Source organism: Dendrobates tinctorius, unplaced genomic scaffold (genome assembly GCF_039654945.1).
Source record: "Dendrobates tinctorius isolate UK_male_01 unplaced genomic scaffold, ASM3965494v1 ptg000102l, whole genome shotgun sequence".
Lineage (NCBI taxonomy): Eukaryota > Metazoa > Chordata > Amphibia > Anura > Dendrobatidae > Dendrobates > Dendrobates tinctorius.
Window position 1 is genome coordinate 20,761,287 of NW_027361770.1, and position 144,179 is coordinate 20,905,465.

The 144,179-nt window shown below is 44.1% G+C and overlaps 1 protein-coding gene and 1 long non-coding RNA gene across 2 annotated transcripts; one reads left to right on the top strand and one right to left on the bottom strand.

Moving 5' to 3' along the window:
* Positions 1-32,973: 32,973 nt before the first annotated feature.
* On the bottom strand, positions 32,974-38,473 carry LOC141099744 (uncharacterized). Its single transcript, XR_012234514.1, has 3 exons — positions 38,337-38,473; positions 33,254-33,375; positions 32,974-32,991 (listed from the first exon to the last, which is right to left on the bottom strand). It is a non-coding gene; the product is annotated as an uncharacterized lncRNA (long non-coding RNA).
* NDUFS6 (NADH:ubiquinone oxidoreductase subunit S6) lies at positions 38,458-88,415 on the top strand. The gene is made up of 4 exons (XM_073587771.1): positions 38,458-38,655; positions 40,405-40,458; positions 84,617-84,739; positions 88,274-88,415. The coding sequence occupies exons 1-4, from the start codon at positions 38,533-38,535 to the stop codon at positions 88,340-88,342; spliced, it is 369 nt and encodes a 122-aa protein (XP_073443872.1). The 5' UTR covers positions 38,458-38,532; the 3' UTR covers positions 88,343-88,415.
* Positions 88,416-144,179: the final 55,764 nt, after the last annotated feature.

The following is a 144,179-nucleotide window of genomic DNA, read 5'->3' on the forward strand; positions in this document are numbered from 1 at the left end:
ACATGCAGTGGGGGAGGAAGGATAGTGCATGGTATGAGGGGATTGGGAGATAATTTCCTGTCGGATATGGTCAATTTTTTCTTTGAAATAATTAGCCAGATCGTCAGCATGGAGATCCGTGGTTGGGGCCTGTACTCTTGGGTTAAGTAGGGAATGAAAAGTGCCAAAGAGACGTTTCGGGTTATTGGATAGTGAGGTGATGAGGGTTTTGAAATAGGTTTGTTTTGAGAGGTGAAGGGCAGTGTTGTATGTTTTAAGCATAAACTTATAATGGATGAAATCTTCGGGTAGATTGGATTTTCTCCAGACGTTCGGCGCACCAGGAGCACCGCTGTAGGAAACATGTTTGCTTCGTGTGCAACGGCTGTCGCCCTCTGTGCCTAGTTGATCTATGTATAGGAGACGCAATTTCATCCAGGGCACTTTGAAGTGTTTCATTGTAATGCTTCAGTGCAGAACAAGTGCATTCAGTACACTATATAGGTATGTGCTTATATATTTTTGTGTCCTTCAGTGTGTATAATTCCTATTGATGAATCCCTATTTCTCTATGTTTGCTATAATGCTTTATTGGTACACGGCATAAATACTATTTTACATACAATTGTACCCAGCAATATTTTATTGTATATACTTTGGTTTATTATTTTGTATTTTTGTTTTCAGTACATTACGTTTACTGTATGTACTGTATTCTATTAAATACCATTTTTCACCTGCATTATCCACATGTGTCTTCCAAGTTAGTGTATACAAGTACACTTAAAGATAGAAGTGTCATTATAATGCTACTGAATAAAAATATCTGCAGTACACTGAGCCCCTGAATAAATAATTACCCCTCACTATATTGTCTGCACAAAATATGACCCTACACTGTCCCTCTTATGGTGCATGCTCTTTACACTGACCTCTCCTTTCCATACTGGCCCCCTCTACACACTGTCCTTTCACATTGTGTCTCCCCTATAGTGCCCACACGCTATACTGTACTCTGTCATCACACTCCCCCTCCTTGGTATACTGTCCCCTCCTGGCTGTACCCTTACACTGTCTCACCAAGCTACGCCCCCACTACTCAGTCTGTATTCCGTGTCCACTCACTTTTCTCCCCCCACACTGTCGCCTCACACTATTCCCCTCTCTCTTCATACTGTCTCACATCCTCCTGTTCACCACATTGTCTCCTCGTATATTTATCCCCTACTTTCTATACTGTCTGCTCACACATAGCCCCACTGTGTCTGCACAGATCCATCACCCTCACTCCCCGTACTCTGTCCACATAAGTTTTTCACATCACTACTCATACTGTGTCCGCATACATTCCACTGTTCGCTCCCCATACTGTCTGCACCCATCCCCACTCACCATACTGTGCCTGCACCCATCCCCCTATACTGTTTCCTCATACATGCCCCCCATTCCACCATACTGTTTCCTCATACATGTCCTGCATCTCCCCCTTTGCTCCTCATTTTGTGTCCTCAAATCTCCCCACACACATTAAATCCCCCCATTCCCCACACAGCCCATCATCACCCACACATCACTCCTTCTCCACACAGCTCATCACCCCCACATCACTCCTCCACACAGCTCATCATCACCCCCACATCACTCCTTCTCCACACAGCCCCTCTTTAGCCCCAATCCCCCACACAGCCACTCATCATCCCCCTAATCCCCACGCAGCATCTCATCATCCCCCTAATCCCCACACAGCACCTCATCATCCCCCTAATCCCCACACAGCACCTCATCATCCCCCTAATTGCCACACAGCACCTCATCATCCCCCTAATCCCCACAGCACCTCATCATCCCCCTAATCCCCAAACACCTCATCATCCCCCTAATCCCCACACAGCACCTCATCATCCCATTAATCCCCACACAGCACCTCATCTTCCCCCTAATCCCCACACAGCACCTCATCATCCCCCTAATCCCCACACAGCACCTCATCATCCCCCTAATCCCCACACAACACCTCATCATCCCCCAATCCCCACACAGCACCTCATCATCCCACTAATCCCCACACAGCACCTCATAATCCCCACACAACAGCTCATCATCGCATAATCCCCACACAGCACCTCATCATCCCTCTAATCCCCACAGAGCACCTCATCATCCCCCTAATCCCCACACAGCACCTCATCATCCCACTAATCCCCACACAGCACCTCATCATCCCCCTAATCCCCACACAGCACCTCATCATCCCCACACAGCACCTCATCATCCTCCTCATCACCCCCCTCCACACAGCTCCTCATCACCCAATTCTCCACACAGACCCTCATTATCCTCCCATTCCCCACACAGCACCTCATCATAATCTTCCCTATGCAGCCCCACTCAAGTAACAGCAACCCCTTTCCAAAATTCATCCTCAGAGTACTCACACTGAGTCTTGGGTCCTCTTTCCCATTTGTACAAGGGGCCATGGTGTAGCCCCTCTGTCTTCTCACACAGCTCCAGCCCCTTGGTCTTCTCTTCACACAGCTCCAGCCCCTAGGTCTTCTCACACAACTCCATGATGTAGCCCCCTCATTTCCTGCTTGTCCAGCAGCCTCAGTCAGCAGCACACCTCAGCTTCCTGCTATCAGAGCATCACTGTGAACTGAAGGAGGCTCCGCCCCTTCTGGTGACCTCATCACCTACAAAACATAACTCCATCCTGGGTGCCCACGCGCTGCAGCTTTCTGTGTTGCCTGTCAGCTGACATACAGAATGGCCGACTCCCAGCCCACTGCGCCCCCCTGCTGGCTGCGCCCGGGGCAAATGCCCTGGCTGCCCCCCCCCAGATACGCCTCTGGATGGGGGTCAATGATGACTGCAAGTTTTTCATAAGATTCTCGGTGTTAATGGCCTGTATGTTTCTAAAAGTGTGGAAAGTGGTGGTTACCTGGGCGGGATGGCAGTTTTTGATAGAGAATGATAGAAAGTTGTGGTCAGAGAGCGGGAGAGGGGAGTTTGTGAAATCATCCACCGAGCAAAGCTGGGAGAAGACCAAGTCTAGGGAGTTTCCTTCTTCATGCGTTGGAGAGTTAGTATTCTGCGAGAGGCCAAAAGAGGAGGTTAGAGAAAAAAGGTGAGAAGCAGATGGTGAGAGGGGAAGGGCAATGGGAATGTTGACGTCTCCCATGATGAGGGTGGGGATGTCACAGGAGAGTTAGTGTGGAAGCCAGGTGGCAAAGTGATCCAGAAACTGACGGGAGGGGCCCAGAGGACAATACACCACCGCCACTCGCATGGAGAAGGGGACGTAGGGTCTGACAGCATGGACCTCGAAAGAAGGGAAGATAACTGACTGTACTTGAGGGATAACCTGAAAGGTACACGTGGATGATAGGAGCAGACCAACGTCTCCACCTGCTCTGTTGTCTGATCGTGGGGTATGAGAGAAGTGTAGTCCACCATATGAAAGAGCAGCAGCAGCGGTGGTGTCTGACTGCTGGATCCAGGTTTCAGTAAGAGCCAGAAGGTTAAGAGAATCAGAAAGGAAGAGGTCATGGATGAAGGAGAGTTTATTACACACTGAGCGAGAATTCCAGAGGGCACAATTAAAAGAGATAGAAGGCATGCAGGGAATATTAATAAGATTAGAGGGGTTTCTAAGTGTAGCAGTTGAGGGGTTTGACTAACTATAACATGAGGGGCCGGGGTTGAGAGAGATATCTCCTGCGACTAGGAGGGGGATAGAAAGAGTGAGCAGATGGTTAAGTGATTTGTGAGAGCATCTTGTGTGTTGTATGGTGTGATTGAATGGATCTATGTTGTGTAGCAATGTGAAAAGAGCATGAGTGCTATACATAGGAGAGGTAAGGACAGAGGGGCTGATATGGATGGAGTGAAAAGAGTTAATGCAAGGGTGGTGGAAGTGAGTCAATGCAGCAGCCAGGATATAAATTATACAAATGCATATGGTATATTTGTGGTAATCCAAATGTACAGGGAGTAGACTTATTAAATTGTCTTACCTGTCTCCTGTCCTGTCTAACTGCCATGTTTTACCTGCCCATGCTTTGATACATGTACTTCAATTACATGTGCATAAATGCCCCCTGCATAAATGCATCCTCAGGCTAGCTCTGAATTTATTGAAGACCGGTTCTAAGATCTTCCTTTCTTTCCCCTCACTCATTAGCAATCAATCAAACTAAGTTAAGACAGCAGGACACAATAAATGTATTGAGCAGATAAACAAATGTCCAGGCCTACATGGATCATAAACCACTTTGAAAAGTTACTTGACCTCTTACCATAAGGGGACAAGCAGAGTAAGTTGAAATACAGTGGGGAAAAAAAGTATTTAGTCAGTCAGCAATAGTGCAAGTTCCACCACTTAAAAAGATGAGAGGCGTCTGTAATTTACATCATAGGTAGACCTCAACTATGGGAGACAAACTGAGAAAAAAAAATCCAGAAAATCACATTGTCTGTTTTTTTTTCATTTTATTTGCATATTATGGTGGAAAATAAGTATTTGGTCAGAAACAAGCAACCAAGATTTCTGTCTCTCACAGACCTGTAACTTCTTCTTTAAGAGTCTCCTCTTTCCTCCACTCATTACCTGTAGTAATGGCACCTGTTTAAACTTGTTATCAGCATAAAAAGACACCTGTGCACACCCTCAAACAGTCTGACTCCAAACTCCACTATGGTGAAGACCAAAGAGCTGTCAAAGGACACCAGAAACAAAATTGTAGCCCTGCACCAGGCTGGGAAGACTGAATCTGCAATAGCCAACCAGCTTGGAGTGAAGAAATCAACTGTGGGAGCAATAATTAGAAAATGGAAGACATACAAGACCACTGATAATCTCCCTCGATCTGGTGCTCCACGCAAAATCCCACCCCGTGGGGTCAGAATGATCACAAGAACGGTGAGCAAAAATCCCAGAACCACGCGGGGGGACCTAGTGAATGAACTGCAGAGAGCTGGGACCAATGTAACAAGGCCTACCATAAGTAACACACTACGCCACCATGGACTCAGATCCTGCAGTGCCAGACGTGTCCCACTGCTTAAGCCTGTACATATCCGGGCCCGTCTGAAGTTTGCTAGAGAGCATTTGGATGATCCAGAGGAGTTTTGGGAGAATGTCCTATGGTCTGATGAAACCAAACTGGAACTGTTTGGTAGAAACACAACTTGTCGTGTTTGGAGGAAAAAGAATACTGAGTTGCATCCATCAAACACCATACCTACTGTAAAGCATGGTGGTGGAAACATCATGCTTTGGGGCTGTTTCTCTGCAAAGGGGCCAGGACGACTGATCCGGGTACATGAAAGAATGAATGGGGCCATGTATCGTGAGATTTTGAGTGCAAACCTCCTTCCATCAGCAAGGGCATTGAAGATGAAACGTGGCTGGGTCTTTCAACATGACAATGATCCAAAGCACACCGCCAGGGCAACGAAGGAGTGGCTTCGTAAGAAGCATTTCAAGGTCCTGGAGTGGCCTAGCCAGTCTCCAGATCTCAACCCTATCGAAAACCTTTGGAGGGAGTTGAAAGTCCGTGTTGCCAAGCGAAAAGCCAAAAACATCACTGCTCTAGAGGAGATCTGCATGGAGGAATGGGCCAACATACCAACAACAGTGTGTGGCAACCTTGTGAAGACTTACAGAAAACGTTTGACCTCTGTCATTGCCAACAAAGGATATATCACAAAGTATTGAGATGAAATTTTGTTTCTGACCAAATACTTATTTTCCACCATAATATGCAAATAAAATGAAAAAAAAAACAGACAATGTGATTTTCTGGATTTTTTTTCTCAGTTTGTCTCCCATAGTTGAGGTCTACCTATGATGTAAATTACAGACGCCTCTCATCTTTTTAAGTGGTGGAACTTGCACTATTGCTGACTGACTAAATACTTTTTTTCCCCACTGTAACTATATACCATTATACTGTATATGCTGGAAAGATGAATGATATAGGTAGAACACATGCAGGATTCAGTGAAGTAGCTTGAATGAGTTAAATACCATTATATATGCTGCAAAGATGAATGATATAGGTAGAACACATGCAGGATTCAGTGAAGTAGCTTGAATGAGTTAAACACCATTGTATATGCTGCAAAGATGAATGATATAGGTAGAACACATGCAGGATTCAGTGAAGTAGCTTGAATGAGATAAATACCTGTATGAAGAGAATAGAGATGCATGTTAGATTCAGCCATGTTATAACTGCCCGTACTTTGATACATGTACTTCGATTACATGTGTTTAGTGAACATTTTAGCATGTCGTACTCTTTCCAGCAGGTCAGGAATCAATGGTAAAGGGTAGCGATTCCAGATGGTTACCTTATTGAGCTCCCGATAATCAATACAAGGTCTAAGCGTTCCATCCTTTTTAATGAAAAAGATGGGTGCTCCTGCCGGTGATGAGGAGGGGCGAATTAGCACTAAAGTTTAGAAGTCCAGCAATCATAAGGGTGGAAATGCACATGGCACTTAAACGTAGAAGTCCAGCATTATATATAAGTGGCATCAACCAGAGAAGGTCACTATGTGTACATTTTGGGCTGAAAGGAGATGATGTCAGGATTCCTTACAGGCCACAGCAGTTCCAGGGGTGAATAGTTCCAACTAGCAGTCCAGACAGTAGCTAAGCACAGACAGCATCAGGGAGATGCACAGAGGACTGTAGGTAGCAGAAAGTAGAGAGGCAGAGCACTGAATAACAAGCAGCAACAGGGAGTCCACCAGCTGTCAGTCAGAAGCTCAGGAGCCAACAGCAGCAAAATACTCAGGCAAAGAGGAGCACATGACCCGGACTTAGAGTATCAGAACAGACAGGAAGTTCCATGACAGGGCGAGATACAAGACTCCATCTTGGATCAGGGCAAAACAAGCACAAAGGAAAATCCGGAATCCTTACATCATTTATGTTAAAGGAGGTAATACACGGTATTAAGAAATGGGGTATATAAACTTTTGATCAGGGTCAATTGAATGTTTGGGTTGTCATTGTGATTTAAAAAGAGAAAACACAGTAGTTTGACAATAAATGGCTTCACCCAACTACTAACCATGAGTGGAGAAAAAGTTTTGGTGTTATCATTCATATTCTCTGAAAAAGGGCCAAGAAAGCAAAAATTCTGCTGGGGCATGTAAACTTTTGGGCGCAGGACACCACTTTTGAAGCAAGAACAGTGCAAACAGGTGGTCGGTTGCATATGTTTCTCAGCACCACCCTTGCTTCCACAGTCTGACTAGCCAAGAGCCTGGACCACATAACCCTCACCATGATCACCCATCCTCTTACCATGGCAAGTTCTTGGAGACAATTGATCCCACACTCGGACACTCCAAAGAGCTCTTTACATTTCCATTTATTGATTCTGGCCTCTTACCCTGAATGTTTCAAGAGGGACACGAGGAGATCATGTGTAGTGATGCTCATTTATTTGAGCAGCCACGGTCAGAAGAAGAGAATGGTGGGATACAGCAATTAGTGTCTCAGGAGGTAGATGAGATACAATTGTTGTTAAAGGGTACCTGTCACCCCCCTTGGGCATTTTTAAGTAAAAGAGCCACCTTCAGCAGCACTAAGGCTGCACTCTGTGAAGGTTGCTCTTCCATTTCTGACCCCCAGTAACGCCAAAATATTAATTTTTATAAATAGGTCCTCATACCTGTTATGCATCCCATAGGTATGGAGCATCCCCCTGAAGCAGCCGCTTCCCCGTCATCAATCATGTCTCTGCAGCGTCTGGGCCCCAACTCCCATAGCCGTCCATCATGCCCCTGCTCTGACGTCTGGGCCACGCCTTTCATAGATGTCCATCATGCCTCTGTGCTGCCGTCTGGGCCCCGCCTACTTCTGTCTCCTATGGCGGCGCCTGCTCTGTGAAAACAGTTCTCGGGCATGCGCAGTGCGCGCTGCCCGTGAACTGACATCAGGCGATCACACCTGTGTGTTGTAGAGGCCCCAGATCCTGCCCCACAGTGTGTGTGTTATGATGTATTCACACTGCGGGGCAGGATCTGGGGCCTCCACAACACACAGGCGTGATCGCCTGTTGTCAGTTCACGGCCAGCACGCACTGCGCATGCCCGAGAACTGTTTTCACAGAGCAGGCGCCAAAATAGGAGACAGAAGGAGGCGGGGCACAGACGGCAGAGCAGAGGCATGATGGATGTCTATGGGAGATGTGGCCCAGATGGCAGAGCAGGGGCATGATGGACGTCTATGGAAGGCGGAGCATAGACGGCAGAGCAGGGGCATGATGGACCTCTATGGGAGGCAGGGCCCAGACGCTGCAGAGACATGATTGACGGCGGGGAGGTGGCTGCTTCAGGGGGACAGACCATACCTATGGGAATGCATAACAGGTATGAGGACCTATTTATAAAAGTTAATATTTCGGCGTTACTGGGGGTCAGAAACGGAAGAGCCACCTTCACAAAATGCAGCCTTAGTGCTGCTGAAGGTGACTCTTTTACTTAAAAACGCCCAGGGGGTGACAGGTTCCCTTTAAGTGTCACGCTGCAACTGTACGTGATAGGGAAAGGGGCCCTGCACTGTTCACAGGACTGAGGCCCTAACTAGTCCTGCTCCAAAATGTACCTATAATGGTGAGGAGGAGGTTTGGGCTACATGCCTTACTGTTCTCATGTTTTCCCTAAGCTGTCCTCTCCACCTCCTCCAAGAGGCCTAGGACAGAAATGATAGTGTAAGACAAACAGGAATATCGAAAAGCAACTAACATACAAAACATTCACCAAAGGTAAAGAGGTCTATAGGGAAGGGTAGGAATGTACAAACCAAATAGGAATAGGACAGTGAGAAAAGCATACACTCATAAACAGCATACAACAATCTCCAGCAGCAAAAATGATCTCCAACATAGCACAGCTAATCCAGGAAAATAGGAAACTAAATTTCACTAGCGAGGAAGAGGAGGTCTGGCCAGATTTTACAGAAAGAAGAAATAACCAGGTCAGGAGTAGTTGTGAGATGAAGCTGAATTTAATATGAGAGACGAGACACACAGGCTAAATGGAAGACAGGCGATTCACCCTACAAAATTATTTTCTAACCCCAGATCTCACAGGACATAACACACTCCTGACAGTACCCCTCCCTGCTACGAGGGGCCACAGCATCCTCTGGGCTGGGTTTATCCGGATGTGTCAAATGAAAGGATCGTATCAACTTACCAGAATTAACCGCAGATGCCGGCACCCACATCCTCACCTCAGTACCATACCCCTTCCAATGCACCAAGTAATGTACAGAGGGTTCTTACTATGGATATTTTCTTTTTGCTTACTTTTTGCTCCACGTTTTTTCTTACACTTGTACTGTTCGGTCAAAAATGACTGATAGTCTTTTATACTAATCTCCAGCCATTTTCTTAGTAAAATAAAGAAGTTGTAATCTCATTTTGGACTATATATTGCATCTACTACTATTTATCAATCTATCTAGGTCCTTTTGGTCCATGCAGATTTACACATATGTACATTTTCAAATTCTGATACTGCAGATGGTTTTGCTTCCAGGATTGTTATGTGCACATTTTTTTCGCTGCATCTTATTTATCCTGCAGTTCATGTAGAAATAGTTCAATTCAGCTGTCAACATTTCACATTGTAAATGAAAAGATTTTCTTACTTTCCTTGTGTTAGCTGGTTCTATTAGGGTACCGTTACACTTAAAGATGCACCAGCGATCCCGATAACGATACGACCATGTCAGGATTGCTGGTGCATCGCTACATGATCGCTGGTGAGCTGCCAAACAAGCAGCTTCACCAGCGATCAGCACCAGCGAAGACGCTGGTATCTAAGGTAAATATCGGGTTACTAAGCGGCGTGCATCACTTAGTTACCTGATGTTTACCTTAGAAACCTGCGTCCTTGCGCCGGGAGCTGCGAGCATGCAGGTTTCTAAGGTACACATCGGGTAACTAAGTGACGCGCGCCGTTTAGTAACCTGATATTTACCTTAGATACCAGCTACCAGCTCCCAGCGCCTGCTTAGAGCGCTGGGAGCCTCGCTGATCGTTGACTCCCGCTGCCACACGCAGCGATGAGTGCTGGCCAGCGGGAGAGCAACGATCAAAAAATGGCCCAGGACGATAGTACACGATCAGCGATATCCAGTGGGGCCGGTCGCTGATCCCCATCACACACAGCAATCTCGCTGGCAAGATCGCTGTGACGTCACAAAATCAGCGATCTTGCTAGCGAGATCGCTGTGTGTGATGGGGCATTTACTGTGTAATACTGACCTGAAAAGAGCACTAATAAATTCTGGCTGACAAATGTGTTTGTTTTACTGTGGGCTATCTTATGCTTAAGGGTGGTGTTTTCTCTGATCTTCTCAGTAAACAATTACCCTACTAGTCTATACAGTTAAGGCCCCTTCACACACAGTGAGATCGCTGATTTTGTGATGAAACAGTGATCTCGCCAGCGATCTCGCTGTGTGTGACACGCATAAGCGACGCACTCGCTTAGTTACCCGATATTTACCATGGATACCAGCGTCCTCGCTTGTTCTGATCGCTGGTGAAATCTGCCTGTTTGACAGCTCACCAGCGATCATGTAGCAAGGCACTAGTGATTATGACAAGGTCATATCATTGTCGGGATCGCTGGTGCATCGTTTAGTGTAACAGGAACCTTAGTTACCCGTTGTGTACCTTGGATACCTGCATGCTGGCGCTGGGAGCTGGTATCCAAGGTAAATATTGGGTAACTAAGCGCGCGCGTCACTTAGTTACCCGCTGTGTACCTTGGACACCAGCACCCAGCGCGAGCAAGCAGATATCCAAGGTACACAGCGGGGAACTAAGCGACACGCGGGCTTAGTTACCCAATATTTACCTTGGATACCAGCTCCCAGCGTCTGCTTACAGCGCTGGGAGCTCTCCCGCTGCCACACGCAGCGATGCATGCTGACCAGCGGGAGACCAATGATCAAAAAATGGCCTAGGACATTAGAGCACGATCAGCGATACCCGGTGGGGGGGCATGTCGCTGCTTCACTTTCAGTACAACTGGAGAGAACACAGAGAGCTGCATACAATGCATTCGTTCTATGGTGTGAAATAGACCCAAATGGTGTGAAATAGACCCAAACTGGGACAAAAATAAACTATATAAAAAAAGAATTTTTATAGTGGAGTTGGTAAAATTACTGGTTAGCCCATATATCAAAGAAAGAAAAGTAACACCCAGAGATGATGGAGCGGCAATCCTTGTCAACAGGATCGAACGTCATGCTAAAGAAAGTGAACCAACAGCTTCCACCAGCACTGCAACGATACCCATGGCCTCCAACAGAAACGCAACCAGCAAAAAATGGAAGCCAGGTAAGGTCACCACAAGGATAGCTTTATCCCCCCCCCCCTTATTCTATTGACTTTTGTCAATTGGTAATAACTAGCTTGGCCCGTGCGAAATGTTCGCATATTGGTCGTCAGGGGCGCAGGCAATTTCAGAAAAAGCAAGCTGGCCAAATGTAAATGTATTTCATGAGCTGATGAACACAGACAGGTATTTATATATGTAGATTGGTAATACAATAAATTGTTTTGATAAGTAGAGGCCAAAAAATGTTTTCCGGTTGAAGTGCCACCTGCAGGTCATTGTGTCTTTCTGCAGGTTTAAGAAAATGAATGTTTAAACTGTATTAAGTGATAAAATCGTGAATGTGTGGTTTGTTTGGTTGTTTTCTTGCTGAAGGGAGCAAGTTTACCTTTCAAATGGTGTATCGTGTGTCTGTGGGGTGAAGTAATCGGCAAAAAAGCAGTGCATGTTTACAAATGTGTTGGTAGTGTGTTTTGGGGTACTGTGGTGCCACCTGCAATTCATTTTTCTTACTGAAGAGAGAAGGAAGATCCGGCACTGGAGACTTAATAAAATCCACGATAAGTTTTATTCACATAATTTCATGATAAAACCATAAAGGGGAAAACAGACCCCCCCCCACGCCTGACGCGTTTCGAACCTTACACCAGGTTCTTCCTCAGAGACATGAAACAAAACAGTTCACAAAATGATTATAAACATTCCTAATCAGCAGAGGGACTCCACACATGTGTATAATCAAAGAGGCAGACAACTAAGCCCTCAAATCACTGGTGGAGTCACTCCCTTGCAAGAAGAAAGAAAAAAAAAAAAAAAAGGAAAAGACCAATTCAACAATGGACAAGACATAGAATAAATAAAAACATGTGCAATACATACGTATAAATGCATAAATACATAGCAACTATCAAATGACAAACAAAAAAAAAAAAACCCCCCCCCAAAAAAAAAATAATAAAAAACACCAAAAATCTCAGCACTCAATAGAAATACATAAGATCATTTCTATAATTTAGACCTTGCGGATATCGTGCATCAAGCGCAAGTATCCAGAAGGCTTCCCGACAGTGTAGTAAATGTTCCCAGTCACCCCCTCTGGGGGGTTTCAATACCCGTTCTATTCCCTTAACTTTAAGACTGCATAAATTACCCTTGTGTATTTCAAGGAAATGTTTGGACAAGCCAGACACATTCCTACGACTGGACATAGACTCTGGATTAGAAGCGGTGATGTGCTCACTTAGTCTCCTCTTCAGGCTGCGTGTGGTACAGCCAATGTAATATAAACTGCACAATGTGCACTCTGCCATATACACTAAGTGTGTGGTGTTACAATTCATGTAGGTTTTAATTTTGTAGGTTTGTTGTGTACTAAAATTAACAAATCTATCTGTAATATCCATATAGCGGCACAAACCACACAATTTTTCACCACACTTATAATTGCCCAAGTAATTTAACCACGTAGGTTTAGTGCAATCAGACAAATACAATGAGGGGGACAAAAAATGACTCAAATTTTTAGCTCTCTTTGGAACACACCTATGTCCACCAGCCAATATCTGCGATAAGACTGGATCTTGATGCAGTAAGGGAAGATGTTTATTTATGATTTTAATAACACCCTTGTAATCTGAACTGAAAGCGGTAGAAAAAGTGGGAATATTTTTATTTTGATTAGTGTGTACCATGTCATTCTGCAATAAACTACTCCTAGTTTTGTTATCCACTTTCTTAATAGCCCTGTTTAACATCCAGTTCTTATAACCCCTTTTTGATAGCCTGGTGCAAATTTTACGACGCTCGGATTCATAAAGAGCGTCATTAGAGCATGATCTTTTGGCACGGATTAATTCACCCAACGGTAAATTTCGTATCACATGTGGCGGGTGACAACTATCCGCATGCAATATGGCATTACCACTGGTATCTTTTCTATATAGGGAAGTATTTATATTCCCCGTTTTGACATCTCCCATCACACAGTCTGTTCTCACTGCTGCCAGCAGCCTGGGACAGTGAGGGAAGGAATTACTGATAATGAGTTATGTATTGTAATCATGGAGTGGCCCAGAATACAGGACGACTTTCACTCCTCACTAGTTTCACTTTCCATAGATCACTGTTCAGCGTGTGTCTGGGGGAGGAGCAGCTCTCTGCTCTCTGCACTGAGGCTGCTGGAGGGGAAGAATTCGTTACTGTGTGATGAGGGCTGCTTCATGTGGACGGGGAGGGCCTGTAGCTATGGAGGGTGGGGTTGTTGCTATAGAGGGCAGGTTTGGAGTAGAGTAGGAGGTTACGACTAGTTCTCATTTCAATGCCATAACACCCCCCCCCCTTGGACGTTCTGTTCAGAATATTTAGAAAACCGTGCAAACTAGTGACAGAAAGTAAATTACTGAGATTACTGAGATTATGTGAAAAGCCCGGACAACCCCTTTAAGCTGTGAGGAGCGATAACACCAGAATCAGCGTAACTATCCCAATTTTGTGTCTACTCAAATGCTCGTGGCTCACAATTAAAAAGGAAGCTTTGCATGCGGACCAGGTGGAGATGGAGGAAGAAAGTACACAGGGTGTTACTACCCAGCCAAATCTTATCTTCTCAGAGTGGATTGGGTGATAATGAGGAGGAGGTTGAGGAGGAGGTACAGGAGATGGTTGCGTGCACTTAAGAGGGTACTACTCACATGAGCTTCATCTCATCTGTTTAGTGTGGATGGGCTGAAGAGAAGGAAAGGGAATAGGAGGAGCAGATGGGGAGCTGTCCTCCTGGTGGGGACAGTGAAGTTTTGCCGGTTGGGAGTCTGGCAGACATGGCTGACTTTATATCCTGGTGCCGTTCCAGTGACCCCGGTGTTATACACATTTTGGGCAACACTGAGTACTGGTTGTTCACCCTACTTGGCCATAGCTACAAGAAGAACTTTACATCTCTCCTTGATGCAGCGGAGAGGGCTAGTAAAATGGTGCATTACCAGAAGGACCTAATCGAACAATTAGAACAAAATTCCCATCTGACAACGTTGGCGGCAGAGGTTATAGATCCTTGGGCAACCAAGGAGGAAGGATGAGAGAGACACACACCAGGTCCAACAGAGGCAGGGGAACACTTTCAAACGTGTGGGACATTTTCATTAGACCCTCCCAGCACCCAGGTCCTGATTAACTGGATAGTCTGACAGAAAGAGAAAAGTTTTGGAAGATGGTGAAGGAGTACCTAGCAAACCGTACCAGCATCCTCCGTGATTCATCTGTGCCGTACAACTATTAGATATTCAAGCTGGACACATGGCATGAAATGTCTCTCTACACCTTGGCGGTGCTGCCCTGCCACTGGCATTTTAACAGGGTGGGTTTTTAGAACTAAGCAACAGCACGTGTGAAAAGACTTGGGTAAACTAATAGATCACAGACTTCACATGAATCAACGGTGTGATGCAGATGCAAAAAAGGCAAACATAGTTCTAGGCTGTATTAAGAAAAGCATAGAGTCTAGATCATGTGAAGTAATTATCCCCCTCTACTCCTGCTTGGTCAGGCCTTGTCTGGAATACTGTGTCCAGTTCTGGGAACCACATTTTGAAAAAGACTTTGAAAAACTGGCGAAAATTCAGAGAAGAGCTTCCAGGATGGTGAGCGGACTGCAAAGTATGTCCTATGAGGAAAGATTAAAGGATTTGGGAATGTTTACCTTGCAAAAAAGAAGACTGAGAGGAGACTTAATATCTGTCTACAAATATCTGAAGGGATGTCACAGTGCACAGGGATCATTATTCTCATTTGCATATGGAAATATGAGAAGCAATGGAATGAAATTGAAAGGGAGAAGATACAGATTAGATATTAGAAAAAACTTTTTGACAGTGAGGGTGATCAATGAGTGGAACAGGCTGCCACTAGAGGTGGTGAATTCTCCTTCAATAACAATAATTAATAATAATAATTTTTATTTACAGTATATAGCGCCAACATATTCCACAGCACTTTACAATTAAGCGAGGACATGTACAGACAATAAATTCAATACAAGTTAAGACAATTTATACAGTGTCATTAGGAGTGAGGTCCCTGCTCGCAAGCTTACAATCTACAAGGAAATGGGGGGGGGGACACAGTAGGTGAAAAGTGCTTGTTAATTCAGGTCTGGCAATTATAATAAATAGGGATTTTCATATAAAGCTGCATGATCCGGTCATCAGCCCGTGTGTTTAAGTGCAATAGTCAAGTATCAAGTGCAGTTATCGTGTGCATGGAGGGTGCGGAGACAGATGAATAGTAGGGTGCAGATTCAGAATAATATTTGGAAGGAGGGAACAGGGAAAAGTTAGTTTACTGAGTAGTTGATGTGGTAGGCTTGTTTGAAGAGATGGGTTTTCAAAGCGCGCTTGAATAGGTCGGTGCTAGGTATCAGTCTGATCGTCTGGGGAAGTGCATTCAAGAGAGCTGGAGCAGCACGAGAGAAGTCTTGGAGACAGAGGTGCGAGGTTCGGATTACGGGGGATGTTAGTCTTAGGTCATTTGTAGAATGGAGGGCACGTGTAGGGTGATAGACAGAGATGAGAGAGGAGATATAAGGCGGTGCAGAACAGTGGAGAGCTTTGTGGGTGAGAGATGAGTTTATACTGGACCCTGTAGCGAATAGGTAGCCAGTGTAATGACTGGCACAAGATGGAGGCATCGGTGAAGCGGCTGGACAGAAATATGACCCTGGCTGCCGCATTCATGATGGATTGGAGAGGAGAATGTTTGGTAAGAGGGAGACCGATCAGAAGAGAGTTGCAGTAGTCCAGACGAGAATGAATAAGAGCGACAGTAAGAGTCTTAGCAGTTTCAAAGGTGAGAAAAGGTCGGATTCTGTAGATGTTTTTAAGATGCAGGTGACAAGAGCGAGTGAGTGATCGGATATAGGGAGTAAAGGAAAGTTCAGTGTCGAATATGACCCCAAGACAGCGGGCATGCTGCTTGGGAGTTATGGTTGAACCCTCCAGGGTTATTTCGATGTTAGGTAGAGTGAGGTTAGTAGAGGGGAGAAACACAAGAAGTTTAGTTATGGAGAGATTTAGTTTCAGATAGAGGGAGGACATGATGTTAGAGACAGCAGACAGACAATCCTTGGTATTTTAAATTAGGGTAGGGGTGATGTCAGGGGAAGAATTGTATAATTGGGTGTCATCAGCATAGAGATGATACTGGAACCCAAATCTGCTGATTGTTTGTCTAATAGGGGCAGTGTATAGAGAGAAGAGGAGGGGGCCTAGGACTGCGCCCTGCGGGACCCCGATAGTAAGGGGATGAGGAGGAAGAGGAGCCGGCAAAAGATACAGTGAAAAAGCGGTCAGAGAGGTAGGAGGAGAACCAGGAGAGGGCTGTGTCCTTGAGGCCTATAGAGCGGAGCATAGTGAGGAGGAGCTGGTGATCAACAGTGTCAAATGCGGCAGAGAGATACAGGAGAATCAGCAGGGAGCAATGACCTTTCAATTTAGCTGTTATTAGATCATTAGAGACTTTAGTGAGGGCAGTTTCAGTAGAGTGTAAAGAGCGGAAACTAGATTGTAAGGGGTTGAGAAGAGAGTTATCCGAGAGATAGCGGATTAGACGGGAGTGGACCAAGCGTTCCAGGAGTTTAGAGATGAAGGAAAGGTTAGAGACAGGTCTGTAGTTAGCAGTGCAGTTGTGGTCCAGGGATGACTTTTTAAGTAAAGGGGTAATGATGGCATGTTTAAATGAGGATTGAAATATACCTGAAGAAAGAGAGAGGTTAAATATTTTAGTCAGGTGAGTGGTGACCACTGGTGAGAGAGACTGCAGGAGCTGTGAAGGAATGGGGTCACTGTTGCAGGTTGTAGGCCGAGCAGAAGCGAGGAGCTTGGAAACGTCTTCTGAAATAGGTTCAAAGATATCTAGTGAGCTTGAGGTGCGGCAGGGAAGGGGATCCAGGCACTGAGGAGATTGGGCTGAGATATCCTGATGGATGTGGTTGATTTTTTCTAGGAAATAAGTGGCCAGATCCTCACCGCTGAAGTTGGTGATGGGGGCCTGTACTTTAGGTTTCAGGAGGGAGTTTAAGGTTTCAAAAAGTCGTCTTGGGTTGTTGGATAGTGAGGTGATGAGGGTGGTGAAGTAGGATTGTTTGGCCAGATGAAGGGCAGAGTTATAGGTTTTGAGCATGAACTTATAGTGGATGAAGTCTTCTACTAAGAGAGATTTTCTCCACTGCCGCTCTGCACACCTTGAGCAGCGCTGAAGAAAGTGTGTTTGCATTGTGTGCCAGGGCTGCCGTTGTCTGTGTCGGGTCTTTCTGCATGTAAAAGGTGCTGCTTGATCTAGGGCATTCTTCAGTGTATTATTGAAGTGTGACAATGCTAAGTCTGGACAGGAGAGGGAGGAGATGGGGGCTAAAGATGTGTGGAGATTGTCCATAAGCTGCTGGGTATTAATGGTACGTGTATTCCGATAAGTGTGGTAAGTGGGGATGTCCCGGGTGAGGAGACAATTCTTGACTGAGAAGGAAAGAAGGTTGTGTTCCGAGAGCGGGAGAGGGGAGTTAGTAAAGTTGTGCAGTGAGCCTTCAATGGAAGTCTTCAAACAGAGACTGGACAGACATCAGTCTGAGATGGTTTAGTGAACCCTGCATTGAGCTGAGGGTTGGGCATGATGACCCTTGAGGTCCCTTCCAACTCTATGATCTACTATATAATTGTCTAATTCTGTCTGTCTGTCTGTAATGGAAATCACACCTCACTGAGTGGTTGCGGCAGTTAGGCCGCGCCCAATCAGCGACAGTTGCTTAGTCGTCGCGGCAACACGGCTGCATTGCTTATTGTACAGGCACATTACAGCCGTTAAAGGCATCACTGCTGCGTTGCTCATTACACAGGCACAGTCCTTTACATATTCTGGAGTACATTAGGTAACAGCAGAACAGTGACTGCAGCTCTCGGTGTAACTTGCGTACAATACATTACGTAACAGCAGAAAAGTGACTGCAGCTCTGGGTGTAACTGGAGTACAATACATTAGGTAAGATCTGAACAGTGACTGCAGCTCTGGCTGTAACAGGAGTATAATACATTAGGTAAGAGCAGAATGGTGACTGCAGCTCTGGGTGTAACTGGACTACAATACATTAGGTAAAAGCAGAACAGTGACTGCAGCTCTGGGAGTAACTGGAGTACAATACATTAGACAACAGTAGAACAGTGACAGCAGCTCTGGGTGTAAATGCAGTACAATACATTAGGTAAAAGCAGAACAGTGACTGCAGCTCTGGGAGTAACTGGAGTATAATACATTAGGTAACAGCAGAACAGTGACTGCAGCTCTGGCTGTAACTGGAGTACAATACATTAGGTAACAGCAGAACAGTGACAGCAGCTCCGGGTGTAACAGGAGTATAATACACTAGATGGTGGCCCGATTCTATCGCATCGGGTATTCTAGAGTCTCTGTTAAAATAAAAAATAGTTATATACTCACCTTCCGACGGCCCCTGGACTCTGTCCCGCCTCTCACCACGCTCCAGGCAGCTTCCGGTCCCAGTAATGCTTAGCGAGAATCGCCGAAGATGACGTCACTCTCACGTGAGCACAACATCATCAGCGGTGTTTCACGCAAAGCATTACTGGAACCGGAAGATGCCGGGAGCATGGAGAGGAGAGAAAGAGTCCGGGGGTCATCGGAAGGTGAGTATATAACTATTTTTTATTTTAACACAGACTCTAGAATACCCAATGCGATAGCATCGGGCCACCATCTAGTTCTATAATAACCAGGAGGCACTATATGAAGGGTCCCTTTCTGGTAACTATGACACTCTGTGAATAACTGTAAGCATAAGGAATGTAGGTGTTTTTGCTGTATTATCGTAATGATTTTGTTATTGTTGATTATTTTGTGATTTGTTTTATCAAGTTTCTTTTTATATACTTTTGTTGATGTGCTTTCGTTGCTGACGTCCCATAGTATCTACAAGGGGCATTGTTGTCATAATATTCTTATTGTTTGATATTGTTGTCAATAATGATATTTCTTGATGTTGTTATTGTTCAGTATATCCATCACAAAATATTGATATTGTTTGCAATAATGGTATTTATTACACTATGCAGTAATGTTTGAGAATGTCACTGTAGAGAAGAACACGGACCGCCGAGACATTTACTGTATATTGGTGGTCTGTAAGCAGGTAAAAGATAAATGGTGAGCAAATGAAAAACAGGTGAAAGCCACCAAAAACTAGACACCAAATGTGATAATGAATCAGATCCTTCATCCTTTTGTGTGCACTCTTGAAACTGGGTTAAACCTCATATGTGATTCCAGTGTAAGAGATATGTTGTGCTAGAACAAGTAGAATACTAACAATAAAAATATTACAGCTGATATGTAGTCAAATTGTAAAGCACTGTGTTCTACAAAAGCAAAAAAAAATCTTCACATTTATGGATATTTGGATGTGTTTCTCTTATGACATCTCATAGTTTATTAATGTACTGAAAAAAGCTAAATAAACATTTAGGTTACTGTGTGAAGACACACCTCGGTGTACAGAGTGAAACAAAGCAATAAAAAAATCGTATTTTTCAAGAATGATTCCTATGCAAACAGCAGCAATGGTTTCAGAAGAGAAAACCTGCACCATGGGTTAATGTATTCACCTATAAATAAATGCAATGACAGCTCTCCTGTCACTACACACTGATGGACGGTTTCTTTTTCCGCCATTACAACCTTGTGAATGTGAGAAAATTAATTTAAGTGGTGGTTAATTTCTAATGAATTTCATTCAAGCGGCTAATATGGTCCCTCGATGTTATGGTAACCTTCATGGATCATTGCTTTATGTAAATAAATTCTACTTTATGCTTGTTTAAGAAAATAATAATGGAAAAAAAGGTTGTGGAACCTATAAAAATCTTGTTGGTGTTCCAAGTGGGAAGAAGAACTAACAATATTAATCTATGAGTCTAAAACTGGATTTCTATTTTGGGATTAAACATTACTCTCGACTCCAAGACTACATTTTTATAAAATATCAAACGGTTATACAGGTAAATCTGCAAGTCATAGTTTACAGATGATTGCATGCTGCCGAATTCCTTACAAAGCTGACATGCTTTCAGTTAAGCAGAAAGCTGCAAAAATAGCCTGGGATTTCACTACGGCACCATACCTAGGCACACTGCGACTTTCCTAGTACAGAAATATTTGATCAGAATGTGTTCAAATAAAATTAATGGTTTAACGTGGGAATTGTTAAAGGGGTTGTCCAAAATCCACAGTAATTTTTATCATAAATCCCTATCAATTTATCATAATCTAAACTATTTTTTGATATACAGTGGTGAAAATAAGTATTTGATACACTGCCGATTTTACAAACGTTTTCCCACCTACAAAGAATGGAGAGGTCTGTAATTTTTATTATAGGTACACTTCAACTGTAAAGGATATAATCTAAAAAAGAAAAAAAAAAAATCACATTGTATAATTTTTAAATAATTAAATTGCATTTTATTTAATGAAAAAAGTAATTGGTCACCTAACAACCAGCAAGAATTCTGGCTCTTACAGACCTGTTAGTCTTTCTTTAAGAGGCCCTCCTACTTTGCACTCATTACCTGTAATAATTGCACCTGTTTGAACTCGTTAACTATATAAAAGACACCTGTCCACACACTCAATCACACCCCAATCTCTCCACCATGGCCAAGACCAAATAACTGTCTGAGGACACCAGGGACAAAATTATAGACCTGCACAAGGCTGGGATGGACTACAGGACAATAGGCAAGCAGTTTGATGATAAGGCAAAAACTGTTCACACAAGTACAAAATGGGAAAAACACAAGATGACTATCAATCTTTATCAGTCTGAGGCACAATGCAAAATCTTGGCTCGTGGGTTAAGGATGATTCCGAGAAAGGTCAGGAATCAGCCCAGAGTTACACAGGGGGACCTGGTCAATGATCTGAAGAGAGCTGGGACCACAGTCTCAAACAATACCAATAGTAACACAATACACCATGATGGATTAAAATCATGCAGGGCGCGCAAGGTCCCCCTGCTCACGCTACATATGTTGCCAGGTCCATTTGAAGTTTGCCAATAACCATCTGGATAATCCAGAGGAGGCATGGGAGAAGGTCATGTGGTCAGATGAGACCAAAATAGATCTTTTTGGTATCTACTCCACTCACAGTATTTGGAGGAAGAAGGATGAGTACAACCCCAAGAACACTGTTCTACCGTGAAGCATGGGGGGGGGAAACATCATACTTTTGGGGTGCTTTTGACTGGGGATGACTGGATCATATTGAAGGGAGGATGAATGGGGTCACATATCGCAAAATTTTGCTTTTTGCTTTTGCGGCTGCTGCTTGACATTGAGTATTGCTGCTCAGCTTTCTTGAAACCAGAATACCCAACGAAGGGCTACACAAGACCTACAGGAAGAGACAGACACAGAGGACCTCCCACAAACATTGGCAATCAAATGACGACAAGATCCCAGGTAAGGCCCCAAACCTGGTGGTCACCATATAATCTTACACCCTCAGCCCTGTGGAGCTAACAGTGCTCCTATGTGGCCTTTCCTTCTGTCCTACTTCACCCTGGGATAAATTTAGACTTGAGCAAGATCTCCAGTGTTTCTTCCGTAATATTCGTCTGAAGACTCACTACCGACTTCAACAGGATCTGACAAGAAACAGAGACTCTCCAGCCGGGGACATTTCTGCTCCTGAACTATTTCTCTACTGGGGCTGCGTAATGCAAGTGCCTTTAACTCGCCATGCAACCAAGGCCTGCATAGATCTCATACACAGAGATATAAACCTGATACTAGATCACCGCCAGAAGGGCTTGCTCCCTACCAGTAACAATATGACACCAATTGAGAAACCAGCCGTTGATTCACTCAGAAATAATAAACACATAGCCATTAAACCGGCTGACAAGTGCAGGGCAATTGTCATCATGGACCAAACCAATTACATCAATGAGACTACATGTCAACTTTCTGACATAAAGACCTATAAAAAAAATCTTGTGACCCCACCACTGCAATCAGGACCAAAATAGAACCTATTCTCAATAAATATCAATCCCTCAACATCATTGATCAAAAAAGTCACCTTCCTGACTAATCCACATCCAGTTACCCCAGTCTTTTATGTCCTACTAAAAATCCATAAATCTCTATCCAATCCTCCAGGTCAACCAATCTCTATCATCCACAGATTCTATACTATCCCCACTATCTGTTTTCTTGGAAAAGATCTTCGCCCCGCTCATCAAAAACACCCAGTCTTTTATTCTTGACACAGGACATTTTCTCAACATCATAAGACAGATAACGGATATTACATATCAGTGCCTATTGGTCACCCCTGACGTTAATAGCCTCTACACATTCATCAGTCACAATGTAGGCCTAAATGCCATACAGAACCTACAGGAAAACTCCAATGTCACCCCCAACTCCAAACTAATGTGTATGGATCTCTTATCAACTGTACTACATGAGAATTTCTTTCTGTTCGGAGACCAATTTATTCTCATTAGGAGATATGCTTAATGCTGGCTCAAGTACATAGACAACATATTCTGCATATGGAACGGCACACCTGATACACTGCTGAATTTTTTCACTTATCTAAACTCTGTGAGACCCGAACTGCAGTTTACGCTCAACTCAGACATAGCTAGTATTTCATTCCTAGACACAAATGTACTTAAGCATAGTGAGGGCAAACTCACCAGAGACCTCTACACTAAACAGACTGCAATAATCTCTTAAGGCCCCATCTCACATAGCGAGATCGTTAGCAAGATCGCTGAAACGTCACAGATTTTGTGACGCAACAGCGACCTCGCCAGCGATCTCGCTACATGTGACACATAGCGGCAACGGGCCCCCGCTGCGATCTCGCTGATCGTGCTCGAATGTTCTGGGCCATTTTTTGATCGCTGGTGTCCTGCTGGCCAGCATGCATTTTTGTGTTTGACGCCGACGAGCGAACTCGTTGGCGACTCAGAACTCATGGACGCAGGTGGGAGTCATCAGAATAGCTGCTATGTGACAAGGTACCAATGACCACCGAGGTCGTTATACGGATCGCCGGATCGTTGCTGCGTCGCTGAGTAGATCTGTCTGTTTGACAGCTTACTAGCGACCATTTAGCGACATACCAGCGATCCTTACCAGGTTGTATTTCTGTCGGGATCGCTGGTGTGTCGTGTAGTGGAACAGTACCCTAACTCTACTCCAGCTGCCACCCCAAGACAATGAAAAACAGTCTACCCCGTTCCCAGTTCCATCGTGTATCTAGAATAGTTTGGGATAAAAACTTGGTAACCAAACTGTTAGGAGTCAAATTTCTGCCTCTCCTTTGCTGAAATCTAGATCCTCACATTCTGCAGTCTCCTGCTCTGCATCTGCTATAGAGGAAACTACAGAGGAGACTGCCTTACAGCAACTCTCTCCAGAGGCTAAGTCCTCCACTCCTGCATCTGAGCATGCTCAGGGGATGAGCTCCTATTGGAGTTCGGGAGTCAGGTGTTCAGGTCCTGTGTCGGATCCCATTGGCTCCTCTTGGAGACCGGAAGGTGCCGTTCGCTATAAAAAGCGCACGACTGTTCCGCCATGCGCTAGTATAGCCATACTGCTGCTGTATGTTTGTTGATGGATGCATGGACTGGTGAATGACTCATTGGAAACCCCTACCCTCTGATACTACGTCTGTGAGAGTTTGAGCTAATGCCAGTATCAGCGCCAGCTTCAGCGCGCTATTGCTCCATTGCCTCAGCAGCCTAGCGTCAGCATTGCGCCTACTAGTTAGCAGAGTCGTTGCAGCGGCTCTGTTCTTGCCGCGCTGCAGTAGCAGCTCTACGTGTGTTCCCAGCTGCGACGCTTTACACCCGATCCTTATCGGTAGGTCTAGACGGAGTAAGTACCGCCATCTTGTGATACTCCTGTGACCAGATACCGCGGGTGCAGCGCTGTAGTTCTGTGCCTCAAACAGACTCAGCGTTTCTGTGATTATTATTATTTCTATTACTCTGTGAGTTTAACAGAGTCTGTGCACTGCACTTTGGGTGCAGTTAACCCTGTGCACATTACCACCAGATTGCTCTGCCGTCACCTAGCAGCAGTTATTACATCTTCTGCAGGGTGGACCCCGAGGGGCGAAGGTACTTTATTTATATTTTTATTAAGTGCCTTCCGCCACTCCTAACACAAATGACTTGATGAAATGTTCCTGAAATTTCTAGACAGGGAGTACCCTGAACAGATCCTCATAAAAGAAAAACAAAGGATTCTCCACACCACACCCTCAGTTGACCCAACCCCTAAACCATAACGTGTCTCATTTGTACACACATCACCCAGTTATGCCCAAATATACAATGTCATCAATAAACATGGGCCTCTCTTAGCAAGAGCATATCCACATATTGAGGTGTTTTAGATCCTGGCTCTGATGTGCAAAAGGAGATCAAGAAACATTAGGGATCACTTAGTGAGAGCTGATGTGGGTAGATTCCACAAACACCCGAAACAAAGCCTTCTTAGGACTGAAAGAACAGGCACATTCCCTTGCTTAGGTTGTGCGTGTTGCTCCAACGCAATCAAATCAAGTGACATCACCCACCGACATATAGGGAAACCATATAGAATTAGAGGATTTTACAGACGTGAGACGAACTTTGCAGTATATAGGATCAAATGCCCATGTGGCCTACTGTATATAGGGAAAACACACAATATGTGTGAGATAGAATAGCATGTCATAAGTCTACCATCAGATGTAAGAAAACATGGCTCTCACTATCCCACCACTTCCTAGTCGTCAGTCACTTGGTATCACAACTGAGATTTCAGTTGATAGAACAGGTCGACAGGCCAAGATGGGGAGGCAACCACATTACTTAAAGAGAATCCTTTTGGATCCACACAATAAACACTAGCACCCAACGGTCTGAATTGAGAACAAGACTTGCTAATCAGCTGAACACTGGCACAATGGTTAACACCCCTATCCCTATGGGTCTATTCAGCTTTTATAACTCTCAGCGTTACCATTGGATCAGAAAAACTATGCTTGTTTATATGTTTTCTTATATCTGATACCTACAGTACCCCATGTAATTGATGCTATCACAATTATCCCCTTGGTGGGTATATAGTGATACATGATTCCTCTTTTTCTCCATCTAACCTATTTCTTACCTTCTTTAGACTCATTGATATCCCAGTCCATTTTTCAGATATCCCTCAAGGGGTAAGTAATATCCATCAACTACATTTTTATTATTTTAATTGTTGTTTTATTTTTCTTATTATTATTTCTATTTTTATTGTTACTCAGTTTACCCCATCTTTACTTTTATTACTATTAGTCTTTATTTTTTCCCTGTTTTTCATTATATTTTCTTTATTTTGTCATTATATTTTATTCTCATTTCATCATTATATTTCATTTGTTCAGGTTAACATCCTCAATAATCAGAATCTCCCACTCCCATCTCCAAGACTTTTCACGTGCTGCGCCAATTCTTTGGAATGCACTACCCAGCTTAATACGATTAATCTCCAATTCCCACAGTTTTAAGCGTGCCCTAAAAACGCATTTGTTTAGACTGGCCTACCGCTTCAACGCATTAACCTAACTATTCCTGTGTGACCCATTCAAAATTTTTACCATAACCAGGTTCCTCACATCAGGTTATCACATACTTTATGCATTTAATAGCCCTCTGTGTCTGTACGGTTACATACGTACTTAGGCCGATAAACAGTTCATGCATTACATGAACACCCGATTCTTACATTATGGCCGGTCCAAACAAGGAAAGCAATTGTTACCATCCACCTTTCATGTCTCCCCTTTCTCCTCATAGATTGTAAGCTTGCGAGCAGGGTCCTCATTCCTCTTGCTATCTGTTTTGATCTATGTCTATTGTTAAACTGTAATGTATTGTCTGTACAAGCCCCTCTATAATGTAAAGAGTTGCGGAATATGTTGGCTCTATAGAAATAAAATTAATTTTATTTTCATTTTTATCACTCTTTTTTCCCCCCATTCTTTCCCAACTCCACGGTACCCACTGACCTCAGGTTTACACTTTTGATCTATGCATCATGCTATATTCCAGAAACATTTGTTACTTTATTTTTTCTTACCAGAGTTTGCTGTGATCATAAGGCTTGTTACCTTGTACACGAGATTTTTACTGTTATATTTATTATCACTTGTTTATACAGTATGTACAGCAGATTATGTATATGTCTCTCTTACAGTGAGGTTTGAGAAAGACCCGAACCAGGTCGAAAAGAAGCCTCCATTTTTTTTTGTTTTTGTGGTGAATAACTTTCTATACATGTAATAATAAATATGGAAACTCTTTTGCAATGAAGTGCTCCTGTCAGTGCAGCTGATTCCTTTTATTCTGAATCATTGGAGTCATCCAGATCTGCCTGCACCCCTGGGCAACTGAGTGCACATCTTATTTTTTCCTTCAGCGTCTGGAAGAACAGGCTGCACACCTGTAATGCTGGCCTTAAGGTCACTGGAAGCACCATCTGCTGGTCCATGGTGGGCTCCACACCACCCCAGTCTGTGAACACTGGAAACAGTGGCAAGTGTTATGATTGGGTCACCGAGGAGGAAAGCAAGACCAAGCTAAGCCTCAGAAAACCAGAGAGGTTGGTAACTAAGTGGATTGCAGACCCCTGATCCTATCCACACAACTAGCAGTAGCCGTGGAGCATACCTACGATGATCCTAGACGCCTCGACACAGCCAGAGAACTAAATAAGCCTAAAGCAAGAAAGGGGAAATCTAAACTGCCCCAGACCCCAAAGGAATAGATAGCCCCCAAACATATATTGTCGGTGAGACAAGATGAAAACACAAACGCAGGTAGGAAAATAGACTCAGCAAACGATGGGGCCCAAACTAACTAGACAGGACAGGAAAGGAAAGACTCTGTGTGCAATCACGCAAAAAACCCTGCAAAAAAAATGCCCAACACGTCTGATAGAAAAACACTGAAGTCACTAGACGTCGCCCTCTATATCAGCACTCTGGTATATTCTGAAAGCAGAGCAAAAAGAGGCCAATCTAATAAGGGACAAAAACAAACTGGCACAAGCGTAACATAAGGATGGAAATTCAGCACAGCCCCAGCCAGAGCTGGCTGACCACACAAAACTGAAATAGACAAAACCAGATCAAATGTGAACAATAGCAAAAGAACACTTAGCTAATCATGCAGGGACTGAGCTGGAAACTAAGACCTCAGGAGGCAGGAAAAAAATCACCAGCAGGGATAGAGGGAGTCGGCTGTCTTAAATCCAGTCAGAAACTCCAGATCTCCAGTCATCCTCCTCATTATCAGGTGGCAGGCCTCTGTTAATTAGATCAGGTCCATTACCTCCAGTAACTACCAGAGGGAGCCTGGAAAAAAAACTCGCGACCCCTCTGTCAATATAACCAGCTCCACTACCTTCACTAGAAACCAGAGGTAGGCCAGAAAGTGAATTCACAACAGGTGAGGTGCGTAGGAACTGACGACGGTGGCGCATTCCATTGATGTAACAGGCATGAGGCTGGTTGGCATTGGGCATGCCCAAATGACATAAGAGGGGGTGCATCAGGAGAAAATGGCGGCATGCTCCACTGACCAGGGAACGCTGGGAGATGGTGCACCCTGGGGTAGTTTCATGGGGGTCAGGCAGCAAACTGGAAGATGGACTGGAGGAAGCGGATCAGGAAGGGGGCACTGCAGGTCCCACATTTAAAGGAAGCAGATCACATACAGAGTGCTCATGCTACAGCTCTCCTTCCTGACATATCATGGAAGAGCAGCAGCAGCCTCCTAATCGTCATCAACGTGAACACAGCAAAGGGGGCAGCCGATGAAGTGGTAGAAGCGGTATCCATGCCAGTCAGAGGAGCAGTGTCTCTGGATTCTCCGGTGTCCAAAGAGGATATTGCATGTATCATGGAAAAGCCTGCAAATCCGGGACCCTTGAAGTGACAGTGGATGGTGATTGATCTACATAAGGAACAGGGAATGTGAGCTATGTAAAATCCCGCTAAAAGGTGACTGGCAGAAAAGTCTGTTAGGTCTGTATACAGAAGACGATAAGTGAAGAGACCCAGATTTCTCATCAAACATCAACTCTGTCATCACAGCAGAGGTGGAGGCTTCCCTGAAGTCCCTATTAAAAAAAGGGGAAAATCCAGGGAAGTCTCTTGTGAATCTGATGTTTCTCCGTTATCTGAAGGGGAAAATCAGAGTGAATCATCTTCATCGGACAGTGACATAGGGGGCAGACCATGATTTCCGGTTGAGGATCAAGGTTTATAAAAACTTGCAACAGACCTAAACCAGTCACAATTCCAAGGAGTTCCCCCATGGGATCTGAACTTAGTACTCTAGGCTTTAACCAGAAATCGATTTGAGCCTTTACAGGATTTATTGGTTAAGCATCTTATATTGAAGGCAACAATATTGGTAGCACTGACCTCGGCCCGTAGGGTGTGATATTCAGGCCCTTTCAATAAACCCTCCCTAAACTCAGGTATGGGATGATAGGATTGTGTTAAGACCTGATCCAGTCTACCTTCCTAAGGTAATTTTTAAAGTTCCATAGAAGTCAACAGATGATCCTGCCTTCCTTCTGTAGTAACCCTAAATATTCAGGGAAGGAAAAATTCCATAAGCTAGAGGGCAGAAGGGCATTAATAGGGTATATGTCTGTAACTAGTCAGTGGACGAAAAGTCAGTCCTTGCTTGCAGCCTTTCAGGGTAACAGAAAGGGGTATAAGGTATCAAAAAGTACCATTGTAAGGTGGATCAGGGAAGCTATTAGTTTAGCCTCTTCTGCTCCTTATGTTCCAGCTCTTGAGGGCATCAAAGCTCACTCCACCAGACCCATGGCAGCCTCCTGGACAGAGAAAGCAGTTGTATCTATTGACCATATTTGTAAGACTGCAACCTGGTCCTCACCCCCTACTCCCTTTAAGCACTACAGACTAGATCTTTCCTCCCCCGCTGAGTTAACCTTTGGTAGAAGGTTACTTCAAGCGGTGGTTCCTTCCTTAGATGTTTCGGTTCTCCATAAATCTCTCAGGTGTGCTGTCATGAGTTGAGGGAAAACACCAAGGTTACTTACCGGTAGCCGTTTTTTCCAGCATAAGGAATGCCACAGGTTATCATGAACTAGAGCAAAGGAACCCAACCTGTAGCTCGGAAACCACATGTGGTTCACGGTCCCTTGAATTGTGGCTGCAACTGGTTGGTTGCATCAGCTCCAGCGACATCGCTTAGTGTGACGGGGCCTTTAGTGTTATTATCATGTGTATACTAATGTAGTAAGAGTAGTGATGAGCAAACATGCTCAGATAAGGTGTTATCCAAGTATGCTTGTGTCCTAACCGAGTGACTTCATTGTGCTCAAAAATATGTTCGAGTACCTGCAGCTGCATGTCTTGTGGCTGTTCAACAGCCGCAACACATGCAAGAATAGCCTAACAAACAAGCAATCTCTGCATATGTTGCGGTTCTTGAACACCCGCGAGATATGCAGCCATGCGGTCGCAAACGTATTATTCGAGCATGCCCAAGATACTTGGATAACACTTTTTCTGAGCACATTTTCTCATCACTAATTAATACTCAAAACCAATCATTGTGTTTAGTAATTTCTGCAAAGACTCAAAATGTCTAAAAGACAAAACAGCATTGTTTACCTCGATTAATTTACTTGGTGCTGCAGCTCTAAAATGCCCTTATAGATTGGTGTTTGTGATTAGTTTTCTCTCTGAGCTTCTTCCATACTCTGAGACAGGCCTAGGTCAATGTCTTCTTTCTTCACAGATTGCTTCAGGACAGAAAACCAACAAATGCAGAGAAGTACCACCCTTTCATTTCAGTAGGTTTCCTGTCCTTGGTGGGCAGATTGCTCTTGGAGGTGTACTTTAATGGGTGCAGGGGGGTGGAGGAAAAAAAAACAAAAAAAAGTTGGTCTTGATTAGAGATGAGCGATCTTCGTTGGCTCCCTCCTTATTCAGCATGCTATAGCACTTACAGAAGAAACTGCATCGGGAACCCAGATACCTGGAGCACTCCCGATGCTGTTCGGTGCCGCATCTGCATGTGTCATGGCTGTGTGACAGTCACAACACATGCATGGAGAGCCTGTGTGTTGTCACTGTCACACAGCCGCGACACATGCAGCTGTGGGGCCGAATTGCTGATCATCGGGAGCGCTCCAGGTATCCGGGTTCCTGATGCAGCTTCTTTGGTAAGTGCTATAGCATGCTGAATAAGGAGGGAGCCGACAACGTTCGCTCATCAAGAACATCTAGTCTTGAGGAATGGGGCCATACTCATGGAGATCAAAAATATTGAAAGAAGGTAGCACTGCAAGTTTGTTGCAAAAGGGTGTATTACTCAACATACTTGGAAAGAAAAAAAAGTTGTTTTAGGAGAAATGTCACCCTATTCTACATCATGTATGATGGATTATTATAAAATTGTATCAAAAGGATAGGGCAAAAAACTAATATCGGCTTCAGAAAATAGAAGGGCTTGTACCACTACAGGTGCAGTATGAAGCAGCTTGCATCTAGTATACTATGATATTCTACAATGTGGCTTTCTGGTAAGGTGCAAGGCTTTATTTTACTAATATCTATTTATATAATTGCCTTGTATTGTTTTCATTTCCTGTTCTGTCCAGATGTCACCGTATCCCAAGAGGAAGTTCACCGACCGTCATATTGGGACACCCAAGTGATGGGTGTCTCAATATGGAAACTGCTGCTGGTACCAACCTACTGCGCGGTACCACCAGCTGAACACCGTGACACCACACACTATACGCACCGTTACATTTACGCAGCCTCTTGTGTGGTACCCACCAGCGGAGCGCAGGCGCAGTGAATCATATGGCTGATCCCGGCAGCAGATGCGCAACGTGTCTACAGGCAGAGGAAGCTGGTCACATTAAAGGGGTTTTCCCACGAACGAAAGTCTGTGTCTGACTATGTACGGAGCATCTAGCTTTGTGAAAGAGGGAGACACAAGCGCAATATAGGGTCTTATCCCACAAATAAAGTAAGCGGTTTGACAAAAAACTGCTAACCTGGTAGTAGGTATTCAAAGCATGTATAGATAAGGGCTGCTGCAGATCCACAAGTCGGTCACCGACTATCTGAAACAGAGCTCTGCAAAGGAATACGTGGATTTCGTCCGCGCTGCCCCAATGATGAAATTCCAGAAGGTTGATAAAGTTTGACAGTGGTTTATTCTACGCGTTTCAAGGTTTTTTGCAACCTCTTCTTCAGGAAATACCACTTTCCTGAAGAGGTTGCAAAAAAAACCTTGAAACGCGTAGAACAAACCACTGTCAAACTTTATCAACCTTCTGGAATTTCATCATTTGGGCAGCGCGGACGAAATCCATGTATTCCTTTGCAGAGCTATGTATGGTGCATACCACATCTCCTGGCTAGGGAAGGAAGCAAAAGACCATTACAGCAGGGGATCACATAGGATTCATTTTGTGAGGTAAAATATTTCACTGACTGTTTTTAAACAATATTTTACCTCACAAAATGTATCCTCTGTGATCTCCTGCTGTAATGTCAGTATTGTCTTTTGCTTCCTCCCCTGCCCAGGAGCTGTGGTATGTTCCGTACACGGTCAGACACAGAGGTGAGATTGACAGGGCACAGGGGGGAGACAGCTCAAACACAGCACAGGAAGGAGAGAGACAGCAGACAAGGGGGATAGCACATGGGGTACACAGGTCAAAGAAGACAGCACATACGGGAGAAGTCAGCACATGGGGAAAGAGAGAGTGGATAGGTGGGTGAGCACATGGGGGAGAGATTCTCAATGCTGCAAAGCCTGCCCCCATCGTAACATTACCGCCCTCCCGATGCGATAGCATCGGACCTCAATCTAGTAGGAAGATAACTAACTGGATGATATGGTTTTTTTTAATTTAATGAGACTAAATGCTGTAATCAGATCAGAAAATACAAGTTAACAGAAGATGGAAATACGTAGTGCAGGTCGGCCTTTGACTTAGTCACGTACCTCTATATTCTACTATACACATACAACAATAAAATCACAAAGGTTCATTAAATTGTTAAGAAGCAGATAACAGACGTTTTTCACTTTTTTTTTTGCAAGTGTTTTTTTTATTTATCGTGTCCAATGATAAAGGAAATGAATCGGAGAGTCCAGAGGAAAGATCTGTGCCGTCACAGGTAGGCACTATCCCAATCTTTGCTTGTGCTTGCCATTACTCTTGCAGTACACATACATCTTTCCACGCCTTCTCACAATGTAACAGTCTTTGCAGCGCTTCTTAAGGACACCTTTAGTTTTCAGTCCAGATGTCTGTTGCACCGGCAGCAAGTAATTACTGGGAAAAAGGAATGCATTTCTGAAGCGCACAATGTTCTTTGGATTGCAGTATTGAGTGCAAGAGCTGAAGGCTACGGCTATGTTAGAATAATGTACGGTGCCCTTCCCTATAACTGCCAGAGAATTTGTCAGAGAGCACAAAGCTCTTCGTAGAAGAAGCGATGCCATAGTCAGACCTGCAATGGAAACGAGGGAAGCTTATGACAAATGCAGGTTATGATACATAGGAGGTCACCTAAAGGGCTTTTCCAGGATCCATTTCTAAGCTTGGTCATCCATAACAGCAGCCGTCTGACTGCACTGCCCCGATCGGCTCCTTTACCTGATCACTGCAGCGCTGTCCTACTCGCTTTAGAAGGGTTGTCGCCTTCAGAAAACTTTTTACCACATGCTCAGCTTGTTATAAAATGATAATAAAGCAAAGCGAGCTTTACTTACTCTGTCTAGGTGCTGTGTCTCTAATGCCGCCCCGGACACTGACTGCAGCGGTGACGTCACGTCAACATCACTGCAATCACTTCACGCAGCGGCTCGGTGTAAGGGCACATTCAGACATCAGTCTTTTCCACACACGAGAAAAAAATTGATCAAAATTAGACATTATATGTGAAAAACACAGATCGCAGTCATACAGGATAAAAGGACGTGTGAATGGGCCCTAAATGGCACATGATTGACTGCAGCAATGTCCACGTGACATCGCTGCTGCAGCCAAACAATAGCCTGGGAGTAGTGGCAGAGACATGGCATGCGACCTACGGAGGATAACAGCAGATTTTGTATTTTATATAACAAGCTGAAGTGGACAACCCCTTTAATGAAGCCTAGCACAGTTACTACAGTGTACAGGTAGATAGAACAAATTAAGAGAAAAAAAAGAAACTGCAGCGTCTATAAACCCATCACAGTCCTCCCAAATAGCCAACAGGTGGATGTTCCTACAGGCACCAATATTATGACCCAGAAAAACCCCTTTAAGATTCAGACTGAAAATCAGTATCGTAATACACAAGGTGTAAAGGAATTAAAGGGTATCTGTCGGGTGATTTTTCCTTAGGATACTAATAGTATCCTGAAATAAAGCTGGGTCAGCCCTTTCAGGACATGGAACGTTTATTGCTGTAAGCTCTGGACAGTCGCGTGCCGGCTAGTCAAGTGTATGTAAATCCAAAGTAAATATGCCCTGCTCCCCGCGCCCATAATCGCCCCCTACCCCTCCGCGCCCGTGTCAGTGATAGTAACTGACAGTATAGGGATAAATGAAACCCCGCATGCGCAGCCCTAGGGAGGAATCGAGCATGTGCACGATTTTTACTATCACTGACACCGGATCAGAGGGGTGTTAGGGATTATGGGCGCGGAGAGCAGGGCATATTTACTTTGGATTTACATGCACTTGACTAGCTGGCACGTGACTGTCCAGAGCTTACAGCAAGACCACGGCAGGAGGTAGAGCAATAAACGTTATACATCCTGAAAGGGCTGCCCAGTATTCCAGTGTACTACTAGCATCACCCGACAGATTCCCTGTAGGATTATTCTGTGAACAAACCAAACAAAATGACATTTGAATCAAAGTATTTCCAAACAGCTGAGAAAGAGTTAAAGAATATCTGTCAGAGTGATCTATTTCAAGTGTCTATTTCTGTTAATATTGATGATTATGGCTTACAGCCAGTGACAACCCAAAAATCTTTATCTCAGTAAATTAGAATATTTTATAACACCAGCTTGAAAAATTATTATAAAATCTGAAATATTTGTCTAGTGAAATGTATGTTCAGTAAATGCACTCTATACTTGGTCAGGGCTCCTTCGGCATCAATTACTGCATCATAATTGTGGATACTTTATTATTATTTATTATTATTATAGCGCCATTTATTCCATGGCGCTTTACATGTGAGGAGGGGTATACATAATACATACAAGTACAGTAATCTTAAACAATACAAGTCACGACTGGTACAGGATGAGAGAGGACCCTGCCCACGAGGGCTCACAATCTACAAATACTTCACACTAGACCTTGGCAATCAAGGTCCCAGAGTCTGGAGTAAGAGTGGAGAGGCACACAATCCAAGCTGCTTGAGGTCTAGTGTGAAATTTCCACAATCAGTGATGGTTTGGGGAGCCATGTCATCTGCTGGTGTAGGTCCACTATGTTTTATCAAGACCAAAGTCGGCACGGCTGTCTACCAGGAAATTTTAGAGCACTTCATGCTTCCCTCTGCCGACAAGCTTTTTGGAGATGGAAATTTCATTCTCCAGCAGGACTTGGCACCTGTCCACACTGCCAAAAGTACACCTGGTTTAGAAAGAGCAGTATCACTGTGCTTGATTGGTCAGCAAACTCGCCTGACCTTAACCCCATAGAGAGTCCATGGGGTATTGTCAAGAGGAAGATGAGACACCAGACCCAACAATGCAGATGAGCTGAAGGCTGCTGTCAAAGCAACCTGGGCTTCCATAACACCTCAGCAGTACCACAGGCTCATTGCCTCAATGCCACGCCGCATTGTTGCAGTAATTGATGCCAAAGGAGCCCCGACCAAGTATTAAGTGCATTTACTGAACATTTCAGTAGGCCAACATTTCAGATTTTAACATCATTTTTCAAGCTGGTGCTATAAATTATTCTAATTTCCTGAGATAATGACTTTTGGGTTTTCATTGGCTGTAAGCCATAATCATCAACATTAACAGAAATAAGCACATGAAATAGATCACTCTGTTTGTCATGACTCTATATAATAGATGAGTTTCACTTTTTGTACTGGAGAACTGAAATAAAATAACTTCTTGATGACACTCATTTAGTGAGAAGCACCTGTGTATCTACCTACAGTCGTTAAACAACAAACCCCATTGTCAATGGATTAGTAGGACAAGGTTGGGACTGAACATTAAAAGGATCTGTCAATGCACAGGAGCCGCTCATAGACGCCCTAGAAAGTCTGTCACCTAATCTAAGAACAGTCTAATGTAGAAGCAGAGTCCCCGATTCCAGCAACTTGTCACTTACTGGGTTAACCTGCTGTAGTTTTGATAAAATTACTGTTGTATTAGCAGATCATCACTAGAGGACTAGTAAAACTTCTACCATGTAGTCGTCTATATACATGGGCTTTTTATAACCCCACCTGTGATTGGCAGCTTTCTGCCTATGCACAGTGCACACAGAAATTTGTCAATCAGTAGTGTGTGGGTTATGCAGAGAACTGATTTTACATTAAGCAGCCCAGTAAGTGACACATCCCCGGAATCGGGGTCTCTGCCCCTCCATTACACTGCTCTCAGATGGGGCAGCACAGACCTGGTGACAGGTCCCCTTCAGGCACAGTGCAGTCATCACTGAATTCCCAGCCCCCCTGAGAGCATGACCATGGGGGTGGAGGTCTCCTCTACACTGATCCCCCTCCATGCAGGTGTGGCGCCCCTGAGGCTTCAGTCGCCACTGAGGAACTGCACCTTCTCCTAAGGTGTAGTGCCCCACCATCCAGGTGGGCTGGGAACTCCTTTCCGCATTCCAACACCTGCACCCCACACACAGGATAGTTCAGCAGGGACCCATCCATGCTTTATGCTGGAAAGGTCATAGGGTGCCTTTTGTGGTCCCTGGCTTCGTAACACAAAAGGTGCTGGTGAGGCGGGTGGAGTTAGATATAAGAGTGGGAAGAGTGAAAGTTGTTGGTTAGTTGGCTGGAGGAGAGAGAAGAAAGAAGATGGGTGTCTGAAGGACCTACTGCAGCAGGTCCCAGTGATCTGGGCTGCTGGCACGAGAAAGACCAGAGAAAGAGACTGATAAGATTGATAACCTAACCTTCCATAAGAGAGAGAGAGAGAGAACAGATCGGAACGAAGGAGAATAGAAGGACGGTGGGAAGCAGGTTGAGAAAGAGATAGAGAACCCTTCCAGTCCATAGAGCGCAAAGGCCGGGGCCCGGTCCCCGAGGTTGATTGGATCTTTATGTCCGGCAACAGACACCGGAGGAGTAGTGAGCCGCTAACGCCTTGCTCCCATCATAGACTTGGGACACAACAGCAACTGAATAGAGAGCCGGGACACAGAGAGGAGTCCCCGAAGCAGGCTACAGCTGTCTGTCATACAAGTAAAGACTAGGAACACCTAGAGAGAGGCATTCCAGGGTAACTAAGTACTGGAGTGCTTTGCACCTAAAGGCGCATTGGAGGAGTCGTTCAGAGAAGGTACATGTTGGCGGAGTGTGGAAGGGAGAATCCTATCCTGCCTGGAGGTTGGCTGGAGCCCTGACCTGGAGAACACGGTACAGAGGCAGGCAGTTGTGTGAACTGCAAACAGTGAGTAAAGCTTTGGAATCGCATACTCTGGTGTCCTCCAGTTATTCCAGCACCGCTACACCTGGGCACCAGCCTCCATACCATTCTGCGCCTCTCCTCATCCCTTGCACCTACACTGCCCTGGGACTACAGCTCCACCTGTGGGGAGATATACCATCTCTGCTGCACCACACCATCAGTCCCAGTGGATCTGTATGCAGCGTTGGCTCAACACCTTACTTGCCAAACACCACGGTGGCGTCACAAACTATTCATATAAACTCTAAGGCCTGTTTCACATTTCAGTTTTTTGTGTCAGTTAAAATCCACCAAAAAGGCGGATCTGTTCCTAACTGATGTGAACGGATGCCACCGGATCCGTTTTTTGACGGATCCGCCGAATGCAAACTTTTAAAGGAACCGCAGAGAGAGAGAGAGAAAATGAATTTTTATTGTCCGCCAGAAAGGATTTCAGGGTTAATTTTCTCCCTGACTTCCTTTCTCCAGGCATGCGCACTGTGAAATACGGATCCTACAACAAAAAAAACGTTGCAGGGTCCGTCCAGGCATGCCGGCGGACGCAAAAAATTTGGCGGATCCGCAAAAAAACTGATCCAACGGATGACCATCTGTCAAGATCCGACAGTAATGCAACTCAATGGGGAAAAAAACGGATCCGCCAAAAAAAAATGGTGGATCCGTTTTTTTCAAAAACTGGCGGATTTTGACTGATGGTCAAAAACGGAAGTGTGAAACAGGCCTAACACCATTAACATCACCGCCATTGATATTGGGCGCCCAGGGCCACGGACCGGGTCACCGCTGCTGTGACACATTCCCCCTGACACCGGCCCGGTACCGAGTACCCCGCTGCCCTGGGTGTGCGAGGGCGACCCACAGGGCGCCCCCTATCGGCACACATGGCGGGAGCATTACCTGCAGGAGCCTAATAACAGGGGAGCGCTGTCCCGAGGTTACAGACCCCACCTGTGCTCCGTACACTGCCCGGACCGGTCACACTAATACAAGATTACTATAGTTGTGCTCACTAGTCAAAATAAGACAGCTTTATTGTTCTAGGCGGACACAACACTAGTTTCCCCAAACAGCGGGCCCACCTAATTAGACCCGGCTTAACCCTTCCAGCTCCGGTCAGTATAGACACTGGTCCGGGGCTGCGCTCAGAACCGCCGGTGATTCCATGAGAACGCTGAATACTGACCTCAGGCGTCCGGTCCGTGCTGGGCATGCGCGCTGCAGATTCTCCGCTGTCCGTGACCTGAAGGGTGACTTATACACGTGACAACTATTCTCTTCTCTCATTGGCTAACAAGAAACGGCGGCTCGGAGATACTTGTCGTTGCTCGTATTACTTCCGGAGGCGGAGACGGCGAGGAAAGCCGGAGGTGACATTCAACATGGCGGCCTCCTGGTTGGCTCTCGGACGTAGCTGTGTCCGTGGTATAGTGAGGAAGGGCGTATGTCCCGGGAGACAGCTCGGCAGCGCAGTGTCTGGGGAGAAGGTCACCCACACTGGACAGGTCATTGCTTTTCTGTCACCGTAGGTCCCTGCCGTGTGCTAACCCCGGTACAGTCCGGAGGCCGGGGTGCCATTGTGCTGCTTCTCTTTCTTGCCCCGTTCTATATCTTCTTTCTTTAGCTGTATTGTTTACCTCGTTGCCAAGGAGACCAGCCACTATTGCTGTAGTGGCTGAGCATGCGCAGTTATTACTGCTGTCTGGCCCCTCTCTCACAGTAATGGGGGTTTCTGCTAGCTGGGTATCCCCTTTTTAAATGAAGTCATGTGAAATACAAGGTGACACGTCTCACACATGTGCCGGCCACGCTGGCGCTGGGTCTCCATGGGGGGAGCGGCATTATGCCATGTGTGCCCTTCAGCCCATACTGAGCCGCTGCGCTGGCACCTTTACCCCCTTGTTTGCCAGGAGAGAGCGGGTGCTGATGAGCTGCACAGCATCACAACCCCTCCAGACCCGACATGGAAGTCCAGTGTTATTTTAATTTCACTAGGGGGAATTACTTTATTGAAAAAGAGGTCTAGGTGATGCACCACCCCTATAATCTGTGTAGCGCAGCTCCTGGACAATGGCCATACACAGGACCAGATACACACGTAGCTCACCTGCGCCCAAGTCTCTACCCAATCTGCTGCCATTATTAGGGCTTTTACACTGTAGCACTTCTGGTACGGCAGAGGTAGACAAGGGTGCCTCATGGAGTGCATTATTCTGAAAACTGTGGCCAAAGCCTTAAAGTGTGATAATGGCCTCCTCCTTATCGCTTGCATTGTGCAGTCAGTATCTCACATCCGTATTTAGGAGCCAAAGTCAGGCGTGGAACAACACCGGAAAACTAAAGTGGAGAGACTTGTGCCACTCCTGGTTTTGTCTGCACGATGCCGGTATAAAATACAGAAGAGTCCTTGTGCAACCGCCATCAAATGTTACACTTATAACCGCCCCATTAGCATAGCTCTCTAATAAATGCTGCACATATGTAAGAAACGGCACAGACGTGTATAAACTTATCTAAAATATCTAGTAATCACTATATGAACGTTTGTGGCTGGTACACATCAGTATATAGCAAAGAAGAAGGTGTACAATAGTGACGTAGACCATGCTGTTCCATGCAGTGATACCTAGTGGGCATTCCTGTACACTTTATTTTTATATACGGTGGGTCCCTGTGGGTGGGGTAACACTACTGCATTTGAAGACGGCATCCATGTAATGCATGTCTCAGCAAATGCTCTAAAAGGAGGCTGAAATATGATCTGAACCAGGCTTAGACGCTTGGGTGTATTTTTTTCTATAACAATATTTACCATGATACCCATTTATTCCTTACAGCTTTGGGAACCTACCTGGTGGCATTTTGCCATTTCTTGCTTTGCATTACCACTATAGTACACTTTCATGTCCACGCAGAACTCTATCAAAACTCATTTATGGCAAACTGGTGTAAACGTTACTCTATGCTTGCCCATAGCAGGTGTAGAGTGTAATTTCGATGACATGGACAGGCCGAGATGCACAAGGACAAGAGCTCACTCCAGCGTCCTAAATTGTCCACTCTGTGCATTAAACTTGGCATATTCACTGGATGTTTCTTTCCTTTCTATTGCAAAAAACAACTAGACTCAAAGTATCAGTAATTTGGCCTCAGTGTATTTGTTTTCTCTGCTGTGACTTCTTCTTTGTGGCTATATATGTGTAAAGTGGGTTATTTATCCAGTACTATCAGTGAAATCAATCTTTATTGTTTAGGTGTTTGATGAAGGTGACTACAGAAGAGTAAGATTTGTCGGAAAGCAGAAAGAGGTAACGCAAAATGTCTGTTGTTATATATCACCAATACATGTAGAGTTGTGCAGTCTTCATTTAGAGGGGTTGTCCAGGACTGATCTACTGATGACCTTTCTGCATGTGATGTGAGGTAACCCTAACCAGTAAGAGTTAATTAGAAGTGTTCAACGTGAAATACAAAATGTATGTCAGATACCCAGCATATTAGATGAACAAGGGTCTCTTCACTACTGTTCTGCAAGGTATTCAGTGACCTCTTAAGTAGAGATGAGCAAATTTGTTCGGATTTTGTCAAAATCCGATTTGGGGACATATTCGGGCCATATTCTAACAATATTCAGGCTGAATATATGTCTTATGATTGGTTCCAAACATATTTGGTGATTTCTACTCCCATTGACTCTAATGACGTTCAGCTGTGTTCGACAAATATTGAAAAAACAATATTCGATTCCGATTGTGTTCGGATCTGAATCCGATCAAATTGGCTCATCTCTATTCTTAAGTTCAGCCCAGAGCTTCATGGGTGTGTTCACACAATGGAACAGATTTGTCCCCGTTAACAAATCACATCAGCAAACACTATTAACTTTCATTTATGGAGTGAACCTGCACATTGATGCCATGATGCCGCCGAAACTGAAGGCCTTGCTGTCAGGAGGAAATTAACGTTATTCCTTCCGCAGCCTCGGGCTTTCAGTCCTAGAGGTATGGCTCAGTACAAAGTGAGAGGGTGCTTGTATCCACCAGGGCTGTGGAGTCGGAGTTAGTTTTGGCTGGAGTCGGAGTCGGTAGAAATGTACCGACTCCGACTCCAGCTTTAAAAAAAAATGTATTAATATTTCATAATTGAACTTCCATATGAATTTTATAAATGTTACTCAAATATATATGTTCTATCAAACTATGAACAACAGTGATAAGCAGTTCTGCTGGAGATAGAGACATTTCTTACTTCTTGTGTGTCACTGTTCTCCACTGCCCTTATCTAATCTTATACTTGGTTAACCTCATGCTGCCCCAACCCCCCTACTTACAATGTATGAAACTGAAAGTGAAAATGTGTTGCAAATTCTTAGTAGTAAAGCTCCTCCTCTAGACTAGATCATACTAGGTGTGCATCTTCCAAGCATCTCACAGCTGCCTGCTACTCAGAAGAGGAAGACTGTAAGAAGTATTATCCTTTCAACAAACTTTGCATCAGTTAACTGTGAGTACATGAGGGATAATAACAGTATTACTGACCACTATATCAGTTGTACGACCTGGCAATAATTTTGTACAATTGTTTCTAGGAAAAACAATTGTCATTTGGATTGTGAATGCAGAATTAAAAACCTGAGAATGTCAAAGAAGCATCACATTAAATCAGCTGTATTTGAACATTTCACCATCACTCAAGATAGAAAACATTATGTCTGTCAGTGTATGACAAATGATCCAGACGAAAACAAATGCTGTGAAGCCAAGATGAGTGCATATTCAGGCAAAGATAAAAATGCTCCTACCAGAGCTTCTAATCTAAAGAGACATTTACAGCGCTTTCATCCAGAAGTACTGAAAGCAGTGGATGAGAAAGACTGCATCCAAACCAATGAACCAGTGCCCAGCTCTTCCAGCCAAACAAATGAGCAGAGAACTTTGCAGCCATCAGTTGCAAGATATTTTGTCAGTGACAAAGTTACTGTGACAATGACAGTAGATACATTTAAAAAACAGATCATAGAGCTTGTTGTAAAGGATAGTGTGCCTATTTCATTATTTTCATGATCAGCTTTTATGTGTCTGTGCGGGGAAATGGCCCGCAAGCTTGGTGTTTCTCTGGAGTGAGAGAGTATTAGAAAATTAGTAATCGAAGAAGCTTTTAAACAAAAGGAAGAACTTAAAAAAAACTCTCAAGGGACGCTTTCTGTTTCTTAAAATGGATGCCTGCACACGTCACAGAGTGAACTATTTTGCCATCAATGTCCGATTTGTTTGTGGCAAAAATGAAATAGTTACCAAGACATTGGCAGTAAAAGACACCAAAGCTTATAACACCAGTGAGTTTCTCCAGGTCTTGGTGGAAAAGGTTCTACAAGACTATGAACTTAAAAAAGAGCAAGTTCTTTGTCGTAACTGACAATGCTTCAAATATGATAAGTACTATTAAGCTAATGAATGAGAGTAATGATGGTGACCAGCAGCTAGAAGAACATTCTGGGTCCACAGACACAGAAATGTTTGAAATAGAGGAACACAGTATTGTAACTGAGGAGCAAACTGAAGTTGCTTCAGATGAACAGCAACATGATAGTTTAGATGATCTTGTTGAAACTGTGTCAATATGTTCTTTCATTCATCACATGCGCTGTGTTGTGCATACGCTACAGCTGGCTATAAGAGACAGTCTGCAAGAAGGACATGCTGCTGCACTGATTGGCAAGGTGAGAAAATTGGCTACTGTTGCCAGAACCCCTAAAGTTGACTCAATTTTGAAGAGACGTGCTGGAAAAGGGGCAATTATTGATCAAGCCACACGATGGGGCAGTACTTACTTAATGATTCAGCGCTTGGTTGAACTGAAAACCTTTCTTGTAGACATGGCTAACCCTCAACTGACGCTAAATGAAAGTCAGTGGAATCAGGTGACTGAGCTGGAAAAATTGCTAGAGCACCCATTTACAGTGACTAAAAAATTACAAGCAGAGGACTTAACTCCAGGTATTTTCTTAAAGGAGTGGAAGAACCTGATGTTTCGCCTGTCCCAAAGAGGAGGGTTAATTGCAAGTGGCATTGCTACATCAATGAAACGGAGAGAGGAGCTACTATTACAAAATAACATTCTTTTGGCAGCTGTTTATGTAGACCCAATGCATCGGATTCTTCTAGATGATCAACAGCTAAGTAAAGGAAAAGAAGCTCTGTTTGAAATAGCAGTAAGGATGAAAGGGTTGCAGAACAGTCAGGAGGAACAAGAAGAATTTGGTCGTCCTGCCACATCTTCACCCTCATCATCAACTGATGAAGAATTTAATTTCGAAAAATATTTGGATCACAAGGACCGTGCAAAGCGTTCCCGCATAGAAGAAGAGTCATCCCCATCAAGGAACACAGCCAGTACATTTCAGCAGAATTTTTCATGTGCACTAAAAGAAATTGAGAAATTTGACCGTTCATCAAAAATAACAGTGCAACAAGCGATTCCTCTGTATCCTGACATTGTCAGAGATGTTGCCCGAGTGGTTACTGCTTTGCCACCAACACAAGTTAGTGTAGAGAGGTTGTTCTCTGCTCTCAAAATAATTAGATCAGTATTGAGGGCATCCATGAAGGAGGATCTGACAGAGGCAATACTTTTTCTGAGGACAAATTTATAGATTTCTTCTTATTAACTGCATAAAAGTGTTTATTGCATATTTACTTACAGTTTAGAAAAGTTTATAAAAGTTATTTGCTATATTCTAATTGTATTCTAATAAATGTAGTTTTTGCTCTAAGTGGTCTGATTACTTATATGATGGTGAGAAACTGAATAAGCACGATGTTTAATATTTTACAACAGTAAACTTGTTGTTATGAATTGGCCATTTATGAAGGAGCCGGAGTCTGAGTCGGAGCCTGATAAAATCCAGGAGTCGGAGTCGCAACTGTGGCTTACCGACTCCACAGCCCTGGAATCCACGCCCCGACAATGACTGATGGCCGGCTCAGCAGTGCATCAGCAGAGTAAATATCTGCAGGTTAATAGGGTTTGGGGACGTTTCAGGTTCCCTTTAAAGAAATGGACAAACCCTTCTTGAAATAAATACTTTGGCATAATTCCAGAGATGTCAGCGCTGTGTCTTTCAGAGGTGATGTGATCCCGATGGATCGTATCCTTTACAGTTATGTTAGATGGGGACATTAGCATTTAAGAAGGGATTGTCCACTTTAATGCTTTCTTAAATTTAGCCCTCTAAAGGTACTGTCACACTTAGCAATGCACCAGCGATATGACGCGGTCAGGATCGCTGGTGCATCGCTAAGTGGTCGCTAGTGAGCTGCCACATAGGCAGGTCTCACCAGCGACATCGCAGGGGTCGGGGGTCGCTATTTACCTGTCAGACGAGGCGATCCTGACGTCCTCCACCCACGTCCACGCATCGCTGACGACGAGAAATGGCCCAGGCCGTTCTCGCGCGATCAGCGATGAACAGCGGGGGAGCCGGTCGGAGTTAAGTATCAGACATAGTGATATCGCTAGCAATATTGCTATAACGTCACAAAATCGGTGATGTTATAGCAATATTGCTAGCGATATCGCTTAGGCCGATTTCACACTAGCGCTTTTTCAGCGCGCGCACGGCCGGGGGTAGCTCCGCCCCCGATCCGGCTCTCTGCCCGGCGTGCCCGCCCCTTCCTTGTAGCGCCGCCTCCTAGCGGACAGCGGCGCCTGCGATCGGCGCACCCTATCTTTAGCATAGGGTGCGCCGATCGTGCGCAGGCCGTGCGCTAGTTGCGCTTTGACCTGCGCTGCGCACTTTTGACGGTGCGCCGTGCGCGCCAAAATCCGAAAAGTTTGATTTTGGCGCGCACGGCGCACCGTCAAAAGTGCGCAGCGCAGGTCAAAGCGCAACTAGCGCACGGCCTGCGCACGATCGGCGCACCCTATGCTAAAGATAGGGTGCGCCGATCGCAGGCGCCGCTGTCCGCTAGGAGGCGGCGCTACAAGGAAGGGGCGGGCACGCCGGGCAGAGAGCCGGCTCGGGGGCGGAGCTACCCCCGGCCGTGCGCGCGCTGAAAATGCGCTAATGTGAAACCGGCCTTAGTGTGACAGGCCCTTTAGACCTAGACTAGTTGTGCCAATGTTATCACTGTGCTTTCACTGCATGGTGCATTTCTAGACACTTCTATCTAACTTTATGGCACTTCTTACTTAGCCTACTGCAAAGCTTGAACTGTTTTTTTTTTTTTATTGAACCAGAATTCTTGAGCATTGAGCTTTGTATATATCTGTCTCTGTATCTTTTTTTTCTAATGCTTTGTGGTTGAAACTGATAATTTAAAATCCAAATAGACTGATCATTTGCAAAATCTGCACTTATTATATACAGAATAGCACCAAGCTCCTAGAACCTAGCTAGTACTGTGTGTATGAAGGTGTCTTGCCTGCTGTGGATGATATTGGCATAGTCCGTGCACAGGACTCTTCGTATAAATGGAGTGATCATTCCTAGCAGCCAATCAGGCCTATTGCTTTACAAAAGTGTCCGATGTAATAGAAATTTGGTTTAGGCTGGTTTTACATTGATAATGACATGAGTTACGTGAATAAAGTGCCTAAATGAAATATCGCTGCACCTTTGTCAGTCTGGAGATATCCACATTAATCTGGAGTCCACATTCTACAGCAAGACCATATTTTCTCTGTGTACTTCCTTTTTAATTTGGAGCTGGTAACTGACTGGTAAAGGTGACTGTCCATCTCCAGCCCACACCATTTATATGAGAACGGGATGATGAAAATGGATTTCAATGTAATTCATGTGAAAACAATCCATGGATATATCTGTGATCAGGGAACTTAATTGCTTCTCCAGTTTCAAGTGCCAGGATTTTCAGCCCCTAGGAAACCCCACAATTGTAATATTGCCCAAATTAAGGAGCTGGAATGTTCATGTTTGGTGTCTAGCCTGGTTATATGCTCAGCAACATGGCAGTCATATTGCTCAGTTATTAGGAGGTTCCTATAGGAAAATCTACCATGAATTCGAATTCTGTCCTCCAACCACCTTTCCTTGCATATATTTAGCATCCTTCAATCCTTCTGTCTCCTGACCAGGGGGACAGGGGTCTGAGTCTCTAATCAAGAGACTCCAAGGGTCAGTCTCAGGAGGTACAGTCAGGGTTATATCTGATTATATCAGTGGCTTCCTCTGCTCACAAGTCTCACTAATCCAATAAGTAAGCGGTCTCTTTATTTTATCCTTTTTTGTTTTGAACTGTTTTGCCTTTTTTGTGTGTTCTTTTTATTTCCTCATTTTATATTCTGTAAGTACTGTACCTCTTTGTTATATTAAACCTAAAATTTACTAAGTTTGTCACTCGTTGCTCTATGCGTACCTATGACCTCGAAGAAGGAAAGTATAGGCTGGATGTGTTGCCCTGTGAGTGCCTGAGTGCTGGAAGTGTGCCTGTTTAATGCTGGAGAGCTGGGTATGTATGTATACTGGCATCTCGCTGTCATAACAATGGCAAGTGGTGGCAGCAAAACGTTTAATGTGTCAACTGGTTTTGGGGTGCGCATAGCAAACTTACTAGTTTTCTAATTGGAAGAGTGAGTGTGAGAATTGGAGCAACCTTTTACAGTCACATCCGAATCGTGTGCGGTGAGTGAGCGACTCATATCATCCACAACAGCTATACTTTTTACATCACTTTTCCAATATACTTTAAACCATATTTTATTTTAAAGGTTTATATATGTAAGGAGAGAAAAGAGAGCACTTTGCATAGTTTAGGATAGATGTAGAGGCTATAAGATTGTACAACCCTCTGTGGCATAGTTTGGGGGGTAGATGCCGGTTGCTCTATTCTAAGTAAAGGATCACTTGCCCGCTGCTGAGGCTAGTTGTTTATGCAGGATCTGTTTTATTGTGAACAAAGAATGTGTTTTCAAATCCGGACTTAATTCTTCATCAGTACAAAAACCGACAGGGATTTTTGAAATGCATGCAAAAACTTATTTAACCCATTCCTTAGTTCATCATATGTCGGGGTCTTTGTGTATGGAGAGGCTCGGGAGCTGATGATGGCTGTGATTCGATAACAGCCGTGGCTGGAGCACACTGTTCTCCCAGCGTTTTACTTAAATACCGCTGTCAATTTTATACACTGTCATGTAGATAGTGCGACTACTAGTGTGCGCTTGTGATCGAAGTGGTGGCCACCTTTGTACTCCTGAACAGCCTAGCATGTGGGTGAACTTCATAGACGAACAGCAATAATTATATTGCAGTATATGGAACTGATTATTACAGGTACAAGTCCCCTAAGGCTACTTTCACACTTCAGGTTTTCGGCGTCAGGCGCGATCCGGCGTCGTGCCGGAACGCCGGATCCGGCAAATGTTTAGTAAAACCGGATGTGACGGATCCGGTTTTCTGCCGGATCCGTCTTTTTCTTGACAGACAAAACCGGATTCGTCTCATCCGGTTCATCCGTTTTTCTATCCGTTTTTCGACGGATTACGCCGGATCCGGTTTTTAAAATTGACCCTTGTGGCCTTCCGAACGGGATTGGCTACTGGAAAACTATATATAGCATGTTCCTACAGCCCTTCTTTGACAGGTTGTAGAGGAGAAAGTGCAGGTTGGAGAGAAGAGCAAGTTATTGGCGAAGATGGATGTTGTCATTGGAAATATTTTGAAGAATTTGGCGGATTTTATAGCGGAGGCGAATCGTTTGAGGGTGATTGTTCTGGAGAAGGAGAGAGCGAGACAGCAGCCCATCAGGCATCGTAGACGACGTTTGTGGATCCACCCCATCACAGCCAAGAGAATGACGCGTGGGGTCTATTCTACACTCTGCATGGACCTTCGACGAAACCCGGATAAATTTTTTGGATATGTTCGGATGAAAATGGAGAATTTTGATTACTTGGTGGAGCGCATTGCACACCTCATAAGAAAAGCGGACACCTATTGCCGCTTCTCTGTTTCACCCACAGAGCGTCTGATGGTGACTTTAAGGTAAGCCACATTTATTGGATGTGATCGCATCAGAGCACACTTTCACTGCAATCTTGTTGGTGGTAGTTTGTATCTCCAAGTGTTATAGCTCAGTTTTGGTATGTAATGCTGTGATTTAAAACTAATTTATTGTTTTTTAATTCCCCACAGATTTCTTGCAACTGGAGAATCCCTTTCATCACTGCATTTCCAGTACAGACTCGGGATTTCCACCATATCTGGAATAGTGAAGTACACATGCCGTGCACTGTGGGACTCCTTAGCTGAAGAGTTTTTACCAGAGCCCACAACAGAGAGGTGGATTGAAATTGCTGACAAGTTTCAACAGATATGTCAGTTTCCCAACTGCTTGGGCGCTGTGGACGGGAAACATATCCGCATTGTAAAGCCAGCTGGATCGGGATCGGAATATTTCAATTACAAGAAATATTTTTCAATTGTCCTCATGGCCATCGCTGACGCGGAATACAAATTTATTGCGGTTGATATTGGGGCCTATGGCCGCTCCAATGACTCTCAAGTTTTCAAACTGTCTGCCATGGGGCGTAAATTGTATGGAAACACCTTCCAGTTCCCACCACCTAGACCGCTGCTGCAAACATCTGGTCCACCTATGCCATTTGTCTGTGTAGGGGATGAAGCCTTCCAGCTGTCAGAACACCTTTTGAAACCGTACTCTAGCAGAGGATTGACAAGACCAAAACGCATTTTTAATTACCGCCTCACAAGAGCAAGAAGAATGGTTTAATGTACCTTTGGTATTCTGACAGCCAAATGGCGGGTCCTATTGACTGCGATCAACCTCAAGACAGAAACTGTGGACGAGGTGATCAAAGCTTGCGTGGTACTCCACAATTTTGTTATCTGCAAGGAACCCATTTCCATTGAGGACACCTCTGAAGAAACCACCTTGCAAGATTACCATGACATTACCACTAGAAGTTCTGTGACGGTTTCAGTAATGAGGGACAATTTTGCACTATACTTTATGTCACCTCAAGGCAGAGTACACTGGCAGGATGACAGAGTGTGAAAGATTTGTGCCCAACCAAACTTGTGTACCTTCTGTACCAACAGTATATACCTTTGCCAACCAAAGTTGGCTATCTTGTCATGGTCTCTATTTTTAGCTTTAGGCCACAGGTGTGTACCTGGTTGTGTTTTATGCAAAGTATTTCACCTTTTAACAAAAGTTGTGTACATTGTTAGGAAATCACCAACAATAAACACAACTTTTTAGGTGAAATACTTTGCTTCAAACACAACCAGGAACACAACTGTGGCAAAAAGCTAAAATTTACCCACAGTTATATACCTAGTTTTGAATACCATTTCACCTTTTAAATACCCTGTATTTAACCTTTTTCGCCGCAGAAAGAAATGACAGACAACCAGTGTAAAATAATTTAACTTTTATTGAAAAATGTTTTTTTTAGTAAACTTTTTTAAAATTTTAATAAACTTGTTTAATAAAGCTTTGAAACCATAAAACTGAAACCATAAAACTGGTCATTTTTATTTAAATACACACATTATAAATCTGTGTAGTGTGTGGTGGAAATACTGCTGTAGGGGCTGCGGGACACTTCGACACTGGGAGTGTGGAGAGAGGACTGGGATCGTGGTGGGGAAGGAACAGTTAGAGGTGAAGGTGTGGAAAAAACTACAGAATGGGTGGACATGTGGGAAGCAGAAGAGGTGGTGGGTGGTGGAGTGGAGGGTTGGGCAGGGACTGTAGGAGCAGATGATGTTGATGGCAAGTTGTATGGGGAAGGAGTTTGGTACGGGGCAGGTTGCTGGAAGTGGGGAGATGTCTGGTACGGGGCAGGTTGCTGGAAGTGGGGAGATGTCTGGTACGGGGCAGGTTGCTGGAAGTGGGGAGATGTCTGGTACGGGGCAGGTTGCTGGAAGTGGGGAGATGTCTGGTACGGGGCAGGTTGCTGGAAGTGGGGAGATGTCTGGTACGGGGCAGGTTGCTGGAAGTGGGGAGATGTCTGGTACTGGGGAGGTTGCTGGTACTGGGGAGGTTGCTGGTACTGGGGAGGTTGCTGGTACTGGGGAGTTTGCAGGTACTGGGGAGGTTGCTGGTACTGGGGAGGTTGCTGGTGCTGTGGAGGTTGCTGGTGCTGTGGAGGTTGCTGGTGCTGTGGAGGTTGCTGGTGCTGTGGAGGTTGCTGGTGCTGTGGAGGTTGCTGGTGCTGTGGAGGTTGCTGGTGCTGTGGAGGTTGCTGGTGCTGTGGAGGTTGCTGGTGCTGTGGAGGTTGCTGGTGCTGTGGAGGTTGCTGGTGCTGTGGAGGTTGCTGGTGCTGTGGAGGTTGCTGGTGCTGTGGAGGTTGCTGGTGCTGTGGAGGTTGCTGGTGCTGGGGAGGTTGATGGTGCTGGGGAGGTTGATGGTGCTGGGGAGGTTGATGGTGCTGGGGAGGTTGATGGTGCTGGGGAGGTTGATGGTGCTGGGGAGGTTGATGGTGCTGGGGAGGTTGATGGTGCTGGGGAGGTTGATGGTGCTGGGGAGGTTGATGGTGCTGGGGAGGTTGATGGTGCTGGGGAGGTTGATGGTGCTGGGGAGGTTGATGGTGCTGGGGAGGTTGATGGTGCTGGGGAGGTTGATGGTGCTGGGGAGGTTGATGGTGCTGGGGAGGTTGATGGTGCTGGGGAGGTGGATGGTGCTGGGGAGGTGGATGGTGCTTGGGAGGTGGATGGTATGTAATAGGAGGGGGAGGATGGAAAGTGGCTGGAGGGGGTGTAGATGTAATAGGAGGGGGAGGATGGAAAGTGGCTGGAGGGGGTGTAGATGTAATAGGAGGGGGAGAATGGAAAGTGGCTGGAGGGGGTGCAGGTGGAGGAACTACTGTGGTGGGAGGAGGAGGTTGGGAGGTAACTTGCTGGAGAGCAGCGTGGCATGAATGCATTACATGCATCTGCTGGGCAGGAGAGAGCGTTTTTCCCTGCGCTCCACAACAGACCTGAAAAAGGTGTGGTTTGGCGAAGATCTTGCTTCTGAATGCATGGTTTGCAGAAGTGTCTTCACATCCAGAATGCTGGAGTTGATCTGCTGAAAGCCTGCGGAGATTTGCTCTGACAAGACTTTTAGACAGTTCTGGAAAGATGCATTCAGATGCAAGAACTCTGGCGCATAAGTCTTTTCCTGACCCCTCTGCCGCCCAGTACCCGCAGGTGTACTAGAGGTGGCAGGGGCAGAAGGGTGGGGTAAAGGGAAAGCGATCTCCTCACCAGCAGCTTCATGTAATGTAGGCGGCCACGATGCTCCTGTGCTGGTGGATGGGACAGATGGGTCGAATGTGTGGGAAGGCTGGGAAGGTGCAGATGTACCGGGGCGGTCGAAGTCTCCCTTGGTGCCGGTCTCCTCAGGGATCACCTCAGAAGGGTCCAATCGTGCAGGCTCCCGAGTGCTGCTCACCGTGCTGTGGAATAAAGAGAAAAAAAAACAATTAAAATAGTGACATGGTATGGCCCTGGCTGAAAAAAAAAAGTTACATCTAAACATTTTTTTGTCACATGTGGTGTGTAATATTTACCTTCTGGTGAGCATTGTCTCCCGGAGGAACGACAGGGCTCGTGCGTACTTGTACTTGCTCCTGCGTCCTCCAGATCCACTCGGGGCCCGCATCTCTTTATTGAACTCCTTCTTGAAACGATCCCTCACAGACCGCCACCGCTTCACAATTCTCTCCCCTGAAACAAGAAAGGACAAAGTGGTTAGTATACAACATCAGTGTTTCCCAAACTCCAGTCCTCATGGTCCCCAGGGGGTCATGTTTTCAGGATTTCCATAGTAAATAGAAATCCTGAACACATGATCCGTGGGGACCACGAGGACTGGAGTTCGGGAAACACTGGTTTAAATCAAGCAACTGGTACTGTATATACTTACGCTCTTTAATCTGGGCCCGAGCTTCGAGGTCCTCCCAGCGGTCCACAAGGAGCGAACAGATTTCCTCCCAGAGTCGTCGGGTAACGATCAGGTCAGCGTGGCGTTGGTCAGCCATATTCCAGAGCGGCTCCCTTTCTCTGACGAGATCGATGAGGCGGTCGACATCAATCCCTCCATCCTCACCGTCAGAGTCGGGAGCACGCTGTGAAGGCTGTTAAAGAAAAAGACAAAAATAACATAATTAGCCTCCACAAAAGAAATGAAATAAAAAGTGCAAAAAAAACAAAGCAAAAATATTTATACTTACACGCTGGTGACCGCCGCGTTGCTGTCGCCGACGACCCTGGGAGGCACTGCGATGACCTCTTGGCCGAGCACCAGATTGGGAAGACTAGAGAAGAAAACAAAAAATGTTATGTCTTTGGATGTAGGCATTTGTTTGCTGTGTGTGGTCTGCAGAACATTGTTTTCTATGTGTTGTGTGTATGTTGTGTTTCTGCGTTTGATGCAAAAAACTTACCAATTGTGAGCCCACTCCAAGTGTCTGTCCACCCCTTCCTTCTTCTTCTGGGAGCTCCTCTTCATCTTGTGATTCCTGTTTTGAAATAAAAGGCAATGAATACACATATATTACAGAGATGATGGATTTTGGAAATAAAAACTTACCGTCAAACGCTGACGATGCGAGGGAGGGCTCCCAGAAGATGTGCTGTCTTCCTCATGGCCAGACTCCATGGCTGTGGGTGGTGTTTCTGCTGCTGCCATTGCTGCTGCTGCTGCATCTATTGGGCGGCTGTTGAATAAAGAGAAACAAAGGGCCAATGAATATCTTGATATTCCATAGCCCTAGTTTGGAGGAATGGGGGATTTGATAATTACCGTCTCTCATCTGCTGCTGGACTCCCCTCCCGTTGTTCAGCATGCTGCTCCATTTGGGGTGGTGCTGATGGTGCTGCTGCTGCAGATGTCTGCTGCCTTCTCCTGCTCCTGGTTCTTGGCTTGGGTGGCATGTTGGGTGTGGCTGAGGGTCCCATTGTCTTGCTTTTATATATGTCCTGTGGGCAGAGCTACTGAGCATGCTCAGACCAAAAAAACCGGATCCGGCGCATTGCGGCGCTCATAGGCTTTCATTGTATGAAAAAGCCGGACACGCCGGATCCGGCGTGTCCGGCTTTTTCGACGGATACAAAAAACGTTACAGTCACCGTTTTTTCCAGACGCCGGATCGCGTCACATTGCCGGATCCGGCGAAAATCGGATGAAACGCATGGCCATCCGGCTCGATCCGGCTCTAATGCAAGTCAATGGGGGGGGAAACCGGATCCGGCATTGCATTTCGACGGATCCGGTTTTAGTCAAAAGCGCCGGATCGCGCCTGAAGCAGAAAACCTGATGTGTGAAAGAGGCCTAAGAGGACTAAAACATGCAGTACAAAGAAAGTTCTGGAGAAAAAAATATAAACAACTAAAAAAATAAGCACTTGGTAAAAGAAAAATTAATTTACTTGATCAATACAGAGGAAAAAAAATTGAAACATTAGAAGTGCAGTTTTTTTCGATCGCTCCAAGAAATAAAATAATCAGCAATCAAAATGTACTGTAATGTATGGGATCCTTCAAAGCTGCAGCTCCTCCCACAGAAAACCTTATGTGGCTGTATTTTTGGAAAGTAAAACAAGCACAGAGGTCTTATCCAGAATGAATCAAGGAGGAGTAGGTAGGTGAGGTTTAGGGGCACGGCTTCACACTCCCTACCTGTGCTGTTCCATTCAAGTCTAGGTCCCTGATGACATAAAGCTGGCCATACACATTAGTTAGCTGTCGGCTGAACCATCGTGTCGCTGTCATCTCTTCAGCCCATCCCCTTACACAGGAAGGCTCAGCCAAGGCCACCTCTGTTCTCCGAGCCGCTGCCACACTCATGTTGGTTCGTTAACTCCCAGAAAACTAAAGGATTGGCCGTTGAAATTCAACACGCTGGCTTCTTAAAGGGGTTTTCCCACTAACAAATTTTAATTTTAATCACTATATCTTGGAATCATAATAAGTTCCACAATTGGATGTGTTTACATAAAATGTTCCTGTGCTGAGATAATCTTTTATATGTGCCCCTGCTGTGTACTGTGTAATGGCTGTGTCTGACCATACAGGAACATGGTTTGATCATACCACAGCTCCTGGGCAGGGGAGGAAACAAGAGTGTACAGATATTACAGCAGGGGATCACAGCTTCTTTCTTTGGAAATGTTTTACCTCACTGAAATAATCTTTTGCGATCCTGCGATACTCTTGTGATACTCTTTTGCTTCCTCCCCTGCCCAGGAACTGTGGTATGATCAAACCATATCCCTGCACAGTAAGGGATACTTCACACATAGCGAGATTGTTAGCGACGTCGCTGAAACGTCACAGGATTTGTGACGCAACAGGGACTTCGCCAGCGATCTCGCTACGTGTGACACATAGCGGCGACCAGCCCCCCCGCTGGATATCGCTGATCGTGCTTGATTGTCCTGGGCCATTTTTTGATCATTGGTGGCCCGCTGGCCAGCGCGCATCACTGTGTTTGACGCCATAACAATGGCGAGCGACCTCGTTTGCGACTCAGAACTCAGGGATGCAGGCGTGATTTTGCTTTGTCTTTTCAACGCCCCCTCAGCTCCGATTGGTGGTCTCAAATTAGGATCTTTGTAGCGTTTCCTTTTATAGGTCAGCTATCAATTATATGCAATCATAACATTTAACATGTACAGTTATAATAATCGCGTGTCCCCGTGTCAGTGACTGTGGATCCACGAATAAATAGCGCATTAGCGACTCAGACAGGGATGCTGAAGCAAACCGCATAGTGATAGGGCAGTAGTGGCCACCAATCGGAGCAAGAGGGGCGTGGAAAAGGCAACTGAAGCACGCCTATGGAGGTCTGAGTCGCCAGAATAGCTGCTGTGTGACAAGGTCCCAACGACTGCTGAGGTCGTTATACGGATCACCGTATCGTTGCTGCGTCATTGAGTAGATCTGCCTGTTTGGCAGCTTACTAGTGACCATGTAACGACGTACCAGCGATCCTTACCAGGTCGTATCATTGTCAGGATCGCTGGAGCGTCGCTATGTGTAACATATAGCGCAATTAATTTTGCAACGCTTTACAGACATTATTGGCACTGTCCCCTATGGGGCTCACAATCTAAATTCCCTATCAGTATGTCTTTGAAATGTGTGAGGAAACCAGAGAACAAGGAGGAAATCCATGCAAACACGGGAAGAACATACAAACTCCTGGCAGATGTTGTCCTTGGTGGGATTTATACCCAGTACCCCAGCGTTGCAAGGCTTCAGTGGTAAACACTGAGCCACCTTGTCGCCATCTTCCAAGAACTATTGAGTAAAATGAACTTTTGGGGGAAAACTCTTCTATGTCTGTACTACATCTGTCGGGGAAGATTCAGATGTATCTATAAACATTAGACAGTGGGGCACTCTAGACTGAATAAACTTGTTTAGATGACTTATCTAATGTGTATAATAAAACTACAGCAAACAGCCCAGTAGGTTGCTCATCCCTGGAATTGGGGTCTCTTGCTTTTTTTATGTTTATTCTCAGATTAAGTGACAAAAACCAGGTGACATAACTCCCTTTAAGAGTAGAGCAAGGACCAGTCATGGAGATTGCATTGTGTTTGCACAGATGTAGCTGAGCTGATCTTAACTTTTATTTCTGGGGATACATTTTTGTGGTACAGTTGTGGCCAAAAGTTTTGACACCCCTGCAATTTTGTCAGATAATACTCGGTTTCTTCCTGAAAATGATTGCAAACACAAATTCTTTGGTATTATTATCTTCATTTAATTTGTCTTAAATAAAAAAAACACAAAAGGGAATGAAGCAAAAAGCAAAACATTGATCATTTCACACAAAACTCCAAAAATGGGCCAGACAAATGTATTGGCACCATCAGTCTAATACTTGGTTGCACGACCTTTAGCCAAAATACCGTATATACTCGAATATAAGTCGAGTTTTTCAGCCCCCTTTTTGGGCTGAAAAAGACCCCCCTCGACTTATATTCGGGTCACGGTTCAAACTTACCTGGTCCCCGCGTTCCCCGGTATGTGTCTGCGGTCCCCTGCAGCCTGTCAGTGTCCCGGCGGCGTTACAAGTCGCTGTGCGCCGCTCTCTCCCGTCCTCCGGCAGTGACGTGCAGGGGGCGCGATGACGTGGATAGCACGCGCCCTCTGCCTGAGTCACTGAAGAGCCGGCGACGCTCAGGAGCAGCTGTCAGCAACGGAGGTGAGTATATAGTGTTTTTTTTTTTTTTTTTTTTTGTTTTTTTTCAAATTCCAGCAGGGGCAGCAGCAACATGATAGGATTACCGGTACCGTAATCCTATCACTTGGCCAATCAATCATGCACTGTGCAGCATTTATGGGGGCATACCTGTTGTGCAGCATTATGGTATTTGGGCCACCATTACTCACTGTGCAGCATTTATGGGGGCATACCTGTTGTGCAGCATTCCGGTATTTGGGCCACCATTACTCATTGTGCAGCATTTATGGGGGCATACCTGTTGTGCAGCATTACGGTATTTGGGCCACCATTACTCACTGTGCAGCATTTATGGGGGCATACCTGTTGTGCAGCATTACGGTATTTGGGCCACCATTACTCACTGTGCAGCATTTATGGGGGCATACCTGTTGTGCAGCATTACGGTATTTGGGCCACCATTACTCACTGTGCAGCATTTATGGGGGCATACCTGTTGTGCAGCATTACGGTATTTGGGCCACCATTACTCACTGTGCAGCATTTATGGGGGCATACCTGTTGTGCAGCATTACGGTATTTGGGCCACCATTACTCACTGTGCAGCATTTATGGGGGCATACCTGTTGTGCAGCATTACGGTATTTGGGCCACCATTACTCACTGTGCAGCATTTATGGGGGCATATGTTGTGCAGCATTACGGTATTTGGGCCACCATTACTCACTGTGCAGCATTTATGGGGGCATACCAGTTGTGCAGCATTACGGTATTTGGGCCACCATTACTCACTGTGCAGCATTTATGGGGGCATACCTGTTGTGCAGCATTACGGTATTTGGGCCACCATTACTCACTGTGCAGCATTTATGGGGGCATATGTTGTGCAGCATTACGGTATTTGGGCCACCATTATTCATTGTGCAGCATTTATGGGGGCATACCAGTTGTGCAGCATTACGGTATTTGGGCCACCATTACTCACTGTGCAGCATTTATGGGGGCATACCTGTTGTGCAGCATTACGGTATTTGGGCCACCATTACTCACTGTGCAGCATTTATGGGGGCATACCTGTTGTGCAGCATTACGGTATTTGGGCCACCATTACTCACTGTGCAGCATTTATGGGGGCATATGTTGTGCAGCATTACGGTATTTGGGCCACCATTATTCATTGTGCAGCATTTATGGGGGCATATGTTGTGCAGCATTACTGTATTTGGACGGAGCGTTTTTTTTTATCCTGGTAGAAATGGATCCCAGTACTTCAAATCCCGGACCAAAGCAAAAACGCAGGTCGTACGAAGCTGGTTTCAAACTTAAGGTTGTGTCAAGAGCAGAAGAAAGCAATAACATTATTGCAATTAGGGAATTTTGTGTTAACGAAAAACTAGTAAGGGATTGGCGGAAAATGAAAGCGGACTTGGAAAAGACTCCAAAGGCAAAAAAGCTCAACGTGGTTTGGAGGTGTCGTATGAGGCTCTAGAGACTGAATTGCATAAATGGGTTATGGAGTGTCGTAAAAATGGCTACTGCGTAACACGCATGGGAATTCGCTTACGTGCCCTTCAAATGGCTAAAGAAGATCAATTGAAAGCACCAGGAATTGAAAAATTTGTTGCATCAGCAGGATGGTGTAGCCGTTTCATGAATAGATTTGGCCTATGTTTGCGACTAAGAACAAAGATTTCACAGAAGTTGCCAAAAGACCTTGATGAAAAAGTGATGTCATTCCATTCATTCATCATAAAACAAAGAAGGATCCATAACTATGACCTGGGAAATATTGGAAATATGGATGAAACACCTATGACTTTTTTGATCTTCCCAGCAACAGAACTGTGGCAAATATGGGAGAAAAAACTATTCTACTCAGAACCACAGGAAATGAAAAAAATCATTTCACAGTTGTTCTTTCATGTTTGGCTAATGGAACTAAGATGCGGCCTGTCATTATTTTTAAAAGAAAGACCCTGCCTAAAAAGGTCCAATTCCCACCACGAATTACAGTGCGCGCTCATATTAAAGGCTGGATGGATGAAGATGGAACAAAAAAATGGCTGGAAGAAATTTGGAATGGACGACCAGGAACAGCCTTAAAGAAAAAACCATCATTGCTAGTTTGGGATATGTTCAGAGCCCACACATGTGATGACATCAAAAAATTGGCAAAGTCTTCTCAAGTTACTTTGGCGGTTATTCCAGGTGGACTTACATCTGTATTGCAGCCCCTAGATGTGTGTTTAAATAAACCTTTCAAAGACCGTGTGCGGAGGATGTGGCATGAGTGGATGTCATCTGGTCAAGCCAGACTAACAAAACTTTGAAATCTGATGAAGCCGGACATAGAATTAATAGCAAAGTGGGTTCGTGATGCATGGGAAGAGATTCCAGAGTGCAAACTGTAAAGCGCTGCGGAATATGTTAGCGCTATATAAAAATAAAGATTATTATTATTTATTTATTATTCCAGAGGACATGGTGCAACGCGCCTTCAAGAAATGTGGCATTAGTAATGCTATGGATGGCAGTGAAGACAGCGCTTTGTATGAAGACGACAGCAGTGACGGTGATGACCAACTCAGTGATGATGACGACAATGTCTATGCTGATAACCTCTTACCAGCTGAAGCTCTGTTTGGACATACAGATGATGAGGAATCCAGTGACTTTGAAGGATTTTAACTCTTGTGTTCTACATTGAGCTGAGGTTTTTGTACTTTTAAAGTCATTGTTGTTGCCCTATTGGTTTTGTTGACCCTCTTTTCAACTTACAGGGCTTGTTTAATGTTTTCCTTTTAAATAAATATTCAAAAACATTTAACCTACTGATGTCTCACTTAATTTTATTTTTATTCTTATCTTTTTTTTATTTTTGAAATTTACCAGTATCTTCGGCAATTCCCACCCTAGACTTATACTCGAGTCAATAAGTTTTCCCAGGTTTTTGAGGCAAAATTAGGGGGGTCGACTTATACTCGGATCGACTTATACTCGAGTATATACACGGTAACTGCGACCAACTGCTTCCGGTAACCATCAATGAGTTTCTTACAATGCTCTGCTGGAATTTTAGACCATTCTTCTTTGGCAAACTGCTCCAGTTCCCTGATATTAGAAGGGTGCCTTCTCCAAACTGCCATTTTTAGATCTCTCCACAGGTGTTCTATGGGATTCAGGTCTGGACTCATTGCTGGCCACCTTAGAAGTCTCCAGTGCTTTCTCTCAAACCATTTTCTAGTGCTTTTTGAAGTGTGCTTTGGGTCATTGTCCTGCTGGAAGACCCATGACCTCTGAGGGAGACTCAGCTTTCTCACAATGGGCCCTACATTATGCTGCAAAATTTGTTGGTAGTCTTCAGACTTCATAATGCCATGCACACGGTCAAGCAGTCCAGTGCCAGAGGCAGCAAAGCAACCCCAAAACATCAGGGAACCTCCGCCATGTTTGACTGTAGGGACCATGTTTTTTTCTTTGCCTCTTTTTTTTTTTTTTTCTCCTGTAAACTCTATGTTGATGTCTTTGCCCCAAAAGCTCTACTTTTGTCTCATCTGACCAGAAAACATTCTTCCAAAACGTTTTAAGCTTTTTCAGGTAAGTTTTGGCAAACTCCAGCCTGGCTTTTTTATGTCTCGGGGTAAGAAGTGGGGTCTTCCTGGGTCTCCTACCATACAGTCCCTTTTCATTCAGATGCCGACGGATAGTGCGGGTTGACACTGTTGTACCCTCGGACTGCAGGGCAGCTTGAACTTGTTTGGATGTTAGTCGAGGTTCTTTATCCAACATCCGCACAATCTTGCGTTGAAATCTCTTGTCAATTCTTCTTTTCCGTCCACATCTAGGGAGGTTAGCCACAGTGCCATGGGCTTTAAACTTCTTGATGACACTGCGCACGGTAGACACAGGAACATTCAGGTCTTTGGAGATGGACTTGTAGCCTTGAGATTGCTCATGCTTCCTCACAATTTGGTCTCTCAAGTCCTCAGACAGTTCTTTGGTCTTCTTTCTTTTCTCCATGCTCAATGTGGTACACACAAGGACACAGGACAGAGGTTGAGTCAATTTTAATCCATGTCAACTGGCTGCAAGTGTGATTTAGTTATTGCCAACACCTGTTAGGTGCCACAGGTAAGTTACAGGTGCTGTTAATTACACAAATTAGAGAAGCATCACATGATTTTTCAAACAGTGCCAATACTTTTGTCCACCCTCTTTTTTATGTTTGGTGTGGAATTATATCCAATTTGGCTTTAGGACAATTCTTTTTGTGTTTTTTCATTTAAGACAAATTAAATGAAGATAATACCAAAGAATTTGTGTTTGCAATCATTTTCAGGAAGAAACTGAGTATTATCTGACAAAATTGCAGGGGTGTCAATACTTTTGGCCACAACTGTATATCCCCTATGGAAAACTAAGGAAACGTGTTATTGTCATTGTGTTGTGCTAGTTTAGAAAATCCCCCACTACCTTATCGCAACTGAACACACAGTGGCTGATTCATCAAGGTCGGCATAGCTCACACTCTCATTACGCCTTCTACTCCAACTAATTCATTGAGACTCACACCACTTAATGAATTTGGCACCTCTTTTGAGTCATTGGCCAGATCTCAATCTGTGCATGCGCCACCTCTGGCAGCCATTTTCCTGGAGGCCACCGCATTACTGCAATGGCTGTGCGGGGGCTCTGGGCTTTCACAAAATGTCGGCGGGACCCCCCGCACCACCGAGCACCGCCGACCCTGCCTCATCAGCATGGAATAGGAGTCAGATCATCGCCCTGCAGTGTCGGACCACAAAACACCCCCTCTTCCCAGCCCAGGGCCGTCAGAATCGCCCGACTCCTGCTGCCGCCACACTCTTGGTAAGTATATTTGGACTATGAGACGCACCCCCCGTTTTCCCCCAAAACTGTTTGTGGCTTCATGCACATGTGGATTAATGCATGTTACAAGGGTAGGCAATTCATTTATCTAATGCCTGAATTTAGAGGTGACTGGGTAGAAAATATTGATGACTTATCCATCGGAAAGTTAATCAATATGAAATCTGTGGTGGTCCTGCACCTGGCACACCCACTGATCAGCTAAGAAAAAAAAAGCTCCAGTGACTACGAGAAGTAAATGCATTGAATAAATAAGGAGCTATGCTGAAACCTAGAAGCAGCAACTACACATTGAATGGCGCTGCTCACCTCATTCACATTCAATCTAGCTCCCTGTTTGTAATTTCACATTGGTGGGTATCACCGATGCACAGCCGGCGGGGTGGGCGGGCATGTAGAATCCATCGCTGTTACCACTTTTTCACAGATGAAACTGGAGAGATTGCACAGATCCCACCGCTGCTACCAGTTGTCAAAGGAACGCAACTTGGCTGCCTCCAATCGTCAGGCTCGGCTGCTTCCACTACTAGGCTGGTTATTGAGGAACTAACAGTGAGCATTTGGTGTGTACACCTCCGATTCCAACGCATGCAATGTATGTATATACACCCCTTACTGTCATTGCCAGCTCCACAATAACAAAAGAATTACTAGCTGCCACCAACAGTTGTTTATCCAGGCTGACTGGACACCCTTTAGGGGTCACATATGGGTTCAGGGGTGCAGTTTACTGAGGAAGAGGAACAGAGCTATTACATTTTATATATTTAATCCGGAAAGATATATATATATATATATATATATATATATATATATATATATATATATATATATATATATTACAATTGCATAAAATAAAACAGAATTTACGTTAGAAAACTACTAAACCTGGTCATGAAAATGGCTCAGGGCTTAGTGGAGGGAAGCACTCAGATTGGGAATATTGACAAGACCCTGTGTGAACTATGTCTTCCAAGGACTAACAAATGACCCAGACCAAATACTGCTTTTTATTAGCCCAAAGTTATGCCTACGCACCTTCCTTGATGAGCTCATGTGGGGGCGGATTGTGGAATGTATTGGGTCTGTTAGAATGTAAGTTGGGGATCACATAAAATGCTATCTTCGCCCCTGAAGGTTCTAGGTGATGGATATTGAAGTCATATTTCTTATGATTTTACTGTTATATAAAATCAAACACGGCCTGGTTCGCATCATCTATCAGATCGTTAAGTTGGAGGGGTTCTAGTGGCCCCATAGCGATGTTGGTGAATGTGTCATGTCCGTCCCTTCGCTGCGACACCAACAATGTACATATATCCCAAAAATATCAGATTGATGCTAACCCCAATATTCATATCTGGTCACTGGCATCGGCTGGTGTGCACAGATTCTTTCATGAGAAGCTTCTGCCTGGGGAGGCAGTTTTTCTCCTCTGTGTAAACAACTTTTCCGTTTTTATCTGGTTCGAAGAGTAGATTTTCCTGTCTTAATTACCTTGCCACTGCAGGTTCCTGCTGCTTCAATGGAGATGAGGTGTTTGCTCCTTTGCTCTTCTTCCTTGTTTTAATTAGTCCTTCCGTTCCTACTTCAAGGAGGCTGAAGTGTCAGCTCTTCTCCAGTTTTAATTAGTTTTCTATCTTTCCCATACGGTTAATGAGAGGGGGAAATGTCCCCTCCCTGGAGATATCTTATGGATTTAAATTTTATTTTCCTCTGACAGTGGGGGTGCGTGGTGTTGGACCCCACTGATCTCATTGTTGACCTATCCTATTGAGAGGGCATTAATAATTTCCGCCCAAACATTCCCTTTAAGGCTGTGTTCACACGTTGCGTTTTTTTCCTCGTTTTTTTGCGGATTTACCAAAAAATCCGCTTAAAAACGCTTAAAAGAAGCTTCCCATTCATTGTTATGCATTTTGCACTTTTTGTGCATATTGATGTGGTTTTTTTCCGCGAAAAAAACACTTTGCGGTAAAAAACACAGCATGCTTATTAATTTCGCAGAAAATTCCGCATTTCCTGCTATTTTCTGTGTCTGGGGACACGCGGAAAAAAAACGCAGGAAAAACGCGCGTTTTTTGGGAAGGAGTCCTGTTTTTACGCAGAAATTTTCTGCCTTACTGCTGATACTTGATCAAGCTTATTGTACCATGTATACTAGTAGCAGCTTATCAGTAATCAAATAATTTTTAAAAAATGTTCTAAAATTAATATTAGCCATAATTAAGTTTGGCCTGTTGGTTCTGCTCTCCACATCAGTGTTGGTTTCTCATGTGTTCAGTCATGTACTACCTAGCAATCGAGCCCAGACTCAGCTGAGCTGTTTATAGTGCCAGTTTTCCTTTACACTGCCTTGTGCATATATTTATCACTGTGCTAGTACTGATGATCAATGCAGTCCTAAATGATAGACTAAAAAAAGGGAAAAACGTTTACAAAGAACGCCTGTGTGCAGTCGAAACGCGTTGCTCAGCGCTGTGGATTCAGGTTTCAAATTAACACTTGAATTTCAAGAGCTGGAATTTATTCGGTCGTCCATGACAGCACCACCTGAGAGAGGGGATCCGCCCTCCAGGAACAGAAAATCCTACAGATACATAAGGGCGGCACCTCTCCCACGCATCAGTTGGTTTCCTGTTCCTGGAGGACAGGAATCCGTGCAGATCATGCTATCATGGACGAAGGAATCCCCAGGGCGGCTGTCCGACTCAGGTAGCGGGGGGGGGTCTCCTACCTCGGGCAGTGCGGAGCTCCCTGGAAGCACCACGGTGACCCGCGCAGGGTTTCACGGCAGTGTGCGGGGCAGGTGGGAGCGGGGTCCGGTGGATGCCCGTCTCCTGGCCCGGCGCCGGCGGGTAAGTAGGGCTTTCCCCCCAGGATCCCGGTCCTTACCCCGGCTGGTGCAGCTCCCCTCGCCTAGGATCGCGGTCGGGGTCGTGAGGCTGCGCTCGGTGGCGTCCGGGGAGCACTGTCGGCGCCGCCGGGGCTCTGGTGGTCGGCTCGTCCGCGCCGGGCCGGGGGTAGCGCGGGTGAGAGGCGGGGACGGTGGTCTGCGCGTCCTCGGACTGGATGTGGCGGGGCCGGTGGCCTGCGCGTCCTCGCGCGCCGGACCTGAAGGGGCGGGGCCAATGACGTTGATGGCCTGCGCGTCGGCGCGCACGCCCGGCCGGAAGTGGCGGGGCTGGTGGCGCCGGACCGGAAGTCGGGTACCGGCCGGCTTTCTCCCCGTGCGTCAACGCGGCGGGGAGGGGGCACGGCATGCTGGGGGGGGGAGCGAAAATCAGCCCCTGGCCACGTCACCTGCGAACACGGATTTCCGGGGGGAGAAAAAGGGCACAGATGCACTGCTGAGTGGCTTCAAGCTCAGAAGCAGGATGGACGAGCTGGAAGCTCCCGTGCCACAGCTGGACAAAGAGCAGAAACGTACCTCAGAGAGGTCCCAAACCAGCTCCCAGCAAAAGAAGAAGCGAACTGGACAATCCGGCCACAGAAGTTCCTCCAGGCCGAAGGATCTAGCTCGCCCCCCCGTGATCCGGCAGCTACGCCTTCTGCTCATGGTAAGAGATCTTCACAGTGTCCCCCTTATGTTTTTCCTCCTATAGGGGAAGAAATGTACTGACAAGGCAAAAAACAGGGAATGCACCCTTTGTAAATGCCCCTTGCCGGATGTTTACCCTAAGAGGCTGTGCCAGTCATGCATACGGCAAACGGTAAAAAAAGAAAAAAAAAGGGGAAAGGGGGGGGCGTAGTCCCAAAAACTTACTAGCATAATTCCTTGCTCTATCCCCCGTCCTGTAGGTGGCAGAAGAGACCCTGACTTTGCTACAAGTCTAAGGGAAATAATCAGAGCGAAGGTTAAAGCCCTAAAATCCGTACCCCAGGGGGAGTCGTCTAGGAAGAGAAAGAGGGCGAGCTTCTCAGAGTCAGGCTCTTCAGCAGACCCTAGAGGGAACAAAGACTCCTCAGAACCCTCCACTACCGCGTCCGCATCTTCAGAGGAAGACGCCAGCCGTTTCTGCCTAGGTCTTGACCAAGTGGACAAACTAGTCAAGGCAGTTAGGGCTACCATGGGGGTAACAGATGCCAGACCTGAACAGTCAGCACAGGACCTAATGTTCGGGGGTTTAGACCCCAGGAAACGTAAGTCGTTCCCCTTAAACGACAATGTCCAAAATTTGATTAATAGAGAATGGAGGAAATCGGAAAGGAAAGGCTCCCTACCACCAGCCTTTAAACGGTGATATCCCTTTGAGGATCCTGTGGTGAATAAATGGGACAAAGCCCCGAAATTGGATTTAACAGTGGCTAAGGCGTCCAAAAAATCCTCGATTCCCTTTGATGACATGGTCTCTTTGAAGGATCCGCTGGATGGAAAAGCGGAATCCTACTTAAAAGGCACATGGGAAATGTCAGCTGAGGCCCTGAGACCGGCGGTTGCAGCTACCTGCACGGCGAGATCTATGATGGTCTGGCTGGACCAATTAGAAACACAGCTAGTGGACAGAGCCTCAAGGGAATCTATCCTAAAAACCCTACCTACCATCCAGGACGCGGCAGCCTTTTTAACCGACGCTTCAGCAGACTCTGCGAGAATGGCGGCCAAGGCTGCAGGGCTATCAAATGCAGCCCGACGAGCTATATGGTTGAAATGCTGGCCCGGGGATATCCAGGCCAGATCCTGGCTTTGCTCCATCCCATGTGAAGGAGAATATCTATTCGGATCAGTCCTAGATGAACTCCTGGAGAAGGCTGGTGATGCTAAAAAGAAATTCCCTTCCCTACCCACCACTTCCTATAGGCGTCCCTTTGCTAGGAAGAGATTTTTTCAGAGGAGGTCATCCAGGGACCGGGGCAGATGGGAAGCTAAGAAAAGAAAAGGTACCGGTTTTATGTTTGGAGGGGGACGCCAAGAAGCATCCCGTGAGTCCAAGAAACCTCCCCAATGACTAGAGGCCCCGGTGGGAGGTAGACTATTGGCCTTCTACCCAGCCTGGTCTCGGATCTCGAACAGTAACTGGATCCTGGGGTTAGTGGCCACAGGCCTAAAGCTCGAATTTGCCTGTGTCCCCCAGAACAGCTTTAGAGCCACTCCGCTTAGATCTTCCTTGGCGGAACAGACTGCCCTAGAAACTGAGGTTATTGATCTATGCCAGAAGGGGGTACTGAGAAAAGTACCAGAGGCAGAGAAGGGTGAAGGCTTCTACTCCCCCCTATTTTTGGACCGTAAACCGGATAATTCCTACAGGACCATAATTAATCTGAGGGCGCTTAACAGATACCTAGTCATTCGACCTTTCAAAATGGAAACGATCAGCTCGACAATAAAGTTGCTGTTTGAAAATTGTTTTATGGTGGTGTTGGATTTAAAGGACGCTTATTACCATATACCCATCTATGTGCTTCATCAACGTTTCCTTAGAGTTGCAGTTCATTTGGAGGGGTTGTTAGAGCATTTCCAATATGTCGCCCTTCCCTTTGGTATAGCAGTTGCCCCCCGGGTGTTCACTACAGTTATAGCGGAAGTTAATCCCCATCTACGGGAGGCAGACATCCTAGTAATCCCCTACCTGGATGACTTCCTAATTGTAGGAAAAACAGCAGCCCACTGTCTGGATCAATTGCAGAAAGCCAAATTGGCTTTAGAAAGGTTAGGGTGGCTATTAAATATCAAGAAGTCCCGTCTACAGCCCATGAAGGTCCAGCAGTTCTTGGGCTTAACCCTTGATTCACAAAATCAGGAATGTCGTCTTCCTCCCAATAAATTGGTCCGCCTATGCCAGCAGGTCTTGAACGCCTCTAATAGCCCTTCCATGTCTCTCAGGAAGGCAATGTCCCTCCTGGGTTCTCTCTCATCCTGCATCCCCGCGGTCCGGTGGGCCCAGTTCCACACAAGGGTGCTACAGGGCGAGGTTTTACGCCACCAAAAAATCCTGGGCTGGTATCTAGAAGGTCGGTTGACTCTGTCCCAACACACTTTGAGATCACTTGAGTGGTGGCTAGATGAGAACAATCTATCCAGAGGAGTAGCCTGGGAATATAACATAACCCCGGTAGTCACCACGGGTTGGGGGGCCCACATGGGGGAAACCTTAATTCAAGACCTGTGGGATAGTCATCAGTTGGAAATGTCCTCCAACCTGAAAGAGCTAACAGTCGTAGAGCAGGCAGTTAAAAACCATCTTGTGTATCTACAGGGGCACCATGTTCGTATATTTTCCGACAATCAGGTCAACGCGGCTTACATCAACCACCAAGGCGGCACTCGGTCCAAGCCCCTGATGGAGGTAGCAGAACGACTGTTCCAGTGGGCAGAGCAACATCTCCTGTCTTTAACAGCTCTGCACGTAAAAGGAAAGGAAAACACCACGGCAGACTTCCTCAGCCGCAACCTCCTAAAGCAGGGAGAATGGTCCTTAAAAGTGTCCATCTTCAACCAGATAGTACAAAAATGGGGACAGCCAGAAGTGGACCTCTTCGCCACCAGAGAAAACAGGAAAGTGCCTCAGTTATGCTCCCTGAATCCCAGGGAGAACCCTCTGGCAGTAGATGCTCTTTTAATCAAATGGGACTTCAGGCTAGCATATGCCTTTCCTCCCCTGACTCTACTACCCCTGGTGATGAGGAAAGTCACTAAGGACAAAGCGAGGGTTATAGTGATCACCCATTTTGGCCCAGGAGGGCATGAGTCTCATGCTTGAGGACCATGTCGGTATCCGACCCTTGGGTCCTACCAAACATCCCAGACCTCCTGTCCCAGGGCCCAGTTTACCATCCTCAGGTAGCTGGCCTACATCTGACGGCGTGGATTTTGAACGGGCACTGCTAAGAGAGAGAGGTTTTTCCCCGGCCCTAATTAACACCCTGCTTAAAAGCAGAAAGCCGGTTACAACAAAAATCTATGTCAGGATCTGGAAGAAATTCCTTCAGAGTTCAGGGGTAGTAGCTGGACAGCCCACTCCCATAGCGCAGATCTTAGAGTTCTTGCAAAAAGGTCTGGATATGAGACTCTCCACCAGCACCCTCAAGGTACAGGTGTCGGCTCTTGGGGCACTGTTCAATTGCAACATCGCCAGCAACCATTGGATCAATAGGTTTATTAAAGCAACAGGCAGGTCCAGACCGTTGGTAAAAAAATAAATTTATGCCATGGGATCTAAACCTAGTTCTTAAGGCCATGACAGAGGCCCCGTTTGAACCTATATCATCAGCCTCCACAAAAAACCTATCCCTTAAAGTGGCCCTCCTGGTGGCGTTGACATTTGCCCATAGTGCCTGGATGTCCACTCACTCTATCTAGACTCCCTCCGTACATACAATTCAGGGATGATAGGGTAATTCTTACGCCCGATCCGGCATACCTGCCTAAAGTAGCCTCCAGTTTCCATAGATCTCAGGAGATAGTTCTTCCATCCTTCCTCCCTAATCCCACGAACGATAAAGAAAGGAAATTACACACGCTAGACGTTAGGAGATGTTTCCTAGAGTACCTGACAGTTACCGACCCCTGGAAAAAAGTTAATGCCTTATTTATTTCATATCAAGGCACTAGGAAGGGCCTTAGGGCTTCAAAAAGTTCGCTAGCGAGATGGATTAGGGAGGCCATTTCTTTAGCATACACCTCAAAAGGCAAACCGGCCCCTGGCAAGCTGAGGGCGCATTCCACCAGGGCCATGGCAACCTCGTGGGCCGAGAGATCGGAGGTCTCAATCGACCAAATATGTAATGCAGCTACTTGGTCCTCTCCGAGCTCCTTTTATAACCATTATAGACTAGACCTGGGTGCTTCCTCAGACCTCTCCTTTGGTGTCAGGGTCCTGCAGGCTGTAGTCCCTCCCTAAAGGAATTATTACTCTCTGTAATTCTCTCAGGTGGTGCTGTCATGGACGACCGAATAAAGTAGTAGTTACTCACCGGTTAACGGTATTTTTCGGAGTCCATGTCTGCACCCGTACATTCCCTCCCTTTAGTTTAATTTGGGTGTGCACTTCTTCCTCTTATATGTACACGGGTAATTAATGGTCGTTTGGAGAATTGTATAGAAATTATGCTATTAACCATTGCGGTCCTCTTGTGCTCTGTAAACCAACTGATGCGTGGGAGAGGTGCCGCCCTTATGTATCTGTAGGATTTCCTGTTCCTGGAGGGCGGATCCCCCTCTCTCAGGTGGTGCTGTCATGGACTCTGAAAAATACCGTTAACCGGTGAGTAACTATGACTTTTCCCGTTTTTTTTTCCTGTTTGCACAAGTGTGGTAACGCTGTTTCCCTGCTGCTCATGTACGCCTAGGACCTAGTAGATTAGATGAGCTGGTTTCTGAACCTCTCTCTCACTAATTCAAAAATGCACTGTACAAGAAATGTTGTTATATACATCACTACATTCGACATCATCAGTGGGTGAGCGCATCAAATACCTGTGAAACGGTTCCTTCCCACTTTTACAATATAAAGGATTGCACTGGAAAGCCACCATAAAAGAAGGCATTCCTACCGCCAGAGGAATCTGCCTTCACTCTCCAGTGCTGCTGCTCCCACAGTTGCCACTGAGTGGTGATGTCCTGCCTACCAGTGATCAGAACCTGGAGCAAAGTGGTCATGCCTGTGGTTTTTCTTTCACCAAGTTGGCTTATTGTCATCTTTGACATATCTTTACCAAACTCAGTAACATTTAACCTTGCATGCAAACTGCTGCTAAAACTATGATTTTTCTGTGATTTGCTAAATAACGCTCCAAGCAAAAGCAGTGGGTTTCATTTAACCTTTAGGCTATGTTCAGATGTGACGCATGCTCTGTGACTGTTAAGGTACTGTCACACTTAGCGATGTACCAGCGATCCCGACCAGCGATATGACGCTGTCAGGATCGCTGGTACATCGCTAAGTGGTCGCTAGTGAGCTGCCACAGGCAGATCTCACCAGCGACATCGCTGGGGACAGGGGTCGCTACTTACCTGTCACACTAGGCGATCCTGCGTCCTCCCGCCCGGCTCCACGCTCGTCGCTCGTCTCTCCACAGGAAGCGCCGCAGGAAGCTGACGACGAGAAACAGTCCTGGACGTTCTCGCGCGATCAGCGATAAGCAGCGGGGGAGCGGGTCGTAGGTAAGTATCAGACACAGCGATATCGCTAGCAATATCACTAGCAATATCGCTATAACGTCACAAGTTATAGCGATATTGCTAGCGATATCGCTTAGTGTGACAGGCCCTTTACACCCTGATTTGTGGTCCAAAAATTTGCTGAAGATTACACTAGCTGCAAAACGGATGAGGTTCTATGTGGTGAAAAAAAAATTTGATGCAGATTTGATCTGAGCGGATTTAAATCTTTAGAATGTCAAGTTGTATAGATTATATACAGTAATTACCAAGTTACAGTTACTGACAAATCTGTAAGGGTATGTGCACTTGAGTGCTGAAATGTCTGTATCTCTAAGAAACACAACAGAAAATATTCACATTTTTGCGTTTTTTTTATACATTTTTGTACAGCAATGAATACTTTTTGGGGCTAAACCCCTACTTTTTCATTCTTCAATTTGTAATTGAAGATGCCTAGCACACAACAGCCTTTGCAGCTCCACAGGCCTTATCAGCAGAGAAAGAGTCAGCAGAGGTAGGAAGTTATACCATTCAGGCTGCTTGCTAGCAGTGAATGGAGTAAATACATGCAGGGTGGCTCAGTTCATTACCTGTGTGAATAGAGAAGAGAAGATGAATGTTAATTCCATGCCATGTATAACTGCCGTTTTCATGATGCTTAGCTTCTGTGATGCTTTGCAGTGTGGGGTGCAGCACGCAAGCATCCCATAAGCAAAGCATCACAGAAGCTAAGCATCGTGAAAACGGCAGTTATACATGGCATGGAATTAACATTCATCTTCTCTTCTCTATTCACACAGGTAATGAACTGAGCCACCCTGCATGTATTTACTCCATTCACTGCTAGCAAGCAGCCTGAATGGTATAACTTCCTACCTCTGCTGACTCTATTTCTCTGCTGCAATTTATCCAATTGGTACAACTCTGTACTTCTGCTGCTTTACCATTTTGCCGCATATTTTAATGTGCTTGCTAAAGCTTTGGTATAAATAATTTGTTGCACTGTATGTAATACTTACTGCTTTAGATCCATGACTGGGGCCTCTGTAGATGTTATCAGGTGGAAGGTGCTATAGCACATTGACACCTCATGGTCTAGTGCCTTTGATCATCTAACCATCCCCTGGTGTGCTGGCCCCAGCTGCCAAATTATACCCAACCAGCTCCCACAATCCCGCTCTCCTGACCCTGTAGTGTGGCCTATATATGTAGTAATTGCTAAGGGGAAGCACGCAGTGTGGGGTGCAGCACGCAAGCATCCCATAAGCAAAGCATCATGAAAACGGCAGTTATACATGGCAGTTAGTGAGGGCAGGAGTCAGGTAACCCACACTTTGCTCTCCCCCTCAACCATGTGCTTTATTTTTATCCTCTTATATTCCTTTGCCATTTTTATTCACCACCCTATCCCCCCTCCTTCACGACTCATACACATCAGCCCCTCTATACTACCCTCTCCCATGTACAGCTCCCATGCACTCCTCACCTTCCAGAGAAACCTCAGCCCATCTTGCCCAAACACATCGCAGAAAAAAACTACCTACAATTCCAACAACTATTTGCTCTTTTTCTTCCTAATCCTACTGATTTCAGGTGACATCTCCCCCAACCCTGGTCCCCCATCCCCCAACCTCAACCCCCTACTCTACCTCATATCGAAACCATAATAATCTTATTAATATTACTTGCACTCCCTCATCTCAATCTTTTAATTGTGCCCTCTGGAATCCACGGTCTGCTTGTAACAAGCTTCCTTTCATACACAACTACTTTCTGAACGACTCTCTTAATCTGTTGGCCCTCACTGAAACCTGGATTCAGGATTCTGACACTGCCTCTCCTGCTGCCATTTCCTACGGTGGCTTACAATTCTCCCACTCCCCAAGACCCACAAACAGACATGGTGGTGGAGTTGGCATACTCCTGTCCCCACAATGCACTTTCCAGGTCATCCCCCCCAGTTCCATCACTCTTATTCCCTTCTTTTGAGGTCCACACCATCAGGCTCTTTCGTCCCCTCTCCCTCAGGGTAGCGGTCATTTACCGGCCCCCAGGCTCACCCACCCACTTCCTTGACCACTTTTCAGCCTGGCTGCCGCACTTCATGTCCTCAGATCTTCCAACCCTTATCCTGGGAGACTTCAACATCCCCATTAACAGCCCTACTTCCACATCTGCATCCCATGTTCTATCACTAACCACCTCTCTAGGCCTCTCACAGCTTTCAACCTCTGAGACACACAAGGACGGTAACACCCTTGATCTGGTCTTTGTCCGGCTCTGCTCAATCTCCCACCTAAATAACTCACCGCTTCCACTCTCTGACCACAACATTCTCTCCTTCACGCTCACAAATCCTCGCCCACCCCAGCTCACTTCTACCTACCATACAGTCAGAAATCTACAAGCTATTAACCCTCAGACACTTTCAGACTCCTTACACTCATCACTGTCCCCAATCTCCTCTTCTTCCTGTCCTAATCTGGCTGTTCATCACTACAATGACACTCTTAGAAGCACCCTTGGCCAAGTAGCTCCCCTCACCCTCAGTACCTCCAAGCACAGAGTAAAACAGCCTTGGCTCACATCGCAAACTAAACTTCTCCAGCGATGCTCTAGGAGTGCTGAACGCCTATGGAGAAAAACCCGCACACCAGAAGACTTCATCCACTTCAAATTTATGTTAAGAACCTATAACGCTGCCCTTCACCTCGCCAAACAGACCTACTTCACCACCCTGATCTCCTCACTAGCCAACAACTCCAAGAAACTTTGACACTTTTCACTCCCTCCTCAGGCCAAAAGCACAAGCCCCTATCACAGACATTTGTGCTGATGACCTGGCCTCCCACTTTACAGAAAAAATAGATAATATCCGTCAGGAAATCTGCTCCCAACCAGCAAGTGCTGTGACTCCCATCCCTTCCTGCATCTCCCCTGGCTCACTTTCCACATTTGATCCCATCACAGAAGAAGTCTCCAGACTCCTCTCTTCTTCTCGTCCGACTACATGCACTACTGATCCCATTCCCTCACATCTCCTCCAGTCTCTCTCTCCAGTCGTCACAACCCTCCTAACTACAATCTTTAATCTCTCCCTCTCCTTGGGCATTTTCCCATCCTCCTTCAAACACGCCATCGTTACTCCATTACTAAAGAAACCCGCTCTCGACCCATCCTGCACAAACAACTACAGACCAGTCTCCAATCTCCCCTTCATCTCTAAACTTTTGGAGCACCTTGTCTACTCCCACCTTACTCATTACCTCTCCACTCACTCCCTTCTAGACCCTTCACAGTCCGGCTTCCGCCCCCTACATTCGACTGAAACTGCACTCATCAAAATGACCAATGATCTTCTGACAGCAAAACGTAATGGTCACCACTCTCTGCTCATTCTTCTTGACCTATCTGCAGCTTTCAATACTGTTGACCACCATCTCCTCCTCTCTAGGCTCCAGTCACTAGGCATTAAGGACACTGCTCTCTCCTGGTTCTCTTCGTATCTCTCTGACCGCTCCTTCAGTGTTTTGTTCTCTGGCTCCACTTCATCTCCTCTTCCTCTTGATGTCGGGGTACCTCAGGGCTCAGTCCTTGGCCCCTTCTCTTCTCTCTCTACAGAGCCCCAATTGGACAGACCATCAGCAGATTTGGCTTTCAGTACCATCTTTATGCTGATGACACACAACTATACACGTCATTCCCCGACCTTACCCCCTCTGTACTACAGAACGCCAGTGACTGTCTGTCCGCAGTCTCCAATATCATGTCCACTCTCTATCTGAAACTCAACCTCTCCAAAACTAAACTACTTCTGCTCCCGCTGTCTACTAACCTCCCTAAATCTGACATTTCCCTCTCCGTGTGTGGCACCTCAATAACATCCCGGCAGCAGGCGCGCTGTCTGGGTGTTATGTTTAACACCAATCTCTCCTTCACATCCCGTATACAATCTCTTGCCCACTCTTGCCGCTTACACCTAAAGAACATCTCTAGAATCCGCCCTTTTCTCACCATGGAAATGACAAAAACCCTCACTGTAGCATTGATCCACTCCCGGCTGGATTACTGCAACGCTCTATTAATTGGCCTCCCCGTCACTCGACTATCCCCTCTCCAGTCCAAACTTAATGCAGCAGCCAGGGTTGTCCATCTGGCTAATCGGTACTCGGACGTGTCCGCTCTTCGTCTGTCATAGACACTGGCTGCCCATTCATTATAGGATCCAATTCAAATTACTTGTTCTCACCCACAAAGCTCTCCACGATGCGGCACCCCCTACATCTCCTCCCTCATTTCTGTCTATCGGCCTAGCCGATCGCTGTGCTCCGCAAACGACTTTCGACTAACCTCTGCACTAATCCGCACCTCCCACTCCCGACTCCAAGACTTCTCCCGTGCTGCTCCTATCCTCTGGAATGCTCTACCCCAAGAAATTAGGACTAACCACAATTTGCACAGTTTTAGGCGCTCCCTCAAAACACATTTGTTCAGAGCGGCTTATCACATTCACTAATCAAAGTCATTCTATGTGTAAGGGTGCGTGTGTAGCCCATTCACTGTCTCCATCCATCTTTCACTCCCTCAAGATGGCTGGACCATCATTATAAATACACCTCTGTACCTTCTTCCGTGCTGCTCCTATCCTCTGGAATGCTCTACCCCAAGAAATTAGGACTAACCACAATTTGCACAGTTTTAGGCGCTCCCTCAAAACACATTTGTTCACTCCCTCAAGATGGCTGGACCATCATTATAAATACACCATTGTAAATACACCCCTGTACTCTGTATCTCCCCCACCTCATTGTAGATTGTAAGCTCTCACCAGCAGGGTCGTGTTCTTTTGCTTTAATTATTGTATTGTTAATGTTGTTACTTATGACTTGTGTTTTGAAACTGTTAAACTGTAAAGCGCTGCGGAATATGTTGGCGCTATATAAATAAATATTATTATTATTATTATTATTATTATCTAAGCCTGCTATTAATCACCTTTTTGAATATACAGCTGGTCAAATCAAGGTAATGGGATTAGGGGTTGGTGTCAGCAGTTGTCGCTGACACCAAGCCCTAGGTTTAGTAATGAAGAGGTGTCAGCCAGACACCCTCATTACTAAACCTGTAAGTAAAGAGTTAAATAAACCAAGAATAAAACACTTTGAAATAAAACAGACAATTTAAATTAACCCAATATACTCACGCCAGGTACGACAGTAATCCAAGGGTTAAAGCGATGTCCCACGTTGTCACCAGGCTATGTAGAAGCGTTCATAGAATGAGCAAAGAAAATTCTTCTTAAATAATAGTGTAGTGGTTGTTTCCAAAATCAGCAATAATGACCTATAAACGACCATGAAGGAGCATTCGATCACATTGATAATATATAACAAATTTTATTGAAATATTAAAGGCATAGTAATGTATTACAAAAAAAAATATTCATTTGTCAAAGGGAAAAATGGTAACGGAAACTATTCAGCAGGCAAGTGTGAATCCTTATATGTCAAGCTAATTGCTGGCCTTAATATATTTAGATACCTTTGTGTCCATAGAGTTAACTAATTCTTATATTTTAAAGTGAACCTGTCAGTAGTTTTGGCCGATATAAGATACGGCCACTGCCTTTCAGGACTTGTCTACAGCATTCTATGCTGTAGATAAGCACCCGATCCGACCTGAAAGAGAAGAAAAATAAGTTTTATTATACTCACTCGAGGGGACAGTCCGGTCCGATGGGTGTTGCAGGTCTGGGTCCGGAGCCTCTCATCTTCTTGCGATGCCGCCTTCCTGCTTCCGTCATGGCTCTCCGGCATGGGTGCTCCTGCGCAGGCGTACCTTTCTGCCCTGTTGAGGGCAGAGAAAAGTACTGCAGTGCGCAGGTACCAGGAAAGGTCAGAGAGACCCAGCGCCTGTGCACTTCAGTACTTGACTCTGCCCTCAATAGGGCAGAGAAGTGCGCCTGAGCACATGCAAGGAATACGGCAGATTCTCGCATGGTAATACCCGGTACTGCCACCAGCACTTAGGAGCGGCGTGTACGATCACATAGCAATGCATGGAGCCGCACGTTCCACTCCTGAGTGTCGGCGGGAGTGCCGGGTATCAACATGCGAGACTCTGCCGTATTCTTCGCATGTGTGATCCCGGCCTAAGAGAAGATTCACATTAGGTTCCCATAGAGATGTAGACTTCAGTCTGAGAGGATTGGCATTGTTGGGTCTAGGCAACAAGAATCGCTTTATCGTGGCTGCCAGGTACACATGAATTGGCCAATTTTTGTGCTAAGCATTCTCAATTTTTCATATTTCTAGTGCAGTAATGCAATTCAAATTTCATATTTCATGCTTGCATGCTATAGCGCTACAGAGTGCTGCTTTATTTGTTTGATTGTATATGAGTTGGCTACGCTTAGTAAGCACCTGTTCAGACCTAATTTGTTTGGATGTGATGGTCAGTTTTTTGATATGTCAGTGAGCAAACATACAAAATCAGAAAGGGATCAAACACTTATTTCCTTCTCTATATCATATGTGTGATTTTTGATATATCGCTGTACAGATGGTTTAATATTCATTTTGGGAGTGACCAACTCCATTTAATCTGTGAGAATTCATCTGTGAAGTGTTTTTGGACGACATGATGACCACCATCTTACGGGAGAGACATACAGTTGGGTCCATATATATTTGGACAGAGACAACATTTTTCTAATTTTGGTTCTAGACATTACCACAATGAATTTTAAGCGAAACAATTCAGATGCCGTTGAAGTTCAGACTTTCAGCTTTCATTTGAGGGTATCCACATTAAAATTGGATGAAGGGTTTAGGAGTTTGAGCTCCTTAACATGTGCCCTGTTTTTAAAGGGACCAAAAGTAATTGGACAATTGACTCCAAGGCTATTTCATGGACAGGTGTGGGCAATCCCTTCGTTATGTCATTCTCAATTAAGCAGATAAAAGGCCTCGAGTTGATTTGAGGTGTGGTGCTTGCTTTTGGAAGGTTTTGCTGTGAAGGAAAAATGCGGTCAAAGGAGCTCTCCATGCAGGCGAAACAAGCCATCCTTAAGCTGCAAAAACAGAAAAAACCCATCCGAGAAATTGCTACAACATTAGGAGAGGCAAAATCTACAGTTTGGTACATCCTGAGAAAGAAAAAGCACTGGTGAACTCATCAATGCAAAAAGACCTGGGCGCCCACGGAAGACAACAGTGGTGGATGATCGCAGAATAGTCTCCATGGTGAAGAGAAACCCCTTCACAACAGCCAACCAAGTGAACAACACTCCACCCCTTCACAACAGCCAACCAAGTGAACAACACTCCAGGAGGTAGGCTTATCAATATCCAAATCTACCATAAAGAGAAGACTGCATGAAAGTAAATACAGAGGGTTCACTGCACTGATAAGCATCAAGAATAAAAAGGCTAGATTGGACTTTGCTAAAAAACATCTAACATTCTTTGGACAGATGAAGCCAAGATCAACCTCTACCAGAATGATGGAAAGAGAAAAGTATGGCGAAGGTGTGGTACAGCTCATGATCCAAAGCATACCACATCATCTGTAAAACACGGCAGAGACAGTGTGATGGCTTGTGCATGCATGGCTGCCAGTGGCACTGGGTCACTAGTGTTTATTGATGATGTGACACAGGACAGAAGCAGCCAAATGAATTCTGAGGTATTCAGAGCCATACTGTGTGCTCAGATCCAGCCAAATGCAGCCAAACTGATTGGTCATCGTTTCATACTACAGATGGACAATGACCCAAAACATAAAGCCAAAGCAACCCAGGAGTTTATTAAAGCAAAGAAGTGGAATCTTCTTGAATGGCCAAGTCAGTCACCTGATCTCAACCCAATTGAGCATGCATTTCACTTGTTAAAGACTAAACTTCAGGCAGAAAGGCCCACAAACAAACAGCAACTGAAAACCACCGCATTGAAGGCCTGGCAGAGCATCAAAAAGGAGGAAACACAACGTCTGGTGATGCCCATGAGTTCAAGACTTCAGGCAGTCATTGCCAACAAAGGGTTTTCAGCCAAGTACTAGAATTGAACATTTTATTTACAATTATTTAATCTGTCCAATTACTTTTGGTCCCTTTAAGAACAGGGTGGCACATGTTAAGGAGCTGAAACTCATAAACCCTTCATCCAATTTTAATGTGGATACCCTCAAATGAAAGCTGAAAGTCTGAACTTCAACTGCATCTGAATTGTTTTGTTTAAAATTCATTGTGGTAATGTCTAGAACCAAAATTAGAAAAATGTTGTCTCTGTCCAAATATATATGGACCTAACTGTATACTGTGATTGACTTTCTTGCTGCAGGCTCAGTTTATGACTGATTGTGGTTATTTGTCAGTGGCATTGTCTGTCCTGTTTAGAGAATGTCATTTCTGCCGGCATGATGTTACCTGCTTCCATTCATGCTGTAATATTGTAGTTGTCCATTGCTATGTATGATTTGTCTGTAAACTGCAACCTACACTTTTAAATGCAATTTTATAGTTTTCTATAAATTAATCATCATGCAGATATCGTATTACCACGAATTATAGCAATGAATAATGTATCAATGTGGTGTTAAGCATGGATTACCATAATTCATTATTTTTGTGACATTATATGGGCTTTATACACTGCTAAAAAAAATAAGGGAACACTAAAATAGCACATCTTGGATATCACTGAATGAAACATTCAAGTTGCAAGTCTTTTTCATTACCCCATATCCCGTGGAGGCCTGGATTTAGAATGATACTCCAAATCAAAGTTGAAAATAAAATTACAGGCCGATCCAACGTCTATGGAAATGCCTCAATACAAGGAAATGATGCTCAGTAGTGTGTGTGTGGCCTCCGTGCCTGTATGACCGCCCTACAACGCCTGGGCATGGTTCTGATGAGCCGGCTGATGTTTTCCTGTGGGATCTCCTCCCAGGCCTGGATTAAAGCATCAATCAACTCCTGGGCAGTCTGTGGTGCAACGTGGCGTTGGTTGATGAAATGAGACATGAAGTCCCAGATGTGCTCTATTGGATTCGGATGTGGGGAACAAGTAGGCCAGTGCATAGCATCAATGCCTTCATTATGCAGGAACTGGTGACACACTTCAGCCACATGAGGCCTAGAATTGCTATGCATCAGAAGGAACCTAGAGCCCAGTGCACTTGCATATGGTCTCACAATGGGACTGAAGATCTCATCCCGATACATAATGGCAGTCAAGGTACTTCTGGCTAGTACATGGAGGGTAGGACGGCCCTCCAAAGAAATTTCTCCCAACGTCATTAATGACCCACTGCCAAACCGGTCATGCTGGAGGATGTTGCAGGTAGCAGAACGTTCCCCATGGTTTCTCCAGACTCTGTCATGTCTGTCACTTGCTCAGTGTGAACCCGCTCTCATCCATGAAGAGCCCTGTGCGCTAATGTCGAATCTGCCATTTTTGGTGTTTTCTGGCAAATGCCAATTGCTTTGCACAGTGTTAGACTGTAGGCACAAGACCCAATTGTGGATGTCGGGCCCTCATACCACCCTTAATGAGTCTGTTTCTGACAATTTGAGCAGACACGTAGATGTTGGTGGCCTGCTGGAGGTAATTTTGCAAGGCTCTGGCACTGCTCCTCCTGTTTCTTCTTGCGCAAGGAGGAAGTAGCGGTCCTGCTGCTGGGTTATTGCCCTCCTTCAGCCCCCTCCACATCTCCTGGTATCTACTCCATGCTCTGGATACTGCTGACACACCGCTACCCTTATTGCCACATCTCGCATTGATATGCCATCCTGGATGAGCTGCAATTCCTTAGCAACGTCTGTGGGTTGTACTGTAGACACCGCCTCTTCCTTCTGTACTTCTAGGTGTGAGAGCAATCAGAAAATGCAAAATTGACTAATACAACAGCCAAAAAGGATGAGAACAGAGAAATGGTCTGTGGTCACCACCTGCAGAACCACTCCTTTATAGAGATTGTCTTTCTAATTGCTTATAATTTTTACCTGTTTTCTGTTCCATTTGCAAAACAGCAGGAGAAATTGATTCACAATCAATGTTGCTTCATAACTGGACAGGTTGATTTCATAGTCGTGTGATTGACTTGGAGTTAAATTGTGTTCCCTTTATTTTTTTTGAGCAATGTATATTGGGCTTTACTCTTTTCTTGCTGGCTTGAAGCGTTGCTATATTCTGTGAATAAAGAAATCTTGTATCAATTTACACTATTAGCTGAAGAGCTAATTACAACCTCAATCTTGTATGGAACTGTAATCTGACAGCTGTAGAAATCTATGGAAATACTGTATGGAAATACTGTACCTCTCTGCCTATATTTTCATATGGATTGTGGAGCTGTTCTCCTATGAACATTGTTACTTCGTGAGAGTAAGCCTTTGAACAGCAATCTACGATGAACCGAAGGTACCGTACCATAGTACAGACCAGCACCGAGTTAGGGTGCCTCTGTAAAGTCACCTGCACATAATATCTGTAATAGAACTACTTTAGGCATCATGGTTGTGTGTGTCCTAAATATATCTCCCATTATACATACATATTCAGCTCATGTATACTAGAGCTGAATGTGTATGCATAATGGAAATACAGTTCATGGTCGGCTGGCAGCTCTACAAATGGCTACCATCAACAGTGTTGGTGCTAACCACTCCATTGATCAGACATCAGGGGTTGCCCTGGTCTTTGCCCACTGTACAGAGATCTGGACTTACACAGGGACACCTGGGTTGGGGCCACAGAGTAGCTGTTTACTAGTGCAAGCTGGAAGGAGTCTCAAGGATTGGTGTCAGAACCAGGAGGACAGTCAAGGCACAAAATCACAAGACGTAAGAATCAAAATTAAAACGGGAATAACACAGGCCTAATGGGCTCGACGAGACATGAACCAGGGCTAGTAAAACTAGAGCTTTCGGCTCCCAGCAGTAAGCTTAGAGAATTTGTAGGGTGTGGTGTTGTCCCATTGATCAAAGCAGCAAGTTTATTATGCCAGCTAGCTAGCGTGCGCACACACACCTATACTGTCAGACTAGACTGCACTACAGGTACCAGCCACCCTAGTGTCAGTGGCTGAACAGAGCCTGCATGGACCAGAGCCTCTATTCCGAACTTTTATTCCATCACCAGTGCCACCGACAGAATGAATACAGCAGGACCTGATGATGGACGCAGGCGTTGCAGAGCCAGGTCCCAGAGGAGATGTGACAGGTTGCCTCTTTTTATAAATGAATTAAATAAACTCATTCTTGAGATTTTCCCATTTAAGACTGACCTCACTTTGTTTTTATGAAAAATTTTCTTTTTACTTTCCTTACTGCTGCATCCATCAGTTTGGCACACCTTTATAAAATGATCTCCTGGATGGTATGCTATTGAGCCCTGAGCAGCATCTTCAGCTCCCGATATGTGGCTCCTAACATTACCATGCTGCCTTTGATTGATACGGATGGACCCAGACAGCCTTGCAAATTTCATGCTTTCCCACTGAATAACAAGAAAACTGACTGAAACACCAACAACTAGTCTGAACAGGTGCATACCAAAAAACATGCATTTCAAAATAGGAAAATGGTTGCACTCAATCGTGTTAAAGCATGTCAATGTGAATAGCAAAATGGCTTTAGAAATTTAGGAAAAATACACGAGATGCTTCGCACAAAATTTGGCCAAATGTGAGCCAATTTTCCTATTTTGATATGTGAGTTGTTTTTTTTGCTATGCACCTGTTCAGACTAGTTCTTGGTGTTTCAGTCAGTTTTCCTGTTTGTATGCTAAGCTTTCTGACGGAGCACTCTGCCCTTCACCATGTGGTGTTTTTAATTACATCCAATCACATCTAGGTCCGATCGACCCATATCTGTAGACTTTGCTGAGAGAGGTGTCCACATTCACCCATGCATGCAGATATTAGCCTTAGGTAAGTGCTCACACTGGACAGGGAGGTCAGGGACCCATCCGGTTCATGAGATAACCTTGACGATGGTGGATGGGCTCACATTATTAGGCCCTATTTTGTGCGAAGCGTCTCGTGTATTTTTCCTAAATTTCTAAAGCCATTTTGCTATTCAAATTTCACGTATTTCACATTGACATGCTATTTAACATGATTGAGTGCAAGCATTTTCCTATTTTGATATGCTTTTCCACTAATCAGAAGATTGGTACATGCACATCTCACTTTCCTGATAATACTCTGATCAATTGATCATTGACACTACTGCTAGATTTGCGAGCCTTGAATTATTATTCTGCATTTATATAGCGCCATTTATTCCATGGCGCTTTACATGTGAAAAGGGGGAATATAGACAAGTATAGTAAACATGTGTAAGACAATGGACACACAAGTACATAAGGAGAGGGGACCCTGCCCGCGAGGGCTCACAGTCTACAGGGATGGGTGAGGATACAGTAGGAGAGGGTAGAGCAGGTCGTGCTGTGGTTCAGTAGACCGAGGATCATTGCAGGCTGTAGGCTTGTCGGAACAAGTGGGTCTTCAGGTTCTTCTTGAAGGTTTCCGTTGATGGTGAGAGTCTGATGTGTTGCAGCAGGGAGTTCCAGAGTATGGGGGAAGCACGGGAGAAGTCTTGTATGCGGTTGTGGGAAGAAGAGATAAGGGGGGAGTAGAGAAGGAGATCTTGAGATGATCGAAGGTTGCGTGCGGGTAGGTACCTAGAGACCATGTCACAGATGTATGGAGGAAACAGGTTGTGGATGGCTTTGTATATCATGGTTAGGGTTTTTAATTGGGGGATGTCATCCACATCTGGTAAAGTCAGAAGGACGATGTTATGGCAGACATCAGGAGTTGGTCATGGTATGGCCACTGTACCTTTCAGCTCTCCTCGGCAAACAGTCTGGGGGATCTTTGTAATATGGATGGCAGGCCATGTGGGTGCAATAGACAATTTGGTAGAAAACAAATTTGATGCATAAACACAAGGTGGTGCCAGTATTAGGCTATGTGCACACGATGCAGATGTCTTGCGGATCCGCAGCGGATTTTTCCGCCCAGAAACGCTGCTGATCCGCACTGTGATTTACAGTACATTGTAAAGCAATGAAAAAAAAGCGCTGTGCACACGCTGCGGTTTTTGTGCGGTCCAAAAAAAGCAGCATGTCACTTCTTTTGTGCGGTTTTCCACCTGCTCCATTCTCCAAATCCGCAGGGGGAAAACCGCAGTGGAAAACCGCACAAAAACCGCTGGAAAACCGTAATAAAAAAGGAAGAAATCCGCACAAAAAAATGCAGGTCATTTGACCTGCGGATTTCTTAAAATCTGTGTGGAAAAATCCGTAGGACGAAAATCTACGTGTGCACTTAGCCTAAGATTGGGAAACAGTCAACTTCCATTTACCATGGTGTTCTCTAGGGGATGTTTAGCAGAGACGCGTTAACTACTTTAATGACACTTTCCATTAATCCACTCTCTATCCCTCACGTAATAGTGTGAAGTATGTTAGCCATTACCAGCCTAAAACCTAAATTGAAGTGAGCAGACAGGAACTGATAACTGAATTCTCACTGTTTTATCAGATGAAGGTGATTGACAATGCGGAGCATGTGCTGTCCTATTTGTTGACCACTTTGTTCTTTTCTTCGAGCACAGCAAATATTTTATTTTCATCCCTGCTCATTTATCTGCTAGAAAGGATGCGTGCGGATTTCTCCAGTAGGATTGATTTTCAGAGACCAAGCATTAATAATAAGGTCATCCATGCCTTGAGAGCCGTGCATTAAGTGACAGTAGTATGGCCCTTTTGTCATTCAGAAGTGTCAAGGCATCGCATGGCCGTCCCACAAAGTAGGTAGATGGGGTCTTTCAGCTGCCACAGTCGGTGCCTTGATGTCTGCCAGAGTAACCTGGAAGGTATTTGTGTTGTCAGTCACTGAGACATCACATTACTTTAAACTGTAACACAGCCTATGTGCGGTTAGCCGTCTTATCCATCAGCACGAGCAGATGGAAACAGTACATCATTTTAATGCACCTATTAAGAATCCCCCTGTAAGGAGACACAGAGACTTATGCTCAGCAAACACAACTACTTAGGACTGCAATGAAATAGGAAAAAAGGATTGTGGTTTTTAACAATGTGTTTATTATTCATTATACAATTTAATTATTGTCATATTTTGCGTCTAAGAAATGTGTATTAAAATCAGAGCTTGTTTACAGGGTGCAGAAATTGGGTAGTCTGTAGTGTTTAGCCCATGCATTAGTATCTGTGGTTAGTAGAAAAAATTGTGCGTTTATTCTATTATTGACCGTACTGATTATTTTTGCAGGTGAATGAGAAGTTTGCGATTAATTTAATTGCTGAACAACCTGTAAATGAAGCAGAAAACAGAATCGTATCCTGTGATGGTGGTGGTGGAGCTTTAGGCCATCCCAAAGTATATATCAACTTGGTGAGTTCAAACCTACCCGATGGACATAGTGATAAATGGGTTACTGCAAATAAAGTGGGCAGCATGGTGGCTCAGTGGTTAGCACTGTTGCTTTGCAGTGCTGGGGTCCTGAGCTCAAATCCCACCAAGGACAACATCTGCAAGGAGTTTGTATGTTCTCCCTGTGTTTACGTGGGTTTCCTCTCACAATCCAAAGACATAATGATAGTGAATTGTCCCAATGGGGACAGTATCGATAATGTCTGTAAAGCATTGTGGCATTAATAGCCGTATATATGTTAGTAAACTAAATAAATGAAATTTCCTGATTAGGGTGCCACAATTCATGTAGTGTGCCACATGCCACCTTCTCCTGCAGTTTTACTATTAATTGCTTCAGTTCTTAAGTTATGGCTTGTACAGGTAAACTTATGGTTTTCATGTCGGTCAGTTTTCCAGCAGATCACTACATGACTGCTCCATACGGTTTTTAGAATGGTATTAGAAATAGTAATGGGTGCTATCATTTGGTTGTGTGATTGACTACTACTCTCATAAGACATTGAAAATCGAAAGGTCTTGGCGGGATTACTGTACCCCCATGTAGCTGAGCATGTCCAGCCTGATACTACAAGGCTTTTAGCAAGACTAGATGGGTGGAAAATTCTGTTAGGTATTCAGCTTGCTCGAGAAACAGTAGAGAGATGGAACATAGGGTGTGATACACTGTTATATCCCATGCTTTATGTTAAATGGTTTTGAGAGATCAGACCGTGTCCACCTACAAATGTGCCCACCATTATCTTTAACTTGCATTAACATATCCCAATATTAACCCCTTTTACACCATGGCAAGTTTTCATTTTTGCACTTACGATTTGTAGTATGCTTCTTCCAAGAGACATAACTTTGTGGGCTGAGTTATAGCTTTAAATAGCATCATTCATTTTACTATATGATACATTGAAAAAATGGACCCAAAAATCACAGGAAGAAAAAATACGATCAAATAAAGTCCAAAGACAAAAAAAATTATTTGAAAATATAAAAAACAATTTTATTGAATATACAGGAAACAGGAAAAATGGGGATTGTGTCAGAATGACCATAGGGGCACATAGGCTGAAAAAATGGAGCATACATTCGGGTGTATAGATCAAGGGATTAGAAATGCATCAACATTGATGGGCTAATATGATGGTAAGTATATTGCACCTATCCCACATTAAAGTGATAATACCAGGCAGGGTACGAAAGAATGTATATAATCACATCACAAGAAGTTTATTACCTGTCAGTATAGTAGATCAATTATATGCTATAGTCCTGATTTGTCACATGCTTTTGACTCATAGTTTGGTAGATCAACGCCATCTTGTGTGAGGCATTATGGTCAATTATATGCTATAGGCCTGATCTGTCACATGCTTTTGATTCACAGTTTGATTGGTAGATTCTTTTTTTAAATACCGTTAACTTCCTGCTTCCCCTTATCCCTTGAGAAAGGCCATCTGCCGATACGTACGTTGGGAGGGGGCATACCTTGGGTGGACCTCTATCTACTATACTGACAGGTAATAGACTTCTTGTGATGTGATTATATACATTCTTTCGTACCCTGCCTGGAATTATCACTTTAATGTGGGATAGGTGCAATATACTTGCCATCATGTTAGCCCATCAATGTTGATGCATTTCTAATCCCTTGATCTATACACCCGAATGCTCCATTTTTTCAGCCTATGTGCCCCTATGGTCATTCTGACACAATCCCCATTTTTCCTGTTTCCTGTATATTCAATAAGATTGTTTTTCATATTTTCAAATAATTTTTTTGTCTTTGGACTTTATTTGATTGTATTTTTTCTTCCTGTGATTTTTGAGTCTTTCTGCGATTGTCCTTTAATTTCCATATGTAAGCCCACTTATAAGACTGTTTTTTAAGTGCTTTCTACTGGTTTAATGGGTTTCTTTTCCATGATATGGTTATGATTGAAAAAATGGAAAAAAAACTTGTAAGTGTGATGAAATTGTCAAAAAATACAGGATTGTTTTTGTAAAAATGACTTGGCAACATGATTCATCAGATTATAGCGCAAAGCAAGCATGTTTTTTTTTTTTTTGTTTTTTTTCGCCCTGTTGATGGAGTTCTGTAAGCGTGGCAAGCTGTCATTTTTTTGGTGCTATTTTCAGATACATAGTTTTGATTGCTATTCATTGTGTTAACACAAGGAGGCATGATAATAAGAACCATATTTTTGGACTATAAGACGCACTTTTTTCCTCCAAAAATGTGGAGGATAACGGGGGTGCATCTTAGAGTCCGGATATACCGGCTCTGGCTGGGGAGGTGGGGGAATGGCATCGACGGAGCAGCTCGCATAGAGCAGTAAGCATTCATTGCTCTTCAGTAGCTCGCAATGATATTCATTTCTCTTAAGTAGCGGCACATGACCACCGGCAGGAGCAGGAAGCCGGCGGCTGACATTGCGAGCTACTGAACGGCAATGAATGCTTACAGCTCTATGCGCGCAGAGTTCCGGCGAGTATTCCGGAAGCAGTGCTCTGCTTGTGAGCAGGGCATGACGTCCCTGACATGTGCTGCTTACAAGCATAAATCAGTTGCTGGCACCAGAGTAGGACGCTGCGAGGGAGCGCTTGGTAGGTAAGTGTAAGGCTTTTTTGTTTTTTTTATATATTTTCTGATGGGGCCCATGCATACCAGTATGGGGGTGGGGGGCAATTACAAGGATAGGGCCATGTATACCAGGACTGGGATGGGGGCCAATCCTACCAGAATAGGGATGGAACCCTGAATACCAGAATAGGGATGGGGCCTTGCATACCAGGATAGGAATGGGGCCATGCATATTGGGACGAGATGGGAGCACTGCATGGATGGGGCCATGCATACTAGGACGAGATGGGGGGGGGGGGGGGGGGCTGCATACCAGGATGGGTATTGGGCCATGCATACTAGTTCGAGATGGGGACAATGCATACCAGGAATAGGCATGGAGCCATACATACTAGTATAGGGAATGAGGGCGATCATTCCTTCCAGGAAAGGGATGTGGGTGCCATGCATACCAGGATAGGGATGAATGATCCATGCATACCAGGATAGGGATGAATGTTCCATGCATACTAGGATAGATATAAGGGGACCATATATATCAGAATAGGGGATATTAAGTCCAGAATTGACCACATCTTTTGCGTCAATTTTTATTTCCTAATTTCCTCCTCTAAAACCTAGGTGCGTCTTATGGTCCAGTGCATCTTTTAGTCTGAAAAATACAGTAGGTGAAAGCAATACCTAGTCATGTGAGCATTTTTTTTAATTACCGTATTCTAATGGAAAATTATGCTTTTCATGAGCTAACAGAGGAATGGAATATTTAATAACCGGACAAGTCCATTAAGTTTACACCGAGTTCTTGCTTTATAAACATATTACACATTGAATATATAACTCGTCAGCCTTATTCACAGCAGTACTTGCGCTAATGAAGACAGAATTAACAATGAATTCTTTCCTTTTCCTCCCAACAGGACAAGGAGACAAAAACAGGAACATGCGGATACTGTGGACTTCAGTTTAAACAGAAGCATCATCATTAGTCGTCGAACATTAGTTTAATTGTATATCGCGTTTGTCAAATCTTTAACTATTAAATCTATCTGTTTAACTAGACTTTGCATATTCTTTTTTAAATTCCACTCACGTTTTTATTTCAGCCTTCTTAAAATTACCATTTTATCACATGGTAGATGTTGTACAAAGAGAATTTGAGAATGAAATGTTCTCGTATCAGAACAGTGTTTGCTGTAATGCCACAAGCCAAATGCGTGGCATTCAGTGCCAGGAGTTTATTTTTGTATACAGTCAGCTATAGTGTTAAATTTGCAGTCTTGAAAGAAGAGCATGCTTTAAAGGGTATTCTCAGGTTTGGAAATGATCCCCTGTCCATAGGATTGAGGAGAACTTCCCAATTGATGGGGAGTCTTACTGCTCATATTCCCACAGATCCTGACCATGGGCACTGCTGCTTCCTTCATTCGTATGGGAATGCTGAAGAGCCGCTGATCCGGCAGTCCCGTTGAGAAAAAATGGAGCGGCAGTGCACATGGTCAGGATCTGTGGAAGTATCAGCAGTATGATGTAACAAGCACTCCATTTTTCAGAGCACTGAATAGGTTGGGGTTGCATGGACCCAGGGCCGCCATAGGGAATTACTGCCCTTACTGCTGTATGGGGCCCGGTGAGCAGCAGTACAGAAGGGGGCCTGCAGGTTTGGGGCCCCGCACTTGTGCTTCTACTCATCGGGCCAAAAGTGCTGGGGGCCTGCGGCACACACGTCGGTGCCGGGGCCTGGAGCTTTCTCAGAGCTGTGCACAGCTGTCTAACATTGACAATTGCGAAGCTCCCTCTCCCTCCGTGTTCTCTGTACTTCTGGTCAGGTTACGGTGCATACGCGTTGACATCATCGCGATTGTGCCGACATGTACCAAACGCTGGAAGCAGAGCTGTGCTGCTTTGGAGCAACTGGGAGGTAAGTATGTAAAACGTTTTTGTTTTCTTTATAAAATTAATTCAATGGGTGAGGGGGTGAGGGTAACGGCATGTGATGAAGTGGGTAGTGTAAGGGGAACTGCACATGATGAAATGGGGGATAAGGGGGACTGCACATGATGAAGTTGGGGGAATGGGGACTGCACATGATAAAATGAAAGAGGGATAGGGGGCTGCAAATGATGAAGGGGCACTGCAGATGACGTGAAGGGGTGATAGGGGACTGCAGTTGATGAAGTAAAGGGGACTTCAAATTAAAATGGGGGACTGCAAATGATGAATTCAGTATGAGGGACAGGGGACAGCAATTTAATTGAAGGTGGGGGTGAGGAGAGCAAATGATCTGGGGAGAACAAATAATTAATTTTGTGGGTGGGGGAATAAATTATGTATTGAATGTGGGGTAGAGCAGTTGATAATGAATAAAGGGTGGGAGAAAGACATGACAATGAATTGGGGTGGGAGAGGCATGTACAGTTGTGGCCAAAAGTATTGGCACCCCTGCAATTTTGTCAGATAATACTCAGTTTCTTCCTGAAAATGATTGCAATCACAAATTCTTTGGTATTATCTTCATTTAATTTGTCTTAAATGAAAAAACACAAAAGAGAATGAAGCAAAAAAGCAAAACATTGATCATTTCACGCAAAACTCCAAAAATGGGCCATACAAACGTATTGGCACCCTCAGCCTAATACTTGGTTGCACAAAAATAACTGCGACCAACCGCTTCCGGTAACCATCAATGAGTTTCTTACAATGCTCTGCTGGAATTTTAGACCATTCTTCTTTGGCAAACTGCTCCAGGTCCCTGATATTAGAAGGGTGCCTTCTCCAAACTGCCATTTTTAGATCTCTCCACAAGTGTTCTATGGGATTCAGGTCTGGACTCATTGCTGGCCACCTTAGAAGTCTCCAGTGCTTTCTCGCAAACCATTTTCTAGTGCTTTTTGAAGTGTGTTTTGGGTCATTGTCCTGCTGGAAAACCCATGACCTCTGAGGGAGACCCATCTTTCTCACACTGGGCCCTACATTATGCTGCAAAATTTGTTGGTAGTCTTCAGACTTCATAATGCCATGCACACGGTCAAGCAGTCCAGTGCCAGAGGCAGCAAAGCAACCCCAAAACATAAGGGAACCTCCGACATGTTTGACTGTATGGACCGTGTTTTTTTTCTTTGAATGCCTCTTTTTTTTTTTTTTTTTTTTTTTTTTCCCCCTGTAAACTCTGTTGATGCCTTTGCCCAAAAAGCTCTACTTTTGCCCCATCTGACCAGAGAACATTCCTCCAAAACGTTTTTGGCTTTTTCAGGTAAGTTTTGGCAAACTCCAGCCTGGCTTTTTTATGTCTCAGGGTAAGAAGTGGGGTCTTCCTGGGTCTCCTACCATACAGTCCCTTTTCATTCAGACGCCGACGGATAGTACGGGTTGACACTGTTGTACCCTCGGACTGCAGGGCAGCTTGAACTTGTTTGGATGTTAGTCGAGGTTCTTTATCCAAGATCCACACAATCTTGCGTTGAAATCTCTTGTCAATTTTTCTTTTCCGTCCACATCTAGGGAGGTTAGCCACAGTGCCATGGGCTTTAAACTTCTTGATGACACTGCGCACGGTAGACACAGGAACATTCAGGTCTTTGGAGATGGACTTGTAGCGTTGAGATTGCTCATGCTTCCTCACAATTTGGTTTCTCAAGTCCTCAGACAGTTCTTTGGTCTTCTTTCTTTTCTCCATGCTCAATGTGGTACACACAAGGACACAGGACAGAGGTTGAGTCAACTTTAATCCATGTCAACTGGCTGCAAGTGTGATTTAGTTATTTCCAACATCTGTTAGGTGCCACAGGTAAGTTACAGGTGCTGTTAATTACACAAATTAGAGAAGCATCACATGATTTTTTGAACAGTGCCAATACTTTTGTCCACCCTCTTTTTTTATGTTTGGTGTGGAATTATATCCAATTTGGCTTTAGGACAATTCTTTTTGTGTTTTTTCATTTAAGACAAATTAAATGAAGATAATAATAACAAAGAATTTGTGTTTGCCATCATTTTCAGGAAGAAACTGAGTACTATCTGACAAAATTGCAGGGGTGTCAATACTTTTGGCCACAACTGTAAATATAATGAATCAGGGTTAGGGATAGAGCGAGAGGCACATAGTGGGGGGTTGTTGATGATTAAATGACTGGTATTGAATTGGAGGGGAAAAGAGTACAGGTACTAATTAATATATTAAATGGGAAAGTGTCTATGGGTGCACATTGGCGGATTATAATTCATATTTGGAATGGTGGGTTGCATAATAACCAATCATATATTAATGGTGGGTGCACGTCTGTATTCAGATGTGTAGTCATACAATAGCAAAAAATCCGAAAAACACGTCCAGTAGTTAAAATAAAATAAATATTTTATTCACAAAATTAATAACATACAAAAAATGGTGGGAAACAAACAAATACCAAACGGAAAGGGAAAAAACTAGGAATCCGTATAACACCATAATATAGCATATGAATGTAATAAATTATTACAATCAAAAAGGATCAAAATGTGCAAATATAACTATAAAGTGCCTTTGTGCTGAGAAATATAAGATAGAATATGTACAAAGCAATGACCAGGTGTAAAAAAACTAATACACAAAAAATATTGGTGCAATAATTAAAGTGCAAATGCAAGAACAGTTTATAAATCAATAATTATAATATACCAGTATTTTGTGAGGTGTCACTGATAAGAAAAGGGCTAGCATGTAACACTCAGTATATAAAGTGCAAATGCAGGGAAGGTACCATTACAAATACAATAAGTAATGCATATACAAGCATGTAGGGTAAAGGCACAATGGCCGCTTTGGACACCTATCTTGAATGCGTTGCGCCAAAGATAAGGCAATACATGCTAAAGAAGTGCATATATTGGCTTGTGGGGTAAAGGCACTATAGCCGCTTTGAACGCCTATCTTAAGTGCATTGTGCCAAAGATAAGAGTACATGCAAAAGAAGTGCCCAATAAGTACCTGGTGTCAGTGGTGCAGGATTCCTAGGATGCGCCCGACCCCTAGGATTCCGACCCAGATTCCTAGGAATCCTGCACCACTGACACCAGGTACTTATTGGGCACTTCTTTTGCATGTACTCTTATCTTTGGCACAATGCACTTAAAATAGGCGTTCAAAGCGGCCATTGTGCCTTTACCTCCTGCTAATAAAATACTGATTTTTATTGAAACTACAGCCATCTGCCCAATAAATCATACATTTCTGAAATCAGGGTCTCTGTATGTTATGGGTGGAAAGAATTAGAAAAGATGCATAATTGCACTCATGACCTGCATATATGCTACGTAGATGGTCTTCATCTGAATAGCTGTCGTAATACTATGATCACGGCCGTTTAGTAGTGCTTATGACACGTAACTAGTTTTACAATGTGGGCTTCCTGTATAAGCATATTTGCATCCCTGATAGGCTGCCAGGGCAGCTGGTGGCCTGATAGTGTTTAATGCCTAATGACAGACATGGCACATCATGAGCGTGTGCCAGTTCCCGCACCATGACGTTCTATGTACGTCGTGACTTTAAACTGTCACTGCGTGTAAACAAGCAGTGATGGTTCAGTGTCAAAAGCTGTCAGTGACAGCTGACTGGCACAGAAAGCGATGCCGGGACCCATGTCATCGGTCTACAGACACCGTGATGATTGTCAGTCTGACTGATCACGCAGGAGGTGCTGAAATATCAGCACTTCCTACCTGATCATAGCAGGAGCTCTGCACTGCTAGTGGCTGAGCTCCTGCACTAACAGCCAGTAATGGTGCCAGTACCGCCCCTTTTTCTTTAACACCCTGAAGGCTGCGATCGCAACACTTAGGAGGCGGGCAGAGGGAGGGAGCTTCTTGTGCCTTTAGAATGGTGCCCCAGCAACGTCATCACAGGGGACCGATTGTTGCCATGGTTAAAACATGATCTAAAGCTTCTGTATAGGTATAATGCACTGGAATCTTAGTGCATTGCAATGCATTATACCTACGATCCAAGTAAAACAGTGAAAGTTCCATAGTGGGACTAAGTAAAAAAAAAAAAAATACAATAATATACATTTTTTTGTAAAATAAAAGTATACATTTGATATTGTCACTTCTGGAATGGCCCAATCTATAGGTGTCATTAGGTAACCCCTTCAGCGAACACCATAAAAAAAAAAGTGGAGAACTATGCTTTTTCATCAGACTGCTGGTAAAAATGGAATAAAACGTGATCAAAAAGATGAATGTAAATAAAAATGGTATCACTGAAAACGTCCTCTGGTCCCGCAAAAAGCAAGCCGCCATACAGCTCCATCAGTGGAAAAATAAAAAAAAGTTACAGCTCTCAGAATAAAGCGATGCAAAGTACCGTATATACTCGAGTATAAGCCGACCCAAATATAAGCAGAGGCCCCTAACTTTGCCATGGAAAACTGGGTAAGCTTATTGGCTCGAGTATAAGCTGGGTATGAATTGTCCCCTCATCCCTGTCCTGCTATGTGTGGCTCTCCCCATCCTGACTTGGTATGTGTGGCTCTACATGTTATGCATGGCTCACCCCCCACACCCATCCTTGTATGCATGGCTCACCACCATCCCATCGTTGTATGCATGGCTCACCACTATCCCATCGTATGCATGGCTCACCCCCCCCTCCCATCATTGTATGCATGGCTCACCCCCGTCCCATCGTTGTATGCATGGCTCACGCACCCCCTGTCCTACTCACCCTCAGCACCGTCCCTGCATCTCCTTACCGGCACCAGCAGCTCTCCTGTGCTGAGCGGTCAAGTGGTACCACTCATTAAGGTAATGAATATGCACTCCACGCCTATGGGAGTGGAGACGCGTGCATATTCACTACCTTAATGAGTGGTACCACGTGACCGCTCTGCACAGGGGAAGAGCTGCCGGTGCGAGGACGGAGATGAAGCGACAGGATGAGTATGACATCTTCTTGAAGCCGGCGGCTGCAGCTGTCACTGCCACAGCTGCCGTCTCCTGCTGCTGCTCCCCCTTCCTCGCCGGCTTTCTGGACAATGACTCGAATATAAGCTGAGGGGGGCATTTTCAGCACAAAAAAAGTGCTGAAAATCTCGGCTTATACATGAGCATATACAGTATTTTTATACGTTTTTATTGTGTAAAGCTCCAAAAACATAAAACAATACATAAATGAGGTATCGCTGTAATCGTACTTACCCGAAGAATAAAGTTGCTTTATCAATTTTACCACAAGTGAAACGGCATAAAAAAAACCATTAAATTCCTGACTTGCTAGTTTTTGTTCATTCCGCCTCCCAAAAATCGGAATAGAAGGCTATCAAAAAAAACGTTGTGCCCGAAAATTGTACTAATAAAAACGTTAACTGTTCCTGCAAAAAAAACAAACCCTCATATGACTGTCAGCAGAAATATGGAAAAGTTACAGCTCTCAAAATATGGCGATGCAAAAACTAGTTTTTGTTGAACAAAAAGTCTTGTGTGACAGCAGCCAAACATAAAACAAAGATATAAATCTGATATCTCTGTAATCGCACCGACCAGAAGAATAAAGTAGTCTAATCACTTATACCACACGAGGAATGGCATAAAAAATAAATAAAACCAATTCTTCACCTACTATTGATTTGTTTATTCTGACTCCCGAAGATCGCAATAAGGCTCGGCTCGCATTTATCTAACGCTGAGCGCTTACACCGAGTTTTCCATGAAAATCTCTCACCCGGTGGAAGATTCCCTATAATGAGGTATATGAACGCAATCCAGCCTGTGATCTGGCGATGTTCGTCTTTTTAGGTGGTCATAAAAGCGCGGTCGACGACAATTTTGTGCACTTATGAAAAGGACAAAGCTGAACAGAGGCCAGAGTAACTCTGCTATTTCATAATAGTGAATGGATCCCTCGAGGGTTTCATCTGAATCACGTCCTACAGGAATTTAGATGGAAACCCCAATGTAAGTGTTCAGCGTAGAGCGCCGGATTAATATGATCCCACATGTTATGTAAAATGTTCCCATTAAAAGCTTCAGCTCAATCCACAAAAAAGCAAGCCCTCTCTCAGGTCTGCTATCTCTTATTGGACATATAGGGGGCTTCCAAATTACTGGTAGTACAAAGGCTCTGGAAAAGTGCTATGTCCCCCGAAAGAAATCCAGCAAATTCTGCACTCCCAAAGCCAGATCCCTTCTGAGCCCCAGTGTGCCTAAACCACATTTAGCGTCCACATGTCTGGCTGGGGTATAATTTCCACAATGACATCACTTGAGGGATTCTGTTCTTCTAGCACTTCTGGATATTGTATATAGAGTCTGCAGAAATATTCTAGGAAAATCTGCACTCCAGGCGGCAAATAGCGCTCCGTCCCTCCTGAGTCTCGTCTTATGGCTAAGCAGTACTGTACAGCCACATATGGGGTATTTCTACATTCAACAGAATTTTTATGAAAATGTAAAATCTGGGGCTTAAACAATGTATTGGCTGTAAAAGTGTTATTTTTGTTGTTCACCCCCCACCATGGTATACATTTCTGTGACACACCTGTGGTGTCAATATGCTCACTGCACCCCTAGATGAATTCATTGAGAAGTGTAGTTTGTCAAATGGGGGGGGGGGGGGGTTACTGCTGTTCTGGCACCTGGGGTTCTGCCAATGTGACATGGCACCATCAAACCATTTTAGCAAAATCTAGACTCTAATACGTTGCTTCTTCCCTTCTGTGCTTTGCGCTGTGCCTCAAAAGTAGTTTTCGTCCACGTATGGGGTATTGGCACACTGAGGAGAAATTACACAAAAAATTGCACAATGCTTTTTTTTTTTTCCTGTTGTGAAAATAAATTTGGGGCTAAAAGAACATTTTTGTGAAAAAAATGTAATTCCACTCCCCCCTGGCTCTACGATATAAGCTTATGTGATAGTAGTGTAGACAGGGCGTGCACTCTGTAGATAGGAGGCAGGTGCGAGCTGAACCTGGAGCTTCATCCAGTAAATCATCAAGAAAAGATAAAATAACTGCACTCCAAAAAAATGTTTGTTTTTCAATGCAAGTAAATTTTATTGAAGACAACACAGAGGAATCGTGTGCTGAGGTACCGTTTCGGCCCTATGTCGGGTCTTTTTCAAACCTCAGAGCACAAATGAAGTAGATAAGAGAAAGCCACAGCGGACTGAGTATACAGGAAGGGCTAGAGTGTCATGTTGAAGTCCGGCAGGGCAAGGACCAAGCAGAGGTCCAGAGATGAGCTGGGAGCGTGGGGCACCCCACACTGTGGAGCACACCACAGACGGCGCACCGTGCCCCACGCACCCAGCTCATCTCTGGACCTCTGCTTGGTCCTTGCCCTGCCGGACTTAAACATATCAATACAAAAATGGTGGGGGGAACAAGAGGCGCAATAGTGCCCTATCACTAGTGACACTTGAAGTATGAGCGGTATAATACAGTTCCACTCACCTATTCCAGTTGTGTAACCCACAACTGGCTTGAGAGCATATCACAGAATCAGCTGCTGCAGGACCTCCACCAACCACTCGCACGTGGAAAAACTTTCAGAAAGTTGTGGGAAGCAGGGTGTGTTGCAGTCCGCGCTGCCGAGATTCACAAATCACCTGGGATACAAGATGTTATAGCAGTGTACTCCTTTATTTCCTCCTACGCGTTTCGGCGCCCTTCCTGGCACCTTCCTCAGGGATCATGAGGAAGGTGCCAGGAAGGGCGCCGAAACGCGTAGGAGGAAATAAAGGAGTACATTGCTATAACATCTTGTATCCCAGGTGATTTGTGAATCTCGGCAGCGCGGACTGCAACACACCCTGCTTCCCACAACTTTCTGAAGGACTTCAACATATGGCACTCTAGCCCTTCCTGTACACTCAGTCCGCTGTAGCTTTCTCTTATCTACTTTATTTGTGCTCTAAGTGAGGTTTGAAAAAGACCCGACATAGGGTTGAAACGTTACCTCAGCACACTATTCCTCTGTGGTGTCTTCAATAAAATTTACTTGCATTGAAAAACAAGAAAATTTTTTGAGTGCAGCTGTTTTCTCTTTTCTTGATAAGCTTATGTGAAGCACCTGGGAATTCAAGGTGCTCACCGCACATCTAGATACATTCCACTGTTTTGGCACATCAGGGGCTCTCCAAATGCAAGATGGTGTTCTCGATTCCAGACCTTTTTTTTGCGTTCAAAAAGTCAAACTGTGCTCCTACCTTTCCAAGCCCTGCCATACGCCAAAACAATAGTTTTCAACCACAATTGGGATAACCGCTTACTCAGGAGAAATTGCACAACAAATTTTGAGGCTCAATTTGTCCTGTTACCCTTGTGAAAATAAAAAATGTGGGGTTCGCGTGGATGATGCGTCACTTTATCATCCACACAGCCTGCTCGGCATCACACTCCTATGCAGGTGTATCTCTACCCTGTTGAGGGCAGAGCAAAGTACTGAAGTGCGCAGGTGACAGGAAAGGTCAGAGCGCCCCAGTGTCTGTGCACTGCAGTACTTTGCTCTGCCCTCAACAGGGCAGAGATACGCCTGCACAGGAGTGTGATGCCGAGCAGACTGGATGATACACGGATGCGTCATCCACACAACCAAGAAGGAGGATGGCGTAACAAGAAAATGGGAGGTGCGGGACAAAGAAGAGCGACACCCCTAGGACAGGACTGGACCACCCCGCAGGTGAGTATAATAAGTTATTTTTCAGTTCTTCCAGGTTGAGTTTGGGGCAGATATACAGCATTATAGAGTGCTGTATATCAGCCCTTAAAGGCGGTGGTCGCATTTCATGTCCGCCAAACCTGGTGACAGATTCCCTTTAAATGTTCGATAGTGACTTTTAGGAGTGCTGCTTCCAATAGGTGGCACTAGAGTTTAAGCCTCTTTCTAAAGAGGCAGTTTGCATATTTAATTTCCCAGAGGAGCATTACAAGGCTTAGAAGCCTCTTCACATTGGCATGCCAGTCTCCAAAGGAAGAAATGTTAACCCTTAGATCCCAAAAAACAGTATTAGTCCTGAAAAACTAGAGCATTGTCGACAGAGAAAAAAAAAATCTAGAGCTTGTGAAATTGGTAAAAATGTACATTTTTAGTAAAACCTAAAAGAAAATGGTGTAATGCTAACGACTCGCAAGATAAAGTTAACGTTTCAATTCTATCACATGGCAATTACAATAGTGGGATGGCTGTTTTTCATTGCTGAAACTAGCTATTTTCTTTTACCTATATTCACAGGTGTATGAGTGATATGTTACTTATATATGCAAAACAATAAAATGCTTCATACACCCTTTTCAATAATTGACAGTCTATTGGAGTTTTTATTTTTACAATTTCCTCCCCCCCAAAACTCTTGAGAACTTCTAGAAATGTGTCATGAGATAAGAAATTGGCTGTGCACAGTGACTTGATGGTGTGCATGCACAGCCAATGAAAGTCATACTGGCAGCTCATCAATACAAACCCCATGATACCAAGTAAAGTGTTTCATGTATCATTCATAGCAGCAGGTAGAGCATTGCTTAAATGTAGTACACTTAAGCCGTATATTCCTCGCGGACCCTTTGTTGAAGTGACTTAATGGCTTATCCATAATGCTCTATTCTTTTATCGAGAGATTTCTTAACAAAGGTGATCACAAAATAATTGTAATATGCCCTGGCAGCAGGTCACTTGTGAAATATTTGTGTTCACGAGTATTAGGAATGACATTCCATGTATAGGATCATTTATATTTCATAACTATGTATCTTCTGATCCTCTAAATCCAGATGCCAAGCGAGGACCAGATATTTTCCTTTTACTCTATCTTTGTAGCACTGTCTTGTAATGCAGGACTTCATGTAAAACACGAGACGCTTCACATGCTGAGATCCTTCTCAGACACAAGAAACGCCACGATCCTATTGACTTCGTTACCTAATTACTACTTTCCAGCTCCTGTTGATCCACATAACTCACTTTCAGTTGCAGACAGACAGCAGTGATAACTGCAAGTTCTGCTGGCAAACTGATACATTGCTTGGTTTCCTATGAATAAAAAATGTGTCTGTGCTCTGATCATCAATTTCACAAAACAATTTCTTTGCATTGTACTTGCAAGTATAATCTATGAATATTATTATTTTTGTAAGTAGCTGGTGATATGGTTCCAGCACCTTCCCTCCTACTTGTTTTCTAGCTTTTCCCCCCTCCTAGTCAGCTTTTCCTTTAAAAGAAGCAGAGATCTAAGGAAAGCAAGTGGGTGGGAAGGTGCGTCAACCATTTAGCCACGGTAATGGTGCATTGAGCTTCTGTGCTTGGATTGAACAGTCATTTTTAACTTCTAGACTCCCTTTAAGGCCTCCATCAGATGTCCATGTTGTATGTAGATGTTCTTTCCTTTTTTTTTCCCCCACGGAAGCAACATGTACCCGCTTATCACAGACATTGTGCCCATGCAAATCTCAAGGAGACATGTCAACTTGTGCACGTGGCCAATTAATGCGCTAAGCATTCTCATTTTTTCCTATTTTGTAGAGCAGTAATGCAATTCAAATTTCATATATTTCATGTTTGCATGCTATAGCGCTACAGAGTGTACTTTAATTGTTGGCCCATATTGTAGATTACAAACTTCAAGCAATTTATCTAGAGGCTTAAGGGCACTTTACACATAGCGAGATCGCTAGCGATATCGCTAAAGCGTCACCGATTTTGTGACACAACAGCGATCTCGCTAGCGATCTTGTTTTGTGTGACACGTACCTGCAACCAGCCCCCCCCCCTGCTGGATATCGCTGATCGCTCTCGAATTTCCTAGGCCATTTTTTCCTCGTTGGCGTCCCGCTGGCGCTGACTAGCGAAGCATGGACACTGGCGGAAGTTGTCATCATCGCTGGGGCGTGACAGGTAAGAGCGACCGCCGACGGATCGCTTATTGCTGCTGTATTGCTAAAGAGATCTGCCTGTTTGGCAGCTCACTAGCGACCATTTAGCGATGCACCAGCGATCCTGACCAGATCGTATCGTTGTCGGGATCGCTGGTGCATCACTAAATGTAACAGGACCCTAAAAGAGTAATGATTATTACTTTTGGTTTTACTGGTGTATGAATTTATAATGTGGCAGTATGTCTAAGTTGAGCGGAGAACAACAGATAATAAAAGTGTGTTGTATCAACGGGCAGAATCTAATTTCATGAATTTGTGGAGATGTGGCATGCTTTAAAGCAATCCTTAACCCCTTCACTCCAAAGGGTGGTTTGCACGTTAATGACTGGGCCAATTTTTACAATTCTGACCACTGTCCCTTTATGAGGTAACAACTCTGGAACGCTTCCATGGATCCCGGTGATTCTGACTTTGTTTTCTCATGACATATTGTACTTCATGTTAGTGGTAAAATTTCTTTGATATAACTTGCATTTTTTGTGTGAAAAAAAATGGAAATTTGGTGAAAATTTTTCAATTTTACAACTTTGAATTTTTATGCCCTTAAATCACAGAGATATGGCACACAAAAAACTTCGTAAGTAACATTTCCCACATGTTTACTTTAAATCAGCACTATTTTGGAACCAAATTTTTTTTTGTTAGGAAGTTAAGAGTTAAAAGTAGCCAGCGATTTCTCATTTTTACACCATTTTTTTTTTTTCGGGACCACATTACATTTGAAGTCACTTTGAGGGGTCTATATGATAGAAAATACCCAAAAGTGATACCATTCTAAAAACTGCACCCCTTAAGGTGCTCAAAACCACATTCAAGAAGTTTATTAACCCTTCAGGTGCTTCATAGGAATTTTTTGAATGTTTAAAAAAAAAAAAAAAAACATTTAACTTTTTTCACAAAAAAATTACTTCAGGTCCATATTTTTTTATTTTACCAAGGGTAACTGGAGAAATTGGACTGCAAAAGTTATTGTGCAATTAGTCCAGAGTACGCAGATACCTGATATGTGGGGGGGAACCACTGTTTCAGCGCATGGCCAAGCTCGAAAGGGAACGAGCGCCGTTTGACTTTTTCAACGCAAAATTGGCTGGAATTGAGATTGGACGCCATGTCACGTTTGGAGAGCCCCTGATGTGCCTAAACAGTAGAAACCCCCCAAAAGTGACCCCATTTTGGAAACTAGACCCCCCCAAGGAACTTATCTAGATATGTGGTGAGAACTTTGAACCCCCAAGGGCTTCACAGAAGTTTATAATGTACAGCCATACAATTAAAAAATCATATTTTTACCCTTCGCCATGACAGTACCCACTGGAGGTATCGGATCCGCCCAATTTGGAACAGGAAACCCTACAGAAAGATAAAAGGAGGCGGTCCGCCTTTCCTCAGTTTTGGTTTCCTGTTCCCAGGGAGCATCAGGATATCCTTCAGGAAGACATACCTGGGCCTTGTGCACGCCACCTGTGCGGTGTCCGCGGGAACGGCAGGGGCTGCAGTCCAGAGGCAGCGTCGGGGGAGACTCCGTTAGACGGCTCCCCCCTCGTCTGATGGCTAGAAGGTGATGACTGGGTCCGGGAAGGGCCGCCCAGTCTCACCTAGGAGCGCGCCACTGGGCACCAAGCGCGCAGGAGCCGCCGCTGCTGGGAGCGGTAAATGCGCCAGTGGAGCGAAGAAAGAAAAAAAAAAAGAGGGCAGCGGTGGCGGCAGTGTGGGGAGAAGCACGGGCTGCATACTAAGGCCGCAGCGTGGTAGCCGGCCAGCGCAGCTGCTCCTAGGCCCCGGAAGTAATGGGTGAACTTCCGGGGCACGATGGCTGAGGAGCGTGACGGCACATGCGCAGTGAACCCAGGGAGGAGGAGCGACTTCCAGAAAAAAAAAGAGGGAAAAAGATCTATTTAAACAAGCGCCGCAGCATAGCGGCAGGGAGCCATGTCATCTCCAACGGAAGTAAACGCTCGAGCAGGTAACTGCGGGGGGCAGCTCCTCCAGGGACCGCGCTACCAGGACAGACACTGCCCGCAGGAGCGAGGTGGGAGAGTCAAGACCAAGGACAGGATCTCAGCCATCTGATCCGGTAATAATAGCTTCACTGGGTGAGTGTGAAATATATATACTCTGCCTATTAAGCTGACCTCTCCTCCCCCCACTCCTTTCACCATGTCTCCCCTCTTCCAGGCGAAGAAAAAGGAGAAATCCAAACAAAGAAAGCGCTTTATGCGCTCAGCCTCTCCCTGACTCTTACCCCATAAAGATCTGTAAGCAATGCACCAGAGAGACTAGACAAAGGTTGGCAGTGTCATCAAACGACATTTGGGCCATAATTCGGGAGGAAATACAGGCTATCACCCGTGCCAGTACTCCCTCAGAAAGTAGGAGCAAAAAACAAGTGATCCTCAGCTCAGAATCAGAGGAAGAACAGCGGATAATCTCTGATTCTTCACTCACATCTTCGTCATTATCATCATCAGACATTGAAAGACGATCATGTTTTCCCCTGGATAGTGTGGATAACTTCAAATCCGTGAGGAACACTATGGGGTGTGAGGAGACAAGGGGCGTCCAAATCGCACAGGAAATAATGTTTGCGGGGTTGGCGGAAAAGAAAAGGAGAGCGTTTCCAGTAATACCGGCAGTTAAGGCCCTAATAAAGAGAGAGTGGGAAAAACACAATCAAAGAAGTTTTCTCCCATCGGCCTCAAAGTGAAAGTATCCATTTAGCGATGACGAGCTATTAAAATGGACCAAAGTTCCAAAGGTTGATGCCGTTGTAGCCTCTACCTCGAATCAGTCCACTATTCCGGTAGAGGACGCAGGTTTATTGGCGGACCCGCTAGACCGTAAAGTGGAGTCATCATTGAAAAGGTCTTGGGAGTATACCACAGGCATTTTTAAGCCAGCAGTAGCTAGCACATGCACCGCCAGGTCTATGCTTGTATGGTTGGATCAATTGGATCAACAAATCGAGCAGAAGGTGACTAGAGAAAAACTACGGGCCGCTATTCCATTAATTAGAGGGGCGGCAGCCTTCATGGCCGATGCATCGGCAGACACTGCGGCTAGCAGCAAGATCGGCTGGTCTGGTAAACAACACCAGGCGGGCACTATGGATGAAGAGCTGGAAGGGGGACGCACAATCAAAATCTAAGATTTGCGCAAACCCGTGCGAGGGAGAACCTTTAAAAGGCGACTGTTTGGAAGAAGGAGACAAGCGGATAGATCAAATAGATGGCCCACAAAGGAAGAAAAGTAAAAGGGTAGCATGTTTAGGGGTTCAACATTCCGAAAGGAAAATAAATACTAAAATATCTGTCCTCCCAGTGGGGGGTAGACTAAAATTTTTTGCTTCAAAATGGAAACGAATAACTTCAAGTCCATGGATTCTAAGTATAATTAAAGAGGGAATGAAAATAGAATTCCTTCAAATCCCTTATGATTTCTTTATCATAACCCGCCTTAACTCTATTGTTCAACAAAAGGCCCTCGAAGTAGAGATTCAGAGCTTACTGTCCAAGGGAGTTTTGGTAGAAGTCCCAGAGGGACAAGAGGGTAGAGGGTTCACTCTCCATTATTTTTAATTTCCAAACCAGATGGTACGTTTAGGACAATTATAAACTTGAGGAAGCTTAATACATTTATAAAAAATTATAAGTTTAAAATGGAATCAATTAGATCCACTATAAAGCTTCTCTTTCCAAACTTTGTAATGGCGGGGATTGACTTGAAAGATTCTTACTATCATCTTCCTATTCATGATAGATACCAAAGGTACCTAAGGGTAGCGATGGTATTCGAAGGCAAGATCCGTCATTTTCAGTATACGGCCATGCCTTTCGGCCTTTCTACGGTGCCAAGAATCTTCACCAAGGTGATGGCAGAGGTAATGGCCTATCTTCGTCAGAAAGACACCCTAATCGTGCCTTACCTAGATGACTTCCTAATTATCGGGAACTCTGTCACCCAGTGTACCAGACGTGTCGCTGACGCGATCTTGTCTTTGCAGGATCTAGGCTGGATCATCAACTTCCAGAAGTCCAGACTCGTTCCGCACTACCTTCAGATGTTCTTAGGGTTCCAGTTAGACTCCACAACCCAGAGATGTCTACTCCCTCAGGTAAAGATTGCGCTCATAAAAGAGAAAGTAGAGGCAGCCATAAGTAGACCACGTATGTCTCTGAGAGGGGCAATGTCGCTATTAGGGTTGCTCACTTCTTGTGCCCCGGTGGTCTGGTGGGCCCATTGTCACATCTGCACACTGCAGCATCAGATCCTCCAAGAGGACAGGCGACATAGTGGGCACCTTGAGAGCAAGATAACCTTAACACAGGAGGTCTTGGCTTCTCTAGAGTGGTGGCTAGATGATAACCATCTGTCCACAGGAGTCCCATGGGTTATAGTACCATCTTGTATCCTAACCACCGACGCTAGCCCCCACGGCTGGGGAGCCCATATGGGGAATAGCTTTTGTCAAGGAAGGTGGAATAGAGATGAACTGGGCTACTCATCTAATTTGAAAGAACTGACGGCAGTATATTATGCTCTACACTATTTTCTTCCACAGCTCCAACAGAAGCATGTTGTAAGCATCGTTCCTATTCTGCTGTGTTCCGGACTTTGCCCTTACTGTTGCCCTTAAGCCTGGCTTCATTCGGCCATACTGGTTCCTGTGACATCACCGCCTGTTGGTCCCGCCCGCCGGGTTTAAATAGCTTTCCTGGACGTGACTACCTTGCTTGTATATCTCGTCCTGTACCTGATCTGCTAGCTGGGAGTTGCACGCTGTGCTACCTCCTTCCTTCCTTCTGAATCCACCTGGATTACCTGCTGCCTAACCGCCGCCGCCTGGACCTTCTGACGGTGTCTGCTTGAAGGCTCCTTCCAGCCCTGCCTCCACCGCTCACCGCTCCTACAGCACTCACGGTATGCGCTGAAGATCTTGACTGCTGTGTGCGTTTCACCTGAGAGACTTATCCCTGCTACCTTTACACATTCAGTATCAGTTACCTAGTGACTTTCTCTGCCACTGCACTGTGCTCGAAGATTCCCCTCCCGCAAGGGAGAGGGCTAAGTGACTGTCCTTGCCTGCATTCTTAAGACTGTGTCTGCTTACATCTACATAGTGCTGGTGAGCAACTTGCTATCTACTGGACTGAGTTCTGCTGCTGTTACCACTGCTGTCATTGTCTGGCTCCGCCAGCACCTGTGCTGTTCTGTGCTGCTTGTTTAATACAAACTACTTTCACGTATACCTGTGTCTGTGACTCTATCATCTAGCCACTGTCTTCATAGAAACCTACTATACATCATTACACATGTCAGGATCTTATCGGACAACACCACTACAGTGGCCTACATAAAATGACAGGGAGGTACTCGATCAGAGACTCTGATGTCTTCTGCGGCAAGAATCTTAAACTTAGCCGAAAGATATTTGTTGTCCCTCTCGGCCCTTCATATCAGGGGAGAGAACAACCAAGAGGCAGACTTGTTAAGCCGACACACACTTCAGCAAGGGGAATGGTGCCTCAATCGCCGAGACTTCAAGGACATAGTAGCTCTATGGGGGCAATCTCAGGTGGACCTCTTTGCCACAAAAGAGAACAGAAAAATAAAAACATTTGCTTCCCTGTCTCCGTCAGATCATCCAGACATACTGGATGCCCTCCAGGCCTCATGGAAATTCGACCTGGCATATGCCTTCCCTCTGATAATTCTCCTACCACAGGTCATTCGGAATATCAGAGAGGACAAGGCGAGAGTAATCTTGATAGCACCATTCTGGCCCAAGAGACCGTGGTTCTCATGGCAACAAATCATGTCGGTGACAGATCCTTGGGTTCTCCCTTCGATTCCCAACCTATTCTCCCAAGGCCCTTTTTTCCACCCCCAAGTGGACAGCTTGCACTTGATGGCGTGGAATTTGAAAGGCAGCTACTAAGATCAAGAGGGTTTTCCGAAACACTAATTTCTACACTCCTACAGAGCAGGAAGCAGTCCACTACCCAAATTTATACAAGGATGTGGAAGAAATTCCTGCAGTTTCATACAGCACCTCATACCACAGAAGTTCCGATAGTTCCTATCTTGGAATTTCTACAGAAAGGGAAGGACTTGGGCCTCGCGGTAAACACTCTGAAAGTCCAAGTGTCCGCATTAGGGGCACTGTACGGCCATAATATAGCAGGAAATAAGTGGCTATCACGATTTATTACAGCTTACGAACAGATAACTCCGGTTCACATACCTGCAGTCCCTGCATGGGACTTAAATCTGGTCTTAGACGCACTGATGGAGGAACCCTTTGAGCCGATAGACACAATATCCCTGAAATGCTTGTCACTCAATACGGCCCTCTTAGTGGCACTAACGTCTGCTAGGCGAGTGAGTGCTATCCAAGCCCTATCCATAGACCCACCCTTTTTTCAGATATACCAGGATAGGTTAATATTAAAACCAGACCTCTCATACATGCCTAAGGCTACTTTCACACTTGCGTTTTTTTACTGCGCATTTTTTGCGCACACAAACGCATGAAAAAAACGCATCATGCGTTTGTGTGCGTTTTTTGGCTGGTTTTGGTGCGTTTTTTAAAAAAACGCTTGCGTTTGCGCACCCACAGACTATAATGGATGTTTTGCTGTAAAAAAACGGATTGCGTGCACATGCTTTTTTGGGGGGCAAGTCGGATGCACAAAAAATGCAGCAGGATGCATTTTGTGTGCCCGAGCACACACTACAAAAAAACGCATACGCATACAAACGCATGTGCATGCGCACCCATGTTAAAGTATAGGGAAAAAATGCATGCTTTTTTTGCGCTAAAAAACAGAGCAGAAAAACGCAAGTGTGAAACCAGCCTAAGGTATCAACAAAATTACATAGATCTCAAGAGATACTTCTCCCGATCTTCTTTGGAGGTCCCTCCACTCCGGAGGAGAGGAAATTCCACACCTTGGATGTTAGAAGAGCTGTCCTAAAATATATTGAGAGGTCCAGGAGCTGGAGGCAGTGTAAGGCTCTGTTCATATCTTTTAAGGGCTGTAAAAAAGGTTACGGAGTCACGAAGAGCACCATTTCCCGATGGATCAGGGATGCCATTCGCTTAGCTTACTCCGCAAAAGATGAAGATCCTCCGGAGAACATCAGAGCACACTCCACTAGAGCAGTGGCAACCTCCTGGGCCGAGAGGTGAGACGTCCCAATTGAAGCCATATGTAAGGCAGCAATTTGGTCAACTCCTTCTACCTTCTATAATCACTATAGACTTGACCTTTCATCAACTTCTGACCTAAGCTTTGGCAGGACTGTCCTTGGCACGGTGGTCCCACCCAGGTGATGGTCTCTGGAATCTCTCCAGTGGGTGCTGTTGTGGCGAAGGGTAAAAAGCCGGATTACTTACCGGTAATGCTTTTTAATGAGTCCATGACAGCACCCGCTCATTTCCCTCCCTGCTAAGATATCAATAATAAAATATATCTGCTAAAGATGAATAAGTAAAGTTAGAGATGGAAAGTCATTGTCTAACCCTTGGCGGTCCTCCTGGTACTCTGAAATGCAAAACTGAAGAGGAAAGGCGGACCGCCCCCTTTTATCTTTCTGTAGGGTTTCCTGTTCCAAATGGGGTGGATCCGATACCTCCAGTGGGTGCTGTCGTGGACTCATTGAAAGAGCATTACCGGTAAGTAATCCGGCTTTTTTCCACAAAAATGATCTCTTCACCCCCAATTTTTGTTTTCCCAAGGGAAACAGGACCCCTAAAGTTATTGTGTAATTTGTCCTGAGTACGCTAAGCTCGGAAGGGATGGAGCGCCGTTTGATGCAAAATTGGCTGGAATTGAGATCCGGTGCCATGTCGCATTTGGAGGGCCCCTGATATGCCTAAACAGTGGAAACCCCCCATAAGTGACCCCATTTTGCAAACTGGACCCCTCATGGAACGTATCTAGATGTGTGGTGAGCACTTTGAACCCCCAAGTGCTTCAAAGAAGTTTATAAGGCCCGTGCATGAAAATAAAAAATCATATTTTTTCCACAAACATGATCTTTTAGTCCCCAATTTTTTTATTTTCTCAAGGGTTACAGGAGAAGTTGTACCCCAAAAGTTGTTTTGCAATTTATCCTGAGTAGGCTGATGCCCCATATGTGGGGTAAACCACTGTTTGGGCGCATGGCAGAGCTTGGAAGGGAAGGAGCACCGTTTGACTTTTTCAATGCAGAATTGGCTGGAATTGAGATCAGATGCCATGTTGCGCTTGGAGAGCCCCTTATGTGCCTAAACAGTGGAAACTCCCCAATTCTAACTCCAACCCTAACCCCAACACACACCCCTAACCCTACTCTCAGCCCTACATTTTTTTTAATTTTATTATTTTTCCCTTACTAATGGGGTGATAAAGGGGGGTTTGATTTACTATTTGTGGTGGGTTTTTATATTTGGCAGCTGTCACACGCTAAAAGACGCTTTTTATTGTAAAAATAGTTTTTGCATCACCACATTTTAAGAGCTATAATTTTTCCAGATTTTGACCCACAGAGTCATTTGAGATCTTATTTTTTGCTGGACGAGTTGACGTTTTTATGGGTACCATTTTCGGGCATGTGACATTTTTTAATCGCTTTTTATTCAGATTTTTAAGATGCAGAATGAACAAAAACCAGCATTTCATGAATTTCTTTTGGGGGGCGTTTACACCGTTCCGCGTGTGGTAAAATTGATAAAGCAGTTTTATTCTTCGGGTCAGTACAATTACAGAGATACCTCATTTATATCCTTTTTATGTTTTGGCGCTTTTATACAATAAAAACAATTTTATATAAAAAATAATAAGTTTTGCATTGCTTTATTCTGCGAGCCATAACTTTTTTACTTTTTCGCCAATGATGCTGTATGGCAGCTTGTTTTTTGCGGGACAAGATGGCGTTTTCAGCGGTACCATGTTTATTTATATCCATCTTTTTGATCGCGTGTTATTGCACTTTTTGATCGGCGGTATGATGATAAAGCATTGTTTTTTGCCTTGTTTTTTTTTCTTTTGAAGGGGTTCACTAAAGGGGTAAACTAGTGGGACATTTTTATAGGGCGGGTCGTTACAGACGCGGTAATACTAAATATGCATACTTTTGTTTTTTTGTTCTTTTTTTACAAATAAAATAATTTTTATTAGGGATTTTTTTTATTTATTTAGGAATTTTTAAAAAATTATATTTACACTTTTATTATGCTTTATTATATTGTCCCAGGTGGGGACATCACTTTGCAGTGCCCTGTGTAAGATCAGTGATCTGACAGGCACTGAGGAGGCGTTCTCAGCGCCTGCTCTTAGCAGGCACTGAGAAAGCCGCCTCCCTGCAGGACCCCGTAGGCCCCCGCGGTCATATTGGATCTGGGGGTCTGCAGGGAGGAGGTCTTCGGAACAGCGCGATTACATCGCGCTGTTCTGAAGGGCTTAGGGAAGCACGCAGAGAGCCCCCTCCCTGCCCGATGCGTCCCTATGCCCCGGTACACTGCGATCATGTTTGATCGCAGTGTGCTGGGGGCAATCCGTGACCGCCCCTGGCACATAGTGCCGTGAGTCAGCTGTGATAATCAGCTGACACCCATCCGAGATCAGCGGCGCTCCCCCCGTGAGCACCGCTGATCGCGTGTGACGTACTATTCTGTCCATGGGAACTAAGTCCCAGGTCACATGGACGGAATAGTATGTCCAATGTAAGGAAGGAGTTAATGCAAAGGGCAGGTTTCACAATGGTAAATTGTCTTTTCGGATTCCTCTAACGAGCATGATCTGCACCTTTTTGTGTTCTTACCTTCTTTGCGGTTTGGGAAACCTCTCCTGGAAAATGTTGATCTGGTACAACACCTTCAGTTTCAGAAGTACTGGGACCCTCACCTTCCTGAGTGCCAAACATTAGGACCCTGTGACTATCTCCTGAAACTGAAGGAAGGTCCCCTTATTGCCTGTAGATCGAAACAGCTCAATAGCACTGTACTTGTACAGTGCCATCTGTAAAATGTGCAGGCCAATTTTTTGTACAAGACTTTAGCTTTTTTGCGTGGCACTGTATGTTTGAGGACTTGATTTGAGAGATCTATTTCCCTCACGCACTTATTATAAACCAGGATGCAATCTGGCTTAGGGACATGTGTTGTGGTACCTCTCACAATGACAATGGAGCGGTTGTCACAGTGTATGGTGATCAAGAAGTTATCCATGTTGAGATAATAACTCTTATCTAGCAGTGGGTGCAGCATTTCCCACACAATTTTCCCACTTACCCCCAGGACAGGGGGGAAGTCAGAGGGGTCAGTCTGGGTATCCTTCCCTTCATAGGCCCGTACCCTGTCACATCTTGTACAGTTTAATTCCGTACTTGGCCCTCTAAGGCTGTGTGCACACGATGCAGATTTTCAGCGGATCTGCAGCGGATTTTACCACGCAGAAACGTTGCATATCCGCATTGTGATGTACAGTAGCCTTAAAATCAATGAAAAAAAAACCGCTGTGCAGACGCTGCGGATTTTTCCGTGCGGTTTTCCTGCGGTACAAAATCCGCAGCATGTTACTTTTGTGCGGTTTTTCATCTCCCCTGTCACCAAATCCGCAGGGGGAAAACTGCAGTGGAAAACCGCACAAAAACCGCAAGACAACCGCATGAAAAATGGAAGAAATCCGCAGGAAAAATGCAGGTCATTTGACCTGCGAATTTCTTCCATTCTGCGCGGAAAAATCCACAGGGCCAAATAGTACGTCTGCACTCAGCCTAATTGGGCAGGTATCAGAATTTTAGCCTCTCTTTGAATTGATCCAGAGATTCATCTATACCAGGGGTGGGCAATTAATTTCCCGAGGGGCCACATGAGAGACCATGACTGTTGTGGAGGGCCGAACCAATAGCTTGAAATTAATTCTACTCACAATTAATATTAATAAATTAATATTATTTCTTATTTTTTAGCAGAATTAAGTATGCTGTCACCCCTATATATCTTTAACCCCCCCATAGACCCTTATATACAGCATGAGCCTCACACAGCCTCCCCATATACAGCATGAGCCCCACACAGCCTCCCCATGTACTGCATGAGCCCTACACAGCCTTCTTATATACAGCATGAGCCCTACAGTCTCTCCGCATACTGAATGAGGCCCCACACAACCTCCCCATATACTGATTGAGCCACACACAGCCTCCCTATATACTGCATGAGCCCCACACAGCCTTCCCATATACTGAATGAAGTATACAGCCTTCCCATAGCCTCCCCATGTGCAACATGTCACCCTCATAGAATCCCCATGTTCACCCCCAGAGACTCCCCATCTTCACCCCCATAGTTATACACATGAAAAAAAAAATTACCACATACTCACCTCGGTCCCATTCCCAGGCGCCCTGCTTCTGCCTCTGCCTCTGGAGCGCTGACTCTCCGGCGGTACACAGCTGACGCGATGAGATGACGTCATTGTGTCAGCTGTTTCATACGCTGATTGTTGGAGGAAATGACCGGAGGCCCCTCCTCCACCAATGCTGACTGCGGGAGACAGCGAGCGAGCGGGTGGGCATGGTCACTTTGCCAAGGTCTGATCTATACAGATCGGGGTTGTACGCCTCAGCAAATTTTCTGCTAAAGTGGTCAACCACTGGCTTAATGTTATATAGACGATCAAAGTTAGGATCGTCTCGAGGAGGACACTGCATATTATCACTATAACCCAAAACATTTTGGATCACTTCAAATGGAGTCCTTGTCATGGCCATACCGGTTACTGGTGAGCTGTAGAGTATCTCAGTACTCCAGTGTTGCCGAAGCTCTGTTTTTCTGACTATGCACATATGCAGCACAATGCCCCAAAATGTCATTACTTCTGCTGCATTTACAGGTTTCCATCTGGCATGTGAGGACATGGGATTTTGGGTGAAAAATTGATGGGCATGTACCGTATTTTGCGGATTATAAGACACTACAGATTATAAGATGCACCCCAAATTTTGAGAAAAATAGGAAAAAAACCTTTAATAAAATGGTGGTGCTTCTTATAATCCATGCATCTTATTGCTTACTGGGGGTGGTGGCAGTGGTGAAGCGGGGTCCCAGTGTCGCTGCTGGAGGAGGCAAGAGTGGAGCATTGCTGCAAGCCGCAGGCTGGAATGAGGGGGTATTCGGATGTGTGGCGCGCCGCTGCGGGAGTCTGGCGCTTCATCCTTCACCATGAAGAAATTCCTGGGAATCCTCCTGGATTCAGAAAGAAAAGCTTCCTTCTTGCCCAGAGATCATCAACTCAATCTTTTTCAAAGGATCTCCAAGTTCAGAGACCAGAGGGCTCCTACCCTGAGGGACTCCATGTCTATCCTAGGATCACTGACATCATGCATCCAGGTGGTGTCCTGGGCTCAAGCCCATGCAAGAGTCCTCCAGACTCATGTTCTATTGTCTTGGGACAGGCATCAAAATTCTCTGACCGGGAGAGTTCCCCTTCCCGATCATGTGAAGTCTTCCCTTTTGTGGTGGCTAAACTTCCCCTGAGAATACTCACTTCAGATGCCAGTCAGAGGGGCTGGGGTGCTGTGGTAGAGAAAACCCACTTCCAGGGTTTATGGTCCCCAGACATCAGATCCAGTTCCTCAAACCTCAGAGAAATGAAAGCAGTAGAAGAGGAATTGAGAGCCACATCTGCCCTTGTCCAAGGTCATGTACGCATTTATTCCGACAATATGACCACAGTTGCCTACCTCCGTAATCAGGGAGGCACGAAGAACATCAGACTTAAATCGATCGCTGCAAGAATTTTTCTTGGGCAGAGAAACATCCTCTGTCCATTTGAGCAGTCCATCTGAAGGGGTCCGCCAATGTTCAGGTGGACTTCCTCAGCAGAAATGATGTCCATCCTGGGGAGTGGTGCCTCCATCAAGCAATCTTTCTATCCCTTGTTTGCCAATGGCCAGAATGCGAAGACTTTCTTCTCCGTGAATCCTGCAGATGGGGCATTGGGAATTGATGCTTTTTTCTCACCCTTGGAGGTTCAACCTGGCCTATGCCTTCCCACCAATCATGATTCTGGCAAAGACATTACAGAAGATATGGTCCGATCTCATGTCACCATGATTCTAATCGCTCCCATGAGGCAGGGAAGAAGTTGGTACAGTACTTTGATGGACATGGCCCAGGAAGGTCTGCTACTTCTATCCCTGAAAGATGACCTCCTTCAACAGGGTCCCCTGTTACACCAGGACCTTCACAGGTTGAACCTTTTAGCCTGGCTACTGAAGCCAGAATCTTAAGAACTAAAGGGCTTTCAGATGAAGTGATACAAACTCTCCAGAAGAGTAGGAAGCCAGTGACAACGCCATTTATGGCAAGGTTTGGAAGGAAATCTCGTCCCCGTGTCCTCGTGTTCTCCGAATATTTCTGATCCCTTTCACCCTAACATTGCTCATATTTTGGATTTTCTTCAAAAGGGGCTTGAGCTAGCTCTTACATCTAGTACCCTGAAGGTGCAGGTATCAGCTTTTAGCTCTTTCTTTGACCAAGACTTAGCTAGTCATCACTGGATAAAGCCTTTCATGACCTCAGCAGCTAGAATCTGGCCTAGACTTCGCAGTCGGATTCCCCCTTGGTATTTAGATCTGGTGCTTAACAGTTTAACCAGAGATTCATTTGAACCTTTATCGTCTATGATTTTAAAAAACCTTACCCTTAAAACTGTTTGGTAGCAATTACTTCCGCTAGACGTGTAGGAGAGCTTCTGGCACTATCAATGCAAGAGCCCTACTTAATAGTTACTGCAGATAGCATTATCCTCCGCTTAGATCCCTCCTTTTATGCCTAAGGGTCCCGTTTCACATAGCGACGCACCAGCAATCCCGACAGCGATACGACCTGGTAAGGATCGCTGGTGCGTCGCTACATGGTCGCTAGTAAGCTGCCAAACAGGCAGATCTCTTCAGCGATGCAGCAATGATCCGGCGATCCGAATAATGACCTTGGCGGTCGTTGGTACCTTGTCACACAGCAGCTTTTCTGATGATTCCTGCCTGCATCCCTGAGTTCTGCGTTGCCAACGATGAAAAAATGGCCCAGTACATTCAAGCACAATCAGCGATATTCAGAGGGCGGGCTGGTCCCTGCTGTGTGTCACATGTAGCGAGATCGCTGGCGAGGTCGCTGTTGCATCACAAAATCGGTGACGCTTCAGCGATCTCGCTAGCAATCTCGGTCTCAGACTTTCATAGAGGTCAGGATATTGTACTACCCTCATTCTGCCCAAATCCTTCCAATAAAAAAGAAAAGTCCTTTCACACCCTCGATGTTTGTAGGGTGATTCTCCACTACCTCCAACAAACCGAAGGTTGGATGATTGACCGAAACTTATTCAATCAGCCCTCAGGATGGAATAAGGGCAAGAAGGCGGCTAAGAATATGATTGCCAGTTGGATCAAACAAGCTATCTGTCTCACAGATTCTGTTGAGTATATCGCCTCCTGCATCACTGAAGGTTCATTCTATACGTTCAGTATCAGCATCGTGGGCAGAGAGAGGGGAGACATCTACTGAGCAGATATGCAGAGCCGCCACCTGGTCTTCTGTCCATACGTTTATCAGACACTACAGACTAGATTTTAATAGGGATTTAATATTCAGCAGATGAGTTCTGCAGGCGGTTGTCCCTCCCTAAGAAATTAGTTGTTTGTATTACTCTGATGATACTGTCGTGGAAGGTGACTAGCGAAAATAGAATTAGTCTTACCGGTAATTCGGTTTCTGGGAATCTTCCACAGCAGCACTAATTTTCCTACCTCACTGAAGTTCTTATTGAATGATTCCTGCACTTTGGTGGTAACTATTCATGCTACTGTGTCTGGAAAAACACTGGTGTTTGAGGAAGGGGAGGGGTATTTAACCTCTTTGTGTTTCCTGTCCCTTATTAGGGCGGGGAGACATCCTCCAATGATGCTGTCGTGGAAGGTTCCCAGGAACCGAATCTCCAGTAAGACTAATTCTATTTTTTTTTGTCAAACTTTACTGTCACATCACTGTGATTGGCTGGTCAACTGACCAGCGATCGCCAGTGGGGCAGTACTATCCCCCAGGGCGATGCATACGACACATTTCGAGAAGAGATAAAAGAAAACACAAATGCATGTTTGATATTTCCAGAATCGTACTGACTTGTTACGGAAGATTAAAAAAGCTATGACTATTGGAGAAAAAGGAAAAAAAGAAAATAGCCATGTCAGGAATGGGTTAAATTCACTTGACTTGTTTGTGTTCACAAATGCTGCTTTATTAAATGCTTTTGTTTCTGTTTAATATTTGGATTTATGTCTGTACTGAATAGTTGAAAATAATAAACTAAAATAAACTAAAAAGATCAAGATGATTTATTTAGCTCTTTCTGTGTTTCATCGTTTGAACTAGTGCTTACATCCATTGCAATGTGCCTTAGGTATTTTAAACCTGCAAATTCGCTCTCTCCTAGATGGAAAGATTGCTATCTTACTAGTGAAAGAAACTACTCTGTCAGGCCCCCTTTCATATGTCTGTGTCTCATGTGATTCTCCAATGACTGGGGTGACTGCAGGCTGATATTTTTAGGCAAGGAAGGGCCCAATACCCATGGAACTTCCCAGCCTAACAGTATCAGCTAGTAGCTGTCTGCTTTTCCTTTTCTGGTTCCCAAAAATTTATTTATTTGCCTAATGCATATACAGTAAGCTACACACGCAACATGCTGATTATATATCTCACACATATCTATTTATCTATTGAAAAAACTAAAATAACTGAAAGGCACATCCAAACAGAATAAAGCTTATGTGAACAAGTGCATCTGCCGTGACTGCATAATATACAAACAAGAGAGTACAGCAGCACTCTGCAAGCACTAGGTTGTATGCAAACATTGAATATATAGGATCTGAACTGCATTGCTACTACATCGGTGTCTTCTCCGCAGGAGATGATCACTGCCGGACTAGGTCTCATGCACACCAGTCAGGCTAATGTGTGTAATCCCATCCTCATCACTGATTGGCAAATTTTACACAATGCAGAGTATAAAATGCAGCTGCCAATCAGGGTTGTGGTTGAGGTTATTCACAGCTCTGCTTTTTGACCAGTACCTCACAGGAATCTGTCTCTCTGCCTCTACATCATGCCACTTTCAGATTACATAGCAGAAATTTGATTTCCTTTAAATATTGATCTTGTATCATCTTTATTCAAGTGCAAAAACTATGTGCTACACGCCGGTCAAAAATGTGCTCAGGAATACAGTTTATTGCAAGCCCTCTTTCTGAGATCTAAAGATATTAGGCAACCCAGATGCATATTTACCGGGAGCTGTTTGACTGACTTAGTGAGATGCCTTTGACGTAGCTTTAGAGAGACCAGTTTTCCTTTAGGACAAGGGAGGTGAACCACCAGATTCCTTGAAATTACAGTGCTTTGGCTGCCAACCCCGTTTTTCCCGACACCTGCCTTTTAACTCCTCCCTATACTGCAAATATGTGTAGGCAAGATTCACTAATCAACGCTGCTATGCATGCAATGAAGGATTACATCTTTATGCTGGCCACTGACCAGTGGGTGGAAAAAGCACACCACTCAGACTCGACTATCTGCTGAAGAAGCCAGCAGCTGCAGCATCTCTTATGTGATGTATGCACCAGTACCAGTGTTTTGTATATGATGTATGTGCCAGCTCCACTTTCTCCTATATAATCTATGCATGAGCTCCACTGTCTCCTATATAATGCATACACCAACCGCACTGTCTCCTATAGGATGTATGCACCAGCCGCATTGTCTCCTATATGATTTATGCACCAGCAGTACAGTCTCCTATTTCATGTATGCACTGCACGAGCCACAATGTCTCCTATGTAATGTATGTTATGGACTGATCTTAGTAGGAGTAGTGGTATTGCAGCCACTTGGTGCAGCATCGGCATGTAGTGTGATCAGGGATAGCTAAGGAGTTGGTACACAGTAGCAGCAATGTAGTTTAAAGGAGCAGCATGTAGCTTAGTCAGGGATCGCCAAGGAGACGATATGCGGAAGCAGCAGTATAATCTTAGCGTGAAGGAGCAGGTGAAAGGAAGCTTGACTAGAGGTTGGTAGCTCCATAATCTTGCAAGGAAGGGAGTTCAATGTCAGGTTTAAATAGGGTGTTCAATCAGTGTGGAATCAATCAGGAACTCGGGGTGCAGACAATCAGAAACAACACAGGAATGGTGTTTGGTGTTATTATGGCAAATTTTGCTGTTGGTAAATAGTCCACTCAGTCATCATCTTAGTAAGAAATAAAACAGTGCAGGTATTATTCCAGAGTTTAGTTAGTTCTTTCAGTCTGGCTTTTTGATTGAGGCTGGAAGGTAGTAGACAATTTCACAGTAACTCCTAAAGATGTACAGAAGCTTTTCCAGAATCTTGATGTAAACTGAACACCTCTATCAGAAATTACATTGTCAGGAATTTCATGCAACCTAAATATCTCTTTGACTATTAATTCTGAGGTTTGTTCAGCAGTAGGAATCCCTTTAGATTGAATAAAACGGGCCATCTCTGTAAGCTGATCCACCCAGAACATGGATAAGTCATTTTTATAGATGGCGGTAGGGCCACCATAAAATCCATTGAAATTGATCCCCAAAGCCTGGCTGGAACTAGAAGAGGTTGAAGGAGTCGTAGAGGAAAAATCGTGCTGTCTTGTTCTGTGCACATGTTAAACAGGAGGAAACCTATTTTCTTACATCCTTCCTACAATTAGGCCACCAAAAAGAACAAAAGGGTAGTTCTTGCATTTTTATGACTCCAGGGTGTCCTACAAGTTTAGAATCATGGACAAGTATGAGGACTTCAAGTCAAGCATACTCGGGGACATACGGGTGCTTCTCACAAAATTAGAATATCATAAAAAAGTTTATTTATTTGAGTTCTTCATCTTCAATACAAAAGGTGAAACTCATAAATTATATAGAGCCATTACAAACAGAGTGATCTATTTCAATTTAAACAAAATGATACTCGCGCTATGAATCAGTGGAGAATAAAAAAATATATATATATACACTCACTGGCCACTTTATTAGGTACACCTGTCCAACTGTGTGTTAAGACTTAATTTCTAATCAGCCAATCACATGGCGGCAACTCAGTGCATTTAGGCATGTAGACATGGTCAAGACAATCTCCTGCAGTTCAAACCGAGCATCAGTATGGGGAAGAAAGGTGATTTGAGTGCCTTTGAACGTGGCATGATTGTTGGTGCCAGAAGGGCTGGTCTGAGAATTTCAGAAACTGCTGATCTACTGGGATTTTCACGCACAACCATCTCTAGGGTTTACAGAGAATGGTCCGAAAAAGAAAAAAAATCCAGTGAGCGGCAGTTCTGTGGCCGGAAATGCCATGTTGATGCCAGAGGTCAGAGGAGAATGGGCAGACTGGTTCGAGCTGATAGAAAGGCAACAGTGACTCAAATTGCCACCCGTTACAAACAAGGTAGGCAGAAGAGCATCTCTGAACGCACAGTGCGTCGAACTTTGAGGCAGATGGGCTACAGCAGCAGAAGACCACACTGGGTACCACTCCTCTCAGCTAAGAACAGGAAACTGAGGCTACAATTTGCACAAGCTCATCGAAATTGGACAGTAGAAGATTGGAAAAACGTTGCCTGGTCTGATGAGTCTCGATTTCTGCTGCGACATTCGGATGGTAGGGTCTGAATTTGGCGTAAACAACATGAAAGCATGGATCCATCCTGCCTTGTATCAACGGTTCAGGCTGGTGGTGGTGGTGTCATGGTGTGGGGAATTTTTTCTGGGCACTCTTTGGGCCCCTTGGTACCAATTGAGCATCGTTGCAACGCCACAGCCTACCTGAGTATTGTTGCTGACCATGTCCATCCCTTTATGACCACAATGTACCCAACATCTGATGGCTACTTTCAGCAGGATAATGCGCCATGTCATAAAGCTCGAATCATCTCAGATTGGTTTCTTGAACATGACAATGAGTTCACTGTACTCAAATGGCCTCCTCAGTCACCAGATCTCAATCCAATAGAGCATCTTTGGGATGTGGTGGAACGGGAGATTCGCATCAGGGATGTGCAGCCGATAAATCTGCGCCAACTGTGTGATGCCATCATGTCAATATGGTCCAAAATCTCTGAGGAATGCTTCCAGCACCTTGTTGAATCTCTGCCACGAAGAATTGAGGCAGTTCTGAAGGCAAAAGGGGGTCCAACCCCTTACTAGCATGGTGTACCTAATAAAGTGGCCAGTGAGTGTATATATATATATACACTGTATATATAGTTACCTGTAGGATCAAGGCAATAAACTCATAAGCATTAGATGTTAGAGGGTACTGAGTATTGATGGCTCAAACTACAAAAAGACAAAACAAAGCATAAGTTTTAAATCTGAAAATGCAAAGTCATAAAAAAAAAAAAGTGAAGTGTCCGGGTTAGACTCTAGTGACTAAGAGCATGGTCGGTATTGCGTTCTAATAGTTAATTAAAAACACCTACCATATAACTATACAGACATAAAAAACATAAAAAACAGATACAAACACACTGGGGGAACCATAAAGTGCTATATATGTACCTTGCACATACCCCCACTGTGACTATTACCTCTGAATAGGAGTGCAGTGGGAAACGCCCGATGGTTCACTAATGTGAACAGACTTTTAAACAGTAGTTTTATATATTGTGAGATTGTTAACAAAGTTCAGTGACAAAAAAAAAAAACAGACAGGATGCCCCCTCCTCTTCCCTTCTTGCTGTTGTAATGCTCCCATGCTGCAAGCCACAGCAGATACCAGACTGATCACATTTCATGCTGTAAGCTGTTCAACCTGGATATGAATAAATATACATTCTGTGTTGCTGACTCTGGATGTTACGCTGATTAATCCGCTGCTAACAGGTTATGGGCCCAGAGTCCTAGAGTCCCAGATCCCCAGAGCACAGAGAAAAGAAAAGAAAGGAAGACAGCAAAGATGGCCACCAGGAGCAGCAACTCCATGAAGTTTACAGTACCAAGTCTCACTAACCAGAAATATCAATTGTGGAAATTCAAAGTGAAAATGCTGCTGATAAGAGAAGGTATGTGGAAATACACACAGGAGCCTAAACCTGATGTCACGCTCGCGCCTTGGCTGAATGGCGCGAGCCGGGGGTTGTGGCCCCACTGTGCCATAAACCAGACTACCCTGGAAGGGGCGTGACTGCGACAGCTACCTTGGTCTTCACTGGAGCCTCTGATGGTGAGGTCAGGCTTGTGCGGCAGGTAGCTGCCGGGTGCCACTCCAGGGTGGTGTCTGGCTGTGGCTGCTGATCCCACTCGGGAACAGGACACCTGGACAGGTGCGAGTGACAAGCAGGCTGAGACACTGGGCAAGCAGGCACGGCTTGGTACACTGGCAGGCAGGCACGGCTTGGAGACACTGGGCAAGCGGGCACGGATGGAGACACTGGGCAAGCAGACACGGCTTGGAGACACTGGACACGGCTTGGAGACACTGGGCAAGCGGACACGGCTTGGAGACACAGGGCAAGCAGGAGTGGTATATGAGAGAACAGGTTTGGACCTGTTCACACAGGAGATGCAGGTATGGATATAGGCAGGAAGGTGTGGTATATGAAAGAACAGGTTTGGACCTGTTCACACAGGAGATGCAGGTATGAATATAGGCAGGAAGGAGTAGTATATGAGAGAACAGGTTTGGACCTGTTCACACAGGAGATGCAGGTATGGATATAGGCAGGAAGGTGTGGTATATGAGAGAACAGGTTTGGACCTGTTCACACAGGGGATGCAGGTATGGATATAGGCAGGAAGGAGTGGTATATGAGAGAACAGGTTTGGACCTGTTCACACAGGAGATGTAGGTAGGCAGAGCCGCAGGAGTGCGGAGCAGGCAGAGCCGCAGGAGTGCGGAGCAGGCAGAGCCGCAGGAGTGCGGAGCAGGCAGAGCCACAGGAGTGCGGAGCAGGCAGAGCCGCAGGAGTGCGGAACACAGATAAAGCTGCGAGGGTGCAGATGCACACACAGGGAGGACACAAGGAAAGATACGGCAGAGAAGGAACCACAAACAAGGAGACAGACAGAGGTAAGACTGAGTTCAGACAGAGACACAGGGGCAAAGACACAAGGACCAGGATATTCTGAGACAGAGCACGGACAAGGTACAGGGAACAAGACTCAAGGGCCAGGATATTCTGCCTCCTGGCAGGCGGACAAGGTACAAAGCGAGACAGAGTATTCCTACAGAGAAGGAGATACACAGAACAGGGCCTGGCTAGTTCAGCAGCAAGGAGCTAACTGAGTTTAGACATTGCACAGGCAATGTTTCAGTGGGAGTGGTGAAACTAAATAGTCAAGGGCTCCAGGTGATTGGTCAGGGACAGATTACCCAGGTGCACCCAGACTGCATAAGAACCAGAGAGTTCAGGCGCCGCCCCCCTATACACACAGTCAGGAAACATGGAGAGCAAGCCGGAGAACAAGAGGCATAGCACATGGAGCTCAGGGCTGGCAACAGACAGATTTCACAGCATGGCTTGAAGCAGAAAGTAAGTTGGTGTGCGGGGGATGGGAGGCCATGCAGTGACGCCAGCAAGGTTGTTACACCTGACCCAGTATCACAGGAGTGGATAGAGATTGATCAGAAAGCACAAAATACCATATCACTCAGTATAGATGATGATCAGATTGTGCATGTGTGTAAAAGTGAAACTGCAAGAGAAATGTGGGAGCAGCTGCAAAAGGTGCATGAGAGGATAAATTTAAGCAATAAACTTTATCTCATGAGAAAATTGTACCAGTCTAAACTACAGAATGGCCAGGATATGCAGGACTACCTAACAAGCATTCTAGAGATTGTAGAACGCCTGAGAGGCATTGGGGAAGATTTGAAGGACTTTCATGTAGCCGCATTACTGCTTAATGGTCTTCCAGAAAACTATGACACACTTGTAACCGCACTAGATGCGCGCCCAGATGATGAGCTTACATTGGAGTATGTCAGAGGGAAGCTCATAGATGAATATAAGCGGAAAGCGGAAGGTGTAAACAGCAGGACATGCGATGCAGAATCTGCTTTACAGACACAAAATCTAAATGATAACAGAAAGCACCTAAAAGAAACACGTGAATGTTTTGTTTGCAATAAATCAGGACATTTGAAAGCCGACTGTAGAGTCTGGAAAGCTAGAATGAATCAGCTGAAAAAGCAAAGCAGTCTTCAAAGGGTTAAAAGTGCTGTGTCTGCAGAAAATGATTCTGTGAATACTGAAACTGCATTTACTGTCAGTGTAAATACATCAAAGCATGCATGGTGTATAGACACTAGAGCAACTAGTCACATGACTAATAACAGGGACTTCTTTTCTAAGCTTAACCAAAGTAAGTCAGAGAAAGTGATTATGGCTAATGGTCAGTACATGACTTCACAAAGTATAGGAGATGGTTATATTGATTGTCAAATCTCTCCAACACAAAGCAAGACGATCCCAGTAAAAGATGTGCTCTATGTGCCTAGTCTTGAGAGAAATTTACTATCTGTGAAGAAACTCGCAAAACAGGGAAATTAAGTTACATTTAAGCATGATAGCTGCATCATCTCTAAAGAGGGCCACACACTAGCAGAAGGAAAAATCACAAATGAACTTTACCAGCTTAAATGCAAAGAGTGTGTGTATACTGCTCAGGAAGAAAGGCACAATAACTGCATTCATGTATGGCATAGGCGCCTAGCACACAGAGACCCAGAAGCAATAGGGAAGTTAGTTCAAAAGCAACTAGCTGAGGACATTACAATTGATCTATGTAACCAGATAATGAAATATACTAGCTGCATCAAAGGGAAAATGTCTAGAAAAGTTTTTCCTAAGAGAAGTACTACAAGAACAGAACAGACACTAGATTTAATACATACAGATGTCTGTGGTCCAATGAGCACTCAGACTCCTGGGAAGAAGAGATATTTTTTCACATTTATTGATGATCATTCAGTTGTCCATCTGCTTCACAGCAAGAAAGAAGTTCCAGAGAAACTTGAAGTATATCTAGCTGAGGTATATAATAAATGTGGGAGAATGCCAAAGATTCTACGTGCAGATAATGGGACTGAATACAAAAGTAATGAGACACAGAGCATTTTAAAGAAAAATGGAATCCTATTTCAGACCACTGTACCGTACAATCCTGAGCAAAATGGTGTCGCGGAAAGAAGGAACCGAACACTCTGTGAAAGTGGAAGAAGTATGTTGTTTGGTGCAAATCTGCCCACAGCATATTGGAGTGAAGCAATCATGACAGATTGCTATCTTCAGAACAGACTACCAGGTAAAGCTACAGAGAAAACTCCGTTTGAGCAATGGAACAGCAGAAAGCCAAAACTACATCATATAAGAATATTCGGAAGTAAAGCACTTGTACAGGTTCCCAAAGAAAGACGAACTAAGTGGGAATCTCACGCTAAGGAAGGGATCCTGGTAGGCTACAGTGAAACCCAGAAAGGTTATAGGATTCTACACCCAGAAACAAACAAGGTCACAATAAGTAGAGATGTAGTGATTGATGAGAACTTTGTGTCCCCCAAGTTTTGTGACATCACGCCAGTAGTCCAGCTGAAGTCACAATTACAAGACAATAACAAGGAGGATGTAGAGGTCTGGCTGGATTCTTCAACCACTGAAGGAACAACAGGAAAATCAGGTGAATCTGAAATCAGGAGATCTTCAAGATCAAACAGAGGCGTACCAGCTAAACGTCTATCCTACACAGTCAAGACACTACCTGAATCAGAGCCGCAGTCATGGGATGAAATGCAAGAACTACCTGTCCATGAAAGAACAAAGTGGATCAATGCTGCTAATGAGGAAATCAAATCGCTTCATCAACTTCAAACTTGGAAACTCACCAAGCTGCCACAGGGCAAAAAGGCAATCAAGTGCAAGTGGGTCTTCAAAACCAAATATGACTCTGAAGGTAAAGTCCACAGATATAAAGCAAGGTTGGTGGCAAAAGGATATTCTCAAAAGTATGGCGAAGATTACGATGTTACGTTTGCTCCAGTCGCTAAACAGACCACATTCAGAGCTTTGTTAGCTGTAGCTGCTGTACAAAAGATGAATGTCAGACATTTGGATATAAAAACTGCCTTTTTAAATGGTGACATTGAGGAGGACTTATACATGACTCAACCTGAAAGTTATGTAAAAGGGGGTGAAGAGAATCTTGTTTGCAAACTACAATAATCCCTTTATGGTCTTAAGCAATCAGCAAGAGCATGGAATACCAAGATGAATAAGGTCTTGTTGGAAGGTTTTAAAAGAGGTCAAGCGGATCCATGCTTATACACAAAATATACAGATGGAAAGTGGATGTATATTCTCTTATATGTGGACGATGTGATTGTAGTTCATCAGGAAGACGCAGAAATTGGAAAAATGGCTGAAATTCTGAACCAGCATTTTGAAACGAAAGACCTTGGAAATGTGACATATTATCTAGGAATCCAAATCCAGAGAGAGGAAGATGGAAGTTTTCTTCTAAGCTAAAGTGCAAAAATTAATTTGATTCTGAATCAGTTTGGAATGTCAGAAGCCAAAGGTATATCACCCCCAATGGAACCATCCTACCTGAAGCTGGAAGGAGAAGATGACATGTTGCCAAACAATGAGAAATATCGTCAGGCAGTGGGGGCAATTCTATACATATCAACTATGACTCGACCGGATATCACAACAACAGTTGGAATCCTTTGCAGATATGTGCAAAAACCACGCCAAAGAGACTGGAATGCTGTTAAGAGACTTCTCCGATATTTAAAAGAAACGCAAGATGTAAATTTAAAGCTGTCTGCAACGGGAGATCTAGAACTCACCGGCTATGTAGATGCAGATTGGGCTGGTGATTCGCATGATCGTAAATCCACAAGCGGATACTTGTTTAAAGTTGGAGAAAGTTTAATCTCCTGGTCTAGTAGGAAACAAGTGTCTGTTGCCTTGTCATCTACAGAAGCAGAGTATGTGTCCGCAGCCTATGCAAGCCAGGAGGTCATTTGGCTAAGACAATTGATGGATGATCTTGGCACACCGTCAACTCAGCCGACGGTGATTTATGAGGACAACCAAGGATGCATTAAACTTGCATGCAGTGAAAAAATCAGTGCTAGAACAAAGCACATTGACGTCAGACATCATCATTTACGTGATTTGATCGATCGTGGCATAATTCAGTTAATCTATTGTGAAACTGATAAGATGGCAGCTGACATTATGACATAGCCATTGCCACGAGCCAGGTTCCAAGAAGTGAGGACCACACTGGGACTAAGAGGATAAGTAGTTGTTGAGTGGGGGTGTTGGAATAATGCATATTGATCTGTATGTATTGCAACAACTACTACTGTACTGTTTTATATATTGTGCATATTGTGAGATTGTTAACAAAGTTCAGTGACAAAAAAAAAAAACAGACAGGATGCCCCCTCCTTCTCTTCCCTTCTTGCTGTTGCAATGCTCCCATGCTGCAAGCCACAGCAGATACCAGACTGATCACATTTCATGCTGTAAGCTGTTCAACCTGGATATGAATAAATCTACATTCTGTGTTGCTGACTCTGGATGTTACACTGATTAATCCGCTGCTAACATATTCTTTGGGGTTTCCTTACTTTGTATCCTTAGCTTTTTGCACATTGGCAATTTGCACATATTTTCTCATGCTCCTTCGTGTTGCCTGATTCAGGGTTTACATGCATGCACTTTGCATTTTACCTATGAAATGCTATTGTTGCATTTATTTTGAAGTGGTATTTACCCTGTGATTTCTGAGCATACTATATGGTGGATATATTTGTCATTGTATTAGGCTCCATTATTATTTATTATTTATTTTTATTGTGTACTTGGCACTTAATTTATCATTTTTTTTGTGACCAATCTTTTTAACACCTTTAGTGCATATATACATTTCTTTGGTACTTACCCATTGTCCCTTTGGCCGTGTTCTTGTATTTGTGGTTCCAGTACACTTGATTTTTTTATCCACATTTTCTATTAATATTAATAAAGATTAATTCTTTAATCATATTCTTTTGCATCTCATCGTCCTTTTCCCCAGTTATTTTATGGAGTTTGTGTTCACTATTGATGCATTTTGGATGTTTTATTGCCAATATTGTTAGCCTGTGTTAACTTATTTTCCCAACTGCATGTCTAATGCATTTGTATCCTTTGTGGCCAGTAATTGCAATTACATGCCATGTGTTATAAATCACATAGGCTTTTTCTTGGCACATCCATCTGGTGGGGGCAAGTAGTAGGGTTTTTCCTATGTGTCTGGAGGTAGGAAATTGGGTAATTCCAGTTTCTATACCATCAAGGGCATACCCTGATAGGTTTCCTGAGCTGATCCTCATGTAGGCTAGCATTCTATTGGCTGTTACAATTAATTATACTGATAATGGATGGGGTTTGCATGTATTTAGCACAAGCAGTTGAGCCGCCAAATGTCAGCAATCCTGCCCCTGCCATTGTAGGATCTTGGTAGGTTTTCCTTTTATAGGTCAGCTATCTATTATATTTAATCATAACTCTATTCTACATTTTGTATGCTTTTACACTTGAAAGCAAATGGGGGGCTGCTTGGCTTCTATGTGTGTACATACGCTTTGGCATGGGCAGCCATTTATTTTTTCTGCCGCGACCGCCCCTGCAATTGTAGGATCTTTGTAGCGCTTCCATTATTTATTACGTCAGCTATCAATTATATGCAATCCTAACATTTAACATGTCCAGTTATAATAATCGTGTTTTTGTTTTTTATAAACTTCTCTCATATTTACCTTTTATTTTGCAGTTGGCACATCATGAACAACGCAGAGCATTGCTTTCCTATTTTAACATTTTAAATAAAGGTTATATTTTATCTTTTGGATCAGTGAAAGTTGATTTCATCAAATTAAGGGAAGAGCTTAATCGTCTAGACTGAGAAAATTTCATGGCAACTGGGGATACCGAACATAATTGAGGCATGTTTAAGGAAATACTTCTAGAATCCTGTTGAAATCGTATACCTTCTGGTAATAAAATGTTCAGGAAGAAAAGAAACCATTATGGATAGATAACACAATACATAGTTTAATAAGACAAAAAAGTAAGGGCATTCAAAAATCCTGAAGGCAGAAAATACAGAAGTAGCATTTCAGGAGCATAAAGAGCTCAAGAAATGTAAAAAAAGAAATCAAGCTAGCAAAATTAACTACTGAAATGGAAATCGTCAACAACATTAAAATAAATCCCTAAAAATGTTATAAATACATCAATGCTAAAAAGGAAAAAACAGATGGTATCAGCCCCTTAAAAGATGATAACAACAAGATAATCACAGAGGACAAAGAAAAGGATGAGATATCAAAACAGCACTTTTCATCCATCTTCACCAATGAGCTGACTATTACAGGGATTATTCAACAAGACAAAAATCAAAGTTTACCACCTGATTAATTTAACACAAGAAGTAAACCTGCGTCTGAGCAATTTAAACATCTATGAATCACCCTGCCCAGATGGCATTCATTCACAGATTCTAAGGGAATTGAGCTCAGTAATTGACAGACCAATGTATCTCAGTTTTTAGACTCCCTTGTAACAGGATCGGTGCCGAAGGATTGAAGGAAGGCTCACGTGGTACCGATATATAAAGAAGGTAAGAAGGTGGATAAGTAGTGTGCAAAGTTTTTGAGGGCATTATAAGAGATGACCTACAGAAATATATTGCAGCTAATAATATAATAACTGACAGCCAGCATGGATTCATGAAGGATAAGTTGTGTCTAACTAAAATGTTGGGTTTCTATAAGGAGGTAAGAGCTAATATGAATGTTGGTAATGCATCTGATCTGATTTATTTGGACTTTGCAAATTCATTTGATACTGTACCACATAACAGTTTTATACTGAACCTCCAGAAGCAAGGACTGGGGGAAACTATATGCAGATGGGTAAGGAACTGGCTAAAAGACAGAAAAACAAAGGGTCACCGTAAATGGTACATTCTCTAAATGGGATATAGTCAGCAGTGGGGTAACGCAGGAATCTGTGCTAGGAGTGTAAAGTGTCACTCTTTGCTAATGACACCAAACTATATGGGACATTAAAAACTAACCTTGATAGTGCAATATTACAAAATGACATGGATGAGATGTCTGAATGGGTAAACAAATAGCATGAGATTTAATGTTGATAATGTGATGAACACCAGGGGGAGCAAGGAGCGAGCAGTAGTCTAGAGTCAGAGCGTGTGACCGCACGCTAAGTGCGAGACGCACGAGAGCTGGACCTGAGACACGTGACCACCGGGGGAGTGGCCGGAGGTGTAGCTAACTCCCGTATGGGAGAGAGAATGAAAGCGGGAGCTGGGAGCGAGGTCATACAAGCCGAGATCTGTAACCGGAAGGTAATGCAGGAGCCTAGGAATGAGACAGAAGGATGGTGCAATACAAGCCAAAGTCCGAAACCAGACCGGAATGCAGTAACTAGGTGTGTAGACAGGAAGGAAGTCAGAGAACTTAGCCAAAGGTCAGAACCTGAGATATAACAGCAGTACAGAATCACCAAGCAGACACAGAATGTGGGACAAGCCGAATCATACACAGAACAAGCACACATAGGAACAAACGGTATACACCAGAGTCACTAGGTCAGTTGCTCAGCTGAGAATGGAAGTATCACTGACAAAGAGCCTAGCACCAGAGCAAGTACAAATAGCCCTCCCCAAACCAAAGGAAGGCCATGCAGCGTTAACCCCACCAAACCCAGGACGGAGAAGGAAATCCCGTCACGAGTCATGACAGATAAATGTAGAATAGTGACCTAGGAGTAATCCTATAGCTAAACATACATTCAATAGGAGTATACTTGGGACTACAGAACAGGGAAAGGACTTTGCCATTCTAGTTATAAGTAAACTGAGCAACAGTGCTCAATGTCAAGCAGCAGCTGCAATCAAGATTTTAGGGTGTATAAAAAGATAAATATCCTGTGATCCCTACGTATTGTTACCCATTTATAAATCACTGGTGAGGCTGTGAGGGAGCACCAGGGTCATAATCATGGCTGAGATTATTAGGTTTTGAGGGCCCTGGCCACCTGTCACATGAAAATAACATCCCATTGTTAGGGTACTTGCCTCTATACTCTCTGCACCGTCAAGACCTTCTCTCCATTGCTTTAGGTCGATCGCTTTTGTACAAACAGAGACACAATCCAGTTGCAGCTTGAAACGTAAAACTTTACTTTCTTCTGTATGCAGCACATACTTATCAGACACAGCATTTGCATAGGGTTATAACAGCTCACATCCTCCACTTTCCCTGCACTGTTTCCTTGGTCCTTCAATACGTGCCCAGGTCATACCGCCTCTTGCGGTAACACAGCGTCCTCCTCCCTGTTCAGACTCACTGTGCTTGGGGGTTCCCTTGCTTCACCCTGGATCTGAGGGCGTCAGCCCATGCGATGATCTGCCACATGTTGAACGACCTGTCCCCGTACTGTTGTGACCCCGCTGTAAATTCTGCTTCACTACTGATGAACCCTGTGCTGGATCAGCTACATTTCTGCTCACTGGGCTCTGAATGTCTGGGTTCTCGCTCGTAATGTTGCGGAGCTACTGGGTAGCACGGGGTCTAAGCCCACCTGAGCTGTACGGGCTCCCTAGCCCTCTCCCCTTATCCAGGAAACTGTTCCTTGCTTAACTTCCGGTAAACTCCTCCTACAGTTAACTATATACAGGGCTACTGCCACAAACTACCATGTGCCCCTTGTAGTGTTCAAATAAACAATCACACAATATCATAAAACATTCATATAGTAAGGAGGTAGAAGACACTATATACATAGCAGCATAACAACTTACTTTGCCAGGACATACTTAAAGGGGTAGGGGCATGCATCAGACTCTGTACCCCCTTACAAGGCAAAATCTAGAATGTGAGATCCAGTTTTGGGCTCCACATATTTTAAAAGAATATTCAGGAGTTAGAGTAAGTTTTAAGGTGGGCAACAAGATTTTTATAAGGGATGGAAGGCCTCTCATATGATGAGAGATTCAAAAAGTTAGGCTTGTTTAGCTTAGATAAAAGACGCCTCAGAGGAGATCTCATTCATATGTATAAATAGATATGTGGTCAATTCAAAGGACTGGCACATGACTTATGCTTTACAAAGAACCAGGAAGTACCCATTATGGGTGGAAGAAAGACGATTCCGTCAGCTAAATAGGAAAGGGTTCTTTACAGTTAGACCAATCAGACTGTGGACTTACTACGCTACCACAAGAGGCAGTAATGGCAGACACTATAACAGCTTTTGAGAAATAGCTGAATGATTTCCTCAGTACAAATAGCACTGTGAGGTATAGATAATTTAGAAACTTGATGGACCTAGGTACATTTTCAACCTATATAACTATGTAATTAAGCAACTAAAAATTAACTATTGAACAGACTAGGGAATACATAAGTACCATATTTTTCGTATTATAAGAGGCACTTTTTTCCTCCAATTTTGGGAGGAAAATGGGTGTGCATCTTATAATCCGAATTGAGCTTACTGGGGGGCCAGCAGTGGTGGAGATGGGTCACAGGAGGAACAGTTGCTGCTGCAGGGCGCCGGCAGCAGTAGTGGGGCGATCCAGCGGTGCATGAGCAGATTGAGATCACAGGAGACAAGATTTCATCTCCCGAGATCTCAATCTGTGCATGCGTCACCTCTAGTGGCCATTTTCCCTAAGCCCACCGCAAGGGATTCTACCTGTACAGGAAAGGGGACTCTGCTAACCAGTGCCAACATATTGTGGGAGTCCAGGGCCCCCGCATTGTTCTATTCCTGCTGCTGGCCTCCTGAAGCAGCAACCCTGCCTCCTGTGACCCTGCTCCACCACAGCCACCCCCCCAGTAAGCTACCGTTAAAATGGACTATAAGATGCACCACCATTTTATTTTAAAATGGTTTTTTTTCCTATTTTCCAAGGGTGTGTTTTATAGTTCAGTGCGTCTTATAGTCCCCACCCCAACATATGGTATATATACAGTTGAGAAAAAATGAATTCTGAAACAATAATAAAAAAAGATATAAAAGTATATTTGATTAAACTAGACTGAAGGGTAAACAAAATAAACATGTTGCTAAAACATTAAAAAGGTGATGAGAAGTCATTGCTTTCTTTTCTTTTTTTAAATCTGTGAAAATATTACAGCATTTTAGACTAAAAGGGGAGTTGAAAAATTTAAAGTGGACAAGACCTCTTTAGTCATGCTAAACTTGGCTTGATTCCTAAGAGCCTAATTTCAGTATTACAGTACTAATTTATTAGACATGGCAAGATTTAAATTTTCATTTTTGTATAAGTATTTAAATTGTAAAATGTTAATGTCTAAACCAATTATATTTCAGTTGATCATCCTCTAAATGCACACAGACGTATAAAATATGCATTAAGCTTCTTAGGAACTTTTAGAACCATTTAATTAGCAGTATGGCCAATACTTTCTTCCATCTGCTTTATACAATTTTAGCAGAGATGGAGTGGATAAATCTAGTTTTGTACTTGGTCGCTTCTGGATTTGATTTAAGTAGATCTACAGTATAATATAAACCTCACATAGTTGCATCTAAAAGTAAATCATGTTTTAAAACAGTACCTTAGCAAGGACTATACAAGGCTGTAATTACCACTGGTATTGCCCTAGGCAGTGAGTGTGAGCAATCTGTATTCATAATTTTGATTCCTATATACGTATGCCTCATTACACTCCAACCCCCCTGTATTATTTTAGGGGGAAAATATGATAATCAGAAGTAGTACAAAAAAGAATGCTTAAGAGAAATATAAATTAGATGAAAACAAAGCAGAACTCCAGTACTTTTGTCTTTGTACTGATGCAGAATTTATTGATAAATATAATAATGTAGAATCTCTGCTGTATGAGTTGTTGACTTGTATATACCTATTTTGGTTAATGTCCAATGTGAGGGAAAGAAAATGGGAGAGTCAGCTCACCAAATGGGTTGTAGTGATGTTCACGGTGTAAGCATCACACAGAGCCGCCCATGTCCAGGCGTAGCAATCAGCAAGGCAAAAAGGAAATCCTCCAGTGATGACACGAGTGATGAATTAAAACTTCATATTTATTCAAGAATTTAAAGCTGTGGCGGGGCCTCCATACACAAGGGCAAACCTACACATTCCAGATACAAAGCATTAATCATGGTTCCCTTGTGTATGGAGGCACCGCCACAGTTTTAAATTCTTGAATAAATATGAAGCTTTAATACATCACTTGTGTAATTGCTAGAGGATTTCCTTTTTTCCTATTTTAGTTGATGCCTCATTTCTGACCAGTCATTTGCGTGATACAACCCATTTATTAAATATTGGAAACACTCCAGGATCTGCAGTTCTATTCACATCTACTTCATATATACATACTTTTTCTGGGTTGGCTCCCATGTTAATTTTTGATTTCCAGCTGGATTCATAAATGCAGACTGCATTTTTGTATGAAAATTCTAGTTTTGCACAGTGGTGAGGTATCAACAAATTTTACTTTCTTTGATCTGTATCCTATCTAAGTATTGCAAGATTGGTCAGTGTCATAGGACTTTTGTTTCCTGAATACACTGCAGTTTCAGTTTGTGCTTTGTGTTGTCAGCTTCTCCTCTGCCTCCTGCTTGAAAGGTTTCCTTTTGTCATCTCTTATACGCAGGAGGCAATGAAAATTGATTGAAGCTTAATCTCATGGAATTACACTAGAGATTCTTCATACATCACTCACAGATAGTATAGACTGACAATGTGAGTCAGGGAATTTTTTTTTTTTAACTATGCAGCTTATCTTCCTTATCAATGTTCTCTTATGTAAAAGCAGATATAATATCTCCAGCTGCATGGGGACATAAATATAAACAAGAAAGGTGGAGGCAATAAATCTTTCATAGATTTAATTTTGTATTTCACAGGAAGTCAAAGTGACCTGTTGGTCAGACTGGAGATTACACAATTCAGTGACCCAAAATGAAAAGTTTCCAAATGTATTCGTGCAACTGAGCAGGGATGAAACAAATTACACAACTATTATGGGGGCCCTGTGTGGAGCTTGCACTGTCTGGACAGTGTTTGCACCAGCAGTTCTTCAAGGCAAGGTCTAGTTACTGCATTAGTGCTCACCCTCACTGCCCTATACAGGGATCCAGTATTCACTTAAAAGGCTCCATGTTACATTCAAAGAGTAGATGATGAACAGTACAGCAAGTTTGCAGTGGGATAGTAAGTAAGCTGGAGCAAAACCAGAAGGTTGGAAACAATGACTAATTATGGCGCAGGCAAGGTTAGTAGTAAACAAGCTAGATTAAATTTTAGAAATATCAGACTGGAATAGAATTTATTTGTTTTACTCATTTATATATCACCATAAATTTGACAGCATTTTATAGACATCATAATCACTGTCCCCCCCTTTGTGGCTCATATTCTATATTCCCCATCATAATGTCTTTGAGGTATGGGAGGAAAAATGGGGAGAACATACATACTCCTTGCATATGTTGACCTTGCTTGGCTTTGAACCCAGTGCTGCAAAGCAGCAGTGCTAACCACTGAGCTATCATAAATGCTTTAACTGGCACAGAGAACATATGGAAAATCATATAGGGTGTTGCACCCTGTTACTTGGCTTCCAAATACGTTCCTGTAATTGGACCTACTGATCGGCTCAACCATTGGCCAGACAAAAGGAACTTATTTAAATACATATTAAACATGAAGAAAAGGATGGTTGATGAAAATCTCCCAGGGTTATGTGCAGAAGTTAGTACACGTACTGTACTTTAAAATCATTTTACAATAATATTTTGATAGACATATATTGCATCTCTAATTATCATATATTTCTGCAAAATTCTGGCCTGAGTTGTGCAGAAAAGAAAACAGAAATAAGCAGGTAATATATAACCTTCAGTAATGAAAAAATAGACATCACGAAATACTAACTAAATAGGGAAATAATTTCACTCAATGAATTCCAAAAGCTATAAGATAAAAAGGTTTCCAACTATAGTTTTCTAATTGACACACGTCAATACTGATATAATGTCTGAACTGATTAGCCCAAAGGGTAATTTATAAGGAGTCATGCCACATAGAGATGAGTGAATATGTGTGAGTGGAATTCAGTTCTACTAGCATATTACAAAAATTCACATTCGCAAAAATCTGGATGTTTTAGTGATTCACTTCCGCTTGGATTCAGCAAAATAGCGTCTGCTGGCTTCCATTTTGTTGAACCATAAAGAGCCATCAAAATGCTAAAAGATTAAAAATATATATTTTTTCATGCTATTGCTCACCTCTCCTCTGCTCCTCACTGTCACACTTTTTTCTTATGACTGCTACAAGCACTGAATTTTCTGGTCTTTTCATCGTAGGCCAGTACTTTTGGCTATTATGATGCATGGAATGGTTTTGCTCAAGCCCACACAAGGTTACAGTGCACGTCATGATGTTGTGAACTTATGTGCGCTTGCACAGAACCATCTCTAACCTCATCAAAATGGGAAGTCCTGGTCTAATTTGATTGTGATTGAGAGCTTGCAGTGGTAATCAGGTGAGTAACAGGCAGGTGACAGTGAGGAGAAGATAGGCCAGATAGATGAACAGTAAGGCTAGTGTAGGAGGTCAGCCCCTGCCAAGAACTGAATAACACTGTAACTTTAAGAGACTATGCTCCCCTCTAATTTGTGTGCACTTGAACTAGTCCTTCCCCCCCTTACAGCATGCCGTATGTTGGTTTGAGCAAGAAGCAGGAAGTGCCTGATCTGGAAGTGGGGACAGTGAGAGATACAGGCCTGTGTCACTAAGATGAAGCAAAGAGAGTGTCTGAAAACTGAGAGACTGTTAAACGAATTAGCGGCTTTAAGGGAGATGATAGTGCCCAGTTACCGCAGGATCAGCTAGCAGGAACATGTCAGAAGGAAAGGGACTTATAGCACAGCTGATGCGGTTTTCCTCAAGCACCTGTAACTTGGAGAGAGGTAGAAACGCTGTGGTACCAGTAACCCCTCAAAACTGAAAGTGGTGTGAGACTTGCCTGGACCTAGAAAAAGACAGAACCATTAACCTGAAGTAAGAGCGCAACACAGAAAACTCAACTTCACTACATCAGAACCAATTAGAAACTTGCAGACTTTCTCCTCAGTGCAGCAGACTTGTGAGTGTAACACCGATGTTCAACTGCATTAGGGTATAGAGCAGGTTTCTCTAGTTAGGGCCCGATTATCAGAAGTCAGGTAGGAATTTAGAAGAGTGTAGTCGGTAGAAATTGTTTATACAGTTTATGTTGAACTGTGTATTGCCATAGCTGGAGCGCAGCTTGTGTGACATTCTCTAGCTATCTCTCCTTGTATCTATTATTGCTTTATTGCTTTTATCATTACAAGAATGGTCAGTTTTATTTTCTGGCATAAATCTTCTGTCTTTCAATAAAGCCAAAGTTTTGTTTCTGCCTCCTCGTCTACAGTACCGTATTTGTGTCCTGCCCAGCAGTGTCGTTCAGGCACCGTTTCATTAATATAAGTTTTTTTTCTTCACTTTTACACCTTAAGTCTATTATACTTTGTAGAATTTTAAATGCTCAAAGAATAACTTTCTACAAATTGAATTTTCCAGGAAAATCTGCGCCTACAGGCAAATCCCAATTTTGCCAGATTCACACATCTCTAATACTGTACATTAATTTGTGAAAGCTGGTGATTTCACTTCTCGATAAAATAGTCTCATTTGCTTTATCTAACAATTACTTATCCTACATCTCCCATGTACAGTATATATGCCTTACTTAAATAACCAATACATAGTGCCAAAATCAGAATATTAGAATCTGTGCTTTATTGATCAGAATCTAATTCTCACTTGCACTGCATACTTTACATTATATTAAACATACAACAATAGACACAGCTGTGCTGCTGGAGTGAATCAATACTTCAGAAATGAGGAAAAGGCTTTTTATTCACAACGTGTATCAACGACGTGTTATTACTTACTAGAGGGAGTCTTTAATGGCTGTGCAGTAGTAGTAGTAGTAATACAATATAGTATTGGGTTCATATCTTTGCCCTTCATGTATTTATATAGTGGGGTAACAATCAGCTAGCAGTTTGTTTTATGCGTGAATTGTTTACACTTTAATACACACTATGGCCAGGATCACACATGCAAGGAATATGGCCAAGTCTCGCATGTTAATACCCGGCACTGCCGCCAGCACTCAGGAGCTGAGCTTGCGGCTGCATGTATGGCGATGTGGCCGCAGGCTCCACTCCTGAGTGCCGGCGGCAGTGTCGGGTATTAACATGCGAGACTTGGTCGTATTCCTCGCATGTGTGATTCCGGCCTATGTCTGAGTGTAGGTGTACATGCCCGAAAATCATGCAAGTCAGAACACTTGTTCTCTCTGCCAGCACTATTTTTGTCTGTGGCCCCATTCGGGCAGGGGGGTTCAGACGTAAGCCCTAATGGAGCCTGAAAGCACCCGTAGATGCTATGTTAAGTCACAATAGCAGCATTTAAGTGGCTAGTGATAGGAACTTCCCTTTTGATTCCCCAGTAGAGTTCCTGCCCTGTTCGCAGGGTGCCTATGTTATTTTCATTGCAGCCAAGTGGCTACTATATACATCAGTTTATGGCAATTTGGCACTTCCATGAAGCCCTGTCCTTATTTGAGTATAGAGTATTGTTAATTTTAAAATTACTCAGTAATACTTAAATCGGAGGTTCGAGTCCCTGAAGAAACCTAATAAAATGTACAAAATAATTGAAAATATTTCAATTAAATAAATATTGTTCAAATTATGACACTTACAAAAATAAAAAAGTATCTCAATGATTGGCATAAAAAATATGCTACAGTATAAATGGAAATATTATCTTTTTACAGATTTATAATTTTTAAGACCAGTAAATATGTAGCCATATTAATCCTGACCTGCAGAAATAAGTAACGAAACTAAGTAACAATAGTGGAAATGCATGGGGTTTTTTTTCCACCATTTATCCCACATACATTATTTTTCTGCATTTACGTACAATATACCGTAAAGTGAACAATGTCATGCAAAACTACAACGCATCCCTAAAAAATCCACCCCTGATACAGGCAAAAAATAGCCATGAAAAAAAGTAACCATGGTTCTTTAAAGAAGAAAGGAAATAAAATGAAAGAACAAATGTGAAAATTTTCCGCAGTGGAAGGGGGTTAATATAAAATCCATAACGTAAACAAGGAATTAATGTCAGCTCACCTAACCTGAGATCCAATGCACGGAAAATTCACTGAGCCGTGAGTCCAAAGGTAAATGCTTCCAGCAAAGGGATGCTCTTCTAAAATGACTTTCATTGGCAAGTATAAAAATATACAGTAGCCATCCCCAGTTAAAAAAGTGAAAATGCGTTTCAGACTAAATCCTTAATTACTGTATCATTACATGCGTCTGAAACGCCTTAGTGCTTTTTAATTGGTAATAGCTACTGTTTATTGTTTTACTTGCCAAAAAAAGTGACTTTGACAGATGCATTTACCATTCTACAATATGAAATCCATCTTCCATGTGGTTAAGACAATTTGCACTTTTGTTCAAAAGAATTTGCACATACTGCATTAAGACCTCAATTTTTGTATTTTTATTCCATAAACATTTTTAACATTTTTTAAAATAAATATCTATCATTAAATGGAGAAATTAATACATATGAGAAATGTCTTTTCACTAGGCTTTCAACAAGTCATTAATTCAGGCATCACTGAGTGACCTTTCTATTTATTTTAGGTAGTGTTTGTTGAAGATAGTGATGAAGTCTCTGGAGAGTGCCTTGATGTTTTCCACTAGACCTGTCTCACCTCAAGCACAGGCAGAAGTGCAGAGGTGAAAGGATTTAGATATCAGTGGCAAAGAGGCAAAAACACAGATGTGTTGGACATCATTTTTATACTATTTCAAAGGATGTAATGCACATGACACGCAAACTGAAGCTGCTGACAAGTTCAGCACGGGTTTTCTTTTTCTGCAACCATCTGTAGATAGAAGAACACATGTTATACTATTCGATAATTATTACGTTTTCTGTCTATTACACTGTTTGACAAATTGTATAATTCACTTTTAGATTCTTTTATCATAAATAATGAACAGTTTGCAGAAATCATGAAATCACAGGTAATATCAGGACCTAAAAAGCAGTGTGACTATTCAACACCCTTTCTACAATGTGGCTATTTCAGTTTTACACTTGTATGACGATGCACCAATAATGTGAAGTAGCAAAAGACCAAAAGTAAAGTATAAAAATACAGTCATATAAAGCATGTTGCATACAGTATGTAATATTGCAAATCATACTACTCTTGTAGTAGCAGCTGAAGTGCCAAGATTATGTCAGAGAACGTTGGTTTTGTGAAGCGTAGTAGCTTATGTTTGCATAGATGGCAAGAAGAAGGTTTGTCAAGGAGATAATATGGACCTCACTCAAACACATCAAATCATCAGAAGACCCAGTAATAGTAAGAGTTTGGTACCAGCTGTTACTCTGCGTAGGATTGGATCTTCCATGCACCAAACTTTTTTATTTTGTTTATTTTACTATTGATTGTATTTTATTATTTATTTCACAGTATAAAATAAAAGGCAATAGGTAGTCATTGGGCTAATTTCAACCAGGGAGATGTGGCCAGCAGGAGAAGGTTGAGAGAGGTGCTCGCTCCAGTCCAACTCGGCTTGTTAGCAGCATAACCCGCTATGCTGTAAACCTCCTTAAACTACTTGGAAGTGCAACCAATCAGCATCTAGCCTCAAAAGATCTCAAAATGGCCCAGTATGACTTTCACATGCACCAATAACTTTAAAAATTCATCTCCAGCTTATTCCAAACCCCTGAATGAGCAGCAGTTACTGCTACATCCATTGTTAGTCCTGGTATGATCAACAAGTAATCTCCCATCTGCAGCCTAAGCTGCCGCATAGCAGTGTTATATTTGTTAACCAGAAGCCTCACCATTACGATATTGTGTTCATGCCACAATGTGTACTGTTAACTCTTTTGCTATCCACCCTCATGTAAAGATAGGCCAAAAAGGGACAAATGACTCAACACCTCAATGGAAGAGCCCTTCTTAATCTGCGATCAGATCATTCTGGTCTCACTGGGTGGACATTTTGCAAGCACATTTAGCCTATCTTAAATCTTCCTGACAAAAATATCTACACGAAGCTGTTGGCAAAATACATCAATTTAGCTTTTTTTCTGCGACTGCAAATTGCACATGAAGAATAAAATGGCACAACTAACTACTGCCCACAATGACCTAGTACAGTTGTGTGAAAAAGTGTTTGCCCCATCTTGATTTTCTGTTGTTTAAAATTGTTGTCACACTTAACTGTTTAAGATCACCAGACAAATTTAAATATTAGACAAAGATAACACAAGTAAGCGCAAAATGCAGTTTTTAAGTGAAGATCTTTATTATTAAGGGAAAAAGAAATCCAAACCTACAGGGCCACACCATGCCCTCCTCCTCAAGATGCAGACAGTGATGAATAAATTGGTGGAGGAGGAGATGCTGGATCCTTCTTCTAACGATCAGTGTGATAGCAATCATTATATCGCTTTTACTGTGTGGAAAGTGAGTGCATCGGAGACAGAAGCACAGTTCTGGGATAGCGTTAGTGAGGTATGTGTTTTTTCCCATTTGTGTATGGTATGTTTGTATGTATATAGGAAGCTATATGGGGACTCATTCTGTATATACAGTTGTGTAAAAAAAAGTGTTTGCTCCCTTCCTGATTTCTATTCTTTTGCATGTTTGTGGCACTAAATATTTCAAATCACCAAACAAATTTAAATATTAGACAAAGATAACACAAAATACATTTTTTAAATGAAGGACTTTATTATTAAGGGAAAAAGACATACAAAACCTACAGGGCCCTGTGTAAAAAAATGATTGCTCCCGCTTAAAATATAAATTAACTGTGGTTTATGACATTTTTGAGAAGCTGAGTTCAACTTCCATAGCCACATGTAAGCCTGATTACTGCCACACCTGTTCTCAATCAAGAAATCACTTAAATAGGACCTGCCTGACAAAGTGAAGTAGACCAACGATCTTCAAAAGCTAGACATCTTACCACAATTGTCATGGGTTTACCATGAGAGAGGGGACCTAGAAGACCCCAGCATCTGATTTCTCCTACTCATGCACTGATTAGAAGCACTTCGCCTTCATATTAAGTAGTGCAGGTTTCTTTGAGCAATGCAGGGGTTAATCTGCTCAGTTGAGAGCTCCTGGAAGCTTTCCTCCATTAATGCTCCGCTGTTCACTATAGCCCCTCCCATCTCCTATATAATCTGGGTCCTGGCAAGCACTCATTGTCAGAGTTAGCTTTTGCTGCATGGCTGAAGGTTGTTGTTCGGTGGTTGTTTTTTCAGAAGGCATTTGGTGGATTTGTCTGTGATTGTTGCTAGGTTTTGGGTGTGTGCTATTTTCCTTTCTTCTCCTACTTTGCTTTTACCCCATCCTCCACTCTTGGGTGCATTCCTCTGTTGACTGTGTGAGTATATTTGTATAATTGGTAATTGGTAATTCTCCTTTATCCCTGTTAATATTACTTTGTTAGTCTGGTTGGTGTATTACGGTACACTACTACTGAGAGAGGGGTACAGACTGAGGGCAGATTCAAGAGCTAAGGAAAGGCACGTGGCCCTGACATCTTCACCATCAGAAGTAATCCTTGGAACAGAGCGAGCTAAGGCACCAATACTGTTAAGGACAGGGAAAGGGCCCCTGGAACCCAGGACACATGACAACAGAGTTGTGACAGTGATCCAAAAAAATTCTGGAATAAATGAGAAACAAAGTAATTGAGCTTTCAGTCTGGAAAAGGTTATAAAGCCAGTTTTCAAGCTTTGGGACTCCAGCAAACCACAGTAAGAGCCATTATCCACAAATGGCAAAAACATGGAATAGAGGTGAGTGCAACGTCAAGTCATGCAAAAGGTCGCAAACAACCCCACAACAACATCTAAAGAACTGCAAGTCTCACTTGCCTCAGTTAATGACGAGACAAAAGTTGAACTTTTTTATATCTGATGTAAAACTAACACAGTATTTCAGAAAAGGAACATCCTATCAGCAGTAAAATATGTTGGTGGTAGCTGTTTTGCTGCTTCAAGAACTGGAAGACTTGCTGTATTAAATGGAACCATGAATTCTGCTATCTATTAAAAAATGCTCAAGGAAAATGTCTGGCCATATGTTTATGACCTCAAGCTGACGTGCACTTGGGTTATGTAGCAGGACAATGATCCAAGTTCACCTCTGAATGGATTAAGAAAAACAAAATTAAGACTTTGGAGTGGCCTAGTCAAAGTCCTAACCTTAATTCAATTGAGATGTTGTGGCATAACTTTAAAAAAAGGCGGTTCATGCTCAGAAACCCTCCAATGTGGATGAATTACAACAATTTTGTAACGATAAGTGGGCCAAAATTCCTCCAGAGCATTGTAAAAAACTCATTGCCAGTTATCGCAAATTCTTGATTCAGTGGTTGCTGCTAAGGGTGACCCACCAATTATTAGGTTTAGAGAGCAATCACTTTTTCACACGGGCCCTGTAGGTTTGGATTTATTTTTCTCTTAATATTAAGGCTATGTGCCAATGGTGCGTGTTAAAATGCACACCAAAAACCGGACTCCTTCCCAGAAATCGCGCGTTTTTTTCCGAGCGATTTCACCGCGATTTTACCGCTATTATGATCGCGATTTTGCCGCAATTTTCGTGTGCGATATTCAAGCACTTTCCAAGCGATTTGAAGCATCGCTTGGAAAGTGATTGACAGGTTGGTCACACTCGTCAAACATAGTGTTTGACAAGTGTGACCAGGTTTTTACTATTGAGGCCGCCTATGCGGCCTCAATAGTAAAAGATAGAATGTTAAAAAAAATAAAAAAATTGGGGTATATTTACCTTCCGTCGTCCCGCGCTGCCATCCCGGGCCTCAGCGTTCCCAGTAATGCCTTGCGCGACCTGTGATAACGTTGATCTCGCGTTACTATAGCGATCTCGCGAGACCGCTAGAGTCACGCGAGACTACGTCATCACAGGACCGTGCCGCAAGGCATTACTGGGACAGCTTAGGCCGGGAATGCAGCGCAGGACAACGGAAGGTAAATATACCCCGATTTTTTATTTTTTATTCTTTTTTTTACAGGGGTATGGTACCCAGGGCCTGGAGGACTGTCTCCTCTCCTCCACACCGTGGGTACCAACCGCACATGAGATGCTTAACTTCCTGCATGGTGGGCATAGCCACATGCGGGAAGTAAGCGATTCTCATGCATTCCTATGGGTGCAGAATCGCGGCAATTCTTTGCGATTCCGCACAAAAGAATGAGCATGCTGCGATTTTTTCCGCGATGCGATTCCGCCACGGAAAAAAGTGCAGCAGTAGCACAGCATGTGCGGAATACCATAGGAATGCATGGGGGGCGTTCTGTACACGATTTTCAAACGTTTTCGCTGCGATTTCGCAGCGAAAATCGCGGCAAAAACGCTTAAAAATCGCTACGTGGGCACACAGCCTAAAGCATATGCATTTTGTGTTTACTTTTGTTATCTTTGTCTAATATTTAATTTTGCTAGGTAATCTGAAACATATAAGTGTAACAAACATGCAAAAGAATAGAAAATCAAGAAGGGGCAAACACTTTTTCATACAACTGTACAAGGTCGTTATGGGCAGCAGTTAGTTCTGCCACTTTATTCTTCATGTGCACTTTGCAGTCACAGAAAAAATACTAAATTGAAGTATTTTGCAAACAGCCTCATGTAGATATTTTGTAAGGAAGTTTTAAGATAGGCTAAAAGTGCTAATCAGGAATGGTGCAAACACTTTTTCACATAACTGTGTATGTTGCTAATAAATTGAAACATGACTTGGGGACATTGAAGCTCAAAACAGCAGACACTGAAGGTGGGTCATCTAGAAACAACTTGACGTTAAGAAGGGTACTGACGACCATCAAATCGATTGCTTAAAGGAATACCTAATTGATCTGATTACATGTCTGCATTCTGATGCCTCTCAAGGTGATCTTGTTGTTGTTTCTGGAATCTCTCTGTTTCTACACATCACTTGCATTCATTTCCACCATAGACAACAACAAATACTGTAAGCTTGCCACTCTTTTGTCAGCAAAGAGAACTAGTTATCTGGCTGATCTCTGTGCAGCAATATTAGCACCCATCGACCCATCCTGCACAAACAACTACAGACCAGTCTCCAATCTCCCATTCTTCTCTAAACTTTTGAAGCACCTAGTTTACTCCCGCCTTACCCGTTACCTCTCCACTTACTCCCTTCTAGACCCTTCACAGTCCGGCTTCCGCCCCCTACATTCGACTGAAACTGCCCTCATCAAAGTGACCAATGACCTTCTGACAGCAAAACGTAACGGTGACCACTCTCTGCTTATTCTTCTCGACCTATCTGCAGCTTTCAACACTGTTGACCACCATCTCCTACTCTCTATGCTCCAGTCACTAGGCATTAAGGACACTGCTCTCTCCTGGTTCTCTTCCTATCTTTCTGACTGCTCCTTCAGTGTTTTGTTCTCTGGCTCCTTGTCATCTCCTCTTCCTCTCGCTGTCGGGGTACCTCAAGGCTCCGTCCTTGGCCTCCTTCTCTTCTCTCTCTACACAGCCCCAATTGGATAGATTTGGCTTTCAGTATCATCTTTATGCTGATGACACACAACTATATAGGTCATTCCCCGCTGTACTACAGAACGC

What these genes read in the sequence shown, in the direction of transcription:
- NDUFS6 (XM_073587771.1), top strand. Translation starts at nt 38,533, where the DNA reads ATGGCGGCCTCCTGGTTGGCTCTCGGACGTAGCTGTGTCCGTGGTATA. An exon ending in AGGTCACCCACACTGGACAG is followed by an intron (nt 38,656 to 40,404) that starts GTCATTGCTTTT and finishes TTTATTGTTTAG; the next exon opens with GTGTTTGATGAAGGTGACTA. An exon ending in TTGTCGGAAAGCAGAAAGAG is followed by an intron (nt 40,459 to 84,616) that starts GTAACGCAAAAT and finishes TTATTTTTGCAG; the next exon opens with GTGAATGAGAAGTTTGCGAT.